This window comes from Coregonus clupeaformis, chromosome 28 (genome assembly GCF_020615455.1).
Source record: "Coregonus clupeaformis isolate EN_2021a chromosome 28, ASM2061545v1, whole genome shotgun sequence".
Taxonomy (NCBI): domain Eukaryota; kingdom Metazoa; phylum Chordata; class Actinopteri; order Salmoniformes; family Salmonidae; genus Coregonus; species Coregonus clupeaformis.
The window spans coordinates 31,697,931-31,819,826 of NC_059219.1; the positions used below are offsets into that span (position 1 = coordinate 31,697,931).

Below are 121,896 nucleotides of genomic sequence, written 5' to 3' on the forward strand. Positions count from 1 at the left end.
TCAAAAGAAATCAGCCAAGACCTCAGAAAGAAAATGTACTCTTTGAAACATGAAGTTGCCCTGGTGCAAAATGAGGAAATGGATCATTCTATTAGGTAAACTGACTGTGTCCTTGAGAAACTCAGTTCTAGTCTTATCTCATTGGGTTAAAGGGTAATTGGTCTCACAGAGCAGGAGAGTCAACAGAGAGAGGCGATTCTCATTCTCCCTGAGGAAGAGAACAGACAGGCTGCCACTGGAGGTTGGATGGATGTGTGCTTCAGCACAACACCTTGGCCCTCTGATGTAGTGATGTAACATGGTGGTTTCGACCCTCATGGGCGATAACCAACTCTCTAGCAGACAGCTAAAGATTACAGCTGAGATTGACGGAATTTATTGGCTAATGAAGGGCGTCCTACTGCTGTGAAGTGAGATGAAGAGTGGAATGATAAAATGTTTGAGTGACGACGATTGATAGAAGAACAACCTTTTCTTACTTCACTTACTCATAGCTCAACCCATAGTTTCAACCCCATTGTATGTCAGTGTAGTGCTGCACTGTGGCCTTAGGCTTCACAATACTTTAAATAAGTAGAGCTGCACCGCTTAGTTTGGGAATCTGGATTCAAAAGGAGGTCAAATTAGGTCATAACTGCATTAGCCATGTGATACGTGTGATAAATAGGGTGATAGATCGTATTCTAAGTCTGGCACTACAGAAATAGCTGTCTTTGTGGTTCTGTGTGTATATGTACGTGTGGACTTTTTTAGCCAACTGTGTTGTAGGGGAGGTTTTCTAAATACAGTAGCCAGCCACTGCAGTGATAAGCCTAGACTAAGTCAGCCTGTTTGTTTTCAGGCATGGGGTCCGTCGCAGTCAGCTATTGATAGAAGTGGAGCCGCTTTAGAAAAGAAAAGTCCAGTTGAAGCCTCAATGTGAAGCTGCATTCCTGCCTAATCCAGAGGAGATGGACACAGTTAGGCCCCCTATCACCCCAGTGTGAAGAGGAGAAAGGATATATATATATATATGAGAGAGAGAGAGAGAGAGAGAGAGAGAGAGAGAGAGATGACTGGGAGAGAGAGAAAGCGACGGAGAGTGGGATAGAGAGAGGGAGAGAAAGAGAGAGAGAGAAAGTGAGGGAGAGTGGGAGGTAGAGAAGGGCAGTATGAAAGGCAGGAGTGAAAGATGTTTTCCTGTACAGTATAGTAGCATAAATGTATACATTTTTCCAACATTATTATTCTGTACAACACATGACAGTACAGCAATTTGAGGTGCAGTCAGTGTATAGAATATCATACAATGCATGCATTGTATTTTGAGAGTTGGCCAAAAGCATTAAAGCATAGTCAAGTGCTCGCATGCAAACACCTTTAAAATCAAGGGTCAACTACTTTGCCAGTTCTCTATATGATGAGCCCGAGCAGTTAGTTATGTGAACCGTTACTAACGCATAATCGCTTGTATGCAAATCCATTTAAATCAAGATTCAAGAATCAACTCCTTTGCCAATTCTCTGTGATGAGCCGTAAGTCAGGCTTTGTGAATCAACTCCTGGCCATACATTTTCTATGATGATGAGCACCAGTAAGGTCTGTGATCCGTGATGCACGCTCTAATCACCAGACTGACTGTCTTTCTCTTTAAACTGATGGCCGTGATACAGGATCCCTTCTTTAATAGCACTCACTCATTCTTTCCATGTCCACTCTCTGCTTAAATGATAATTCAGCCTCCCTGCTTCTGTTGTTTACCCAGCAAAGCCTGCCTTTGATTCCCCAGTCAAAATGGGTCAAAAGGCAAGATGAAGGGAGGGAGGGTTAGGAGGGGTTGCACAGTTTTGGTAGAAAAGAAACTGGGGGGAATACTGAGTACACTTTTTGGTTCCAAGTAGAACCCTTTTTGGTTCCAGCTAGAACTCTTTTGGGTTTCATGTAGAACGCTCTGTGGAAAGGGATCTACCTGAAGAAGGGTTCTTCAAAGGGGTTTCCTATGGGGACAGCCGAAGAACCCTTTTAGGTTCTAGATAGCACCTTTTTTTTTTATAAGAGTGTAACGTAGGGTAAGGAAGGCGGGGGTGATGGAGAGAAGGGAAGAGAGGAGGAGTAACTAGCTAAAAGCTAAAAGAGTTTGATGCTGAAATCTAATCTTCACCAAACAACAGACCTGCTTGCCACAGTGCTTTTAACCCGGGCCAGGAGTTCTCTTCTGAAACTCATCAAACCTGGGTTGTTGTCAAGGCCGTTCAAACACCCGTGTGAGCCAGTCAAACATAGATAGAGCCACCCAGGCAGGCAGCAGTCAGATCTGTGAGCCCTGCTTTTAGACCTGCTCCAAGGGTCATTCTTTATCCGCCCGCAAACACACATCCGAGAGTTATAAACAGAGTGGAGAAGAGAGATGGGCTCTTTAAAGCTTTTAATACGGTGTCTTCTAAAGGCCCACGGCAAACACGGCTGATTTTAAACACACACTGTCAGGTTAACAAATGTCCTCAATTAGTCGGAATGGGAAATACAAGGGGTTATATTTTTCAGTTGTATACCTCTGGTAGACCTCTGTTTGCAGAGGAAAAGAGAGCTGCACATGCTACACATTTGAAATTACCAGCACGATGATGTGGGGCGGTAGCTTTTTCCAATAGAAAGGGCTATGAATTGATTTTACAGATGCTGTCATGAAAGAATTGCTGCTGTATCGTTCACTAAAATAACACTAACTTAAGAGAACTTTGTGTTGATTTTGCAGTCTATTGCAACATTATAAAAATGTTGCAGTATATCGTTAAAACTCAATGGCTTGTCTTGTACCTCACCTTATCCTTATGCAGTAATTCTAGACCTCGGATATTGCCGGCCCGGTGGTAAAACGGCTTACACAAGTGAAATAAATAATTATCTTGCTGAATTTGGAACTAGTTCAACCCAGGGCTTTAGGAAAAGCTCTCCCTCAGCATTTTTCCAGCGCTTAGACCTTGCAAAACCTCCCTGGCTCCGTCCCCATCCCGAACCTCGAAAGCTGGTGTACAACCTTTCAACTCAGTATCACCGGCCGCTGCTTCGACAACATGCACGCTCTGCTGAAACCTGGGACCAGGAAGCCTTTGAAGAGACGCTTTGAAACAAAAGCGAGGGACTTGTACTTTTGAAACTCATCTACCATGAACTCAATTAGCATCTCATCTTGGCTGGTTGACCAGGTCCCAGTTCACTTCCCCTCCCCTCTGATGTTTCCTGAGGAGATTCTGAAGTGAGAAGCGTGTGCAGATCAGTGGTTTGGGTCTTCTCTCCCCTTTCCTCTCTGGCATACTGTGGACCCAGATCTGGCCAGCAGAGCTTGAGAGGACCTTCTCAGGTTCCCCAGCTCCAGACAGGGGCTACTGCTACTGGCAAAACAGCTGTACTCCTCCACTTTTTTTCTCTCCCCCTCACTCCCTCGTTCCCTCCCTCCCATTCTCCCTCTCTCTCGCTCTATCTGTCTCTCTCTCTCTTTCTTCTGTTTTATTTTGCTCTCATTTCCTCTAATTGCTCTGGCTCTCCTCTTCTCCTAAGACTGTATTTGGCCTTTGTCTCTCCCTGCAGCCAAATAGCTCCTGTGTTTATCTGCCGCTGCTGCTGAGTCTAAGTCGACAGACTGTACAGCGGCAGAAATGACCCCACGACCCACATCTTTCTCCCCCTCTCTCTAACTTCCCTTCTCTATCTCTCTTCCTCTCTGTATCCGCCTCTCTCCTCCATCTATATATCTCTCTGTGTGGTTATTGCTTTTGTTCAAAGGTGCTGCTCTGTTTCTCCACCATCTGATGTTTCTCCAGGCGCCGGAACGTCTAACTTTAACACAAATGATTGTAGGAACAAGTCGCTGACACACACACTCAACACAGACACACTGCAGACATATTTACACACCCTCACAGCGCTCCTGGGTTATTTTGGCAGTGCTCTGTAGTGCTCACTGAGCTGGACCCTGTCTACTACACTGATGTTGTCCAGATCCTCTCTCACTCTTCCTCTCTCTCTCTTCTCCTCTCCCACTTTGATCTCTCTCATCGTAAGAGTTGGCTTTTTGTTTTATTAATCTCAGGCTCATATATCATCACTTTGTTTTGATCTCGCGATCTGCCTCGCTCTATATTTTATGTGTGTGTTCTAACCTGGACACTCTAAAAAGTAGGGGTTCAACAAGGGTTCTTCTAAGATCCTCAAAGTTCTTCGAAGAACCTTAGGGTTCTTGGCACTGAGGTGGGGTTCATCGAGGAACCTCATTAGTTGGTGGGGGTTCTTGCAGGAACCTAACTGCCCAACTGAAACATTTGGATTTGAATTTGAAAGGACAGCAGGGGCAGGCACTTAACTGAAAAATTTTAAGATCTCCACAATTTAAGGTAAGGTTTGTCCCTTGTATGATCGAAATTGATATTGTTTTATGATGATACCATCTATCTTTTCATATGAAAATCTTTCTAAAACAGAAAATGTATACAATTCAATGGATATCAATCAACAAAGAGGTAAGAATAAAAAAAAAATTCAAAAGGTTCTTTGAGGATCCATTGAAAGGGGTTCTTTGAAGAACCCTTTTAAAGAGTTCTTCAAAGAACATAGGGGTTCCCCCACAGTTTCAATTTGAAGAACCCCTAGGATGTGCTTCAACTTAGAGAGAGAGAGAGAGAGAGAGAGAGAGAGAGAGAGAGAGAGAGAGAGAGAGAGAGAGAGAGAGAGAGAGAGAGAGAGAGAGAGAGAGAGAGAGAGAGAGAGAGAGAGAGAGAGAGAGAGAGAGAGAGAGAGAGAGAGAGAGAGAGAGAGAGAGAGAGCAGAAGAGAGAGAGAGAGAGAGAGAGAGAGAGAGAGAGAGAGAGAGAGAGAGAGAGATTGATTCACATTCAAATATGTTTGCATCCTCTCTCCATCACTACAGCAGCCTAACAGGCCTGTGCTACTGCAACGTGCCACAGTGTTCTCTCAACTTCTCTGACCTGACCTGGTCACACAAACCCCCATGCATGTTTGTTTTTTAACTCTACCCAACAGGGTCACAACATCTCATGTGTGTCCTTTGTTTCCTCATTAGGGGTCATGACCTCTCATGTGTGTCCTTTGTTCCCTCATCAGGGGTCATGACCTCTCGTTGTGTGTATTTCAGGCTCCCGTGTCATCCAATGAGCTTCCGGGGGTGTATGAGTGACAGGTCGTTGGCCCAGATTCCGGCATCCTGGCACCCTGATTCACCTCTCGGTGACTGGGTGATGAAGTGGGATATAGCCTAATGACGGGCAATTAGGTTAGATTTACCCCTGGCACGCAACCCTGCTGCTGAGCTGTGCCTTCACCATGCCTTAATCATACCTGCTAAACAAGACTGCAGAGCAGGCAATAGCTGGGTAGAGTTGAGGAAGAAGTACTGTAGAACCCTGTCTGGGCTTCTCTGTGTTGAGTAATAGCGTAATTATTATCTGTCATGTGATGCCGGGGGATCTCTCTGTCTCCTCTGGTGGATTAGAGTTAGTAAACAAGGTGTGTCTGAGGTGAAAAAGTCACACCCTAGCAAGAATCTTGACCTCATAGAACTATAATTAGTAATTCAATTTCTATGGCCGACCTTTAGTTGACATAGGGCATTTTGGATGTTCAAACATAGCTATGCCTCTAAGAACTACAGATATGTTCTCTCGTCTGTTCTCACAGAAAGGCTTCAAACGTTCTGTAAGACATGAGTGCCTGCAGGCGTGTGTGTCTGCCTGTTGTATAATGGCTTGGCAAGCTTAAGGTGTAGGCTAGATGGCCTGACCAGATAAGATAGAGCTTCATTTCACCATAGTCTTCTCCTATTCCCTCTCTCTCTCCTTCTCATCGTGGCCAGTACACCAAGCAATCAACTGAACTTTAAATCCTCTCTTTGTGAGTATATGAACCAGGGCAGCCAAAGGCAGTGGTGTAAAGTACTTGAGTAACAATACTTTAAAGTACTACTTAAGTCGTTTTTTGGGGTATCTGTACTTTACTTTACTATTTATATTTTGACAACTTTTACTTTTACTTCACTACATTCCTGAACAAAATGATGTACTTTTTACTCCATACATTTTCCCTGACACCCAAAAGTACTTGTTACATTTTGAATGCTTAGCAGGACAGGAAAATTGTCTAATTCACACACTTACCAAGAGAACATCCCTGGTCATCCCTACTGCCTCTGATCTGGAGGACTCACTAAACACATGCTTTGTTTGTAAATGATGTCTGAGTGTTGGAGTGTGCCCCTGGCTATCTGTAAATAAATAAAAAACTAGAAAATGTAGTCGTCTGCTTTGCTTAATATAAGGAATTTAAAATTATTTATACTTGTACTTTTTGATACTTAAGTATATTTAAAACCAAATACTTTTAGACTTTTACTCAAGTAGTATTTTACTGGGTGACTTTCACTTTTACTTGAGTCATTTTCTATGAAGGTATCTTTACTTTTACTCAAGTATGACAATTGGGTACTTTTTCCACCACTGGCCAAAGGTACAATTTGTCTGTCCTCCGTTGGAGGGATAGGAACCTGCCAAAAATACCTCTGTGCCTCTCTGCAACAATGGCCTCCTTCAGACTGGGACTGATCTTGAGGAAAAAGTCTAGATAAAACATGGTGGCTCAGTTACAGGGGTATGTACTGTATGAGAGGTTACAGGGGTATGTACTGTATGAGAGGTTACAAGGGTTTGTACTGTATGAGAGGTTACAGGGGTATGTACTGTATGAGAGGTTACAGGGGTATGTACTGTATGAGAGGTTACAAGGGTATGTACTGTATGAGAGGTTACAGGGGTATGTACTGTATGTACTGTATGAGAGGTTACAGGGGTATGTACTGTATGAGAGGTTACAGGGGTATGTACTGTATGAGAGGTTACAGGGGTATGTACTGTATGAGAGGTTACAGGGGTATGTACTGTATGAGAGGTTACAAGGGTATGTACTGTATGAGAGGTTACAGGGGTATGTACTGTATGTACTGTATGAGAGGTTACAGGGGTATGTACTGTATGAGAGGTTACAGGGGTATGTACTGTATGAGAGGTTACAGGGGTATGTACTGTATGAGAGGTTACAGGGGTATGTACTGTATGAGAGGTGCAGGCCAGGTGGATTGGAGAAAGAAACCCCATGTACCTGCTCTATAGTGCCCCAGAGTTCCTAGTTCCTACTGCAGGGGGTGGGGTTACACAAATCCTGTACCTCATTTCCAACTCCCCTCCTTCCTCCTGTTTCATTCCAAACCCACTCATCCCCTCCAGCCCACCCAAGGGGTGTAGGTAGGGGTACCCTCTAAATCCCTCTTCTTGGCCATGTGTCCCACCCGAACCCCTCATCTCACCCTGTCCCACTTCTTTTCCATCCAACTTAATGCAGGTAGTCCACTCCAACCTCCCTTATCCATTACAAACCCCTTAGTAGTCCTGCACTCCTGGCCATGCTACACCGTGCTGAGCTGGTAGTGAGGCCTGGCACTCAGACAGACAGACAGACAGACCTTAATGGAAGAAAGAACAATGGCTGGCGTCCATCCGCCCCTCCCTGGCTGCTGCCTCACGTTGATCAGTCATAATCACAGGATGAAGTGATCCCCAGAGAGGGTTACACAGAGTGTGTGTGTTTGTGTGTGTGTGGACTCACTATACACGTGTGTATGCATGTGTATGGTTGTGTGCTAGCATACTCGTATGTGTGTGTTGGCTTGTTAACATGCGTGGGTGTTTGAGAGCATTACTGTATCCCCTCTGTTGCATTTGACTGCTGCTGCTCTGGTAGCTTGAGGTCAACGTGTCTCGTGAATGCGAACAACCGCACAAATGAGTGCGCTGGCCTGGAATTTATGGTCTCCCCTGTCCATGGGCTTGTCTAACAGTAGTCGTTAATAACAGCAGAGGAGATTGGAGTCTGGGTGTTTGTTTGTGCACTCTAGTGTGTTGGAGTGGAAGCAGACAACCCAGGGTTTGGATATTATACGAGTGGACGCGGAGCGTGCTGAACATGCCATTCAAACAAGAAGACGCCAAGCTTCATTACATTACAGTTTTTCTCCATTGGTTTGGCTCATTTCTTGAAACAGAAATTACATTCTCAAAACTCTAAGATCATTTGGCAAAACAGTCTTACAGTTCAGCACAACACTATAGCTCACTTGCAAAAGCTCATATCTCTCCTAAAACTGTTCACTCATGCTTCAAAACTAAATTCCTTTCCCATATAAGGAGTCAGTGCCACGAAAATGGCAAAGATCCTTCTCAATTGCTTTGGCTCATTTCTTGAAACAGACCGGACGTTCTCAACACTCTTGGTGCTTTAGCCAAAATAACGTGGATGGTTCGGCACAACACCATGGTTCACCTGCAAAAGCTCATACCTCTCCCAAAACAGTTCACGCATGTGTCAAAACTAAATTTCCTTCTCATTTAAACAGTCAGTGCCCCCAAAATGCTTCGTCCCTTTGGCATTGTGTAAGCACTGCAAGTCAAAATGTTTAGATGTTTTGTCACTATGGCAGAGGACCATTGAAATATCCCTCATGTCCACCTTTCAGTCTTAGCCCAGTCCTTCATTGACAATGGTTACTGTACTGTTTTTTGTCTAGCTAACAGAATACAATTGTGTATAAAACTGAAAAAATAAATAGGATTTTAGGGTAAGAGTAGCCTCCAAGGTTTGACATCACACATTGCACTCATACTGCCAAGGAAATTGTAACCATTATCATTCACACACATAAAGTAACTTCCATACATCAGAGTAAAAGAAAATGTATACAGCATAATATACTGTAATATAAACACACAAACAAAAAACAATGAAAATTATATGCAGCCTACAGTGCTGTAAATAAAGCTGGAGTTTCACAACTAACAGTTCTTCACTGGTCGCTGTCCTCACCCTCCTGGCCATCCACACGCTGCTGTCTGTCTGGCCACAGATTCTCGTCCACATCACAGCGTATATTCTCCCTTGCGATGCAACGAGGGAAGAAACGGCGTGCATGTCGCAACCATCCCCTACACTGATCTCCTGTAATATCCTCACACGCAGCGTCCATTGCATGGAGCAGGGACCTCTGATCTTGAGCCCGATGCTCATACACTCTCCACCTCCAAGCGGAGAAATACTCCTCAATAGGATTGAGGAAAGGAGAGTAAGGTGGTAGGAACACCATGACCATCCTTGGATGAGTAGTGAACCAGGCCCTGATGAGCGGGCCACGGTGGAAATTCACATTGTCCCATACAATGACATATTGTGGTAGGTGAGGCCCTACGAGACCGCTCTCATTTTCAGGGATCAAATCAACATGAAGGCGGTCCAAGAAGATGAGGAGCTTCTGTGTATTGTATGGGCCAAGACTGGGGATGTGAGTGGCCACACCATTCTCCGATATGGCAGCACACATAGTTATATTGCCCCCCTCGCTGGCCTGGGACATCCACCATGGCCCGGTGGCCAATAATATTACGGCCACGTCTTCGGCCCTTGGCCAGGTTGAAGCCAGCTTCATCCACAAACACGAGGATGTGATGGGTCTCGTTTCCTTCCAATGCCATTATTCTCTACAATAGCGTAAAAAAGAAAACATCAAATCAGTCATACAGAAGAGTCATACACTACAGTTACAGACAATTACATAGGAATGTTCTATGTTCTCCACAAGTTCAATATACTACTGGCCACTACTCCAGTGGTTCCAAACCTGGGGTACATGTACCCCTATGCAGAGGTACTACAGGGGGTATTTGACAGAAAGGGGAGGGGGGAAATCATCAATGACTAGACTTACTGAAATGTTACAGTAAAACCCACAGTATTAGATAGATTTACATGGGAGGCACTAATTGCAGCTCTTTGACCCCTTTTCTTATTGTATGTTATATTCTTCAAAATAAGGATTATAATGATAATTGCATCATACAGTAAGCTGCAGTTTTTAGGCGAAATGTTGAAGTCAGATAAATCAAATACTTCCATACCTGGATTACCTGGATACACAAATCAGGTAAAGTGGGTACTGAAGCCAAAAAGTTTGGGAACCACTGCTTAATTGTAAAAATGTTATAATGATGGACAACCAGTAACTGACTTACATGTACATACTGGTACCGCAGCTCTTTCACTCTATCAGAGTTCCTCTCAAATGGTACCCTGTAAATTTGCTTCATTGTCATCTGATGCTTCTTCAATATCCGGTCTATTGTGGAGATGCTTATAGAGTTGACATTTTGGAATATGGCATTGTCTTGTAGGATTGCAGCGCGGATCTGTCTCAATGTGATGGCATTATTTGCCATCACCATGTTACAGATCTCTTGTTCTTGTTGTTCATTGAGAAGTTTTCCTCTGCCACCTGTGCAAGGTTGTCGTCCAATCCTAGATATAGAAGTCAAAGGACAACACTCCATTCGTAATGTATACCTTATGTATTCCTTACAGAATGAGTTACCTATGTAATTGTATTGTTGTTTTTACTTACAGTAACTTTACCACAATTCTAATGCATCACTGCACAGTGACTGGAATACTACTGTAAACTGTATCATCAATACTGTAGAAAATAAACTATTCCATAGTTTATTTTCTCCAATGTTTTTCTTGTCATTTTTAGTATCATAACATCCCATTGAGGTAAGATATTACTGTAGGCCTATCACACACACACACTAAATGAATAGGTAAATATGTAAATAAATATATTTCTTGCTCTATGCACAGTGTCCTGTCCTATACAACATATAATTCCATCATTGACTGACTACATACCTGTTTTCCCTGCGAAAGGTTTGGATGATGGAGGAGACTGTTGAGCGAGGCACATTAGGCTGCACTCGGCGACCTGCCTCCGCCATTGTGAGGCCATGGTTGATGACATGGTCTATAATTGTGGCCCGAATTTCATCCGGGACAGCATGGTGTCTTCGTGCTCCTCGGCCTCTTCCCCTATTCCACCACCACGCACCCTTACTCCTCCTCCTCCTCTTCTTCTTCTTCCTCTTCCTCGAGCAGGCAGTTGCCCTTGTTCATTTACTTGGCCAGGTGCCTCCATGTTCAGAAATTGTACTGGTCCTGCATGGTCAAGCTCTTTACATACATGTTTGGCAGCATTCACAGTCATGGACAGCACCTGTCAGGTAACTAAACATACTGTTTGATTGGTCATCTGAGATGTGTGAAACTCCTCCTTCGTTAGTCAAGTTCTAGTTTCACCTGACTGTCAATTGCTGTAATAAATTTATCAAATGTTCCAAAGGGATTCATATATGGTATTCATGGTATTATGTTCTTGACTAATTTTGACAATTGAACAGACTATTGTGCATGTGATGACTTATACAATGAAATGACGCTGACACGTTTTGGAGCGAACAACCATTAGACTGAGAATCAACAATCAGTTTAGATCAACAAGATCTATTCACTTGGAAATTGTGCTAAATGTAGGCTACCTGTACTTAATCATTTGCAAAGATGTACTGAGACATTGAGACATGTACTTAGACATTTGCAATTTGATGAAATGAATGAGAAATTCAATTCTGTTGTGAACAATTGCCAAGTGGTTTGGAGGTTTGTCCATGTAGTTTTGAGAATGTAATTTCTGTTTCAAGAAATGAGCCAAACCAATGGAGAAAAACTGTAATACTTTGTACCTGTTGGATAGCCAATTTGTATTTATCCGTCTTTTCTTTCGGCGTAACCCTCTCTCTCATTACTTACCTTCATATTTTTCTGCCTTTCTTTCTCTCTCACACACTCATACACACACACACACACAAACACACACTCACAAAAACATCCCACACACATTTTCACACCTTTTCCATCATTTTTCCTGTTTATCAGCTCCTCTTGTTAAACCCTGCCCTTACAGATGAAGGATCTTATATTGAACACTCTTTTGTTGCTGAGACATTTCCTGCAGATGAGTTTCGTGATGTACATAAATCCACTGAAAACCCACACTAACACAAGGTTATATTAAAGGGATACTTCAGGATTTTGGCAATGAAGCCCTTTATCTACTTCCCCAGAGTCAGATGAACTCATGGATACCATTTTTATCTCTCTGCGTGCAGTTTGAAGGAAGTTGCTAGCTGGGTCATTCCTACGGTCCGGTGCCTTCTGGACCTCATAACATAAAAAAACAATGTATTCTATCAGGAAGTCCATGGTAATTGCTAGCATTCCAGTAGATACCATAGACTTCCAGTCATTGCGCTAATGTTAGCTAGCATTGGCCCACGAAACTACCTCTTGCTTCCTTCACACTGGATGCAGAGACATAAAAATGGTATCCGTGAGTTCATCTAACTCTGGGGAAGTAGATAAAGGGCTTCAAAATCCCGAAGTATCCCTTCAACAGTATTGCACTTTTCATGTAGCCTACTTTTGGCCAGCTCATAGCCTAACCACCGATCAAGTAACATTATGGACTAAACATTAAAATTCTGTTGCTGCAGGATTCTTTTTCTGTGACAATATAGGTCAAATTAAGATCCTATATCTGTAGGTGTGGGAGGCTGGGAGTTTCCCTGAATGATTGACTCTGTCTTGTCTTTGTGTGTGTGGGTGTGCGTATGTTTGTGTCCATGCTGCTGATCAGTGCTTTTTTTACCGACCTGGCTGTTATTCTTTCTCTCCAGTGCTCCCTGTACAAACACAGTTTTTCTAATAAGGCAGACACTGCCCAGTTTAATTGGGCCTCATTTCCTAAAGCGCGCTCACATGCATGTACACACACACACACACACACACACTCCCTCTAATAGCAGGTCTAGTAGGAGAGGGGAGGGGTGGGGTGGCAGAGGGGTTATCTGGCCCAGTTTCAAATGCATACAGCAGACATGTTAAAAAGGCTCTGGTGGTTCCACATGGTAAAGGAGTTATGGCAGACATTAAAAGGTTTTCTGGGGGCTCGGTTTCCCTCCCTCCAAACGCTGCATTAGTACAGCTAATGGGCCCAGGGCTCTGGCAGTTCAAACACACTGGCCAGCTCACTCCCTGCCGTCCTGGTTGGTGATGACTTTCCTTTCCCTTTCTTCCTCCCCCTGTTCTTTATGCCCTCTTTCTCTCCCCTCCTCCCTTTCTTTATCTTCCATCCTTTTCTCTCACCCTCTATTACATTTCTCTCCCTTTGGTTTGGTTGTACACTCTTAGAATAAAAGGTGTAATCTAGAACCTTAAAGGGTTCTTTGGCTGTCCGCATGGGATAAACCTTTGAAGAACCCTTTTAGTTCCAGGTATTGAGTTCTACCTGGAACCAAAAAAGTTTTTCCTATAGGGACAGCCGAAGAACCATTTTGGAACCCTTCTTTCTAAGAGTGTACTTACTGTATCTTCTCCCTCCATCTCTTCTCTTGCCCTCCCCTTAACCGCTTTGCCCTCCCCTTTCCCAGAAGCGTTTATCCCAGGCCGTTCTGACCCCAGCCTGTCTGTCCCTTTGAGCCCCACAGATGTTCTGGCCCCCTGGGTCTCACGTCCCCCCTGCAACAAGGTGTATCCACTCCATGAAATCAGTTAAACGTGCAGGGCGTTTTCCTCACGCGATGCCAACCTGTAATGAAAATGTGTTTTACTCAAGTGGAACGCTCATTTTGCACTTGATTTGTTTGACGTTGTACTTACCCAATCTATTTCTCATAAGAATATCTAATAAGAGAAGTCATTGTTTTGGATCCAAAAGTCCTTATGAAAGTGAATGTTTGTCTTTATGGACATTGTAGAAGTATAACATAATAGTAGCAGTCAGTGCTTGTGTTCAGCACAGATGGTGAACAGACAGTCACACAACTCTTATCATTGGTGAGTCATGGATGGTCCCAACTTCTCCAGAACCACTCCTTCAGCAGCAACCTGAACCAGCAGGAACTAAGGAAGGGCTCTCAGGTCTCTCATTAGTTCCTCTGAGAGGGTTTACTGTCATCCTGCTCTGGTGTTCACTTACAGGTGTCAGGTCCCCTTTCAAAGCCACTGTAGTCTGAAGTAGGTGACTCACCTCTTAGAGGGCAGCAACAGTACAGCTGTTTGAGTGAATGAGGACTAGTCCCAATATAATAAGAAATGTCTCATGTAAAAAAAAAAAGAAGACATTTTGATAATGGATAATGTGTTTCATCTTTTGTCCAGATCTTGTGCTTCAATTGTATGTGTGCGTTTTCCCCTGTTTTCAATAGTCTCCCCATATACCATACACGTTAACAAGCAATAAAGTAGAGATGACCTTGCCGGTATTGGAAAGGACTGGAGAGGCTGACGTTTTATATGAAAAGGCTCTTTGTCTGCTAGTGCATACAGTTCTAACAGCTTTGTCTGTATGTGTGTCTGGAGTGCCTGAGTGTAAGAGCATGACGTAACAGGTGAAATGACATGTCTAGCCAGCAAAGCAGATGTGAGACAGAGGTTGGAGGGGGCAGGGAGAGGGTGGTTGGGTGGAGGTGGACTGCTGTCTGAAAGTAGGAAACGAGTTGACAACCTTGACTGGGAAAGTACAATGTCAATGTATGGGTGTTGGGAGGCCTGGGAAAGAGTTGGTCCAAGCGTCAGATCAAAGGCTCCAGGAGAACAGTAGTGGGTATGTGTGTGTTGGTGTCACTGTTTCCATCAAGACGGTAAGGTCCATAAACTAGCAGCAGGTGTAGCCACAGACAAAGGAGTCTTCCAAAGGAGGCCTGGATTGGAAAGACACATGAGTTGGCCAGATGTTTTCCATTTAAATCCTAAGGATAGGGTGATGGAAAGAAAGAGAGAGAGAGAGAGAGAGAGAGAGAGAGAGAGAGAGAGAGAGAGAGAGAGAGAGAGAGAGAGAGAGAGAGAGAGAGAGAGAGAGAGAGAGAGAGAGAGAGAGAGAGAGAGAGAGAGAGAGAGAGAGAGAGAGAGAGAGACAGACATAGGGGTAGACTAATCCCCTACAACATCTCTTTTGTATAACCCTTTTCCAGACACTCAGACAAAGCAATCAGCAAGAAAAGATCTTGGAGATTGTGTGTGTCAGAGGAGGCTGGTGGGAGGAGCTATAGGAGGACTGGCTCATTGTAATGGCTGGAATGGAATAATTTGAACGGAGTCAAACATGTGGTTTCCATATGTTTGATACTGTTCCATTTATTCTATTCCACCCATTACAATGAGCCCATCCTCCTATAGCTCCTCCCATCACACGTTCTCTCCAAGGTCTTCTCTTACTGAAACCATTGGAGAGTTGCTTCATCTGAGTGTCTGGAAAAGGGTTATATGACCCCAATAACAAAAGTGATGTTGGAGGGAAAAAGCAACGTGTGTCATTCCAAGATCTGGCATAATCTGATATCAGCACTTTTAAAAAAACATTATGGACTAACTACAGAGAAAGGGACCTCTTACTGTGCATCTTATCTGTGGTCGTTTCATTATGTAAGAAAGGTCATATGTAAAACAGTCCAATAACAATCATAAGAGAGGTTATTCCATCGTTTATCTCAAATTCATAGAGTCATAAAGTGATATGTTACATGAAGATAGTTGGAAAACTCAATAAATATTGTTGAGAACCAAAAAGCACTTTCAATCAGCACTATATTTTCAGACATATTACCTTCTGAGGGAGTTTTAAGCAGGAAGTGTTGAAAAATCCATGTTATTGATACTCATGTTTGCAGCTCTTGGACAAGCTGTTGAAACTAACTGCCACTGACCTCCTTTTTAAGAATTTAACCTTTGATCTTTCGTTCATTGGGTTCAAAGCCTGAAGACCCACACCTGCCCTTCTGACTAAGAGCCCTGGCCCCTACACCTCATTATGGCACACATATACCGGTACACACTCCAGAATATGTCTCTCAACAGTTTGTGTGTGAGTGTTTGTGTGTGTGTCTGTGTGAATTGGTGAATGTGTGCGTGGCCGTGTGTGTGTGTGCATGTGTCCGGCATCAAACTCACGCTGCTACCATTGTGATCTGCCTGAAGTATTTTAACTGTCTTGTAAAATATTCATAGTGGGTTTTCCTCCCGAAAACTGAGACTGAGCAATAAAATCACAATAACATTTAGGACCACCAGCTGGCCGTGCTGAAACTTTAAAATGATCACACAAACACACACACACACACACACGCACACACACATTTATAGCTGAGTCTCTTATTTCACTTGCCCGGTGTTGGAGCTTTCAGACACCCGCAGTAGACATTAGGCAAGTTGCCTTTAACGGAAAACTGTGGACGGTTAAGTTATTATTATTTAATGTTTTTGGTGGCTGGGATTCCAATATCTCTCATTGCCAAGACTATTGCCTTACCAGACTGAGAAAACCTATACTGCATGGTTGCAATTTTTCGAGTCAACCACCATGTAAGGAATCCAGACATTACCCAATATCCTGTATGGTTCCTGGGGACTACATGTTGAAGATTAATAGACATGCCGATACTCTGTTTGAGTCCAACAGGTCTACACTCTTAGACAAAAGGTTTCCAAAAGGGTTGTTTGGCTGTTGGCTGTCTCCATAGGTTCTAGATAGCACAATTTTTTTGAGTGTAGGTCGTAGGGGGTTTAAAACCACCAGGGGGAGGTGTGGAGGATTTCATATCGATCCTACACGTGTGATGTAGCGGACAGACTTTTGTCAATATTTGTGCGAGGAAGGTATAGTTTCGCTCTGATACGTGTGTGGGGGGGGGCTGTGGTATGAATGTGATGTCGGCTTCCCAAGGTCCAAAGTTGCCTGTAGTGTGTAGGAATGAAGAAGCACAATAGACTAGGGCTTGGAATTGCCAGAGACCTCACGATACGATATTATCCCAATACTTAGGTGCTGATATGATATTTATTGAGATTCTCACAATGTATTGCAATTCGGATACTGCGATTTTATTGCGATTTGATGTTCCAAACATATTGCTCACTATATGTCTTCTGCAGAGAGACAACAGAGAGCCATGAGAAATCAAGTTTTGATCAGTCATGGAAATTAAAGTGCTAAAAACATGTTGGCTCACTATTTAAAAAGAAGATGGAGAACAAGTTATAGGATGAAAAATACCAGAGTTTTGGCGCAGGTACAGCTGACTAGTCGATACTTGGAGTCAAGGTATCAATATAATATCGTAAAGGACTTGTATAATAGGATGTATGATTACATTTTAAGCATGTAAAACGTCACTGTTTATCAATACAGGATATGGGTGTGTCTTAAAGGCAACAGGTAGTTGCCTGTCCCAGACCTGCTGTTTTCAACTCTTAATGATCGGCTATGAAAAGCCAACTGAGAGACCTGAGCCCTAGGACCATACGTCGGGACTACCGGCCGTGGTGACTCCTTGCTGTCCCCAGTCCGCCTGGCCTTGCTGCTATTCCAGTTTCAACTGTTCTGCCTGTGTTGTGGAACCTCTACCTGTCCCAGACCTGCTGTTTTCAACTCTTAATGATCGGCTATGAAAAGCCAACTGAGATTTATTCCTGATTATTATTTGACCATGCTTGTCACTTAAGAACATTTTTGAACATCTTGGCATGGTTCTGTTATAATCTCCACCCGGCACAGCCAGAAGAGGACTGGCCACCCCTCATAGCCTGGTTCCTCTCTAGGTTTCTTCCTAGGTTTTGGCCTTTCTAGGGAGTTTTTCCTAGCCACCGTGCTTCTACACCTGCATTACTAGCTGTTTGGGGTTTTAGGCTGGGTTTCTGTACAGCACTTCGAGATATTAGCTGATGTAAGAAGGGCTATATAAAATAAAATTGATTGATTGATTGAGGTAGTATGATTTCACTATTACCTTCCTGTCCTTCCTGTGTGTGTGTGTGTCGATAGTGTGCGTGTGTATCGGAATGTGAGGCATGCGGCAGATGTCCCATAGGGCCATCCTGTGCCCAACTGATGACTAGAGCAGCTGGGTGACCCTCTCACTCAGTCCGCCCACACTCAGTCCGCCTCACACGGCAGGCACCCCCTACTGACCCCTCACCCCTGGCTCCTAGGACACAGCTCTTCTGGGGGTCATGAGGGGGGTCACTGTGGCAGAAATGGGGTTAGGGTCTGGGGGAGCTAGTCAGTTCCAGGAATCAGCCCCACCTATTCTCACCAGCACCACTTTTCCAGTTGTAAGAGGGGCAATAGGTTATGAGGTAGACTTTCCAAATGGAAAATCGTAAAATGGGGCATCTTCAACCGAGTTGTTCAACTGTCTCTAGTATGGGTAACAAGTGTGAGTCAGAGAGAAAGAGAGGGGGTGGGGGGACACACAGATGGAGTAGAGATGAGGTAAAGGTTGTCCTGTCTTGGGGGTCATGGTTGAGCAGTGCCAGGGTAGAGGATCCGAGCTGGTCTCTGTGGTCTCCAGGTCAAAGGTCAGGGCTCTGAGGACACAACACATGACCCACGCCATAAAACTCATAGTTAGGAGGATGTATGGGGCAGTTAGCCCGTGGGAGACATCGTGTTAAATCAGACAGACACACGTTAACAAGGACACACACGCACGCAAACACACGCACACACACACACAAAGCCATTTTCTATCACAACCAGCTAGGGAAGGTGAGCTGAGAGGAGAGATATGTGCCTGAAGAACGTCAGGAATTCCAATCCCTGAATATCTGAGCACTAACCAATACAATCAACTCAAAATAAACAGGCCCTGAATGAAGTGGCGGCAGCACCAGTCACGGCACTAAGCCCAAAATAGAAGAACTATGTGATACAACTAAACTGAGACAGAAACTCAGTCACAGGTGTAAATATTTCCCCTCAGCACCTTTCAGGCGCCACACTGATACTTAGTGGCTAATCTTATCTCCATATAAACAAGCCTTAAAAAGCAACAGCCATTAATTAACGCCACTGAAAAATGCTATGTTGAATCAAACCTTGAATCTTTCTTTACTGCCGTCGGCATGCAATGGACCAAACCACTCACACACTCGCATGAAAACAAACCAGACGCATAATCACTTACTCAACTCTTTCTTATGTTTTTCCTATCAAACACCCACACACTCAATAAAGCACTAAGGCATGATTGTTCTGAGTGTTCTAATCCACCTATTTGCCCGAAATAACAAACTCGTTGTAAATCAGAGTGGGAAAGTTCAGATTCAAACTTGGTTATTACCCTCCTACCTCTGTCGCTATGCACTAGCTTGGCTCACTGATACATACTGCTGTGGAAATTATAGGACCGTTTAATTGTATTGTCATTGATCATTAAGGTCTTTAGTTAGGTCAGTGAAGAAGGACAGGGTTATATAGTACCTGTCCTGATGCACAGATATTGAGCGAGAGATTTTCCCCGAAAACTATTTTGATCATCTGCATTTATCAACAGGTAAACAAGACCATACAAGAACATAAGGGTCTACACGATGTCTGACTGTGCAGTGTCTTCTATAGCCAAAAAGACACATCTCCCTCCTTCTCCTCCTCCCGTTCCCCCACTAACATAGTTATTTCACCTGTACAGAGAACAACCAGTCTAGTTGGCAACGCTTACCTAGTCTAAATAAGGTCAAACATGCATTAAAAGTGTTTAATTAAGTAAAAAGCAAAGTAGTAAATCTAGGTTTGGCTGGCGGCCTGTCACACCTTGTCATTATTGTGGGCGATAACATTTCTAATTGATGGTTGTGAGACAGAGAACAAACCTATTAGCAACAGGGAAACAACCTGGAGTACATTCTGTTCTGGATCACATTGTTTTTCTGGCCACCTCCACCAACCATCGCAGGAGACGGTAGCTTCAGGACATTATTCTATAACCATACAACCAGCCCCATTGTTTCCCTTCTAAATGCTACAGAGATGGTTACATGAAACAATGTGAGCTATCATTTGTATCCTTCACCCAAATATGTGTTCGACTCCTCACGAAGAACATTGCGCACCACATGAAAAGGAACAAAGGAAAACAGACCAGTTTAAATAATTGACTTCTGATGTACATTGCATTCGGAAAGTATTCAGACCCCTTTCACTTTTTCCACATTTTGTTACGCTACAGCCTTATTCTAAAATTGATTTAAAAAAAAAATGGTACTCATCAATCTACACACAATACCCCACAATGACAAAGCGAAAACAAGGTTTTTAGAAATTGGGAAAATGTATTACAAATAAAAAACAGAAAACGTTTACATAAGTGTTCAGACCCTTTGCTATGAGACTCGAAATTGAGCTCAAGTGCATCTTGTTTCCATTGATCATCCTTTAATGTTTCTACAACTTGATTGGAGTCCACCTGTGGTAAATTCAATTGATTGGACATGATATAGAAAGGCACACACCTGTCTATATAAGGTCCCACAGTTGACAGTGCATGTCAGAACAAAAACCAAGCCATGAGGTCGAAGGAATTGTCCGTAGAGCTCCGAGACAGGATTGTGTCGAGGCACAGATCTGGGGAAGGGTACCAAAACATTTCTACAGCATTGAAGGTCCCCAAGAACACAGTGGCCTCCATCATTCTTAAATGGAAGAAGTTTGGAACCACCAAGACTCTTCCTAGAGCTGGCCGCCCTACCAAACTGAGCAATCAAGGTAGAAGGGCCTTGGTCAGGGAGGTGACCAAGAACCCGATGGTCACTCTGACAGAGCTCCAGAGTTCCTCTGTGGAGATGGGAGAACCTTCCAGAAAGACAACCACCTCTGCAGCACTCTACCAATCAGGCCTTTATGGTAGAGTGGCCAGATGGAAGCCACTCCTCAGTAAAAGGCACATGACAGCCCGCTTGGGGTTTGCCAAAAGGCACCTAAAGGACTCTCAGACATGAGAAACAAGACTCTCTGGTCTGATGAAACTAAGATTGAACTCTTTGGCCTGAATGCCAAGCGTCACATCTGGAGGAAACCTGGCACCATCCCTACTGTGAAGCATGGTGGTGGCAGCATCATGCTGTGGGGATGTTTTTAAGCGGCAGGGACTGGGAGACTAGTCAGGATCGAGGGAAAGATGAATGGAGCAAAGTACAGAGAGATCCTTGATGAAAACCTGCTCCAGGGCGCTCAGGACGACTGGGGAGAAGGTTCACCTTCCAACAGGACAATTACCCTAAGCACACAGCCAAGACAATGCAGGAGTGGCTTCGGGACAAGTCTCTGAATGTCCTTAAGTGGCCCTGCCAGAGTCCAAACTTGAAACCGATCGAACATCTGTGGAGAGACCTGAAAATAGCTGTGCAGCGACGCTCCCCATCCAACCTTACAGAGCTTGAGAGGATCTGCAGAGAAGAATGGGAGAAACTCCCCAAATACAGGTGTGCCAAGCTTGTAGCGTCATACCCAAGAAGACTCAAGGCTGTAATCGCTGACAAAGATGCTTCAACAAAGTACTGAATAAAGGGTCTGAATACTTATGTCAATGTGATATTTCCGTTTTTTATTGTTAATACATTTGCAAAAAGTTTTAAAAACCTGTTTTTGCTTTGTCATTATGGGGTATTGTGTGTAGATTCATGAGGGAAAAAAACAATTTAATCAATTTTAGAGTAAGGATATAACGTAACAAAATGTGGAAAAAGTCAAGGGGTCTGAATACTTTCCGAATGCACTGTATGTGTGGAAATTGTGCTTTTGTGAGAAGGGCGTAGTTGTGTGTGTCTGTGTCTATGTATGTGTGTTTGCGTATATGTCGGGTGTGCACGTGAATTTTGCCCCTAAGGTGTCAAATACCCATAGCCAATAGTTTTGACAAAAGGCACCATGTGACCGCACATGCAGATGAAGCTGAATGCCTCTGAGAAGGGAAATAACCGGTTCCACATTTGCTGCTTTGTCTTCTTAAAAAGCCCACAGCTTTTTCTTAAATGTCTGTTGTACTATGGTTGCCAAAGGCCCCGAGCTCACAAACCAATCTAATCAACATTTAGCTTTTCTTCTTTATCTTTCAATAGAGTGCAGGCTTGAAGCACGAGACACTGAGACTTGTTTACAAAGGAAAATGGGATATTGGAGAGACGGGGAGAGAGTGTGTGTGTGTAAGAATATGGGAAGAGTGACTGTTCAAACACTGACTGTGTATGAGTGTTTGTGAGAAAAAGAAAATGTGTGTATGCGTGTGTGCTTTTTGGCCTGCATTTCTAGCCGTAGTGCCAGTCTGGGTCATCCTGTGCTCCCTGGGCTAGCCCAGGGCAGTCTGTCTGGGTCATCCCGTGCTGCCTGGGCTAGCCCAAGACAGTCTGTCTGTCTGGGCCCTCCTGTGCTGCCTGGTCTAGCCCAGGGCAGTCTGTCTGGGCCCTCCTGTGCTCCCTGGGCTAGCCCAGGACAGTCTGTCTGTCTGGGGTCTGGGCCAGGTGACTACTGCTGACCAGGCGTATGTGTCATTGGAGAGAGAAAGAGAAACAGAGTTAGAAAAAGAAAGAGAGAGACTTTGTCTGGGAAGAAGAAACTGTTGACTTCACCCTCACTGACTGAACTGGAGTAGTACTGTGTAAGATTAGGTATCAGGGTGGGGTAGAACTGGACTGGGGACTCCCTTTAGAAAATATAACCAGTTAGTTGGGTCATCTGGCCACTCCCTGTGTGTGTGTGTGTGTGTGTGTGTGTGTGTGTGTGTGTGTGTGTGTGGTGTGTGGTGTGTGGTGTGTGGTGTGTGGTGTGTGGTGTGTGTGTGTGTGTGTGTGTGTGTGTGTGTGTGTGTGTGTGTGTGTGTGTGTGTGTGTGTGTGTGTGTGGCCGTCGGCATGGCTGACTAGACAGATGTGCATATTTTCTCAGACTGGAGGAGACCAGACTGTTTTACTGTAGGTCTGGATGATGACGCCCAGCCAGAGGCCTTTTGGATAAATCCTCTGGAAAATACTGACTTATTCACTTTTAATTTATGACGTGTTAGGTGGACTAGCTAGATGGTGCTTGTACTTTAGGCTAAAAAGGTATTAAAGCTAAAACGTTATGAAAAGTTGATCATTCTAACCATGTTTTGAGTACCCATCTGTTTTACCTATACTGCAGTGAACCGCTGAAGAGGTCCCACGTGATTTCTGAGCTGTGGTTTCAGACAAGGCCATAAGCAGGTGTGCCTATGTGTCTCATGATCTTTTCAGTCAAACACACGTCCATTCAGTCATACAGATTAGGATAACTTCAAAGAGGAGCTGCTTCGCAACCGGTGTTCTCCTCCCATTCATGGTGCTTTATTTACCAGTGCAGCGGAATAATTCAATCCCACCAGTCACTGTGAAAGCAGATTTAGGAGAAACAAACACCCAAAATGGTGCCTCCCTGTCTCTTACTGTAACAAGCAGACAAAGATGAGACAGTCTGGGCTGTGGGTGTTGTAGTGCCTGACCAGTTCTGAGTCATGGTGTGGTAGTGATTGTCCTTAATATGAACTTTCAACCCATTGCTATAATAATATGGGAGTAGAGAAGCTATAATTACACCAAGCTTTTAATAACTGGTCCAGGGCCCGTTTTGTTGTTAGTCCCATTATGGTTAAGGTGAAGACTGAGTGAAGGACAGGCTGGTACTAAATCAGTTGCTCATAGTTGAAAGTAACTATCAGAGTCCCAGCTTGGCACAAACACTGTCTCACATCTGCTCCTCGTTGAGTGGGGGAAGGATTCCTAACTGGATTTGAAGAGCTCTCCCAGTAAAGGCTAGCAGCTAGCGGACCACCACAGCATCATGTTTATCTCTTTTCTAAAACACACAGTCTCTCAGATTCCCGCCTGATCTATCTACACCTATCCTTCATCTCTGCTGCTCATGATCTCTCTCCCCCCCACCGAGAAAGTTTATAAACTTAACTTCAGAGAGGTGAAGAGTTGTCTCTTGTTGCTAACAAAGATGTGGGGATAATACACATTGGCATATCTACTGAGAGGTTGGAGTTCAAAGGTTGAAAACTGACTAGACTAACTCCATTCCACTGATAAACCTTGGCATATCTCCTAAATAGTACAGCCAGATGCCATCTAGGAAAGCACATCAACGTGACCGGTTGTTTTTGTGTTAGGAGAGCAACAGAGGAACTACAGGGGAATACAGTAGTCCCATCCATCTCAATCTTACTAACCTATTAGCCTTTTGTTCTGTAATCTAAGGGGGTGGGTGAATGAGAGTATTCTCACCTCACTCAAGAATGAGCACTTTTTAAACCTTTTATTTAGTTGTCTCAAATGCTAGCCTATAGATCCATTTCTTCAAATGGACAGTTCAAAGTTCAAGGTTCCCTATATCTCCATATCAGCACTCAGACAACTCAGGGAAACGGATGTAATCAGAGCCTCTTGTCTACTAGTGTTGGAGCATATGTTTTCATTGTCTCAGTGACTTAACATGGCCTGATGCTCTGGCAGTGCAGCTGCTTTGTAACTTGAAGAGTGAGTGGAGATCGATTGTTGTAAAACAAATTCCTAACCTATGGCACATCCTAGTGGACACTGGACACAATTCTGGATGGAGATCCGTCTTGTTGCTTATTTCAATTTCTGTTCATCATGATATTAGCCTACTCTAACAGTTGACAGATTAATTAATCAAGCTAATCATAATAAAAGACAAAGGCAGTGAGCATGTCAACAATACCGTTCATTAACACACAATGCCAGTCTTACAGTATACAGAGCCACACTGTCATCTATACATACATTTCTGTGGAGGATATTTTAATTACAATAGTATTTGACTGACAGATTTAAACAGTTACACAAACATGGATCATAATAAATAGGTATTTGTACATAAAGGGGGGGTATAAGTGGGGGGGTTACATCTACCCTTTTTCTTTCTACCTGTCCCTGTTCTGTATGTCGTGTTTTGTAATATTTGTTTTGTGTCCAGAACTCTGGGTCTTGTTGTTCATGTCTGTTCTCTTATGTTTAGATAAGAACTGTACACATGTCTTTCATACCTATACACCATTCTTGTGTGTGTTCAATAAAAAATATTTGAACAGAAACAGGTGTATCATTCCATCTCTAAAGGCTGATCCAAAATCCCAAAATTGCACTTTTATTTGTTGAATTTTTTTATAACTGGACATTCTTCTCATGCCTGTTCTCATCTCCTCCGTCTGTTTCATCTTAATGTTAAGACTGAGAAAAATGCTTTTAAACCATCATCTACAGTGGGGAAAAAAAGTATTTAGTCAGCCACCAATTGTGCAAGTTCTCCCACTTAAAAAGATGAGAGAGGCCTGTAATTTTCATCATAGGTACACGTCAACTATGACAGACAAAATGAGGAAAGAAAATCCAGAAAATCACATTGTAGGATTTTTAATGAATTTATTTGCAAATTATGGTGGAAAATAAGTATTTGGTCAATAACAAAAGTTTCTCAATACTTTGTTATATACCCTTTGTTGGCAATGACACAGGTCAAACGTTTTCTGTAAGTCTTCACAAGGTTTTCACACACTGTTGCTGGTATTTTGGCCCATTCCTCCATGCAGATCTCCTCTAGAGCAGTGATGTTTTGGGGCTGTCGCTGGGCAACACGGACTTTCAACTCCCTCCAAAGATTTTCTATGGGGTTGAGATCTGGAGACTGGCTAGGCCACTCCAGGACCTTGAAATGCTTCTGCGAAGCCATTCCTTCGTTGCCCGGGCGGTGTGTTTGGGATCATTGTCATGCTGAAAGACCCAGCCACGTTTCATCTTCAATGCCCTTGCTGATGGAAGGAGGTTTTCACTCAAAATCACACGATACATGGCCCCATTCATTCTTTCCTTTACACGGATCAGTCGTCCTGGTCCCTTTGCAGAAAAACAGCCCCAAAGCATGATGTTTCCACCCCCATGCTTCACAGTAGGTATGGTGTTCTTTGGATGCAACTCAGCATTCTTTGTCCTCCAAACACGACAAGTTCTATTTTGGTTTCATCTGACCATATGACATTCTCCCAATCCTCTTCTGGATCATCCAAATGCACTCTAGTAAACTTCAGACGGGCCTGGACATGTACTGGCTTAAGCAGGGGGACACGTCTGGCACTGCAGGATTTGTGTCCCTGGCGGCGTAGTGTGTTACTGATGGTAGGCTTTGTTACTTTGGTCCCAGCTCTCTGCAGGTCATTCACTAGGTCCCCCCGTGTGGTTCTGGGATTTTTGCTCACCGTTCTTGTGATCATTTTGACCCCACGGGGTGAGATTTTGCGTGGAGCCCCAGATCGAGGGAGATTATCAATGGTCTTGTATGTCTTCCATTTCCTAATAATTGCTCCCACAGTTGATTTCTTCAAACCAAGCTGCTTACCTATTGCAGATTCAGTCTTCCCAGCCTGGTGCAGGTCTACAATTTTGTTTCTGGTGTCCTTTGACAGCTCTTTGGTCTTGGCCATAGTGGAGTTTGGAGTGTGACTGTTTGAGGTTGTGGACAGGTGTCTTTTATACTGATAACAAGTTCAAACAGGTGCCATTAATACAGGTAACGAGTGGAGGACAGAGGAGCCTCTTAAAGAAAAAGTTACAGGTCTGTGAGAGCCAGAAATCTTGCTTGTTTGTAGGTGACCAAATACTTATTTTCCACCATAATTTGCAAATAAATTCATAAAAAAATCCTACAATGTGATTTTCTCAATGTTTTTTCCTCAATTTGTCTGTCATAGTTGACGTGTACCTATGATGAAAATTACAGGCCTCTCTCATCTTTTTAAGTGGGAGAACTTGCACAATTGGTGGCTGACTAAATACTTTTTTTCCCCACTGTACATGGTCAGCCTATTTTAAGACTTAGCAGTAGCAGATCCCTTCTGAACTGGGGTCAGTTATTTTAACAAGCTTTTTAAAGAGGACATTTATCCTCGTTCCTTCATGTGAACAGCGAGGGCTCCAGCTATTTCTGCTCCTGAGTTTATTTATGGATGTGTTCTGAACGGTTAAGACGGTAATGGATTAGCCCGCGTTGTTTCCTCAGAAAACAGTTCCAAATAGATCCCTGTCATGGTAAAAAGCTCTCGTATGCCGAAAGCGATGATCTAACAACCTTAACACTTGACACAGATATATTGTTTACTCAATAGTCCAACAGACATGCTGTCTCATCACAGATTTGGAAGAGAGGCTGAATGAGGGGGGGGAAGCTGCAAGAGCTTATTGATGATACTGGCTTAAGATATTTGCTTTCGAGTGCATTCATTGCTTATAAAAACTTGACAGTTCACAAAATGCGTTAAACAGATGTATTGTCTGAGAGGATAGTTACTTGCGCTGTACTTTGGACTGGGGCAAGATTACCTAAATTATTATCAGTGTTGTTTCAAAGTAATTTGTCAACGTATTGTAACGTGGAACCTATGTGGAAAATACATTAGTTTTGAAAAAAGTCATCAATGTAAACTGTTGTTTTGAGGGTGAAATTTCAACCACAGGATTGTCACCATGATAACCAAATTTCAACATAGACAAAATATGTTGAATTTGTAACTTTAAACTAATGTCAGATTTCAAATGTTACATCCACTATAAAAAAACAAAAACAATAGGCTGGGTAGCACCTCCTACTGGAGCATTGATCATCTACAGCTACCCTTTGGTCTCCCATCCAAGGTTTTAACCAAGCCCTGCCCTGATTAGCTATGATGTTTGTCACTGACTATTACCAATGTGCGATCGTGAGAATGATTATAGATATAGATTCACTGTTGCTATCGAAGTCATTCCAAAGGCTAGGTTTAACAGAGCAAATGAAATGTGACCATACTTTATTAATCAACAATGATGCTATTTAGGCCTATATGGCATTTGCAAATTCATCAACAGCAATTGTTTGAATTCAACCCAACTCACAATAGACAATACAATAGGTCTAGGGTTTCAAGCTCTGATTGATTTCAAATGTATTGATATTTAGTGATATTGAATTGTGTTTGGTTGTCAACACAACCAAATATCAACATTTGAAGAAGATGTATATTTTTCTTGGATAGTTCCATCTGTGCCACTGACTTAGTCTGGCTTTAATTCCAGTTTGTCTACAAATAGAAAATGTATAACTTGGATTCACGTCTCCATCTCGACCAAAAATCTAAGTTGAAGAATAGCACAAAATCAAATCAAACTTTATTTAAAGTGCATTTAAAGTCTGATTTAGTCTTATTCTATAACTTCAATTTTTGGTTGAGATCGAGACGTGAATCCAACATAGCAATTATTAATTTGTAGACAAACTGGAAGTAAATTCAGACTAAGTCAATGGCTCAGATGGAACTATCAAAGCTGAATATAAATCTCCTTTAAATGTTGATATTTGGTTGTGATGTCAACAAAACACAATTCAATATTACTTTTGTAATACAGTATTTACATTTACATTTTAGCCATTTAGCAGACGCTCTTATCCAGAGCGACTTACAGTTAGTGAATACATATATTATTTTTTTTACTGGCCCCCCGTGGGAATCGAACCCACAACCCTGGCGTTGTAAACGCCATGCTCTATCAACTGAGCTACATCCCTGCCGGCCATTCCCTCCCCTACCCTGGACGACGCTGGGCCAATTGTGCGCCGCCCATGAGTCTCCCGGTCGCGGCCGGCTGCAACAGAGCCTGGATTCGAACCAGGATCTAGTGGCACAGTTAGCACTGCGATGCAGTGCCTTAGACCACTGCGCCACTAAGGCTATCTTAAAAATGAATGTAACATCCAAACTAAAAAAAAAAGTAACACATACATGACCATTTTGAGGTTACTGTAATCATATAAAGCGTGCATGTGCAAGATAGCAATGCATAGGTCATCGCAGGTCTGTGGAGATCTTCACAATTGCTGTAATAATCTGCACAGAATGTCAAACAGCATTGATCTCTTGCACCCATGGTACTTTTAATGTAATCTCAACTGCAATCCAGGTCATTTGGTTCTGCTATTAGATTAAGCACAGTGATATATCAATATCTGACATTGTATTCTCATTTGAGCTTTGCTGTGCTTTTAAATGGTTGAAAGCGCAGTGATAAACATTTGGGTGACAACTAAACCAAAAATTAACATTGTTTTTCCATTGGAATTTAGATGGTTGAAAGCAGTGATAAAACATTAGAAATTCAACTAACTTTTGGCTGTCTTTTTGAGTGGGTTAATATAGGTTGTAATCTCAACCAAATATTACCCAATTATCCACACTGAAATGAGGTAGTGTGCCCAGTGGGGTGAGATTAAATAGGTCATAATCTTTTATAAACACACTTTGTGATTTAATGCACATTGCCTTACATAGACTTCATGTTGATAATAACAGACATATTCCTCTGTTCCCATTATTAAGATGGATTATGTCAAACAACAACAGTACCAATACAGTGACCTAAGAGACATCGTGTAACTCTGAGGAATCCATACATCACCCTCATCCCACACCCCAAAAACAGACAATGTATTCAGGTCTGGGACGTCTCAGCTATAGCGGATGCAACAGATCAGAGACGCTAACAGTAAAAAAGCAGGATATTTTTCCATGGTGCTTCTCTGTTGCCTGGATTCCACAACGTCCGACTCAAACACATCCAGTTGTCAGGTGTGGTTTCTGTTCCGATGTCAGGGAGGAATCTGGGATACACAGTGTCATCTGGAGAGTGTCAACAGGAACGCTGCTCATCCTCCTGCTGCAACATCGTTTCTCATTCCTGAGGATGTATCGGAGATCTGGGATGTGTTGCTAATGGTTGTGTTGCTGCCGCATTGTCATGGCGACTAAGATGCTGGTGTAGTGTCCACAGCTGGTGTTGCAGAGTGGACAGGATAAGCTGCCAAAATCACTTCCTCTCCTCCATTTCTTTTCTCCTCTCCCCCTCTTCCTCGTTTTCCCTGAGGGTCTCCATTTGTCTTTTATGTAGGTGTACAAGATATGGAAGTTCTAAGAATAAAATGTATCTGAAAAGTCCCCATTAAAACCTCCTATGCTTCTGTTATTTGAATATGTATCGAATGTGTTGATATGGCACACATTCTGAAGACATCAAAGAGAAAAGAGCTCTGCTTAAAAATACTGTTGGTTTGTACATTTGGAAACCTGTGCTTTGCTGTATGCATATTCTTTTTATGCATCTAATCTAGTGGTATCTAAGGTTCAGACTATAGCATTTTGATAATTGTGATGTTTGATTGAAAGGTTTCAGTCTCTGAGCTTCCTTCCTTCTCCTTAGTAAGATAATGGTGTCAGGGTCAGTGGTAACAGAGGAAGCTAATGATTTGCTTTGGTATGTCCAGTTGAACTACGACCTCCAGAGCTCTGATACCCAACATCGTCCTCAGGGCCACTCTGCTCAGCTGCTGCAGACTCAATGGAGTACCTACAGGCAGACAACCACAAGGGTTTATGGGAGATGTAGGCTCTATCCACAACATATAGAACACAGAAATAGAGTATTAAAGTGTCAATACACAGTCAGAGATATGTGTCCTCTTTAGTATCTTTAAAGACTGGAGCTTCTGAGCAGTGATTTTATGTTGTAGTTTGCTTGCATAACTCAACAATAGAACTCAATAAAACATGTGTTGAGCAAATGTTTAAAGCTGTATGTCACAATGTCCTTGCACTTAATAAAATAACATTTTATTTTTTCCTCCCAAGAGGTGTCTGTGTCTGATGCCTAGGATACTGTTGCTGTGTGGCTTCTCACACAGACCTGGTGGCTCTGTGGCAGAGGAATCTGTCTGGGTTTGGGTCTCATCGTCAGTTACCGACCCGTAGCTTAGCTGAATGTTCTAGACCAGTAATAATTGATGAGCCCCAGGGAACACGAGTAGGAGAGACATTAACTTGAGGGACAGGACAGATGGACTTAGCCTATGTTAAAAATACTGGAGAAATATCTTTCTGACGTAAGACTGAGTATCGTCAGGGGTTAAAGTAAGCTGGTACGGTACGGTATTGAGTCCCAAAAAAAGAAATAGTGGGGATACGCCATACCGGTAAAACATGAGCCTATCACAATAATTAAAACAAAATGACACGAAAACTGTAGGCTTTTACAACATTTTTATCATGACCACATCAGCCGCATGAAAAATGAGCGAATGGACTTGAAAATGGGTGGCTCCAAAATGCGGTGTGGTTCGACGAGATCACTGACACTTTTTCCAAGGTAGAGATGACTGGCCAAGACTTGCGCGCGGACCTCAATTCAGGCTACAAGTAGACGCATCAATTCAGGCTACAAGTGTATGCACAATGACAATCGTAGAATGTCATTACACTTTTTGGTGTTTTAACAGATGTTTCTTTCCATTCATAAAATGGGGGGGTGCACAGATCACTGTTTGGGTGCTGGAATTAATTTGTGAGCGGACAAACGTGCGTGAGTGTAGCCTACATGAGCCTTTTATGGTTTGACATCAGATGAAAACATCCAGTTGTGTTTATGCCACATTAAAAGGTAATACATTTTAGTTAAGTTAAATGACAACTCTTTACTACTAGAACCACAGAGATCCTATTAAATTAATAGGGATTATACTGTATATGTCAATCTATAATTAGGCCCATTAAAATAAAATGTGCACGTGCATACACACATAGGAGGTCCCATACCAGGAAGTAATTGAATCCACCTTCACCCAAGTATTGTGTACCAATTAAGAAGTGTTCAAACAGCTGTTTTTGATGGGTTCAACATGATCAACATCATGTTTTTATTTTATTTTCATTATTTACTTTTCCACTATCTGTTACTTTTTTATCCTAAAAAATGAGCAATGGGCACCACCTACTGGTGACACTGTGACATTGCTTAGAAATCCACAAAAACATATGGGTACAGTACGTGTCTATTGCTTATAACTGGTAACTATAGTGTAAAAACCTCTCTCACACTGTTACTTACTTTCATAAAACTCTAAGCAGAGTGCAGCGGGAGAGCCGGGTTCGATGTAGTCAATGGGCTTCTTATCGTTTTTGTCTTTGGCGTAGACGTTCGCCCCAAACTCCACCAGCAGGTCGATCATGTCTACACTCTTCACTTTAGCAGCATGGTGCAGGGCCGTCTTGTGCAGCCGAGCATAATTCACTTTGGCACCTGAGGAAGCAAATGACACACAAGAGGTTATTACTAAAGGTGCACTCCAGAGTTGGGACCTCAAACCCAGGGTTTTATTCTCTATTCAGGTTTATCGTCATTGTGATCTTCTTCTTCACAATCAGATAATTTGTTGTTAGATAGTGCTATTCTCTAGACTATTCTCTAATGCTGACCTGCGTTGAGTAGCGCCTTGACACAGTCTGTGTGTTCGTTGGCACATGCCACATGTAGTGGGGTCCCATAATACAGGTCATATGCCTCCAGACTGGCACCTTTAGCGATCATGATCTTCACAACGTCAGCATTACCTGAGACACAAGAACAGACTGTCACCCGTTCTCAAACAATCTTGATGTACGCTTATCCTACACCTGTCACACACTTACCCCCCATGCAGGCTTCGTGTAGGGGTGAGGTGGTCCGGGAAGAGAGGGTGGGGTTCACCTTGGCCCCATGCTCCAGCAGCATCCTCACACAGTCAAAGCTCCCGACCGAGCAGGCCTCACACAGAGGCGTGCTACCGTCCGTGTTACGGGCATCCACCTACAGGACAACACAGCCATTATACATATCCTAACTACCTGTAAAGAACAAATTACTTTCTCTTGTCTCGATCTTTAACCTGTGTTGAGTTTGGGTCACACCTTTCTCCTGCGATATGACTAGAGTGTGTGTTGACAATCGTGTATTCTTCTTAGTCATATGGCTAACCTGCCTCATGTATTGCTGATATTTCTCTTATCTCTCTCTCCCTTAACTTAGTGACAGTCTCACCTGTGCTCCAGCATCAAGTAGCAGCCTGACACACTGGGTCTGCCCCCTTTCACATGCCTCATGGAGGGGGGTGATGGAGTCCACAGCCACTATGTTGACAGAGGCTCCGCTCTGGATGAGCTGCTGCAGCTGGGCAACATGTCCGTCGGAAGCCGCCTTGTGCACCTCGGTCCTCTCCGACCAGCAGCCTGGGGCAAGACACACAGTCAACAGCCAGAGAGCAAATAGCAAGATAATACCTATTGCAACATAATCAGCCGGCGCTAGGTGAGTGCATGCTAGATAGTCTCTGGCATTGACATCACATTTTGCCATCGTAAACCTTTACATGACAATCTATATAGACTAAAACACAACATGGCACATATGTAGCTGGTTTACGTTGCTGTTATATCATGAACACATGCTTGCTAGCTAACGTTAATTACCTAGCTATGGCATGCAGTAACCAAATGAATGCTAGCTAGCGTACAATTTCAAGGAGCCGAAATGCTTTCATACGCACCTATGTCTCCAAAGAAGTATGGTCTGGCAGTTTCAACCTCCATAATTTGGTCAAATCACGTTTTATGTTGAAAAACTGTAAATTACGTCCCACGAGAAGTAAACACACTTGAGCTGTGTTTACATGCGGCACTGACACATCACGTGACTGGTTTTGACACGACCTTTGATGCGTGCGTTTGAGGGCATGCTGGGAGTTGTAGTGCAAATGTTTTGTCAAAACATTAATATTACTGCAAAAGTAGAGGACTGAAGTTGTTTGGCTTTATTTTCCCTAACCATACTAAAACAAGGGTTCATCTGTATAGCATATTATAACATAATTGTAGCAGGCCTTCTTGAAATGTATTGTACAATTTATTGTTACTGCTTATAACACAGTAATACATCGCATCATATTGTAGGTGTGTCCCACAGTAAGCAAAACATATGCAGAAGAAGATGAGATGTCCCAGCTTAGTATTCACGCTTTGTCCTTTTCCTGATATTCCTTTGGGAATCCATCCATGATTCAGTTCATAATAAGGCAGCATCAGCACCTCTCATGTCTCACAGAGAATGTAGCTGATGGTACGTTGAGATATGTTCAGTTGACCTACAACCTCCAGAGCTCTGGTACCCAGCAACATCCTCAGAGCCACTCTGCTATGTTGCTGCAGACTCAGAGGAGTACCTGGAGATAATCACACGCACAATGACTCTAACGAAAGTCACATACGGGATGGAATCCCAAAAGGAAAATACTATTGCCTCAAGACTTACTTTGATAATACTGTAAGCATTGTTCAGTGGGAGAGCCAGGCTTGGTGTAGTCTATGGGCTTTTTGTTGTCGTTGTCTGTGACATAGACATTGCCTCCAAAGTCCACCAGTAACTCAATCATGTCCACCATCTCTACTCTGGCAGCATGGTGGAGAGCCGTCTCATGGAACTTAGCTGCATTCACCTTGGCACCTGGACAGAAAACACATTCTGTTTACAGTCGATATTACATTTTCTCTGGAAAATGTGGCTTAGTGGCAGATTTGTGAATGAAATTCCAGTGTCCGCTCAGTATAACAAATACTTGTATGTAAAACGTATTCATAAACACTGTATAGTCATATGAATACAGCAGTCGCCTGAGAGATTTGTTTCCCTCTTCGTCCCCATCCTCACCTGCTTTGAGCAGCACCCTGGCACAGTCCACATGCTCCTTGGCACAGGCAGCATGTAGCGGGGTACCGAACTGGAGGTCAAAGGCCTCTAGCAAGGCTCCATGCGCTATCATTAGCCTCGCTATATCTGCATTACCTAAAGCATATAGACAGATACGAAACGGTTTCATTAGATATGAAGTACTCACACACATCTATACACATACTGTGAATCCTCCTCACACCCACCCCTTCTCTTGCACTCCTACCTCACTCGCCCCTTTTTGCCTCATCTTAGCTCTTCCTCCAGTCCTCTCAAGTCCTCTTACCTCTCCTTCTAAAAACCTACTCCACCAGTCTTCCCTCTCTTGCCCTGTTTTTTCCCTCCTCCAGTCCACCTGACCCTGTCTTAACACTATTTCCCCAGTCATATAACCCCTCATCATGCCCCAGTCTTACCCTTTATGCAGGCCTCCTGCAGGGGAGAGGCAGTGAGTGCTGTGAGGGAGGGGTTGACTTTGGCTGCATGTTCCAGCAGCATCTTTGCACACTCCAGGCTCCCCGCAGCACAGGCGTTACAGAGAGGAGTGCTGCCATGGATGGTCCTCACGTCCACCTGGGGGAGAGGGGGTATAGAGGAAGGAATGGAGAGATAGATGGAGGGGACCACTACTGCTACACATGCTGTAGGTGTATTGGTATCTGCTACCCAATATGAAATGTGTCATTATCGTTCTACAGCTCTATATATTTAGCCCTAGCTGTCTCACCTGAGCCCCTGCATCTAGTAGAAGTCGGGCACAGTTTGGATGTCCCTGGATGTAAGCGTCATGAAGCGGAGTGATGTTGTCTACTGTCACCATGTTTACAGCTGCTCCATCCTCAACCAGCTGTTTCACTTGAAGGGCCCTGCCTAAGGACGCGGCCTCATGCAACGCGGTTCGGTCTGCCCAAAACCCTAGTAGGAAGGGGAGAGGCTCTGGCTCAAACGCGACCTGTTGCATATTTAGGCATTGGTTGCGCAATTATGCGTTCATCCAATGAACATTGTTGGGCAATGAATAAAGGCAAACATATTTACATTTACCACTTTACCGTCCATAATTGGAATGTATGTAGGTCAGATTGAAAAGATGATAACCACAGTTTCCCCAAATCGAAGACTCACCAATATCTCCAAAGTTCGAACGCCGTGAAGCTGTCATTTCCATTATTGCAGGATTTTCCATTGATAAATATTAGCGTGACAGATAACAAAATCAACATGAGTGCACTGGGTTTATTTATAGGAACAGCGTCCATGTGACGATATATGTTATGATAGGGACAGGGAAGCAGCAGAGGCTTCTGGGAGTTGTAGTTCTAAGCTTGTGAATTACTTAGGACTTTGAAGTATGTATTTACCTACCATGTTGTAAGAGCTTTTTGATTTTGTGGACATGCCATGTTAACAGTGCATTTTACCATTACACATTAAAACGGTTACAAATATGCAGCCATATGAATATGATACCAACCAGCCAATACAGCAGTCCATCAAATCCAGAGTAATCTTTGCACTTCATTAAAGGATGGTCTTTGTCACACAAATCAGACTGTTCTCATCTATGTTTTTGGTCCTGCATCAATGAATAACTCAAAGGTCCTCTTCAGTGCAAAGTTCATAGATGCTTCAGCAGACAGTTTAGGTTGATGATATCATAAAATAGTATTAAAGAGGAAGTTTCAAAGGCAAAGCTCCTGATACTCAAATGACCACATAAAAGCCCATCAGACAGCAATATTCTCATCAACTCACTACTGAATAAGGACAACAATTACTTTTGTTTTTTCACAAGTTAATTTTTACTTTGCAGTACAGAAATCATTTGAGCACCATCTTTTTGTAATTTTTTTTTTTGTATATTGATGACATTTAAACAGGGCCCTTGTCATATCAATACTGCCATAGTAGACATTTGGTCCTTTTAAAGCAATTAGTCAACTTTAACACAAATCCCCAACCTGCTTCAGTCTGCTCGGGTCTGTTCATTTTTAATAGTAAAGGAAAGAATAGTCTATGACATTATGGTTACTCAAGCTGCTTCAAACAGGTCCAGGTAGTTTGCCTTCTTGCTTGACTATACTTGCTCGTTCAGTGGCTTGGCCTAGGTACAGTAAGATGCCTTGCCCAGGGCTGGCTACTAGAGGCTGGAAATGAGCCACTAGGACAAGGGGGCTGATAAATGAAAACAACAAGGCCACCCAATCACAATCGATGGGGTATTTATATTAGCTGGTCACGGAAACAATTAAAAGCTTCCTCTTTCTCCCTCACATGGTTATTGGTGGCCAAATGAAGCTTTGCTGGCCAAACCCTTTTGTTGTTACGGCCTGTTAGGAATAGTGCTTCATTATAACCGGAACAAGCCAAGTCACTCACTTACCTCCCTCACAACAATGAAAACACCTGACAAGAAAAATACAACTGATCTGATCACAAATCATGATTCACGTCCCCAAAACACTTATGCTTTTACATGGTTGTGTTATTTTCAGTAGTTGAACAAAATAGATTTGACCCTCCCACACTTAAAATACTACACTGTGGTACTGTTTTCTTTTGATTGATCAATTGATTTGGCATCTTTGGACTAAACACCCTCTCCCAGGAGAGTTAATTATCAGTTAGTTACATTATGAAGAATGAAGGGTGTATGTATACCAATGTTCAGTGCAACAACTGTCTGAATGTGATTATAAAAAGCATAACTCCCACCTGGCCCCCTTTTCCAGCAATGCTATATTATAACTTTATATATATCGTGAACTTCCGTAATGGGCAAAACATAAACTTGGATCATCAGCCAGCCCATTTATCTATATTTTTGTACGGTTCTCCTTATTTTTTAACGATTTCAGCTGTTGGCGGAAAATATCTGATATTCACGAGTGTTGCAGACTCGCTTGTTTCTCTACTGGTCAGCTGCGTCGCCGAAGATGTCGTTTTTCTTGCGCTCCATCTCGGCAAAGTCAAATTCTGTTCCCGTCATCCGCTTGTAGATGTCCTTGATGTCGTCGCAGGTGGTCTCGAAGTGGGTGGTAGCGTCGTAGGTACGGGACATGAAGATCTACGCCAACAAAAAGAAAACGATAGTTAAACACAGGCAAACAAGAAAAGCAATAATTGTATTTTTGTTAACACAAGGTCACTGGATTTGACTGGGGTAAGCAGCAAAAACCAGAAGTAATGGACCCACCTGGCTTTCAGCACCCATGTCAGTTGGTGCATACTGGTCACTGATGCTCACAAACCTGCGGAGAGAAATGACAAAGTCACATCAACATGACCGTAGTTAAGACTAGTGGGAGACATCCAACATCAACAGTATAGCGATGAGGCTCGTACTTCTGCTCGACAGGCTCCAGCAGGTCCATGGCTGGTTTGACCTCCATCTCAGGGTTGTCCGTCTCCACCGTGGTGCTGACGATGGCCACATACTTCCCCTGTGCTGCCACATTATGAGTATAGGAGATCATGCACACGTAGATATCTGCAAAAAAAAAAGAGATCAGCAAATTAAATCTTTCACTCTTTGTCCGATATGGGTGTGATTTGGGGCAGTGATACGGTTAGGTCCATGGCACCCTTCAAAGATTCATTTGATTCACTATCATCTCACCCTCAGCGGGGTCAGAATAACTAGAAAAAGAGTTTTCAGGGATACAGTAGCTTCAACCTAGCTTCCTTTTCCCCTTAAAACCGGATATGGGGACCCAGCTCAGGTGTTTCTTTTATGCCTGCTACGTGATGTTACTATCATCTTAGTCTTAAGTAGAGTACTTCAATACTTTTGGGTAGTTGAGTGTGAAGATGGTCCCTCATGTTCGATTTATAAATCTCATGCATTCATTTCCATAGGGGCCTTGCGTGGTGACGTCACTTCCTGCAGCGGGGCTCACCATGCTTCCTGTTGACCTGGTTCTGGGGGATGATGATCTGGCAGGAGTTGACGTCGCTGGTGTTCTTGATGGGGTGGTTCATGATGCAGATAACCCGGATCACCTGACCCACCTTGGTGGTGCGATCCATTAGATAGCTGGGATCGCAGATCAGCTGCTTGCAGCGGGCGATCTGAGGGGGGGGAGAGGTTAAGTATTAGCCTTAAGATTATGCTTTGTTTACACATGCCTTCCTCTAGTCCTCAGAGTATGGCCTCTATATAAGCTGGGGAGAAATAACAAGATTCTTACCTCTCCCTCAGACTTGACTCCCACTACTTTTCCATCCTCCATGACGATCTCCTCAATGGGCTTGTTCAGCATGTAGGTTCCTCCATAGATAGCACTTAGTCTACGGGAGGGAGAGAACGAGAGGAAGAGATTCTGTAAAGCATGTTCAATTCTCTGAATGTCCATTTTAACTACAAGCACACGGTTCAGAATTCTATTGTATAATTTCAAGGACTAGCACCCTTTTATATGAATTGAAAAGACCCATCTAAACTCTAACAGTCCAACAACAAAACAAGAAGTAATCATTGGGCATACTGGTGAACATTGTATTTGTTTGGATTCAAATGAGGCAAACTTTTTTTTGCATAGTCAAAGTCAACAAGCCAAAACAAGGATGAAACAAAAAGGCAGCAAGATGGAAAATGATAAAGAGGTTAGAGATCAGAGTTGAGGTGAGCTTTACCTGGCGAACCCTTGGGGCAGCTCCCCCAGGCCGTAGAGGGGGTAGAGGTACGGACTCTTGCCGTATCTGGCCAGAGACTCACTGTACAGCTTGATCCTGTTTAGCGAGTCCATGCAAGGCAGGTCCAGGTACCTGAGAGAGACAAGTATGAATCCAGTGCTTACTTTGAATATACAACCATGTTTCTTGAAAGACTGGAAAATACAATGACTATCTTTGACACCCTGTGCTTGTGAGGCTGCCATGTCATCTAAGAGTATCATAACAGTGGAATTCCAGGTCACCTTTTTCACAGTCTCAGAATATTGCTATTTCCTAATCCAGGCATTGTGAAATCGGATAATCAATGTAGTGCAACTGCAAACAAAAACGACCTGGAACTCATCATAGTTGACCCCAAAATGGCCAAACACCTTCCATCTCTAGCTCAGCCAATAAGATGATGCAGGTGACTCACTCATCTGTCCGGTAGAGGGCGAGGGAGTGTCCTGTGAAGTCGATGACGTCCTGGCCCAGGTCAAACTTCTTGAACACGTCCCTCATCGTCGTCTTGTTGGGGTCCACGCCCTCCATGGTCTTGGGGTCGTTTTCATCGAAGTTAGCCACAAAAACCAGGAACTTCCTGAAGCGCCGTTTCTCAAACAGCCCCATCAGACCTGTAGGGGAGAGAGTTGTGCTATTCAGGGGTAGCTAATTATCTACATGATTGAGAGCTGAAAAGCAAGACAATACAGAAACAGTAAGAAGACATTTGGGTTACACTTGTGAAGACAGTAAGACATTTTGACATGTCATCAATTCACTGTTTTAGACTGCTGTAAGCTGAATGGATATTAGCCTTTATTAAAAGTTAACTCTGCATTCAGTAAGCCTGAGCTTATCGGACATAAAAACCCAACCTCTCCTCTATTTCCCATAGTCCCCCTGTACCACTCACTGGATGCCAGGGCCTCGGTCTCGGTGGAGGGCACTTTGTAGATGCTGCCCTTCTTGTAGACGAAGCTGCCTTCGATCACCTTGAAGTCCAGGTAGCGCGTCACCTGTGTAATCAGCAGCATGCGGACCAACTGACCTGCACAGGTGAGACAGATCCACAAATCAGTGTTACCTTTCCCAGACAGGTTAGGATAATACAATTCAATTCAAATCCCTTTTACATATGCAGCTTCATTAGGCTTCAAATCGAAAGCTCTCTCTGTTGCCTCATCCTCTGTCAACCACATCCAATCATTGCTAGGCAACAGGATCAGTCGCACTATCAAATATGACCACAAACACTGAACATTCCAGAATCACATTTTTGGTATTCATCCCTTCTTTGCCCCTGAGACCAAGGATGAAGTGTTATAACTAAGGCCCAGAGTTTTTCCTTGTCTGGTGACATGGTCTGGAAAACTCCTGGCCCTAGTTAATATAATACATAAGAAGTGCTGATTAGTGTTTACCATTGGCCATGAGGAACTTAGGGATGAGGTCCACATTCCAGTCCCGGCCTTTTCCCATGGACTCCGGTGGGGCGCCTGGGAGACTGAAGCGCTTATACAGCTAAAAGGAGAGAATCATTTGCCATTTTGTTGAAGCAGCAATTTATCCACGAGGAATACAACAGAGTGCATATATAAGCAGCAACTGACTATATTGATCATGTGTTGTCAGCCCTTTTTTAAGGATATTAAGATTAGTATGACTAGGTTCTTTGTTCTCTTTCTCATGCCTCGTCATTCAGATTCATACGGTTACAAACATTTCTGGGAAATGGGTGTGTAGGCATCCTGCCTGTTAGGTTGTGTAAGAGAATTTTGCAGTCTTTGTTTACGTCTTGTAGGCCCTGTCGAGGTTAGTCTTAGAGGTCAGCGCCTCAGAGGTCAAGCTGTAGAGGTCAGAGGTTGACTTACATCCTCCAGGGGAGTGATGGAGGCACTCTCTGCCCCGTAGTAGGAGTTCCGGTCCATGTGCAGGACCTTCTTCCCCTTCACCGACATGATTCCTGACAGGATGCATTCCTATTGGACGACAGACAGGAAGGAGAGGGGTTTGAGCGTCACAAATCACTTAAACCTGGATAGTGGCCAATATTGCACAGGTCAAACATTTGGAATGATAATGAAATTCTAGATATTGATTTTCATGTTTGAGATTGTATTGTTGTATGAATATTGCTGGTTTCAGTATTTTTTTCCCCAGATAGGATTGTGTTTCATAATGGCAGACGCACAGACAGTCACGGTTTCGTTACGGCAGAAAATGCACTAAAAGCCTCACATTTCACACTAGACAAGGAAACATTTGAGGCTTTGTCGCAGAATGTAGTCAAAGTAATGAATGTGGTCCCTGTCTGGTTTGGCCCTGTCTTTTCATGCTCTGATCTGACAACTGACTGTGGCCGGCAACAGTGGACTAGTCCAGCTGGCAGCGTCTCTATAATGATAGCTTATGCTAGTGGTCTACCCATGCTTCCCTTCTGCTAGCTGTGTGTACTTCAAATGGATTAACACTGATTATATAGTGTAAGCAATCATTTAGCCTAATAAGAAGGAATTTCATAAAAAGAGGATTGATTTGGCACAACAGACAAACATAAAATCTACTAATTCATCTTCTGGGAGAGTAGATTTATATGGATTAACACTGATTATATAGTGTAAGCAATCATTTAGCCTAATAAGAAGGAATTTCATAAAAAGAGGATTGATTTGGCACAACAGACAAACATAAAATCTACTAATTCATCTTCTGGGAGAGTAGATTTATGTAGCCTAACTGCCAGGACCTGCTAAGGCTGTGACTGAAGATGGCCTCAGTTCTGGTGTGTGTGTTGGCTACTTTTGATAAGAGGGTAGTGGAGGAGGAGGGGGGGGGGACCAGAGTCAGAGTTAATTCAGTAAGATCTCCAGCCTGGTTCTTATTAACAGTAGGGATTGATTCCAGAATCTAGAACAGAGAACTCTATTTAACATTCTCTGTTTGTCTGTCATTCTAGGGTAGAGGCAGTCTGTACTGACAGTGTCACCACAAACTAAAGGGTTTTAGCAATCGCCGCTAAAGAGGGGAGCTATGCAGAAAGGGGAGTAGGTTTGAGCGTCCATTTCAACTCACGCTCCATTTAAAAGGTGGAATTTAGGCTAGATCAGACAACCAAGCCGCTGATTAGCAGGTTTCTGTTTCTCCCTCCGCAGCGCTAGGCTGCGATTAGAGTTCCTCTGTCAAGGCAATAGTTCTCCTAAGACGGGCTGCCTGGTACTGTACTGCCGGCCGGCCAGAGGAAAAAGTGACTGACTGGAATTCCCACCGCCTTTCAAAAGCCTTAATAAGATTACGGCAGCTGGTTTGTAGAAGCAGCAAAACACTCTGCGGCATGTGATTGCGTGGACTTGATTCAGAAAAAAGTTCTGCTGAAATGCCTCCCGATTCAGAACACTGAGCTGACAGAGGGTTACCTCAATCAGTAGCTTCTGCCTACATATTGAATCCGGAACATTTTATCATCTTACTGTAACAAATCACCATTGATAAACCTTCGGATGACTCAGATGTATTATATTGGGGGGAGAAGAGGTGACAGGTTGTGTCTGAGGGAGAGAGAGGGGGTGGCCTATTTTATAGGCTACATTGTGTTGACAATTACTAATAATACGACAAACACAGGACACCACAGCACAGTGTCACGATTCCACAATTCTGGTGTACATTGCAGCCAGGCCTTACAGAATGCATTATGTCACAGGAAGTGACACTGGTGTTGCTATTGTTTTAGTTTCCATCTCCCTAGAGTCAGCCACATTCAGATCAGGGCAATTTAGGACAGGGCTCCGGTGGACAAAAACAGCACCCCACCCTACTGTTCCTGTCGTCATGGTGATACAGGGTCCCCTGACCCACTAGCCTGCCCCATGCTAACCTAGCCAACCACTGTCTGTCTGGGGCTGGGCAAGTTTAAGGTATGGACAGTACCATTTCCTTATCTTCAAGACACTATAAAGCACATTTTTACTTACCCTGTAGACTATTAGGTTTCAGTTAAGTACAGTCCTCCACCCGTAATGTGAACACTGCATTTTCAGACCATGAGCCTAAACGTTACACAAACTGGGACTTTTACTGAGCTAAAAAAGCACTGACCGGTCAGGTCTCTCAGGAAGAAAAAAAATCAATGTCCACTTTCAGAGAGACCTTGATGTCACTCAACAAGAGAATAAAGAGATGCAGGACTGCCTGCGCTGCACATCCGCAGTGGAAGCATGTGCTCATCTCACTGACTGGTAAGCTAGCACAAGCACATAAGGAATGTCTGTTTCATAAAAGAGAAGACATTTTAGAAAAGGTGCAGGTAATGCCTTTGACGTTCCATCCATGACCAAATTACCATTTTAGTACCAATTATTACCAAGTATTTACAGATTTATTCATTTTGTGAGAAAAGGGCACCATAAAAGGAAGTGTTAATGAAAGTCCAAACGTGCCTTGAGGATTTCGGATTAGAGAAAAATACCTCTGCAAATATTTAAACTTTACCATGTGGGAAGGCAAGCTGTTCATAATTCTCTATCATTTAGGAAGACAGAGGAAGGCTGGAGACTTATGCTCAATATGGTTGGGTGGCGTAAATTGTCCTGGATTCAGATCACGGTGTTGTAAATCCATGAAATATACATGGAGGGCGGCAGATAGCCAGGTGGTTAGAGCGTTGGGCCAGTAAGGAAAAAGGTTGCTGGTTCGAATACCCAAGCAGTCAATGTGAAAAACCTGTCGATGTGTCCTTGATCAAGGCACTTAACCCCAATTTGCTCCAGGGGCGCTGTTCTACTATGGTTGACCCTGTAAAACAACAAATTTCTCTATCCGGTGAGTGACAAAGCACCATATACAGCACCATTTTTTCTAGGTGCTGTAACTTCCTGAAGAATATATGGCAGTAAATGGATGCCTACAAATTGAGGAAACTTCTTCAAAGGGAATCTTTCTGGATCCACAGGCTCAACACACGGTCTCCTCTTGGCCCTAACGAGGAGTTCGACTTAAAAATGTTTTTATATTTACAAAATGTCCAAATTAATGTGTGCTTTTTAAAAAATCCTAATTTAATATTGTATATGTATATTACTGTAAATATTGATCACATTCCTTGTCTATGGTCATATTTTGATACATTAAAATGTTGATATTGTGAACCTCATATTTTTACCTCCTGTTTCAGGAAGTGATGTCACTGAGTACTGCCCCTATAGGACCTTCCACCCCCACCTGGGATATGGATGCCTGATGAAGACCTAAGGGTTGAAACGCTGTTATAATAAAATCACCTGGGAGCAGGAGCAGCAAAGTGCGGCGTTTTCCTTTTTTTTTTTTTTGTAAATGGATGACTCACAGACAAAATTTGGAGTGGCATGTGACTCAGGCAGCCCTGCTGTCTGTGTCGATCCCTTATAAATATAGGCTCTGATATTCTGCTGGGGGAAGCCTAGTCATCACAACCTCAGGCTGAAAGAGGGGTGGGAATAGACCAATCCTCAATGCAGGAAGGAAGAGTCAAACACAAGCAATAAAACACACTGAAGTGAGCGGGGAAATTTCACGGTTAAATCTTTAACACAGCAGCACTATAAAAGCAGGTGGATTTTTATGATGAGTGATTGACTGAGGCCCACTCTGAAGACGGTAAAGTGTTGGGCGGCTCTCTGAAGTTCAAAAGGCCACAGTCATATGAAAGGCAGAGGCAGTGTGTGTCACGCAGACTGTGTGTGCCAGTGCCATCCTGGCTGACATTTCCCCACAACTCCTTCATGTGTGGCTCCAAAAGGTTGTGACCCAATATCTGGATTGCAAGAAGAGTCCATCTGTAACGTCATTCCGTACTCTGGCTACACACACACAGTACTAGAACCATCACCTCATCTTCTTCCCTAGCTCTAATTGAATGACACTCAAAGTTGTTACCTAAATCTAACGCCTCCATGTTTCGTCTACTACTGCAGCCCTCTACTGTCCTTTTATCAAGAAAAAGGTTCGCTTGGCCAGGACTCTCAAATGACATCACATGACAACCAACAGTATCAAGTGGTGGTTAAAAGAGGGGCTACAATATTGATGACCATGCCCTCCCGGGCCTCATCATTTTAGTAAGGGGACAGGTGGACAAGGACACCACCATGCCCCCCAGCCCAGTCCCAGATGCTGGGGAGACTAGAGGTGGATGTTTGCTAGGCCCCAGCTGCAGAGGGAGGGGGATGCATACAATAAAAGCATATCCCGGAACAGCCAGTTCTCCATTCCCCACCAGGTCTTTCTCAACCACAAAGAGGAACCACATGTACCACAATCAGTGTGGAGCGTGTGTGGCGGGCAGGGAGATGCTTGAATAAATGCCAAACAGAACTGGATACTTGCTGGGGTTGACCTGCATCAGCAGACGTTGGACTTAAGCCTATTGTTCGTATCATACCACTGTATCTTAATATATGGCGCCAGTTTGGTCTACGTGATGCCTCAGAGCTCTCGGACAACGTTCTCTCTGGCTTTCGCAGAACTTAAACTTGCCCTGTACTCTCGGTTCCTCTGTGACCGAACCACACCCACCTGCAGGCTAAAAACAACACAGGAGTCACCAACCCTAAAGCCAACACTCTCAGACAGGCTGCCTACCCCTACCGCTGACAAGCCAAAATGCCTTCCTGACTGCCACATCCTGTTGGAGTGGTCTACATAAAACGTGACTGCACAGGATTCTGAACGATTTCACACAAATCCTGGATGGAATATGGAAATCCTAAATTATGTAATCATGGAATGTGCCAGTCAGTGTGACTGACAGCAAAGGAACTAGATAGACCTATATCAGTGAAAGTGAATTGCTGTCAAACCTTGTCAATGGAATGTTTCCCATGCAACAGTTTGATTTTGTCTTTGTGTGCGTGTGTGCTATTGCTGAACTGTTCTTTTTATCAAAACACTCCCCCACGTGAGTCAAACATGCGAGACAGACAGGAAACTGTCAATAGATAATCTGAGTGAGGCCTCAGAGTACAGTAAATTCTATCACCAGTTTTTCCTGTCATGCCTCAACCGAGTGTTTTACGGCTGAGTAAAGCAGTGGCAACAACATACTATCAGTCATTTTGGTTCTCTCAATGTTTCCATGCATGTTCTTGTGAGCTAGCTACAAAATGTTTGAAAAGTAATATCTGTGACAGAATATCCTTTGATAAAAATATCATTAGCTGGCTGGCTAGTGGATACAAAGTAATCAGCTAGTACTGCTGAATCAACTTGAGAAACTAGCTAGCTAAATCAGGGTTTCCCAAACTCGGTCCCTGGGCCTCCTTGTTTACATCCCTGTTAATGAGCATTTCTCCTTTGCCAAGATAATCCATCCAACTGAAAGGTGTGGCATACCAAGAAGCTATTTAAACAGCATGATCATTACACAGGTGCACCTTGTGCTGGGGACAAGAAAAGGCCACTATAATGTGCAGCTTTGTCACATAACACAATACCACAGATGTCTCAAGTTGAGGGAGCATACAATTGGCATGCTGACTGCAGGAATGTCCACCAGAGCTGTTGCCAAATAATGTTAATTTCTCTACCATAAGCCATTTTAGAGAATTTAGCAGTTCGTCCAACCGGCCACCATGCCAGCCCAGGACCTCCATATCCGGCTTCTTCACCTGCGGGATCATCTGAGACCTGCCACCCAGACAACTGATGAAACTGTGGGTTTGCACAACTGAATAATTTCTGCACAAACTGTCAGAAACCGTCTCAGGGAAGCTCATCTGCGTGCTCGTTGTTTTGACCTGACTGCAGTTCGGGGTCGTAACCGACTTCAGCGGGCAAATGCTCACCTTCGATGGCCACTGGCACACTGGAGAAGTGTGCTCTTCATGGATGAATCCTGGTTTCAACTGTACTGGGCAGATGGCAGACAGCGTGTATAGCGTTGTGTGGGCGAGCGGTTTGCTGATGTCAACGTTGTGAACAGAGTGCCCCATGGTGGCGGTGCGGTTATGGTAGGCAGGCATAAGCTATGGACAATGAACACCATTTAATCTATGACAATATGAATGCACAGCGATACTGTGATGAGATCCTGAGGCCCATTTTCGTGTCATTCATCCACCGCCATCACCTTATGTTTCAGCATAATAATGCACAGCCCCATTTCGTAAGGATCTGTACACAATTCCTGGAAGCTGAAAATGTCCCAGTTCTTCCATGGCCTGCATACTCACCAGACATGTCACCCATTGAGCATGTTTGGGATGCTCTGGATCGACGTGTAGGACAACGTGTTCCAGTTCCCGCCAATATCCAAAAACTTCACACAGCCATTGAAGAGGAGTGGGACATCATTCCACAGGCCACAATCAACAGCCTGATCAACTCTATGTTAAGGAGATGTGTCGCGCTGCATGAGGCAAATGGTGGTCACACCAGACCAACAGATGCATATCTGTACTCCGGGTAATGTGAAATCCATAGATTAGGGCCTAATGAATTTATTTCAATTGACTGATTTCCTATATGAACTGTAACTCAGTAAAATCTTTGACATTTTTGCATGTTGTGTTTATATTTCTGTTCAGTGTACTAACCCATCATAGGTACACCAGTTTGATTAGCTAATTAGTTAGCTAACTAAACTGCTGGCGGAGAGAATCTCCTCCCCAAACAAACAAAAACCACCGTCTGTTAAACAGAAAAATCCAAGCATTCATGAATAACGCTTCATCGCATGGTGATGGTACATAAATTAGTATCCAACTCGAAAATTACACTAGCTTTGTATCACACTCAACATGAGAACATATGCACACTTTTTCAAACTGAAGGACAATACACTGTCAAACTGGGACACGTTAGCCTAAACAAAGCTGTCATTAGCTAGCTATCCAGCTATCATGCTAACCAATTAGTTACCAATGCTAGCTAAATTTTCCAACTTGATTGATAAACAGCATGCATGAATATGAGACTGAGGCACCCACCTTAAAATGACGTTAAAACTATTAGTAACTACCTAGCCAACTACCGAACGTTAAGTGTGAATGAAAACATTGACAGACGTGACCACTGACAGTAGTTAGCTAGCTAGCTTATTAGGCCCAGCCGATAGTTGAACTACGCTAGCTAGCGCCGTAGCGGGTTAGCAAAACTCGCATAAAGTGGCAATTGAAGGAACATATTGCCTCAGCATCGCTTAGATTATTAAAGGAAGGAAATTGCATGGTAAAATTATTCTCACCGTCAGTCCGGTACCCAGCACGATGACGTCGTATTCTTCATTCATTTTCCCAAGTATTTTCTCCTCTTTTCCTGAATATTGGCCCGAAGAAAATGGAGATCTGCAAAACTGGAAATGAAAGGGGCTGCGGTTCAACGTCAAGCGATTCCGCTTCACTGTAGGGGAGGAGCCTATAGTCTTCTGTCAATAACGGGGAACATTTCTCCAATTGCTGGGTATTGATAATGAATCAATACTTATCAATACAAATGTACTTATCAAAGGACATTTCCCTAAGGATCTTTTTCATAAGTGTCGTGCTTTTATTCATCTTGTAATTTGTAAAAGTCTACTGTAGCTACCGTACTCCACCACCTGCCTATGCTGAGTATTTATTTTGTCAGAGGTGTCCTCTTAATGACATTGTCCTTAGACAGCCACATTATACTGAGTGTGTAAATTCTCTCCCATGTGTGTGTGTGAATGTGTGTGTGCGCGTTTGCTAGGCATAGATCACCTTGGTTCACTAAGCAACTCTTTCCCCGATGGACAGGATCTAGTCCACATTGCATCCTCAGTTTGCTTTGGTGAGTCATAAAGTCAGGTGACAAACCCACAAACATAACAACATATACACTCTGCTAATCTTTTCTTTAATCCTTCGTATTTCAAGTTGCCACCTGGTATTAGGTCTAAAAACATATGCAGTATTCACACCCCTTTACTTTTTCCACATTTTGTTGTGTTACAGCCTGAATTTAAAGTGGATTAAATGTAGATTTTTTGGGTCACTGGCCTACACACAACCAAACATTTTCATAATTAATTAAAAATGAAAAGTTGAAATGTCTTGAGTCAATAAGTATTCAACCCCTTTGTTATGGCAAGCCTAAATCATTTCAGGAGTAAAAATGTGCTTAACAAGTCACATAATAAATTGCATTGACTCACTCTGTGTGCAATATTATTGTTTAACATGATTTTTGAATGACTACTTCATTTCTGAAACCCCACACAGAAAATGATCTGTAAAGTCCCCCAGTCGAGCAGTGAATTTCAAACACAGATTCAACCACAAAGACCTGGGAGGTTTTCCAACGCCTTGCAAAGAAGGACACCTATTGGTAGGAGGGTAAAAAAAAAACTAAAAAAACATTGAATATCCCTTTGAACAAGGTGAAGTTATTAATTACACTTTTCATGGTGTATCAATATACCCAGTCACTACAAAGAGCCAGCAGCATACCACCCTGCATCCGACTGCTGGCTTGCCTCAAGCTAAGCAGGCTTAGTCCTGGTCAGTCCCTGGATGGGAGACCAGATGCTGCTAGAAGTGGTGTTGGAGGGCCAGCAGGAGGGGTGTTAACCCTGGTGTCCTGACTAAATTCCCAATCTGACCATCGTGGCCACCTAATCATCCCCAGCTTCTGATTGGCTCATTCCTCTCCCCTGTAACTATTCCCCAGGTCATTGCTGTAAATTAGAATGTCTTTCTTAACTCAGTTGCTGGAGAGGAAGGAAATTGCTCAGGGATTTCACCATGAGGCTAATGGTGACTTTAAAACAGTTACAGAGTTTAATGGCTGTGATAAGAGAAAACTGAGGATGGCTCAACAACATTGTAGTTACTCTACAATACTAACTTAATGGACAGAGTGAAAAGAAGGAAGCCTGTACAGAAAAATATTCCAAAACATGCATCCTGTTTGCAATAAGGCACTAAAGTAAAACTGAAAAAATGTGGCAAAGCATTTCACTTTTTGTCCTGAATACCAAGTGTTATGTTTGGGGCAAATCCAACACAACACATCACTTACTACCACTCTTCATATTTTCAAGCATGGTGGTGGCTGCATCATGTTATGGTTGTCATTCGCAAGGACTAGGGAGTTTTTTAGGATAAAAATTAATGGAATAGAGCTAAGCACAGGCAAAATCCTAGAGGAAAACCTGATTCAGCCTGCTTTCCAACAGACATTGGGAGACAAATTCGCCTTTCAGCTGGACAATAACCTAAAACACAAGGCCAAATCTACACTGGAGTTGATTCCCAAGACAACATTTAATGTTCCTGAGTGGCCTAGTTACAGTTTTGACTTGAATCGGCTTGAAAATCTATGTCAAGTCTTGAAAATGGCTGTCTAGCAATGATCAACAATCAACTTGACAGAGCTTGAAGAATTTTAAAAAGAATAATGTGCAAATATTGTACAACCCAGGTGTGCAAAGCTCTTAGAAACGTACCCAGAAAGACTCACAGCTGTAATCACTGACAAAGGTGATTTTAACATGTATTGACTCAGTAGGTTGAATACTTATCTAATCAAGATATATCAGTGTTTTATTTGTAATGTATTTTTTTTACGAATGTTAGAATTTTTCTTCCACCTTACAGAGCATTTTGTGTAGACAGCTGACAAAAAAAATTACAATGAAATCAATTTTAATCCCATGTTTTAACACAACAAAATGTGGAAAAGGTTAAGGAGTGTGAATACTTTCTGAAGGCACTGTATGGTTTTCTCCCCATCAACAAAATCCACACAGAAATAAATTATATGAAGTTATAATTTTTATTATTCTATTTAAATACAATCTGCCATCCAGAATACCATTAATGTCTATCATGTATTGATTCTCCATTCAGACAGTAGTTTATGTCAAATCACATTCAAACACTTTGAGCACGTCTGGTTTTTTGGCAAGCTGTTGAGCAGTGGTGCCCGAGGCATCCACCTTGTCTACTAGCCCCAGCTGTAGGAGTGTCCTGACCGCTTCTGCATGCTGCCCTGTACACGCCATATGAAGAGCTGGGGGAGGCACAGAGAGACACGGGCAGTAGATTCATTAATCAATGTCAGATCCTTGCTGGTGCAGAGATCTGCACAGTGCACACACAGGGTTGAGGTCTTCACCGGTCCACAGACCCAAAATTCCGAGATCCAACCCGAGTGGGTCCGGGTCCTAAATTTTTTTGTGTGTGAGGTGATGAGAACTGCATGCGTTTGTAGCTTATGTCCAGCTGAAACTGGTTACGGCTGCTCACCTCACGTGCGCGAAAGGAGTGAAAGGAGCCTTGGCCTAGGCTACTGTTGACTGCTAAGATGGAGGCCTTTTTCGATAAAGTAAAACGAAAGTTAGAGGAGGAAGAGTATAGTGAAAAGAAGGCGACAAGGGGAATCTTAATATTGTAGTGGACAAATGGACTGAGTGCAACTCGCTATTCAGGTTTAATGTAATTCTTTTTTACTTGTATGTATTTATTTTCGTATTCATTGTCATTTGTTTTATCATTATTATTATTGCATATCTTTATTATTATTGTAGGCCTGTTTAATAATCTATACCAGCTCTTTAAATATGCAAAAAGTGTTTTGTTTCATTATGTTGAGACATTTTTGTTGGCTAAATTAAGTTTGAACTGTCTTTTTTAATTTTGTACTCCACATTTAGTTTAATATAGGTTAAAAGTAGGCCTGTTGTAAAATAAATAGCTTTAGCCTATTGCTGTCATTTGTTGTATTTAGATAGTTGCTCCAATATAGGCCTAGTCTGTTCAAAACATTTGTGAAGGTTTAAACCAGTTCTTTAAATATGCAACAAGTGTTTTCTTTGGCCAAATTAAGTTCCATCTGACAAGTATAAAGAAATGCATGTTGGGAACATGGCACCTGCATATCTTTCTCTCTAGGCCTAGGCCTAAGCTTTTCTTCCTTTATATATATTTTTAATAATATCATACAGTGGACGCCTAGACCTGTATGCATGCAATGTCCTGATACATTTAGCGCTCAAATCTCTGCCAGCTGAACGGTGAGGTGGACAATTATTGTTTGAGGACAGTAAAAACCAATAAAACAATAGGCTATGAAGTTTTGAATATGCTACACATTGAAACACAACGAATAGTTTCTTTTGAAAATGTGTTAGAGTCAGTTTTTAAGGACACGTAGGGCCTAACTGTGGATCATTTGGCCAATATCACTTGTTTATTGATGGCGCTGGCAGCGCCCAGTCTGAGGTTTCTGTCACGCCCTGGCTCTGGGGACTCTTAAATGTTGAGTCAGGGTGTGTAGTTTCTATGTTGTGTTTTTCTATGTTTAGGTTCTAGATCGTTTAGATCTATGTTGGCCAGGGTGGTTCCCAATCAGAGGCAGCTGTAGCTCGTTGTCTCTGATTGGGGACCATACTTAGGCAGCCTTTTGGCACCAGTCAGTGGTGGGATCTTATTCCGTGTGAGGTATGTTATTTTGTCTACCTTGGACTTCACGTTTCGTTTGTTGTTTTGTCGTGTGTTCAGTACGTAAATAAATATGAATACATATCACGCTGCGCCTTGGTCCTTCTCGTTAATGAACGATCGTGACAGTTTCTTTCTCTGTCTTTCTACTATCTGATCTGAACAGGTCTCTTGGATCCGAAGCAGCACGGGTCTGTTTGGGTCTGTTTTTCCACGGGCCTTTTCAGAACTGGTCTGACTGTCCTCGGGTCCATTCGGAAGGGGTCTCCATTTATTTGATTTGTATTTATGCATATCGGGTCGGGTGGGAGGGCACAGATCCACCCTAACACAGGGTGCCCGAGGACAGGATTCAATTACCTGCATTCAAGATCAACTGTACCTGTGACTATAGAGTGGTTTGTGGTTTGAGAATTGGGTCTTGTGCCAGGACTACTTTCATACGCTAGACAGAAGTTATGTAATTAGAACGCTTCCTGTATAATGTCAACTAACATTTCCTGTTTTTCTTGTTGCACAAATTCAGATTTGGCTTCCAAGCAGTTGTTTTAATTAAAGTGTATTGCTACAAGCAAAGTGCAATTATCATAATGTATATTTGTGTGATATTTCAGTGACAAAAAAAGTATAACAATATCTATGGGCTAAAAAAACATATATAAAAAAAAATGTTAGCTGATATGGGCTAGTTGATCTGGACATTTCTGACAAGTTATAAATAGCTCTCTAAGTTATGCAATGACTAACATGACCAGAGGAACTGATGATGCACTACCCAATTTCGAAATTGCACCTTATGCATTCTACTATTACAACTTTCAAGAGTAAGTCTAAAGCCGGACTGAGTTCCCTCCATGCTGACCCCTTGCCCCACAGTTTGGGAACCACTGCTCTACAGTACCTGTTCTTCCCTTTTTGTCCCTGGCGTGAAGGTCTGCTCCTAATGTGAGGAGTGTTTTGATTGTGCTTGTGTGGCCCTCCTGAAAATATAAAATATCAGGCATGATATAATATGTGCCACAATTTGCCTTTATGTACAGTATAAGCCTGATAATAGACGTTTACAGAATAGAGCTAACCTTGGCAGCGTAGTGCAGGGCAGTGAGCTGCATGTCAGTGGCTGTCTGGTTCACGTCCACTCCGAGGTCCCTCACTAGGAACTCTAGCGCCTCCTCCTGGGCTGTGACAGCAACGTGGTGCACCGGCTGGGCCCCCAGGACGTCTGCTGCAGTCGGAGAGGCCTGTGTGACACACAAACACACACACACACACACAGCATAGTCACAAAATTGGTAATGGGGTTAGTGGATTAAAATGTTATAAAACAACATTGTGAAATGCTATCTTTTGGTAGTTTTAAAGTTGATTTGCCACGTGCACAGGATATAACAGTTGTAAAACAGTGCAGTGTAATTCTTACCTTGAGAGCTCTTTCCCAACAATGCAGTGATAATAATAATATAGATAGAAAATAGAATAAAAATAACTACAATGAGAGTTAAAGAAACACGAGAATGCAAGTATATACTGGTCAGTGCCAGTACCTTATTCAATGTGCAGGGGTACTGGAGTGGTTTAGGTGGATTAATTTGCCCAACGGGACTAGGGTGGAATTTGAGTGAGATACAGACCAGCTGTTTTTTCTTTTGCAAATCTCAGTTATCTCAGCTATGTTTTGATAGATGGAAATTGTATTTTCCGCCAGAGTTTCCAGTATACCTGGTGCTTCTCCAGCAGTAGTTTGGCCACAGATATGTGTCCGTTCCTCACTGTGTCCATAAAGGGAGTGACCCCACAGCTGTCCCTGCCATCCGGAACATAACCACACCTGCAAACAGAGAAGTGAGGTTCAGTTAGCGCTACACCCACACACAATTACACATGATCACATTAACACACAGAGACTCAACTCTGACACTCTAACATGCCTTCTCACAAATATGCAAACACTCTGAGTTAGACATACCTTCTCTCACACACACACAAACATAGACAAACACACACACACACACACACACATAGACAAACACACCTCTGTACCAAGATGCTGACCACTTCTTCACAGCCGTGCATCGCTGTAGGAACAGAGAATAGACAGAGAAGGGGTAATGAACCAGAAAAAAACGGTGATATGTTATGCGTATTGTTCAAAATACCTGTGAATATGTCCAGACCTGTGACATGTCTGATTTGTTAGCACAGTGATTACCTGCAGTGTGCAGAGGAGTCCTCAGCGTCTTGCTCTCTGTCCTCCAGACTTCAGGGTTGGCCAGTAGGAGGTGCTGTATGACCGCTGGGTCTCCCTCCCTGCAGGCGATGTGGAAAGAGTTCCAGCCGTCCTTGTTCTTCAGCGTGGGGTCAGCCCCATGCGACAGCAGTTCCTGGATCACACCCAGGTTCCTCCGGGTGCAGGCCATCATCAGAGGGGTCCTGGAAGGAGAGGTGGGTCACGATGGTGGACCAGAGTTGCATATACCTCAATTCAGGTGCATGTGTTGCATTGTGTGAGGTAATTTATTTGGTGAACAATTGTTTTTATTGGGTCACAAAGGCAATACAATCGATAAAAACAATAAAATAGTAATGAGTGCTTTGTTATGTTCATAGTAGTGTGTTGATAATGGTGAACTATGCAGGCAGGGTGATATTACATGGACCTATTAAAATATTTCCTTCGAGCCGGATTTGAACCAGCGACCTAAGGATTTCAGCATTTAGCCTCTACAGTCCTCCGCTCTACCAACTGAGCTATCGAAGGGAGATACATACAGCAAGAAAAAGCAGGATCGTATTCGTTAGTGCACATGGTAGCAAAACGTTTTGCAACAGAAAACAAAAACCAAGCCTCTCTTATTGGACAAATTCTGGTAGTCCTTCCCCGTTTCGGCCGGTTGCTAACATTTGCTCTCTAATGAATATGACTCTGGTCATTCAATTAATCAGTACCCATATGATAAATTGAAACCAGAACTTTCATTAAATCTTAGAACAATGCATTTGTTATTTGGTATATGACACACACACACAAGGTCACCACTGCTGTTACTATTTATTATTATCATTTATTTAAGCTGCTATACCAAGATATTGTTAGATATTACTGCATTGTCAGAGCTATTCGCTACACCCGCAATAATCTGCTAAACACGTGTATGTGACAAATAAAATTTGATTTGAAGTCACTTCTCACTTTACTACTTATATGACAGTCATCATACTTTGACATAGATAATTTGATAAATCATTGTTGAGGACGAAAAAATATTTCCTTCGAGCCGGATTTGAACCAGCGACCTAAGGATTTCAGCATTTAGCCTCTACAGTCCTCCGCTCTACCAACTGAGCTATCGAAGGGGGATAAATGACCTGGGAAAAAAATATGTTTTTCAATACACCTTTCAATAAAAAATACTTGAAAATCTACAACTTCTTTTTTATTTCGTTTAAAAGTATAAGGAATAACGTTGTCTTAATGTTTGGACATGGCATGCGTGTCAATGTATGTCTCACCAATCAGCCTTTTTTAAGCAGTCTACTTTGGCTCCTTCGGTGATCAGATAGCGCAAACACTCCCCCTGTCCCATGGACGCAGCTTCATGCAGAGCTCTTTTGTAGTCGGTATTGTACAGCTCTATGTCCATCCCAATATCTTTTACTAAAAATTGCACAATGTCCAAGTGGCCATGACGGACGGCATAATGCAACAACGTATCACCCGATTTCCCGAAATGTTTCTTGTTGACAAAATGTGCAACAATGTTGCCACCAAGTTCCTTTTTAAGCGTGCACAATTCGCCATCCTGGGTAAGCTTGATTAAATATTTCAATGCGTTCTCATCATCCATTGAACATATAAACTTACTAAAGTTACCTATTTGACACCGTTTAAACTGCTAAAATTGCTTGATACTGTATCTGATCAGAAGCTAGGGATTGCATGGTGACAAGTAGGTTAAATTGTTGGTCAACCAAAAGCCTACACATTTAATTTGAGTTCTACTCTACTTTTTGCCTTAAAAACGCAAAAGATAGGACATGTGAACTTAATACCTGACAATAATGCGTAAAAGCAATGCACAACACTGTTCTACCATAGGCTATGGGTTAAAATAGCTTGCATCATATTCAGCACGAAATTCGGTGATATACTCTGATCGTCCAGTAGGCTGTAGCAGAATTGTGCACTGGGGCTTGTAGTCTTTGATAGTGATTACGCTCAAAATAACTTATATTGAACGATAATTCATAGGTTGGGGTGTATTACATTTTATTGACTTAAACTTAGTAAATAATAACTTCTGCTTGCAATGGTAGTTGCCTCAAATTATGTAGGCCTATATAGTACACGTATTCAGTTGTAGGCCTATATATCTACTTTTATTTTTACAATAGGCTTAAACATGTAAAGATATGCTATAAAAAAAAACATGCATCCTATGAGAAATAATTTAGGAAGCACACTTGTTATCGTGGAGTGTAATGAGGTGTAATACAATCTCTGTAATTATCTACAAGCCAAAGGCATGTGGGCCCCGCGGAGCCTTCCATGGGTGAACAAGATTAGGCACATCTGGAAAGAACTTCCTGAAGAAGAAAAAAAAAGTTGTAAAGTTGAGTGGGTGAAGGAGGTTCTGTCTGTAGCATTTCTTCAAGACCATGCGCAGAGACCGGTGGATACTGAAGCGGTGAGAATAATTGTGGCACTTTCTCCCGGTAAATGAATGTATTTTATGACACGTTGTTAAATGAAGAGTTTTGCTTAGATAATGTGCGTTGTTGTGCATAGCCTGCATTGTTCTAAAGCTAGAAGAGGAGACACACCCCTTTTTTATGAACGTAATATTCATACATATTTAAAAAAATCATTATCATAATCTATGTGTGATGCATTGAGAAGATTGCTATAGGTTAATCTGATCATTTTTTTCTTTCATTTGTGCAATTGTTACATAAACCAATGTAATGCTACTGTATTTCCTTGGTTGGATATCCCCTATGTAGTTGCACATAATGAATAAAAAAACGTTGGGGATAAAAAAAAAACATATGCTTTCCATGTAAAAGGTGTGCATCATGGCAGCAACTACGCTACTTATTAGACTACTTGATGTTCCATTGTCATAGTTGAGGTAGCCTGTGTGGTTATGAAGCCAGATTGTGGTTGTATGGTTGTCTTTATGTGGTGGTAGAGGAGGCTGAGTGTAAAATAACAGTTGGCACTGACTTCTTTGACACCTTGAATGATGGTTCACTTTTGTGAAGAATCCTTGCATTTCATTTACCAGAACAGACAGTAAAATATTTGTTTAATGAGGATTCCCTAGTTTATCTATATGTTTTAAATCTCCCATAGGCTACTAAAAACAAGGTCATCTTGTAAACCCCTGATTAAGCCATATCTATGGCTATCCATCTCTGTACATTTAATTATTATTGAGATTAGTTTGGATTAATTTTGAGAATGTTGTCCCAAAGAGCATTCAAATGTGTGTAGAGAACATTGAAAAGAGTCTGGAACCCCTAAAAACAAATGAACACAATCCAAAACTCTGTCACATTTTTTATGTTATTGTTGTAGAAGAGAATAACATTGTGATGTATGAGAGGAAATTGAACATGAGCGCAAAACACTTCACCTAATGAGTATTTTACAAGAACTAAGAAACATTACCAAGTCGTTTATACTGGCTCAGTCTTGGATAGTAACGCTTTCTACAGAGGAGAACTTGCCCAGAAAATCGCAGACACCCTGGTAGATTAATCAGGTCTGTCTGCAGCATATGTGAAAAGTCTGAACCAATACAGATACCATTATTGCCATCTTACAACAATGGAGTGGCAGTATTTTCTCTGAAAATGGACAGAATAGAACAGGATGATGATCTCACAGCAGAACTAGTTTTTGTTGGTTTATCCAGCTCCAAACAGAACACAGCTTGTCATGTCACTTTTATAGATTGTTTATAGAGTAGTTTACATCTCAACTCTCTACTGTTTACTTACACATTGCATCCTAACGAGACAGAGAGGGTGAGAGAGACGGAGAAACTGTGTCGAGAGAGTTAGAATTTAAGCAAAAGAAATCGAGGGATAGAAATATAGCCTCTTGGGAGAGACAGACAAAAGCTTACTGAAAAATGCCCCTAGGAAGGAAGCACCAAGAGGGTTTTCAAAACCAGATCCACATGCGTGCAGTCACCAGACCCTTAGTCTGCTATGTATGTCACAGAGAGAAACAGTACAGGATGTACTGCATACTACATTAGATATAACTGTATTAGCCAACACCTTGGGCTACGGTATACATTTACCATACGGATGAAGTAATATAGAGAGTGACCAGTTATAAAAGTCATGACATGCAATTATCATGTCTGTTCAGTTCTGCAGTTGCGGTGTGTGGATTATCATACTGTGTAGGCTATGTGGTCCTCATGGCATAAACATGATAAGGTTGCAGGATCTTTACTTCCATCAGCAAATGTTTCAGTGGAAACAGACTAGGGTGCAGGTAGCCTAGTGATTAGAGCATTGAGACAGTAAATGAAAGGTTGCTAGTTTGAATCCCTGAGCCGACAAGGTGAAAGATCGGTCGTTGAGCAAGGCACTTAACCCTAATTGCGCCAGGGGCGCTGGACAATGGTGACCCTGGCCGTGACCCTACTCTCCGAGGGTGTCTCAGGGGGAGTTGGGATATGCAAAAAAAACACATCTCCAATTCACTCATGCGTATAATACACACTGTTACATGTGTGAAATAGGACAAATATAAGGACCCACCAAATGATTTTATATTATAAACCAGTTTTGTTTGTTATTTTTACTGCTGCTCTTTAATTATTTGTTACTTTTATTTCGTATTATTTTACATTTCTCTTTTTTTGTATTTTTGTTAATTTATTGTATTTTTGTTTTTTTCTTTGGTTTTTGTGTGTATTTTTTTTGTATTCTTTCTTAAAACTGCATTGTTGGTTAAGGGCTTGTAAGTAAGCATTTCACTGTAAGGTCTACACCTGTTGTATTCGGCGCATGTGACAAATAACATTTGATTTGAGTTGCTCAACATTTGTTTTTATTTACTGTACCCCCAATCACATTTCACTCTGCCCGAAGTACTCCATCTTGTGCCCCCTCATCTGCAACCAATCATTAGGTCTATGTTCTTATGACTCTTCCTAAGTACCTCCTGTGGATAGGCGAGGTACCCTGAGGGGTACTGGTAAACAACTCAGGCTCAGGTGAAGCCCAATATTAAACTATTAATGTTGATTTGGAGGTGTGTTTGCCAGATTGTTTATTGTGTCAGATGGGTTTTCCTGTATTTAATAGCTGTTGTGAGGACTGTGTCTCTCAGAGGACTACCAGATCCTGTTTGGGAGCACATCTGGGGCATGCTCTGGGAAGGGTTTATGTCTGTGAAGACACCCTTCTGGATCCTCAACTGAGCGCTAATGCCAAGGAATATGGCACTCCCCCGCTTACTCTTTGTCTTAGTGTCTGTCTGTCTGCCTCTGAATCTCACTGCTCTCTGCTTCTCTCTGTCTTTTCAGATGTGGCTGGAAGAAACATGATCAATGGCTCTTTTGAGGAAAAGTGAGTGACCACAGGACGTTGTAATTGCCCTTGCCCATACACGTTTTTACATCATTACTTTTTCATATACACTACCAGTCAAAAGTTTGGACACACCTACGCATTCAAGGGTTTTTCTTTATTTTTACTATTTTCTACATTGTAGAATAATAGTGAAGACATCAAAACTATGAAATAACATATATGGAATCATGTAGTAACCCAAAAAGTGTTAAACAAACCAAAATATATTTTATATTTGAGATTCTTCAAATAGCCACCCTTTGCCTTGATGACAGCTTTGCACACTCTTGGCATTCTCTCAACAAGCTTAATGAGGTAGTCACCTGGAATGCATTTCAATTAACAGGTGTGCCTTCTTAAAAGTTAATTTGTGGAATTTCTTTCCTTCTTAATGTGTTTGAGCCAATCAGTTGTGTTGTGACAAGGTAGGGGGGTATACAGAAGATAGCCCATCTCAACATCAACTGTTCAGAGGGGACTGTGTGAATCAGGTCTTCATGGTCGAATTGCTTTAAAGAAACCACTACTAAAAGGACACCAATAAGAAGAAGAGACCTGCTTGTGCCAAGAAACACGAGCAATGGACATTAGACCGGTGGAAATGTGTCCTTTGGTCTGGAGTCCAAATTGGAGATTTTTGGTTCCAACCGCCGTGTCTTTGTGAGATGTGGTGTGGGTGAACGGTTGATCTCCGCATGTGTAGTTCCCACCGTAAAGCATGGAGGAGGAGGTGTTATGGTGTGGGGGTGCTTTGCTGGTGACACTGTCTGTGATTTATTTAGAATTCAAGGCACACTTAACCAGCATGGCTACCACAGCATTCTGCAGCGATACGCCATCCCATCTGGTTTGGGCTTAGTGGGACTATCATTTGTTTTTCAACAGGACAATGACCCAACACACCTCAGGCTGTATAAGGGCTATTTGACCAAGAAGGAGAGTGATAGAGTGCTGCATCAGATGACCTGGCCTCCACAATCCCCACAACCTCAACCTAATTGAGATGGTTTGGGATGAGTCGGACGGCAGAGTGAAGGAAAAACAGCCAACAAGTGCTAAGCATAAGTGGGAACTCCTTCAAGACTGTTGGAAAAGCATTCCAGGTGAAGCTGGTTGAGAGAATGCCAAGAGTGTGCAAAGCTGTCATCAAGGCAAAGGGTGGCTATTTGAAGAATGTCAAATATAAAATATATTTTGATTTGTTTAACACTGTTTTGGTTACTACATGATTCCATATGTGTTATTTCATAGTTTTGATGTCTTCACTATTATTCTACAATGCAGAAAATAGTAAAAATAAAGAAAAACCCTGGAATGCGTAGGTGTGTCCAAACTTTTGACTGGTAATGTATATTCAATGAGTAGTAAAAACATTGTTGAATGTAAATAATGGGTTTTGCTCCACTCTTATAGACATGGTGCCTGTAGCAGAGATCAGTGTAGCCATTTTAAAGCACAACCCCCCAGATTCCTCTGGAGTATACTTTGCCTCAGCTGAGTTGGAACGCTTCCAACACCTCCATAAATTATGTTTGAGACTCTGTGTGTGTGTGTGTGTTGCCAATCCCAAATGTTCCTGAACACTGATGAGGTAACCAGGAAAGGGAGCCCATAAAAGAGTCCCATTTCATCATCTCAGTCCTCTGTTCTTCACATTCAATACATGATGCAACCATTCAAGGATTTTTAATCAGTGTCCACAACAGTTGTGCTTTGTTCTACACCCTTCTTTTATACAGTCTATGCTTTACTTAGAAAGTTAACAGATGTCTTTACTCAAACAACGCAAACTGTTGATTTTGGCACAGAGGGCAGCTGATAGCCGGGTTCTTTCAATTTTCCAGAAGTGAAGCAAGATTTTAATGAATATTTTGTTGTTATTGTTGAGGCAGACAGTTTAGGTCATCCAGGGGTGAATATGTCAGAACAAGATTGATGCCACTCAGGTTGACTACAGCTGACACATGGTTGAGGTGTGTGGATAGGGAGAGAAGGGTAGGTGTAACTATTTTATTAGTTAGAATTAGTCGTGGCACCTGGAGGATGAGTCGTAAAAGATTAGAGGTTTTGATAGGGTACAGATGAGAGCCCTGTTTGAGTATCTCAAGGTACAGTAATATGTGATCTGGCATGATTGGATAAGAGGTGACAGCGTTATAGTGAAAACTGTGCTTAAGTTGAACTGATCCAGTTTGGAAGGACTTCTGCTTCAGTTCCCTTGCATCTGACATTATTGCAATGACTCAAGTCTACTTCATTGAATGGTCCCTTTCTCTCTCTCTCTCTGCTGTGTCACAGTAAACCATATCCTGCTCATGTTGCTGGTTCTCATAGTGTGTCTACTCCTGCATAGTAAGCTGTTCAGAGGCCTGTCTCAGCCCAAACTCAAACTCACAGGTAATTCCCCCCAGCTTCTTTAAACAGGTAAGAACAGGTCCCACTCTAAAGACACACTGACCTGAGAGCCAGGAGCAGACCACGGCAAGAGAAAGAAACAGGACTAGAACCTGCCAAGAACAGCAATTGACTGTTTATTTAAAGAGAAGCATTTCCTTTGCCACTTATGGGATAGCTTTTAGGGGGCAAATTACTTTGCAATTGAAATGTTAAAGCTTATGGAGTTCCTTGAATAGTTGTAATAGCTTTTAAAAATAGATGTGACTACTTGGCCAAGCCCAGACTGGTTGTACTTCCCTCACAGAAACCAGGAAGTACCCAGAGCGTGCGCCCAAAGTTCCTGTGGAGAAGGCTGCGGAGGGAGAGGATGACATCCCAGTGGTCATCTGTGCTGCGGAGGAACGCATGGGCGGTGCCATGGCAACCATCAACAGCATCAATAGCAACACAGAGGCCATCGTGTTCTTCTATATTGTCACTCTTCGTGATGCCATCAAGCTGACAAGGTGTTTCACACTAATCCCTCCCCCTTCCATCACTGCTTGATTTGTAGCAATTTCAGTTCCTAGTTCCAACCCAGGATGTTTTCATTAATTGATTATCTGATAATTGTTTCAATTAAGGCCACAAAGGACAACTAAGAAATTACTTTTAAATGGAGTGAGTTGAACTGTCATTATTATTCCTTTGTCTTCATGTGTGTCTTCATAGACAGTACATAGAGAAGACCAAGCTGAAGGGCATCAAGTATAAGATTCTGGAGTTCAACCCCATGGTTCTGAAAGGGAAGGTGAAACCAGACTCCTCCCGACCAGATCTGCTGCACCCAGTGAGTACACACATACACCCACATAGGAACTAATTCTAACCTAACCACAGTCACGGTCCCTAAAGTCCCTGTTTTGGTTGTTTTGCAGCTCAACTTTGTACGCTTTTACTTGCCGCTCCTTGATATCAGCCACAAGAGGGTGATCTACTTAGACGACGATGTCATTGTGCAAGGTACAGAAATGTGACCTTATCTTTGTGCAATTCAGTCCAGTTTTATCTTGAGCTGTAGCTGCAATAAATGGGTGTCTGTATTTTCAGTATTTACATTCACTAATGACAGGTGACATCAAGGACCTGTACCATACCAAGCTGGAGAAAGGCCATGCTGCTGCCTTCGCCACAGACTGTGACCTGCCCTCCACCCACGAAATGGTGCGCAGTGTGGGCATGCAGGTCAGTGTAATTTTTTTGCCACAAGAGGGCGTTGTTTGCCAAAATAAGTTTTAGCAGACGCTCTTAAGGCGGAGGTACCTCTACTATAATCAATCCCAGTAAAGGCCAATATATTGAACTTGAGTTTATCCTATGCCTAGCCAAGAAGATACTCACTAATTATCTTCTGAAATAACAACCTGACGAGCTGTCTCATAGATCTCAATGCTGAGAAAATGTGATCAGTTTGTCTTCGATTCTGAATCCAAATCAAATTCCTTCCCTAATGATCTTATCTCCCAGACAACATACATGGGCTTCCTGGACTACAGGAAACAGGAAGTGAGGGACCTGGGGATCAACCCCAGCGACTGCTCATTCAACCCTGGGGTGTTTGTGGCCGACATTGGGGAGTGGAAGAAACAGAAGATCACCAAACAGCTGGAGAAATGGATGGAGGAGAACTTCAGGTGAGTAGAGAAGTATGTGTGGACCTGTGATCATATGTTTCCACATAACCACTAAACTGATCTGAAACCAGGTGAACCCAGAATAAATTAACCCTGCTGTCTATAATAATAATAATAATAAACAGATATTCCTATGAAAGATTATTATTACTTCTATTCAGTTCTACATTATTTCATTTGAATATCATGATTAGAGAAATTAAATACTCATTTTCTACTTGAATGCCCCCCTCCTCCTCCTCCTCTCTTCCCCCTTTTCCTCTCTAGGGAAAACATATACAGCAGTGCCATGGCAGGGGGCGTGGCGACTCCTCCGATGCTGATCGTGTTCCATGACAAATACACAATCATCGATCCTCTGTGGCACGTCCGACACTTGGGTAAGATCGCCTCACCTTGATGACATCATCACACACCTCGTACACAGCACAGAAGAGCCATGAATAGAGATAGAGGTGTATGGCTGTGGTACACAGGCCTGGGTGTCAATTTAGGATAGTCCTTCTAGAGGCTGATTTACTGTGTATTCTGTTTTCTTTTCCTATAGGCTGGAGCCCAGACACCCGCTACTCTGAGACCTTCCTCCAGGGGGCGCACCTGCTGCACTGGAACGGCCGCTTCAAGCCCTGGGACTACCCCTGTGTCCATCTGGACCTGTGGGAGAAGTGGTTCATCCCAGACCCCACCGGGAAATTCTTGTTGGTACGGCCCGAGGGTTAAATCTGAGAGATGTTGAACAGATGGTTGTGTAGGGTGATGTCTGGCATTTCAGACTGTGAATGGAGGCTGTGAACAGTAATTATTGTGGAGGCCTCTTTCTGATACTAAGTCCTATTGCTGTTTTAACATCTTTTGAGATGGTATTTCTTTGAGGGTTCCTATCAGAAACGGCTTCAAGAACTCCAAGCCAGACAAATACAGAAAATTGCTGTATCAAAAATGTATGTGGTCGTTATGAGATGAGTGAGCATAATTGTATTGATTGTTTTGACTTGAAACTCAACAATGTGATCTCTTTTAAAGCTTTTTTCTGAATAAAAAGCAGGAGATTTGACTGTGGAACGTCTGAAATGGCTGACTATTGGCTAATAAAGAACAGAAATGATGACAGGTAAAAAGACTACCTTTCCGTAAACATTTAATGGTTCTCGTGACAGGAAGTCAGCACTCCATAACCATATCCCGCTCAGTTAAATATTAACAAATTTACAGTCATGTAGGAATGTAGAAAACAAACAAAAACATAATCAACACAAGCTCCTAAAAAATCCAAACACCCACCTGCTCCTTTTCAGCAGAGAAGATGCACCTAGTTCCAGTCAAAGCTCTGCTCCCCAGTTCGCACCCTCACCCTTCCCTCCCACCCCCAAACTCAGTCCGTCTCACAGCTCATCCCTTCCTGTGGCTCCCTGGAAAGAGCAAAGTGAAAAACACATCCGTATATTTGAAGCAAAAAGTCCATCATTATACATTGCATGTCTTACTAACATTACTAATCCTCTTTTTCTGTGCTAGACTCCCCTCCCATCTTACCGAATCTTCATCTGCCTCCTCATCCGCTTTAACCCTCTTCCTCTTTCCTCTGCTTGTTCCTCTGCTTGTTCCTCTGCTTGTTCCTCTGCTTGTTCCTCTGGCTCCTCCTCTGGCTGTGACAGGTAAGGAAGTTAAAGATAAGCAAAGATATACCTTAGCATCACTTAGTGCCCATTCCGCTCATCCCTAAATCTGCTCTGCTATGTTTATTAGTATACAGAATCCAACCCTGATGTACTGCATTATAACACATTTTGCATATTCAGAGTGTTTATTATATTGGTAAAGTACCAGGAAGTACTTGTAAACCTAATTCAGATCCTGTTTGCATGTGGGTAATATTAGTTATATTGAGCGTACCTCTTCATTGAGGTCCACGTTCATGCTGAGTCGGAGCATGCGTTCTATCCTGTCTCCATAGGCCTTGGTGTCAGCCAGCTGGTAGCCTGACCGTAGTGTGGCCGTCTCAAACAGCACTACAGCCAGGTCTGAGGCCGTCTGGTCCTCTGCATTATCCTGAGGTAGGGAGGAGAATTCGATACTGTTACATACTGTTAGGAACCTATGATTCATTGGCGTAAATTTGCATGCCCGGTAAAGTAATTTGTGTTCAATTCAAAATGGTACTCACATTTATTCTCTTCAACATTTCTTTAATCAGAGGGTGTTTGGGGTTGATCTCAAGTGTTTTCTTCTGGCTTGCATAATAACTGGAAAACAGAAATAAAAAGGTGTCAATACAGAGTAAAAAGCAGAAACTATGTCGACGTCCTCTAGGACTTGAGCCACTACGAGTTCTTGTGAGTAATGTCTTATCCCACAGAACATATACTGTACATTAGGTCAAAATGGTTTCACATTGCTTACTTTGTGGATATGTCTTTTCCTGTCTGGTAGGCCTGTGCCTTCATGATCCTCTCCATGTTACCGGACCAGCCGTACTGGCTGGCTACCAGGGCACAGGGGGAGTTGGTCAGCCTCTGGGACAGCACAGCCTTCTCGATCTACAGACAGATCAAACAGAGAAGATTCAGCTTTTGAAGCTTTTTCAACACCTGGGCAAACATTTTAAAACAGAGATGCTATCTGACTAGTGTATATCCACTAAAAATGCACATTCCCATCGAGCCAATTGAGAAGAACCCTAACCTTGTCCTTCAGGGCGCTGTCCTTCATCCATGTGGTGAGAGGTTCGTACTCCTTCTCTAGGGCCTCCCTCTTCTCCTTGGTCTTGTCGCTCTCGTCAAACTTGACGCCCTCCTTGGCCACGTTCTGGAAGCGCTTGCCGTCGAACTCCGGTAGGGCCTGGATACAGTACTCATCCACAGGCTCTGTCAGGTAGATCACCTCATAACCTTTTTTCAACAGCTTCTCCACGAAGGGAGAGGACTCGGCCTGCCGGAAAAGATGGAGGGGAAATTAAGCTCAGGGCACGATACAGCAAAGAGTAGGACATTTGATATAGGAAGGAGGCTACGATAATGTTTTACAGATCCTGACTCTTCAGAAGGTTTGTATCAAACTCCGCCATTATGCTCTACAATGAATGAATGAATGAATGACATTTTATTTGTGTCAAATCGCCAATTGGCAACCCATCCCTTAAGGGATTAATTGACACAAACAAACAAACATTACAATAATTCACTGTGGTAATTAAATGATAATTCTTCTTCCGGTGTTCTCTGCATTGCGCATCGCATAAAGAGTGAAAACATGTAAGGTAAAAATCTATACATAATAGTAAATAAGGTTATCCAAACAATAATTATATCCCTAGAGCAGTAAAATAATATACATACATACATACACTGTATATATACACATTTACAAATATACATATTCTACTCAAAGGTCACCATTTTCTATCACAAAACAGTGCTCTCATCCGGACCCTCACCTCTTTCCTGCTGGTCCCAGCCATGAAGTAGATCTTGTCCTGCTTCTCCTTCATCCTCTCTACGTACTGCTCCAGGCTGGCCAGCACCGTGTCGCTGTTGGAGGTCTGGAAACGTAGCAGCTTGGCCAGACGGGTCCGGTTGGAGTGGTCCTCGATCACACCCAGCTTGATGTTGGTGCCAAACTCCTTCCAGAACTTCTCGTTGTACTGCTCCTCAGCGATCTTCTTGATCATGTCCAGGGTCTTGCGCACCAGCTTCTTGCGAATGACCTGGCCGAAGAGGCATGTTAAGTATACTATTAGCAGAGTGGTTGAGTGAAGAGTGGGGAGGTCCTGGTGGGTTTCTTTGTTTGAGAGAGTGAATTGAAAGTAAGCCTCACCTTGAGAAGTTTGTGTTGCTGGAGAGTTTCTCTTGAGACGTTCAGAGGAAGGTCATCAGAGTCAACCTGATGAGAACGACAATACATTTTAAGACGCAATATGCAAAAATCGCGGCGCAATTTCCTGGTTACTAAAATTCTAATAGTTCGTATTGTGTAGAGAATTACTATACCATCCAAACGGTTGAGAAATATATTTTCCGTAACCAAAACTATTGTATTTTCAGCTGTTTTAAGCTGGTGTACAAAACCGAAAGTAAAAGACGCAAAAACGAAACTTAAGAACGGGAAGCATAGAAAAGCACACATAGACCAGATCTACCACTTCTTAGACTTGCTTTCAATGAGAACGACAGATCTATGACTCACATTTCTATGTGAATTTGGTTGGGTCGCCCAAAAAGTTACATATTGCAGCTTTAACATTCAATCAGTGGGTGCACTTAACTAGCCTGAGTACCAGTCTGATTAGCTAACATTTTACTGCCTGTACTCCTTGTCATATGCCAATGTTTAGCATGACAGGAGTGGCAAGGAGTGGAATGTTGGCTAAACAGACTGGTACCAGACTTAACCCTGTGGGTTAGTTTATGCATCTACTAAGGAATAATACTTACCACTCCTTTCACAAAGTTCAAGTATTTAGGCATCATGTCATGGAAGTCATCAGTGATGTAAACTCTACGCACAAAGAGCTGAGAGAGATGGAAGATTGTTACTGACAGAGACTAATACGACACATCAATACTGCACTGAGAACCGCTTGTGTGCCAATCAATAGTTGCTTTGTAACCAATCATTGCTGTGGTACCTTAATGAAGTCGTTCTTCTTAGAACCATACTCGTCGAATAGTCCCCGGGGAGCTGCGGCAGGTACAAAGAGGATGGACTTGAAGGTGACCTCCCCCTCTGCTGTGAAGTGGATGTGGGAGATGGGCTCGTCTGTGTCCTGCAAGAACACAACAGAGAGTCAGCGGTTATTTACGAAGACAACCTCTATCTGTTATTAAACCAGAACGCCTGGCAACTGAAGCTTTGCCTGACAAGACAACTTCAGGTCATGTACAGTCAGAGATGAGTCATATCTGACTTAAGATCACCCATTGAGACGTCTGCTAAATCTAAATGGGAAAATAGACTTCTGTGTAACCACTAAATGGATTAGAGTGTCTGCTAGGAGAGTGAGTCTGAATAAACTGTAGACAGACACCCACCCTGGAGAAGGTCTTGTAGAAGGCCTTGTACTCGTCCTCCTCCACCTCCTTGGCAGGCCTCTGCCAGATGGGCTTGATGTCGTTCATCAGCTCCCAGTCCCACACTGTCTTCTCCACCTGAGGGGGAAAAGGAGAAAGGACAGTCACTAAAACGGAAAGATCCACTTCCATTGAGCGTCGCTTCTATGGAATCTGTTGCTGCTACAGACAGTAGTTTGTTTCAAGGACTATGTTTTACCTTCTTCGTCTTTGGCTTGTCCTTGTCCTCCTCCTCTTCCTCCACCTCCACCTCATCCTCAGTGGTGTCTTCATCCTTCTTCTCTGCTTCTGCATCATCCTCATCAATAGGCTCCTCTACAGTCTCAGTCTTGCTACTCCATACATAGATGGGGAAGTTGATGAACTGGGAGTATTTCCTCACGAGGTTCTTGATGGTCTCCAGCTCTAAGTAGTCTGTTGCCTCCTCCTTCATCACCAAACTAGGGGAGAAAAAGAATGCATTGCAGCGAAGAGCCAGTCAGAGCTTAACGTTAGTTATTACAGTTGTGAACCTTTCAACCTTTCAATAGCTAGATTCCTCTGTCTGCACCAGCTGAGCGCGACTACGGACGTCTTGGCCTTTAAAACAGCACAGTGCTGAAACGAAATGTAATTACAGTGAAATCCAATTTGGAGCGTTTATTAGTTCAGCTTTGGTTTGACATTTGTGTCTCTGCCTAATTTAGACAAAGTCTTTTGACTGAATATTCCACAGCCAGTAAAGACAAAAACGTTAGTACAAATGAGGCAATAACTACATCGTAACACATGTATTATTTATGAGGGTTGCTAAACAACAACTATCCGTCTTCTACTTCATACACTACGTATTAACAGATCTGTCCATATCCAGCCAAAACTTGCCATAGTAAGTACAAATCATCCACCTACACTAATCCTAATGCTAGCCTGACTGAATGGTTGCTACTTAGTGACAGTTGCCTTGGTGACTTACGTGATGGTGGTGCCCCTGCCGAGGGTGTCCCCGCGGGGGTCCTCGATGACGGAGAACTCGTTGGAGTCGGACTCCCAGATGTGCTGCGTGCCGTTGTTGTGCTTTGTGGTCACGATCACCTTGTCCGCCACCAGGAACGCAGAGTAGAAGCCCACGCCGAACTGACCAATCAGCTCAGAGGTTGACTGGCCCTCCGTCTGCAGCTCTGTCATCTTGTTGAGGAACTCGCTGGTGCCTGACTTGGCGATGGTGCCCAGGTTCCTGACCAGGTCTTCTTTGGTCATGCCGATGCCCGTGTCAGTGATGTGGAGCATGTTCTTCTCCTTGTCAGACTTTAGGTGAGGAGAAACAAACAGTGAAATGTTATGTTGGGTTTTGGATCACTTTGCATTGTACATGACTTTGCATTGTACATGACATAGACTTAGTTTTAAACATTCTACTGTTTTATTACTATTAATCTATGCACATTTAGAATAAAAGAAAAAGCAAACCTAGAGTGTGTGTACAGTATGTATTATCATTTGCATGTACTCATAAAGGGAAAGCGCACAATGTCCTGCCGCAGGTGTTGAAAGTCTTAATGTCATTTTTGCAATGCAAAAACTGAGATGTAAATTTAGAGGTGTTAGAGACCCTAACGACTCTCTCGGTCTCAGGTTTCACTCCAGAGAGTTCAGTGAAGGGTTGCTAATTAGCCTACAGTCGGAGGACTGAAAGGGTGGGTCACACAGAAGGCTAACGCTGAGGTAACTTAACATACCTTGATTTTCACTGTCAGCTCCTCGTTACCAGTGAGTGCCTCATCATTGGTCAGAGACAGCAACCGGATCTTATCCAGGGCATCGGAAGCGTTGGAGATCAGTTCCCTCAGGAAGATCTGAAAACAGAAAAAAAGAAACATCACCAAATGCAAAATTGTATAGATTTTAGTATAGATTTGTATTTGTATTAAAACAACTACAATACAAAGACAATACGAATGGCCGGCCCCATCAGTGGGTGCTCTAGTCAGTGGGTGCGCTCGCCCCCACCTACCCCGAGAAGCCGGCAGGGCGAAGCCCCGCCCCTAAATGACATTCTTAACTGTTTCAACCCTTATTCAATTACCTTAAGTTACCTCACTGAACCTCTATCAGGTTTATGTAATGATAGATAGCCAGATGGACTCTTGTTGTGAACTAATTTCTAATTAAACCAATTAAACAAATTAGCGTAAAAAAAAACATTTATTGTATTGCCCTATTATTTCTGTAAGTGTCAACGTTCAAAGCTCCATTATCTACACAGATCACCAGAGCAGACACTAACCTCTTTGTTCTTGTACAGGGAGTTGATGATGAGCTTCATCATCCTGTTCACCTCAGCCTTGAAAACATGCTTTTCTGATTTCTCCCGGATTTCCTTTATCTGTGCTGCGTTCAGGCCATCAAGCTGGATAGCCTCCTCTTCCCTGGAAAAACAGAAGTGTAATCAGAGATCAGCACAAACAAGGTACATAGACTCAAGATTTCCCCAAAGGGAATATTTAGAGGCCTTATCTGTGTGACTGGCAATAGGGAAAACCCTTATAATGTTGTTGCTCTCTAATGCTTTGAAAAATGATCAGGTGTACTTCTACAAGATTAATAGGAACGGGTGTCAAGCCAAAGATAAAATAGTATATAAACAAATCTCAATTCAGCCTTTGTGCAAATAAGAGGATGGTACTTGGGTTTTATCTTTGACTGAAAATAGCAAGCCGAAAGGAGAGGAGGTAAAAGTGCTTTCCATGGTTCATGTAAGGTCAGTATAAAGGCTTGTGTTTTGGAAAAGAGGGAGGAAGTAGTGAAGTCGATAATGGGGCGCTCTTGTCAACAGTTGGTCTCAGGACTTACTGCATGACAGAACACTCTTCTTCGCTGAAATAGTTAAACACACTTACCTCTGGACTACCTCGTCATCTGTCCGGGAGCCATCTCTACTTTTGCCCAAGTCCTCCTCCACTGTCCCATCAATGTCAACCTCATCCTCCGCTCTGACAGAACCTGTAGATAAAATTAAATTAAACATTATAGATCTGAGGGTTTAAACAATAAAAATACAAGTATTTTGTATTCAATTATATTGACCCATGTCATGTGACAGAGCAACCACTGGGCCATAAATGCACTACTGAGGGTCTAAGTTCATCTGGTAGCCAGTCTTCCACTCTATCTGTAAGCATAACAGCCACAATACTACATCTCCTTGACTCCATCCATAGAGGGCATGGCACCTTTCCATCTCAGAACGGACCAATACTGTACTAATAAACCGATAAGCTCCGGAAAAAGTTCCTTCACTGCTGATAAAGATTTGATACCTTTGCTGTTTCCATCTCTATACCCCCATAGCAAACTGATTGTACTGTCCAAAGCAAACAGGCTATTGTATGGGTAGTTAGATGTTGATAACTGGTACAAATACAGTATAACTGTGTGGGATTAGGGTGATTAGAATCCTGCTTCTGTTTGGTCGGTGTGGTTGTGGTTGTGGAAGCAGAGGTGTTAGGTATGACATTGCAGTGTCAATATGGAACAAATGTTCAGTAAACATTCTGAATAACGTGCTCATAAAGCAAACAACCATAACGTCGAGATATGATGAATGAAAAAAGAGAAGCATTAGGCATTTCAATGTTACAGTCTGGCTCCACAGGATTCAGATGAAGAGAAAGTACGAGAAGCTTGCAAGTCAGTCCTATGTCTTCTACAATGTTACCCATTTGACACACTCATCGGTCAACAAAACAATGCACTGCAATCAAAAGATGGCATTTTAGCACATTTACTGCTGCTTATACTGCAATCATAAGAAAACATAATGAAATGGCAAGTTGCAGCAAAGAAGTTGAAATTCTATTCTATTATGCAATTTATAACTCATACTTACTGAAAGCTAGAAGAGCCCAAAGGAGGCCTACAATCCACATTCGCTTCATTTTAATAGAAAAAAGATATCACTATACTGTACTGTATTCCTACACCCCGGCAAATGCTTGAAACTGTATGCGTCCAGGGTTGGAGAGTACTGTATCTGATCCCCCCTTTGGAGGCGGTGTATTGATGAAGTGGACCTATAGCTGCCCCCCACGCACAACAATAACCAATGGCAGAAGCTTTCGTCGCTTCAGTCTTCCAATCGTAGTATTACGTGTCAGATTGTACAAGTTCAAAGCGTGGCTAGTTTCCATTGGCCGAATTACACGTTAAACAAGGATTTAGTTATCATATAAAGCGATAAGATCATGTCTGATACATTGCAACACGTCATTTAAAATAGATACATTCGTCAGCACTGTTGAAACATTGTTTTTGATATTGTTACAGTGTAACAATTTATGATAGGCTCATCTGGAAGCCCATACGTTCACCTTGACTGCCACTGTTGCTAGGGCTTGTCAGGCACAACTTCTCAGCGAAGTACCAGGCATGCATTGGCATCGAGGCTGTAGCTGTACTAAAACGATCAAGCCCCTCAGACTACATACAAATATGCTTTTAGTTTGCCAACTCTACAGATAGCCATTGAGGTTTTATTTGTAACGTAAGCCATTTTAATCGGGATCACGCAGACAGCCTTGTGATCTGGCAATCCTCTCTGGGACAAACTCTTGGCCACTACTAGTACAGGTATCAAAACTTTTATGGAATTTTGTTTGTCAACTATTGTCCATTCACACGTTGTGGCATACTTTGGGTGTGTGTGCATCTCTGCTTTGATTTATGAAATTAGTCTATTTGGAATAGCTACTAATCTATTTCAAATGCCAGCATTCACTTGTTTGTGCGATTGTCACAGGTTGTAGACCTCAACACAACATATTTGGTGTGGAATAGACCCTCCCCTTTCTTTTTCATGTGATCAGAGTTTTTCGCCTTCCTCACATTGAAACCATGCCGGCGTCTCAGTTGCAGACACTACCCACCAACCTCTCCCCTGCTAACAACATTCAGCTGCTCGTCTACATTAAATTCAACTAATTCTCCCTCATCTTCAGTCTCACAATGATTGACAGTTCCAACTGCAACTGCACCTCTGGAATCCCTGATTCCCCTGACTGGCACCATGATCACTGGAGTGGTCCTAGCTCTCTGCTATCTTCTGGGCATAACATAGCAGTGAACGCAGTGATCAGTTGTTGGCATCTGTACAGATACAACGTGAGTATGAAACTGTTATTGAGCCTGGCGTGTCAGATATGCTGAGCCTGCTAATATGCGTGCCCCTATTGGTCTATGGCAGGGGCGGTGTGTTCAATAGGGCGATATGGGCGACGCACTGCCAAACGGGAAAAGGAAGGGATTTTTTTTCTAATCAATTATATCACGGCAACAGTAGTTATCAGTGTTGTAATCTAGACGTCTGATCTGCCACAGTGCCACACTGCCACTAAATGTCCAATCAGGCTAAAGTCGTGCTTCAAATGGCCCCACCCCCTTTTGGGGCGATTTCAGTCAGGTTGAAAATCGCCCAGAAGTCTGTCATAGACTCCCATGTAAAATCTATTTTTTTCAAATTTCAGAGCTTTCAATACAATCTCTATGGGTGTCTGAGGGCTTGCACTTACGCGCTTTCGTCATACGTAACGTAACCATGAACGTAACTAAGAAAAGAGCGGGTAGCAGCGTCTCTGTTGCGACCTGCAGTGTGTGTGACGTTTGGTGTGGCGTTTTTTTATCTTATGTTTTTAATTTGTACACCTAGTGGCGTTATTTTATGTTTTTAATTTGTACACTTAGTTTACAAACATTCTGCCAACCATGGATTTCCAGTGGTGGGGTCACGGTGTTGGACTGATCTTGTTGATCGTGTACATACCCGCTACGAACTGACTAAATAATGAAAACGCTGCTGGCAGCGGAATCCAATACAGCAGGGAGTTTTTACTACAATGCAACTCAAATATGAACGCGATGGATATCCCAATGGCCCATCTAATACCTGATTGTCTGCGAGTGGATTACAAACCCAAATGCAAACGTGGAAAACGCGGGGAATCAGACAACGACTTAAAAAAATTAAAGAACAAACTTCCCTTACCCACCACCTTGCTGATTAATGCCCAGTCACTGAGGGGGGAAAGCGGATGAGTTGTCAGCGAATCTGCGCTTCCAACACGAATATCGGGAGGCCTGTTTGCTGGCATTTACTGAGACTTGGCTGGATGACAGAGTCCCGGACAGAGAAGTGGAGCCGGCCGGCTTCACCCTGGTCAGAGCGGACCGCGATCTGACAGTCACAGGGAAACTTCACGGCGGGGGCGTCTGCCTGCTTGTCAGCGACCAGTGGTGTAAATCGATCCTGGTAAGAGAGCGACTCTGTACCCCCGACATTGAACTGCTTTCTGTGTCACTGCGACCTTACTATCTGCCCCGTGAGTTCCCCCAATTGTTTGTTACCGTTGTGTACATTCAACCAAAAGCTAATATAACAAAGGCATCAGAGATTATTTATAATCTGTCACAGAAACTGGAATCCATCTCCCCCGACGCACCCAAATTTATTTTAGGGGATTTTAACAACTGTACCTTGCACAAAGTCTTGCGCACATACCATCAGTATGTGAAATGTCACACTAGGAAAAATAGGACTCTTGATTTGTGCTATGGGACAATACCAAAGGCGTTCTCCGCCACCACCAGACCTCCTCTGGGGACATCAGACCACAATGTGGTCTACCTCAGGCCAATTTACTGTCGCCTCCTGGAGAGGGAGAAACCCACAGTTAAAACTGTCCAGATCTGGAATGACAACAGTATCACTTGGGGTGTTTTGACTGTACAATGTGGGAGGTATTTGAGGACAGCAGCTCTGATCTGGATGAACTCACAGAGGTTATTTCAGACTATGTAAACTTCTGTGTTGAGTCAGTTGTGCCTACTAAGACCTGTAAAATCTTCCCTAACAACAAGCCTTGGGTATCAAAACATCTAAAATCACTACTTGATAGGAAGAAGGCAGTTTATGCTGGGGGTGATAGACAGGCTTTAAGAGATGTACAACGTGAGATAAAAAGACAGATACTGGTGGACAAGTTTTTGCGGAGTGTTTGAGTTAGCTTTGCGAGGCAAAGATGAAACTGAGGGCTCCACCAACCCTGGTAAGCCAACACTTTTGAGATCAGTCAATAAATGCTTCTGGTATTGACTTATATGCTGCCCCTGTCTTCATGTTGTTGCTGGACATATCTTTTTTAAAATGTGTGTAGGTCACCTAAATCATCAGAAAAATTGCCCCCCCTGAGAATTTTTTCAGGAGCCGCCACTGGTCTATGGAATACTTCAGCTGGGACTTGGGCAACAGTCTCTGCAAGCTCTTTGTCTTCGTTGCCTACTGCTGTACATTCTCCAGCCTGCTGATCATCCTGTTGATGAGTGTCCAGCGCTACTACCAAGTTCTGCACCCTAGTGCTGGGCCAGGTGGCGTGGGGCAGTGGTTGTTTCCCACACTGTGGGGTGTTGTGGTTGTAATATCTTCACCGTTCCTGACAGTCAACATGGTGGAGGGGGAGGACGGGCATCTCCATTGTGTTAACAACTATTATAATAAACAAAAGTATAGCCCCGGGGTGGGAGGTTTGGTGATGGCGATATTTGGATTAGTATTACCTGTATCCCTCCTACTAACATCCTACATCCGCCTCCATAAGTGAGTGAAACATTCAGCTTTCTTCCGGAAGTCCAGGATGACCAGACTTGTGACCCGCATCATTGTGACTTTCGTCATCGGTTCGATGCCATTCCAAGTTGTTATCATCCTAAACATGTCAGGACATTTGGCCAAGTGGGAAAACTTGAAACACTTCTGTATCATGTTGTATTTTGTGGTATTTCTGACCTATGCCAACAGTTGCCTGAATCCGTTTCTATGCCTTCGCTTCCCATAACTTCTGCCAGAAGACTGGCCAGTCAGAAGACACCGCGAGGCAGCTTGAAATGGTTCCTGTCAACAGTCCACTGAACATGTAACATATCTGAGACACACTCAGTGTTCATTTATGTTACAGGTTAGGCCTACATCAAGCTAGATGTTTTCACTTATTGAGCTTTATTAGGTGTGAGTTAATCTTAATTTAAAAAAATTACAGTAGAACAGGAAGCTTTTATGAATTTATAGGATTTTTTGGATAGTTTTGTATTCTGCCGTTGTGAAGTACTTCTCTGTATCTTTATGTAACCCTCTAATCACTCAAGCCTAATTTGGTACCAGAAAATCTACATATAAAAAATCTAGATAACAATATCTCCTTTGATTGAGTTCTCTATTTGTTTTCACTTCTGTTACCAATACTTTTCTCACAAAACATTTAAGTGTCTCCTGTGATGAAAGTGAGACCTGCCTGAATGGGTTCCACCTCCATGTTCTACTTCCTGTCTGGTGATGCACTTCCCCTCATGCGCCGTCTACCACAGCTCAGTCTATAGGCCTAGGTTACAGTAAATGTGGGGAAGTCAAAATGTTCCCCTCTAGTTTTGTAGATCTCCAGTCACTGAGCAGTTTTATGTGGGAAATATGCAGTGTTCCCTGCATGTCATGAATTTGCAGTGCATACTTACACCAAGAATACCATGTACTTGTCAAATACTGTAGCTAGATATCTAGTTGATGATTATTCCTGATATGCCTGTGTTTCATTATTTTGTTCAGACAGGCACAGCAGGTCACAGCTACAACGGCCTGAGATGGACCCACAGGGGGGAGGAGGCCGGGGAGGGTCGAACTCCACCACCCCTCCTGTCACTGCTCCTCTCCAGCCCGTGCTGTGTTCCGTACCTGGAGACCTCGCTGAAGAGTGGCACTATCTGAGCAGGCCAGAGGCACCTGCTTCAGACCATTGGACACCCAGTGGGGTGACAGGGAGAGCCATCGTCCCTCTGACCTCCCTGTCAATAGTAACCTCCTCTCCTCCCAGCAGTTGAAGATCAGTCTAGACCTCATCACCCGCTCCTCCTCCTTCCTCTGCCTCCTGGGCCACCGATACGGCCCCTCCAGGCCGGAGCAGGACCCCCCACCTCTCCCAGCTGCTGGTCCAGAACGAGAAGCTCTCTCTGGGGTGGAGAGGAACCTGCATGTTGCAGCGGAGGGAGGCTACCCCTGGGTCCTCACAGGGAGGAACCAGAAGTGCTCCCTGACAGAGCTGCAGATCACCCAGGCAGCCCTTATGGGTGACACCAGACACTGCTTCTTCTACTTCAGAGACTACTCTTTCCAGGGGGAAGAGGAGGATGAAGACAGGTACACAGATGAAGGTCAGAGGTCGTTGCTGTGTATGTTCTCCAAACAGACAGAAGAGGAGAGACACAGCCAGGGAGCTGAAGAACAGGATAGTGGACAGCCTGCAACCTGTAAGGTTCTTCAGAACGCTGCAGGATCTGGGGGACCTGGTGAAGAGGGACTGGAGGGTTCTCATGGAACAGCTCTAAGGGACCCTGGACCAGCAGCCAACCTGTTCAGCTCAGTTAAGTCTGTTAGTTGACCTAGTTCTGTTTACATCTACTTTGTTTAATTCAATTTAGTTCAACCTGCTTTGAAAAGACGGTGAAGATGACTAACGTAGCTCAGTCCGGTTCATATTTATTGTGTTTTTCAGTGGTCTGCCTTATCTTCCAAGTCCTAAAGCAGTGATTTCTCCCCTGCTCTTTAGGCCTCCTGGACTCCCTAGATAGATGTTATCATGAAGGTGCTGTCCAGGCTCTGTGTCGCTCGTTTGCCCCCTCCACCCAGACCACTGCTGTCATGGAGGAACTTAACACATGTACTGCCTCTCTCACTCATTCTGACACATCTCAGAGTCTAGCAACCTCAAGGAATTCAACCATTAAGTTAACAGGGTAAGAACTTTGGTGACCACGCTAAGCTGGAAACTGAATCAGTGCTGAATTACTGTGAGATTTGCCATACTTAAAAGTAGATACAGATGGAGTTATGCATTGATAGTGTTCAGATATTTTTTTAAATCAATGAACAACATATTTTGACTGTCCTTCCTATTTCCCTTTGCCCTCAGTGATCATGACAAACGTGATTCAGAGGGGTCTATTTTCCTGCTCTGTGGTGAGAGGGGTTGTGGGAAGTCCTCACTGGCCGCCTGGTGGCTTCAGGAGTTCCGGAAGAGGAACCCTAGAATCCCAGCCATCCCTCACTTCTGTGGAATCAGCAGCTCCAGTGTGGATATCAGATCTGTACTGAGACACATCACCACTGAGCTACGCCTGGCCCATTACGGTAAACACTCTGGAGTGTTATTGGCTATGTCTGTGAGGGATAGAAACTACCACAATAACATCAACCTATTCACTTCTTTGTCATCTAACCCATCACTTCCAAATGTAACCCGTTATAGCTACTTACATTCCCAATTTGACATTTATTCAGAAATGTGTTTACACTCAATTACCTTTCCTGTGACTTTAACCTTTACTGCTAGATAAGATGTACTTCATTACTGACTTTAAAAAATATGTATTTACTTTGTGAGAAACCAATCACTGACCTTGTTCTCAAGAAAGAAACAAGGTCAACATTGTCATAACACTCATCTGGTCTAGAACGGTGAGACAGACCGATGGTTCCCTCTCATCTCACTCTTCTAAGTAACTAGTGTGGTATTGTTTATTTTTTAAATACTTGTTATTTATTCAGGGGAATCTAATTGAAACCAGGGTCTCATTCTCAATGGTGCCCTGAGAACAAACAATTCACAAATCAACATGATAATACAAGAAAACAGCAAAAAATTAACTACAAGATATACAGTGCCTTGCAAAACTATTCATCCCCCTTGGTGTTTTTCCTATTTTGTTGCATTACAACCTGTAATATAAATTGATTTTTATTTGGATTTCATGTAATGGACATACACAACATAGTCCAAATTGGTGAAGTGAAATGAAAAAAATAACTTGTTTCAAAAAATTCTAAAAAATAAATACCGTAAAAGTGGTGCGTGCATATGTATTCACCCCCTTTGCTATGAAGCCCCTAAATAAGATCTGGTGAAACCAATTACCTTCAGAAGTCTCATAATTAGTTAAATAAAGTCCACCTGTGTCCAATCTAAGTGTCACATGATCTGTCACATGATCTCAGTATATACAGTGAGGGAAAAAAGTATTTGATCCCCTGCTGATTTTGTACATTTGCCCACTGACAAAGACATGATCAGTCTATAATTTTTATGGTACGTTTATTTGAACAGTGAGAGACAGAATAACAACCAAAAAATCCAGAAAAACGCATGTCAAAAATGTTATAAATTGATTTGCATTTTAATGAGGGAAATAAGTATTTGACCCCTCTGCAAAACATGACTTAGTACTTGGTGGCAAAACCCTTGTTGGCAATCACAGAGGTCAGACGTTTCTTGTAGTTGGCCACCAGGTTTGCACACATCTCAGGAGGGGTTTTGTCCCACTCCTCTTTGCAGATCTTCTCCAAGTCATTAAGGTTTCGAGGCTGACGTTTGGCAACTCGGACCTTCAGCTCCCTCCACACATTTTCTATGGGATTAAGGTCTGGAGACTGGCTAGGCCACTCCAGGACCTTAATGTGCTTCTTCTTGAGCCACTCCTTTGTTGCCTTGGCCATGTGTTTTGGGTCATTGTCATGCTGGAATACCACATCCACGACCCATTTTCAATGCCCTGGCTGAGGGAAGGAGGTTCTCACCCAAGATTTGACGGTACATGGCCCCGTCCATCGTCCCTTTGATGCGGTGAAGTTGTCCTGTCCCCTTAGCAGAAAAACACCCCCAAAGCATAATGTTTCCACCTCCATGTTTGAAGGTGGGGATGGTGTTCTTGGGGTCATAGGCAGCATTCCTCCTCCTCCAAACACGGCGAGTTGAGTTGATGCCAAAGAGCTCGATTTTGGTCTCATCTGACCACAACACTTTCACCCAGTTCTCCTCTGAATCATTCAGATTTTCATTGGCAAACTTCAGACGGTCCTGTATATGTGCTTTCTTGAGCAGGGGGACCTTGCGGGCGCAGTGTGTTACCAATTGTTTTCTTGGTGACTATGGTCCCAGTTTCCTTGAGATCATTGACAAGATCCTCCCGTGTAGTTCTGGGCTGATTCCTCACCGTTCTCATGATCATTGCAACTCGACGAGGTGAGATCTTGAATGGAGCCCCAGGCAGAGGGAGATTGACAGTTCTTTTGTGTTTCTTCCATTAGCGAATAATCACACCAACTGTTGTCACCTTCTCACCAAGCTGCTTGGCGATGGTCTTGTAGCCCATTCCAGCCTTATGTAGGTCTACAATCTTGTCCTTGACATCCTTGGAGAGCTCTTTGGTTTTGGCCATGGTGGATAGTTTGGAATCTGATTGATTGATTGCTTCTGTGGACAGGTGTCTTTTATACAGGTAACAAGCTGAGATTAGGAGCACTCCCTTTAAGAGTGTGCTCCTAATCTCAGCTCGTTACCTGTATAAAAGACACCTGGGAGCCAGAAATCTTTCGGATTGAGAGGGGGTCAAACACTTATTTCCCTCATTAAAATGCAAATCAATTTATAATATTTTTGACATGCGTTTTTCTGGATTTTGTTGTTGTTATTCTGTCTCTCACTGTTCAAATAAACCTACCATTAAAATTATAGACTGATCATGTCTTTGTCAGTGGGCAAACATACAAAATCAGCAGGGGATCAAATACTTTTTTCCCTCACTGTATACACCTGTTCTGAAAGGCCCCAGAGTCTGCAACACCACTAAGCAAGGGGCACCACCAAGCAAGCGGCACCATGAAGTGAAGACCAAGGAGCTCTCCAAACAGGTCAGGGACAAAGTTGTGTAGAAGTACAGATCAGGGTTGGGTTATAAAAAAAAATCAGAAACTTTGAACATCCCACGGAGCACCATTAAATCCATTATTAAAAAATTGAAAGAATATGGCACCACAACAAACCTGCCAAGAGAGGGCCGCCCACCAAAACTCACGGACCAGGCAAGGAGGGCATTAATCAGAGAGGCAACAAAGAGACCAAAGATAACCCTGAAGGAGCTGCAAAGCTCCACAGCGGAGATTGGAGTGTCTGTCCATAGGACCACTTTAAGCCGTACACTCCACAGAGCTGGGCTTTACGGAAAAGTGGCCAGAAGAAAGCCATTGCTTAAAGAAAAAAATAAGCATTTGGTGTTCGCCGAAAGCGATGTGGGAGACTCCCCAAACATATGGAAGAAGGTTCTCTGGTCAGATGAGCTTTTTGGCCATCAAGGAAAACGCTATGTCTGGCGCAAACCCAACACCTCTCATCACCCCGAGAACACCATCCCCACAGTGAAGCATGATGGTGGCAGCATCATGCTGTGGGGATGTTTTTCATCGGCAGTGACTGGGAAATTGGTCAGAATTAAAGGAATGATGGATGGCGCTAAATACAGGGACATTCTTGAGGGAAACCTGTTTCAGTCTTCCAGAGATTTGAGACTGGGACGGAGGTTCACCTTCCAGCAGGACAATGACCCTAAGCATACTGCTAAAGCAACACTCGAGTGGTTTAAGGGGAAACATTTAAATGTCTTGGAATGGCCTAGTCAAAGCCCAGACCTCAATCCAATTGAGAATCTGTGGTATGACTTAAAGATTGCTGTACACCAGCGGAACCCATCCAACTTGAAGGAGCTGGAGCAGTTTTGCCTTGAAGAATGGCAAAACATCCCAGTGGCTAGATGTGCCAAGCTTATAGAGACATACCCCAAGAGACTTGCAGCTGTAATTGCTGCAAAAGGTGGTTCTACAAAGTATTGACTTTGTGGGGGTGAATAGTTATGCACGCTCAAGTTTTCTGTTTTTTTGTCTTATTTCTTGTTTGTTTCACAAGAAAAAACATTTTGCATCTTCAAAGTGGTAGGGATGTAAATCAAATGATACAAACCACCAAAAAATCCATTTTAATTCCAGGTTGTAAGGCAACAAAATAGGAAAAATGCCAAGGGGGTGAATACTTTCGCAAGCCACTGTACCAACCATGTCATACATGTAGATGCATTGTTGTTCAGTGACACACATGGCCATGGCATAAACAGACAGCCATAGACAAAGAGGCTAATAGTGCTTTTAGTATTTATTTTTAGTGCAGCCCAGAAGGAAAACTTTAAATGAAAATTCCACAAAAAAACTATATTTTGGTATTTGTTTCATTAGTCCACACATCATACTGTGACACTTTCTATATTTTGAAAGTTCTATATCTTGAAAACTTGATTGCTAACATGCAAAACATTTTGGGACTGTATCAACAGTGGGCTAATGAAACAATTACGTCTGAGTGGTATTTTCCTTTGTCGTTGTTAAGGCTCCACATTTACTGTTATTGTGTCTCTGTACTAGGTCCCCAGGCTGAGTGGAGTGAAGGGTTGTTATTGTATCTCTATACTAGGCCCTCAGGCTGAGTGGAGGGAAGGGTTGTTATTGTGTCTCTGTACTAGGCCCCCAGGCTGAGTGGAGTGAAGGGTTGCAGCATCATGTAAAGCCCAGGTCATTCCATGTTGTGGTTCAGGCCTTCTCTGCTGCAGCTGCTCTAGGACCCTGTGTTCTGGTTCTGGATGGACTGGACAGACTGACCGGGTCTCTTGGGCTCTCAATGCAGGAGGTAATGCCTTACTTTGCCCAGACCACTACCAGTGGTGGTTCTTGTACAGTGTATTTTACATTGATAGCTTTCAAAGAAATCCAGATGAAAAACAAAGCATATTATTTTATATAGTGAACATGAATTAATAAAGTGTATTCATTCATTGTCAGGTGAAGGACCTACGCTGGCTCCCTGACCTTCTGCCCCCCAGTGTAAGCTCCTTATCACAGCGACCTCCACAGACCTCACCTACCAGAGGCTGACCCTCCGCCGCAGCGTCCTACTCCAACACCTTACCCTGCCCTGCCTGGAGCCACACAGGACCCTGCTGCAATTCATCTTGGGGACCACTACCAGGCTGGGAATGGGTCTCCTGCCGCTGTTCCTGGCGGTGGTGGCTAGCGAGCTGCAGACGTGCTGTGTCCTGAGGGGAAAGGAGGAGGAGGAGGAGTTGTACTCCCGAGTGGCGCAGTGGTCTAAGGCACTGCATGGCAGTGCTAGCTGTGCCACTAGAGATCCTGGTTCGAATCCAGGCTCTGTCGTAGCCGGCCGCGACCGGGAGACCCATGGGGCGGCGCACAATTGGCCCAGCGTCGTCCAGGGTAGGGGAGGGAATGGCTGGCAGGGATGTAGCTCAGTTGGTAGAGCATGGTGTTTGCAACGCCAGGGTTGTGGGTTCGATTCCCACGGGGGGCCAGTATGAATTTTGTTTATGTATGCACTCACTAACTGTAAGTCGCTCTGGATAAGAGTGTCTGCTAAATGACTAAAATGTAAAATGTAAATGTTGATAGAGGAGTATGTAGAGGTGGATTCTATGGCAGTGCTGTGGGCCAGGGTGATTCAGAGCTGGATCAATGACTATGGTGGGGTCAATGAGTGTACGGCCAGTCCAGCCAAAGGGACAGGAGGACCTACCTCTCACGTGTCCAAGATAGGTGGGATCATCTTTACCCTCTCTAATTATTCAGTTGTGATAGAAAAATTGCCATACAGCAAGAATCGCCACTGTAATGTTTTCTCAATAAAGGTCAAGAATTAACATTATTAGTTAGTTGATGAATTGTTGCATCTAACCTTACTCCCTCCTTCTCTCCAGATCTCAGAGGCTGGGTATGGGACACTCTATGCCTGGTTCACCTCTCCCATGCTGGGCTGACTGAGGAGCTGGTCCTGGTTCTGCTGGAGGTTCTTGGTTACCCTGGGTCTATACGGGTTCTACCTCTGGAGTGGGCCCGGTTCCGCACTGCTGCTGGGCCCTGGGTACAGGAGAGACCCAATGGAACACTGAGCCTCACCCACCAATCACTGGGCCAAACCATGGACCTCCTCCTGCTGAGTGAGTGGCAGACGGGAGCAGAAGTTACAAGCATAGAAATAGAAAGCATAGAATGGACATTCTACAATGGCCTTCATTTGTTGGTCCTTCCAACATGGTGGTGCTTTTTACTTGGTTGATCATCTTTGTCTAACAATGAAAGTGGAGTATCTGCATGTAAGTGGAACTCTTTGGCACTAAGGAGTCCAACTGTGACCAATCATTTCATTTACACTTCTCCTAAGTCTTCTGCTTTTTGCTCTGTAGGGGTCCGGCCCGGTAAAGGTCCAGGGGGCTTGAGGAAGACCAGACGGGGCTCCCATCTCAGCCTGGCCCAGTTCTTCCAGAGGCAGGGCAGGGAGATCTGTAGCTGGCCTCAGATCCTGGAGGAGCTCCCCTGGCACCTGGAGCAGAGTGAGGCCTGGAGGGAGCTACACACCTTCTTCATAGATCCACAGTAAGAGCATGGATATACACCTCACCCATAAGGACACTAGGGGTACACAGTTACTGTTGGGTAAAATAGTTTAGCTGCAGATTAACTGTCATCATATATTTAACCTAACACTTAAACTGTGTGAGCCTTTTTATTGGATTACAGATTCACATGTTTATCATTTATTTACATAAAGGTATCCACTTACTCTCTATCCCTAGGACTGTAGAGCACCTGTCTACAAGTTGGAGCCAGTCTTCTCAGCTGAGAATAGATGTTGTCAGTTACTGGACTCTCCTGATCCTCAGAGGTTATAACACCTCGTACCGGAGCCTGCTGGGTAAGGGATGCCACCCTCCTACTCTTAACCAATCAGGGCGATGGGCATTCCCTCCTGCTACATATACAGGTAAAATCGTCATCGCTACACATTTCAACACAAATTCAGTGGTGATCAGTTATAACGTCATAAAATTGTAGATATACCATCCGTAAATAATGTAGCTACTGTCTCCATTCAATCCAGAGCAGAGAGAGGTACACAGCAACAGGGCCTTCATGACTGAGTCCCAAAGTGACGGCAACGGTAATCACTGATAACAAATTGATTATTGATGATGTCTGAGTGATCTGTTACCAGTCATCATCACTGATCCTATGTGACCAGTGATGATGACTGTTTTTGTTGTTTGTTCCCCACCTGTAGGAGATGGTTGTCAGTGGGATCCAGGTGTGAAAGGGAGAGTGGAGTTGTTGATCTCTGAGTTGCTGCTCTGTCTGAACAGGAAGGGGGAAGCAGAACAGCTCCTACTGCAGGCTGAGAACACACTCACACAGGTGAGGTAGACCCACCACTCACTCTTAAAGGGAAACCACTCAAAATTGATATTTTTTTCATTAGTCCACTGTTGATACCGGCTACATCATCATGATAATGCAAAATATATTGAAAAAGTAACTGCTGACATGCAAAACATTTGGGAATGTATCAACAGTGGACTAATTAAAAAAATACCAAAATATTGTTTTTGAGTGGATTTTCCCTTTTAAATACTAGCTGCTATTTTTATTTTATTTTTTATTTAACCTTTATTTAACCAGGTAAGCCAGTTGAGAACAAGTTCTCATTTACAACTGCGACCTGGCCAAGATAAAGCAAAGCAGTGCGATAAAAACAACAACACAGAGTTACATATGGGGTAAACAAAACATCAAGTAAAAAATACAAACAGAAAATATATATGCGAATGTAGTAAGTTATGGAGGTAAGGCAATAAATAGGCCATACTGCAAAATAGTTACAATTTCGTATTAACACTGGAATGATAGATGTGCAAAAGATGATGTGCAAATAGAGATACTGGGGTGCAAATTGGCAAAATAAATAACAATATGGGGATGAGGTAGTTGGGTGGGCTAATTTCAGAATGGCTGTGTACAGGTGCAATGATCGGTATGCTGCTCTGACAACTGACGCTTAAAGTTAGTGAGGGAGATAAGAGTCTACAGCTTCAGAGATTTTTGCAGTTGTTCTAGTCATTGGCAGCAGAGAACTGGAAGGAATGGCGGCCAAAGGAGGTATTGGCTTTGGGGATGACCAGTGAGATATACCTGCTGGAGCGCAGACTACGGGTGGGTGTTGCTATGGTGACCAGTGAGCTAAGATAAGACGGGGATTTGCCTAGCAGTGATTTATAGATGACCTGGAGCCAGTGGGTTTGGCGACGAATATGTAGTGAGGGCCAGCCAACAAGAGCGTACAGGTCACAATGGTGGGTAGTATATGGGGCTTTGGTGACAAAACGGATGGCACTGTGATAGACTACATCCAATTTGCTGAGTAGAGTGTTGGAGGCTATTTTGTAAATTACATTGCCGAAGTCAAGGATCGGTAGGATAGTCAGTTTTACGAGGGCATGTTTGGCAGCATGAGTGAAGGAGGCTTTGTTGCGAAATAGGAAGCCGATTCTAGATCTAACTTTTGATTGGAGATGCTTAATGTGAGTCTGGAAGGAGAGTTTACAGTCTAACTAGACACCTAGGTATTTGTAGTTGTCCACATACTCTAGGTCAGACCCGCCGAGAGTCTATGCTTTACATGAACACTGTAATTGCTCTAGTAATACCATTTTATGTTCTTAATGTATAGACTTTCACTCCATTATGAAAGGCTTTCATTCAGCCTGCTGAAACGATCGCACTGCTTCCCAATTTCCTGTCATTTCAGGCTGGTGAGCAGGACCGAGACAGGGAGAGAGTGATGTTACTGCGTACAGTGTGGCAGACTTTGGCTGAGCTCTATGTGGAGACGGACCAGCACAGAGAGGCAGAGACACACTGTAGATCAGCTCTGGAGAGCGCCCAGACTCTGACCACTACCTGCCTTGAGAGAGATGAGGGAATCACTGTTAGAAAGGGTATTTGTCCATAGAGTTGGGGCACTATGGGTCTCAGGTTTTTAAATAAGCAACCCAATGATATATATTTTAATTCAAAAAGTAATATTTTCATTCACAAAGTAAGTAAATGCTTTTAGTGTGCTGAAATTATATGTATTTCATGTATCGCCCCTATCAGGTAAGTTGCTTTGTGTACTCTGCCAGCTGCTGTTTGCAGACGGCCGAACCATCGAGGCCTCTCAGATCCTCAGTGACATCATCAACATTGGACTCCACAAACTCCACCTGTGTGCTGAGGCCACTGTATCACTGCTCTGTGGTATACACAGGTGTGTATTAAATAGCATAAAAAGGTACAGTCTCATGTGACATATCTATACTTCATATGTTCAGCTACAGGTGTGTGTTTGTATGTCTTTTGCTGTTTTTAGACCTAAATCCCATGTGAATTACTTTTGATACTTTATGACTCAATTTAGGCAAGCTTAGATTGTATTTGTATATGTGACAGACTAATACGCCTGCAAGACCCACATGGTGCTGAGAAGCACCTCCAGGTTGCCTTGAAGATCAGGAGGCACTGGTCTCTCCTATCATTGCTACGCAGACGACACACAACTAATCTTCTCCTTTCCCCCTTCTGATAACCAGGTGGCGAATCGCATCTCTGCATGTCTGGCAGACATATCAGTGTGGATGACGGATCACCACCTCAAGCTGAACCTCGGCAAGACGAAGCTGCTCTTCCTCCCGGGGAAGGACTGCCCGCTCCATGATCTCGCCATCACGGTTGACAACTCCGTTGTGTGCTCCTCCCAGAGTGCAAAGAACCTTGGCATGACCCTGGACAACACCCTGTCGTTCTCCGCTAACATCAAAGCGGTGACCCGATCCTGTAGGTTCATGCTGTACAACATTCGCAGAGTACGACCCTACCTTACACAGGAAGCGGCACAGGTCCTAATCCAGGCACTTGTCATCTCCCATCTGGATTACTGCAACTCGCTGTTGGCTGGGCTCCCTGCCTGTGCCATTAAACCCCTACAACTCATCCAGAACACTGCAGCCCGTCTGGTGTTCAACCTTCCCAAGTTCTCTCACATCACCCCGCTCCTCCGCACACTCCACTGGCTTCCAGTTGAAGCCTGCATCTGCTACAAGACCATGGTGCTTGCCTACGGAGTTGTGAGGGGAATGGCACCTCCGTACCGTCAGGCTCTGATCAGTCCCTACACCCAAACGAGGGCATTGCGTTCATCCACCTCTGGCCTGCTGGCCCCCCTACCTCTGCAGAAGCACAGTTCCCGCTCAGCCCAGTCAAAACTGTTCGTTGCTCTGGCACCCCAATGGTGGAACAAGCTCCCTCACGACGCCAGGACAGCGGAGTCAATCACCACCTTCCGGAGACACTTGAAACCCCACCTCTTTAAGGAATACCTGGGATAGGATAAAATTAATCCTTCTACTCTCCCCCTACCCCACCCCCCAAAAAATAAAAAAATATATATTTTAAAAAAGTGGTTGTCCCACTGGCTATCATAAGGTGAATGCACCAATTTGTAAGTAGCTCTGGTTAAGAGCGTCTGCTAAATGACGAAAATGTAAATGTATAGTAGAGAGCACCCTCTAGTGGTGGAGGTGGAGGAGTGCCTTGCAGATGTCTGGGCCGACACCTGCGCTCACACAGCAGGGTAGGACTACTTCTCCTCTTCTAGTGTTCTTCTGGTTCTTATTCTCCTCTTCTAGTGTTCTTCTGGTTCTTTTCCTCCTCTTCTAGTGTTCTTCTTCTCCTCTTCTAGTGTTCTTCTCCTCTTCTAGTGTTCTTCTGGTTCCTCTTCTCCTCTTCTAGTGTTCTTCTGGTTCTTCTAATGTTCTTCTGGTTCTTCTTCTCCTTTTCTAGTGTTCTGGTTCTTCTTCTCCTTTTCTAGTGTTCTGGTTCTTCTTCTCCTTTTCTAGTGTTCTTCTGGTTCTTCTTCTCCTCTTCTAGTGTTCTTCTGGTTCCTCTTCTCCTCTTCTAGTGTTCTTCTGGTTCCTCTTCTCCTCTTCTAGTGTTCTTCTGGTTCCTCTTCTCCTCTTCTAGTGTTCTTCTGGTTCCTCTTCTCCTCTTCTAGTGTTCTTCTGGTTCTTCTCCTCTTCTAGTGTTCTTCTGGTTCTTCTCCTCTTCTAGTGTTCTTCTGGTTCTTCTTCTACTCTTCGTCATTAATTGTGTCCTCCATCGTCTCCTCAATAGTTTCTTCTCTGTCATTGTTCTCTCTCTTCTCTCCCTCTTCCTCCTCCCATCCCTTTCTCAGTAGTTTACTCAGTCAGTCACAGTATATAAATGTTAGTGTGGTGAAGATGTGACGTGTTCAGGCTGAGGCAGAGGCTGGCAGTGGAGCTGTATCGACATACGGTGCGCGTCAAAGACCAGGACATGAAGCTTTGTTCCCCCAAATCGCCACGTCTTCAGGCGAAGGGATGCAGCCTCGCAGTCACCTTGGTCAAACTTGGTAATTATTTCAATTTTCAAACAGAAGCACCACAACTCTCAATCTTTTACACTTTTTTCTAGATTCTTAGCAACACTACACAGAGTGCAATATGTTTAGCTTGTATGTGTGTGTGTCATGGCAGGCAGGCAGATATTTCATGGCTCCAGTAAGACAGAGAGTAGAGAGGCTGTTGAACTGCTGCAGAGAGCTCTGGACCTGTACATCTGCTTCCTGGGGTCTGATCACACACTGACCAGAGACTTACAACAGGAAAAGCCTTCTTTAGCTCCTACACAATTTAAAATGCTAACATTTTCTTCTTGCATTTTCATAGGGTTTAAGAGAGAGTAAAGCAATTACAGGTCATTGGACCTAACGGAGTTGACCTTTGTCCTCTTAGGATTTTAAAACACAGAATCCAGGAGACCTTTGACCCCTCAGGTACCCAGGTCCAGACCCCTCTCCCACCTCTCCACTAGGAGGCTAAGCAGTGGGACCAGACCCAACACAGCCGCACCCCTTCACTACCAGGCAGGTACGTTCTGGAGGAACGGACAGTAACAGCTTTAAACAGAGAGATTGGATCCCCTTTGCACACACAGAGATGCACACCGCTGGTCAGACAGACAGACAGACAGACAGGCCAGGGACAGGCACAGGGAGGAGAACAGAGCTGGAGAGACAGTGTCTTATTCCGCCAGGAGGCGCTAGAGAGAAGAGAAAGATCTAGAGAAGACTGCTCTCATGGTGACCACTGAACTGTTTTGAGTGTTTATGCTATTCTTTTACCACTTTTGATACCAATCAGCTGTTTTCTTTTCAATATTGAAATCTGTCACAATAAATGTTTTGCATATAAATTGAAATAAAATGTTTGCTTGTTTAACTGGAGTGAAATGGCCCCTATTTGACTTCACTTCATGTTGTCAAATGAATCAATCATTTTTTGTTTTCTGTAGGGTTGCATCTAAATATTGATCAAATGTATGTTTTGTAAGTTGGTTAAGCTCCTCATCCTGGTGTGAAATAACATTGACCTTTTCTCTCAGAAGGCAATACTTCTAGTACCCAAAAGTGGGTGATGTAATCAAGAGTAAATGTATATCTGTCAATTCTCCACACACAACGATGTGAGAGAAAGCATTCATTGAGCAACATGTTACAGATGCTGTGAAGTAGGACCAAGCAGGTTTGGACTTTACCATGTGGTGTAATGTAGAGTTAGGGTCATGAGTTCTGAGGTCTGTTTGTAGCTCAGCTGGTAGAGCACGGTGCTTGTAACGCCAAGGTAGTGGGTTCGATCCCCGGGACCACCCATACACAAAAAAATGTATGCACGCATGACTGTAAGTCGCTTTGGATAAAAGCGTCTGCTAAATGGCATATTATTATTATATTATATTATGTTAGAGGAGGGGGATCGATGAGCCAATTGGAAGCTGGGATGATTAGGTGGCCATGATGGTATGAGGGCCAGATTGGGAATTTAGCCAGGACACCGGGGTTAACACCCAGAGTCAGGACACCCGTTTAACGTCCCATCCGAATGACAGCACCCTTCACAGTGCAATGTCCCCAATCACTGCCCTGGGATATTTTTTTTTGTTTGTGTTTTTGAGGAAAGAGCACCTCCTACTGGTCCTCCAACACCACTTCCAGCTAAATCTGGTCTCCCATCCAGGACCAACCCTGCTCAGCTTCAGCGGCAAGCCAGTAGTGGGATGCAGGGTGAGATGCTGCTGTGTTGTGAGTGCACGCACGGAGCAAATGTAATAGTCGAATTTTGCCCCAAAACGTTATATTTTGGCAAGGATAAGTGATTTGGAAACTTCAGAATCTGCTCTTTCTGATACTATATAGACCTCAAAACGTTTTACCTGCTTGTGACTGTAGGAGAATTTGCAAAAGTCACTTTTTGGCACTCCGTTAAGCTCTTCATCAGATTCTTCATATACAATATATTCTCACCCATCAGACTATTGTCAATTACATTTTGTCTTTAGGCTAACTATTACTATATATGTGAAATTAGTTTCGATATAGTTTAGGTGTAGTTTCGATGGGCCATCAGCTGCACAGGCCTAACGGGTGGGGGGGGGGGAATGACATGTCCTCTTAAAACTGCTTATAACACATTCTGTTTGTGATATTAAGATTCTAACAAAGATAGTGTGTTAGACTTGTTTAGGAACGTCAAGGAAGGGGGAGACATTACTTTAAAAATGGCAGAGTACTTAAAGTAAATTAGTTTTGAGTCAATATGACACTCTCTGCTCTACTAGTGTTAAATGGTTACATTCGTGGCCACCTAGCCTAGCATACTATCTCCTGGTCGCTGAACCAGTGAGATTATTGTTGTTATATCAGGACATTATGTTTGAGTCTCATAGTCTATTAACTATAGGCTTATGGTTTATTATGTGTAGGTCTATGTGAGTCACATGTTGAATCCACGAGTCATGGATTTACGTAGGCCTACAAGACTATTTGGTCTGTAATATGAAATCACATGTTAAATGGTTTGTTGTGTGCAATCGATTACAGTAGGGTACATGGTAGGCTTTTATGATAACTTGATGATTTGGGTGCGCACATTTTGGCCAACCTAAATTATTGCTGGCCCAGCCGTCAACGGATTTCTGCCTACGCCACTGATTCCTGAATGATTCCATGAATAACAATTTAGAAAGAACAGAACCTTATTTGTTGAATGAACAGAGCCCTAGCTGTTGAAAGAACAGAACCCTAGCTGTTGAAAGAACAGCTGATAATGCCCTCTTCTACCTTCATTTACAAACGTGCATACAATGCAAAGACATGGAAAATCAAATAGGTATACTATTCTATAAATGCAATCTATACATTTGATGCCCTGTGGTTATAATAATAATAATGAAAATAATTTGCATTTCAATGGGCAAGTCAGTCTATCAATGCATGCTCCATGGGCAGAGCTCCAAAGCAGGAAAGGTCAACTACAGGTAACTGCCAAAATAAAGGAAACACTTTATTTTGAGGGATACAAAGTATATTGAAAGCAGGTGCTTTCACACAGGTGTGGTTCCTGAGTTAATTAAGCAATTAACATCCCATCATGCTTAGGGTCATGTATAAAAATGTTGGGCAGGGCATTATTTTGGCTATAATAATAAAATAAATAATATGCCATTTAGCAGACGCTTTTATCCAAAGCGACTTACAGTCATGTGTGCATACATCTTTACGTATGGGTGGTCCCGGGGATCGAACCCACTACCCTGGCGTTACAAGCGCCATGCTCTACCAATTGAGCTACAGAGGACACTATCGTAACCTAATATTAACACTATAGTAACCTAATATTAACACTATCGTAACCTAATATTAACACTAGAGTAAAGTAATATTAACACTATTGTAACCTAATATTAACCTAATATTAACACTATTGTAACCTAATATTAACCTAATATTAACACTATCGTAACCTAATATTAACACTATAGTAACCTAATATTAACACTATCGTAACCTAATATTAACACTATCGTAACCTAATATCAACACTATGCCCACATAGAATGACAATGCCCCCATCCACAGGGCCCAAGTGGTCACTATAGGATTAGTGATTCTTCCAATAGAATGCTATAGCATTCTCACAATCCTATAGGATTTTGTGTCACCTCTATCAGAATCCTATTGGACTACTTTTTCCGGTGAAGAAGCCAGATGTGGAGGTCCTGGGCTGGCGTGGTTACACGTGGTCTGCGATTGTGAGGCCGGTTGGATGTACTGCCAAATTCTCTAAAACGACGTTGGAGGCGGCTTATGGTAGAGAAATTAACGTTCAATTATCTGGCAACAGCTCTGGTGGACATTCCTGCAGTCAGCATGCCAATTGCGCGCTACCTCAACTTGAGACATCTGTGGCATTGTGTTGTGTGACAAAACTGCACATTTTACAGTGGCCTTTTATTGTCCCCAGCACAAGGTGCATCTGTGTAATGATCATGCTGTTTAATCAGCTTCTTGATATGCCACATTTGTCAAGTGGATGGATTATCTTGGCAAAGGATAAATGCTCACTAACAAGGATGTAAACACATTTGTGCACAACATTTCAGAGAAATAAGCTTTTTGTGCATATGGAACATTTCTGGGATCTTATATTTCAGCTCATGAAAATTGGGACCAACACTTTATATGTTGTGTTTATAATTTTGTTCAGTATAGTTCACTTGTGTCCACTGTTCACCTTTAAAGGTAATTGTTTAAGAGGTTTGGAGGATTTGTGTTCCATATGTTAAGCAGTCAACTATAGTGTATAGCTAAGTTTGTAGGATAAATCCTTTAGAATGTAATGTAAATATCTATACAATTCCCATCGCCAAAATGTATAGAAATCCTATAGGATTCCAATACAAGGATCCAATTAGAATCCCATAGAAAAATATGGGAACCAGTCCTATTGGTCTCCTATAGGATTATGCGTATCCTATTGGATTTTATATACATAAATCTAATAGGAAAATCATAGCAGTGTGCTGGATTCTGGTGTAGCGGTCTAAACTCCCGGCTCCAGACCAGATATGCCCCCTCAATGATGGGGGTTTGAGCCCCAGCTCAGCCAATTCTCTGTGCCCTTAATTAACTACTTTCTATACCCCTCTCTATATCGATCTGTCCTGTTAAAAAAAAAAAACTATACAATAACTCTGATCCCTATTTTTTTCAAACACTTTACCCTAGTCAAAAAGTCCTATAGGATTCCAATCAAAAAATCCTGAATATTTTGGAACCAGTCCTATTGGACTCCTATAGGATACAATCCTAAATCTGATAGATCTTCTTTTGGATTCTAATAGGATTTTTTTTATTGGAATCCTGCGTCTAAACGCAGCCATGGTGGCCCAACGCCCTATTAAGACGATTTATGTTGACGTTTCCTTTATTTTGGCAGTTACCTGTACCTGGTGCAGAAGGGAGTCGCCCATTCAGTCCTTGTTTACCCCTTACAATCTACGGAAGAGCGGTGTGACCTTATCGCTGAGCAACCTCTTCAAACCAGCCGCTAACGACGAGCATAATCATTTATTTATTATTGCATACTTGCACATCAGGTAGGCTGCTTTGTTTTGAATTAAGATGTGTTTTGACATTTAAAATGTTTACAACTTTAGAATCGCTTATTATGTTTTCCAATTCTCTTGATTGCCTTCCGCATTGAGAGTCAGAGACAATGAAATGTCGTTGTGGATTTTTGTTTTTGTTAAAACAAAGTGAAGATGTTCTAATAGGATGTTGAATAAATGTGACAATTTAAATTATATACAGTTGTTCTCTACAAAGTAAAACAACATTTATTAATTCCTTACATTCTCATGAGAAAATATTTCTTAATTGAATTCCTTATCTTCTCAAATGTTAATTTATGAGATGTTGTGTAGTCATGAGTCCCTCCCTCTAGTATTACTTAATCTCATGATTAATGACTCACTTGCACAATAATTATGAGGTTTCTTGGCCAGTTTATAAACGGCTAGATAAGCCTTGGGCGTGGTCTAGGGCCAGTTTCTTGGACAAAGCTTAGTCCTGGACTAAGAAGCATCTTCAATGGAGATTCTCCATTGAAAGTGCTTTTCAGTCCAGGACTAGGCATAATCTGTGTCCAGAGAAACCGACCAATCAAGTAATGGATGAAAAGTGTAAAGGGAAAGTAGGCTAACCCACAGGCTATAACTAGTATCTGTTAATTAAACCAGGGCAAAACAATTTTTTTTATCTGCTGACATGAGAACATCATGCATGCAGTAGGTGTGATGGAAGGAGTCAGGCGCAGGAGAGTAATATGCATCCAAAGAGTTTATTCCGTCGATAAACAGTTGCGCAAGCATGCGACAACAACACTCAGGCACAGGGGAAAATACTACCCTGGCGCAGTGGTCTAAGGCACTGCATCGCAGTGCTAACTGTGCCACTAGAGATCCTGGTTCGAATCCAGGCTCTGTCGCAGCCGGCCGCGACCGGGAGACACATGGGTGGCGCACAATTGGCCCAGCGTCGTCCAGGGTAGGGGAGGGAATGGCCGGCAGGGATGTAGCTCAGTTGATAGAGCATGGCGTTTGCAACGGCAGGGTTGTGGGTTTGATCCCCACGGAGGTGGGATGTATAAAAAAAATATATATGTATTCACGAACTGTAAGTCGCTCTGGATAAGAGCGTCTGCTAAATGACGTAAATGTAACAACAAGGTAAGGGTAGCTCAACCGAGCTACACACAGCTCACAACAAACAATCACCCACACAGACAAGGAAGCAGAGGGAACACTTATACAATTACTAATTGGGGGTAAGGACCAGGTGTGTGTGATAAATTAGACAAGACAAGTGGAGTGATGATAAATGGATCGGCAGCAGCTAGTAAGCCGGTGACGACGAACGCGGAAACCTGCCCAAACAAGGAGGGGAGGCAGCCTCGGCGGAAATCCCGTAACATGGAGGGATCGAGGATATCCCTCACCGGGACCCAGCACCGTTCCTCCGGACCGTACCCCTCCCACTCCACAAGGTACTGAAGGACCCCCACCCGACGCCTCGATTCCAGGATGGAACGGACCGAGTATGCCGGGGCCCCCTCGATGTCCAGAGGAGGTGGAGGGACCTCCCGCACCTCAGACTCCTGGAGCGGACCAGCTACCACCGGCCTGAGGAGAGACACATGAAAACGAGGGGTTAATACGGTAATCAGGGGGAAGTAATAACCTACAGTGGTGTGAAAAAGTGTTTGCCCCCTTCCTGATTTCTTATTTGTTTGTATGTTTGTCACACTTTAAATGTTTCAGATCAAACAAATTTAAATATTAGTCAAAGATAACACAAGTAAATACAAAATGCAGTTTTGAAATGAAGGTTGTTATTATTAAGGGAAAAGAAAATCCAAACCCACATGGCCCTGTGTGAAAAAGTGATTGCCCCCTACAACCTAATAACTGGTTGGGCCACCCTTAGCAGCAACAACTGCAATCAAGCGTTTGCGATAACTTGCAATGAGTCTTTTACAGCGCTGTGGAGGAATTTTGGCCCACTCATCTTTGTAGAATTGTTGTAATTCAGCCACATTGGAGGGTTTTCGAGCATGAACTGCCTTTTTAAGGTCATGCCACAGCATCTCAATAGGATTCAGGTCAGGACTTTGACTAGGCCACTCAAAAGTCTTCATTTTGTTTTTCTTCAGCCATTCAGAGGTGGACTTGCTGGTGTGTTTTGGATCATTGTCCTGCTGCAGAACCCAAGTTCGCTTCAACTTGAGGTCACGAACAGATGGCCGGACATTCTCCTTCAGGATTTTTTGGTAGACAGCAGAATTCATGGTTCCATTTATCACAGCAAATCTTCCAGGTCCTGAAGCAGCAAAACAGGCCCAGACCATCACACTACCACCACCATATTTTACTGTTGGTATGATGTTCTTTTTCTGAAATGCTGTGTTACTTTTACGCCAGATGTAATGGGGGACACACCTTCCAAAAAGTTCAACTTTTGTCTCGTCAGTCCACAGAGTATTTTCCAAAAGGCCTTGGGGATCATCAAGATGTTTTCTGGCAAAAATGAGACAAGCCTTAATGTTATTTTTGCTCAGCAGTGGTTTTCGAATTGGAACTCTGCCATGCAGGCCATTTTTGCCCAGTCTCTTTCTTATGGTGGAGTCATGAACACTGAACTTAACTGAGGCAAGTGAGGCCTGCAACTCTTTGGATGTTGTTGTGGGGTCTTTTGTGACCTCTGGGATGAGTCATCGCTGCACTCTTGGAGTAATTTTGGTCGGCTGGCCACTCCTGGGAAGGTTCACCACTGTTCCATGTTTTCGCCATTTGTGGATAATGGCTCTCACTGTGGTTCGCTGGAGTCCCAAAGCTTTAGAATTGGCTTTATAACCTTTTCCTGACTGATCGATCTCAATTACTTTCTTTCTCATTTTTTCCTGAATTTTTTTGGATCTCGGCATGATGTCTAGCTTTTGAGGATCTTTTGGTCTACTTGATTGAGAACAGGTATGGCAGTAATCAGGCCTGGGTGTGGCTAGAGGAATTGAACTCAGGTGTGATAAACCACAGTTGAGTTGTGTTATAACAGGGGGGGCAAACACTTTTTCACACAGGGCCATGTAGGTTTGGATTTTGTTTTCCCTTAATAATAACAACCTTCATTTCAAAACTGCATTTTGTGTTTACTTGTGTTATCTTTGACTAATATTTAAATTTGTTTGATCTGAAACATTTAAGTGTGACAAACATGCAAACAAATAACAAATCAGGAACGGGGCAAACACTTTTTCACACCACTGTATATGTGACCTCGTTGACTCTCCTCAGGACTTTAAACGGCCCCACAAACCGCGGGCTCAGCTTCCGGCAGGACAGGCGGAGGGGCAGATTCCGGGTCGAGAGCCAGACCCGATCCCCCGGTACAAAGACGGGGGCCTCACTGCGGTGGCGGTCAGCGTTGGCCTTCTGACGACGCACGGCGCGTTGGAGGTGAACGTGAGCAGCATCCCACGTCTCCTCCGCGCACCGAAACCAGTCATCCACCGCAGTAGCCTCGGTCTGTGTGACGTTCTGGCTCCGGGACTCTTAGTAGTGAGCCAGGGTTGTCATTTTCATTTGGGTGTATTTCTATGTGGGATCTAGTTGTTTCATTTCTATGTTTGGTTTTGATGTTGATTAGTCAGATGACTCCCAATCGGAGGTAACGAGTGTCAGCTGTTCGGCTCGTTATCTCTGATTGGGAGCCATATTTATACTGTGTGGTTTCACCTTGGTTTTGTGGGTTTTTGTTTCCTTGTTGCTGTTTAGTCATTATCAGTATTGGACTTCACTTTCGTCATATTTGGTTTGTTGTTTTGATCGTGGTTTCTTTATAATAAAGTCTACGATGTTCGCTCAACACGCTGCGCTTTGGTCTCCTCCTTTCGTCAGACGACCGTGACAGAAAAACCCACCATAAAAGGACCAAGCAGCGCGTCCAGGAGCAAAGGGTCTGGACATGGGAGGAACTGTTGGACGGTAAAGGGTCCTGGACTTGGGAGGAGATCCTGGATGGTATGGATCGCCGACCATGGAGCGAGACGGTGGAGAGGCGACGGCGAGAGGAGCAACGGCATCGGCAGGGCCATCGTCGGAAGGACGGGAGGCAACCCCAAAAAAATTTTTTGGGGGGGGCACATGCTTGGGCGGCTGGGCAGCAGGAGGCTGCCACAGGGAGAAAAGGAGAGAAGGCTAACGGAGTACGGGAGCCATTGGCGAGTAGAGGGAGGGAAGTGTTTGTGGCACAGCGTGAAAGACTGATGTGTGTTGCCAGTCCGGTCCGGCCCGTTCCTGATCCTCGGTTGAGGCCAGTGGTGTGTGTTCCCGTGCACGGACCGGCCTGTTCCTACTCCAAGCACCAGGTCCACGGTGTGCTACACCAGCCCGGCCCGGCCTGTTCCGGCCACTCGCACCAGGGATGCGGTGCGCGTCGCCAGCCCAGCCCGGCCTGTTCCTGCTCCACGCACCAGGGATAGGGTGCGCTTCGCCAGCCCGGCCCGGCCTGTTCCGGCCACTCGCACCAGGGATACGGTGCGCGTCGCCAGCTCAGCCCGGCCTGTTCCTACTCCACGCACCAGGGATACGGTGCGCTCGCCAGCCCGGCCCGGCCTGTTCCGGCCACTCGCACCAGGGATACGGTGCGCGTCGCCAGCCCAACCCGGCCTGTTCCTACTCCACGCACCAGGGATACGGTGCGCCCGCCAGCCCGGCCCGGCCTGTTCCGGCCACTCGCACCAGGGATACGGTGCGCGTCGCCAGCCCAGCCCGGCCTGTTCCTGCTCCACGCACCAGGGATACGGTGCGCTTCGCCAGCCCGGCCCGGCCTGTTCCGGCCACCCGCACCAGGGAGACGGTGCGCGTCGCCAGCCCAGCCCGGCCTGTTCCTGCTCTCCGCACTAGGCCTTATGTGCGTCCCCAGGGTCCAGCATGCCCTGTTGCTGCTCTCCGCACTAGGCCTTATGTGCGTCCCCAGGGCCAAGCATGCCCTGTTGCTGCTTCCCGCACTAGCCCTGAGATGCGTGTCCTCAGCCCGGTACCTCCAGTTCCGGCACCACGCATCAGGCCTACGGTGCGTCCCCAGGGCCAAGCATGCCCTGTTGCTTCTCCCCGCACTAGCCCTGAGATGCGTGTCCTCAGCCCGGTACCTCCAGTTCCGGCACCACGCACCAGGCCTATGGTGCGCCTCAGACGGCCAGAGTCTGCCGTCTGCCCAACGGGGCCTGAACTGTCCGTCTGCCCAACGCCGTCTGAACTGCCCGTCTGCCCAACGGCGCCTGAACTGTCCGTCTGCCCAACGCCGTCTGAACTGCCCGTCTGCCCAACGGGCGCCTGAACTGCCCGTCTGCCCAACGCCGTCTGAACTGTCCGTCTGCCCAACGCCGTCTGAACTGCCCGTCTGTACTGAGCCTGCAAAGCCGCCCGTCTGCCATGAGCCTTCAGAGCCGTCCGCCAGACGGGAGCCGCTAGAGCTCTCCGCCAGACAGGATCAGCCAGAGCCTTCCGCCAGACAGGATCAGCCAGAGCCTTCCGCCAGACAGGATCAGCCAGAGCCTTCCGCCAGACAGGATCAGCCAGAGCCTTCCGCCAGACAGGAGCAGCCAGAGCCTTCCGTCAGACCGGATCAGCCAGAGCCTTCCGCCAGACAGGAGCAGCCAGAGCCTTCCGCCAGACGGGATCAGCCAGAGCCTTCCGCCAGCCATGAGCAGCCAGATCCGTCAGCCAGCCATGAGCAGCCAGATCCGTCAGCCAGCCATGAGCAGCCAGATCCGTCAGCCAGCCATGAGCCGTCCAGCCAGGATCCGCCAGAGCCGTCCAGCCAGGATCCGCCAGAGCCGTCCAGCCAGGATCCGCCAGAGCCGTCCAGCCAGGATCCGCCAGAGCCGTCCAGCCAGGATCCACCAGAGCCGTCCAGCCAGGATCCGCCAGAGCCGTCCAGCCAGGATCCGCCAGAGCCGTCCCGCCAGGATCCGCCAGAGCCAGCCAGCCAGGATCCGCCATTTAGTCAGGTGCTGCCCCTTAGTCAGGTGCTGTCCCTTAGTCCGGTGCTGCCCCTTATCCTGGTGCTGCCCCTTAGTCCGGTGCTGCCCCTTATCCTGGTGCTGCCTCTTAGTCCGGTGCTGCCCCTTAATCCAGGTGGGTTTAAGTGGAGGGTGGTCATTGGGAGGAGGTTAAGAAAGCGGGTAGTAACTATAGTGGGGTGGTGGTCAAGCCCGGAGCCGGAACCGCCTCCGGGGAGCAACACCCACCCAGCCCTCCCCTATTGTAGGGTTGTGAGGCGCGGTCGCAGTCCGCGCCTTTAGGGGGGGGTACTGTGACGTTCTGGCTCCGGGACTCTTAGTAGTGAGCCAGGGTTGTCATTTTCATTTGGGTGTATTTCTATGTGGGATCTAGTTGTTTCATTTCTATGTTTGGTTTTGATGTTGATTAGTCAGATGACTCCCAATCGGAGGTAACGAGTGTCAGCTGTTCGGCTCGTTATCTCTGATTGGGAGCCATATTTATACTGTGTGGTTTCACCTTGGTTTTGTGGGTTTTTGTTTCCTTGTTGCTGTTTAGTCATTATCAGTATTGGACTTCACTTTCGTCATATTTGGTTTGTTGTTTTGATCGTGGTTTCTTTATAATAAAGTCTACGATGTTCGCTCAACACGCTGCGCTTTGGTCTCCTCCTTTCGACGATCGTGACAGTCTGGCTCTTGTGCCACGGTGCCAGAACCTGTTGGTAACCTAGAACACACTGGAAAGGCGTTAGGTTAGTGGAGGAGTGGCAGAGAGAGTTCTGGGCATATTCTGCCCATGGCAAGAACACCGACTACTCCCCCGGCCGGTCCTGGTAGTAGGACCGCAGGAACCTACCCATGTCCTGATTTACCCGTTCCACCTGCCCATTACTCTCGGGGTGGAACTCAGAGGTCAGGCTGACCGAGACCCCCAGGCGCAGTCCTCGTCCCCTGCCTCAGGTGGACCAGTCGCTCACCCGTCTCTCGAACCTCGGGCGGGTGGTCGAAAACCGCCCGAAAGAGGCGAGCGAACTCCTTGTAGTCCTCCAACGCGGCTCCTCCCTCGTTCCACACCGCGTTGGCCCACTCCAGGGCTTTCCCACAGAGGCAGGAAAGAGGACGGACACCTTCTCCTGCTCCGATGGTGCCGGCCTGATGCTGGTGAAGTAAAGCTCCAATTGGAGGAGGAATCCCTTGCACAGCGCCGCTGTCCCCTCAAACGCCCGTGGTCGAGATATCTGGATCCCTCCTGGTGCTGGGGTGTAGGTGGCTGGATCCGGTTGGCCAGCTGGTCTCGACAGATCGGGTCTGGTCCTCTCCAGGCGTTGGACGACCTGAAGAACCCAATCCATCGCTTCCCCCAAGCTGGCCAGCATCGTGGAGTGCTCCTAGACCCGTGCCACGACTCCAGGCATACGCTCTTCTCCCGCTGACTCCATAGCGGGTGGGTGATTCTGTGATGCGTGTGATAGAAGGAGTCAGGCGCAGGAGAGTAATACGCATCCAAAGAGTTTATTCCGTCGATAAACAGTTGCGCAAGCATGCGACAACAACACTCAGGCACAGGGGAAAATACTACCCTGGCAACAACAAGGTAAGGGTAGCTCAACCGAGCTACACACAGCTCACAACAAACAATCACCCACACAGACAAGGAAGCAGAGGGAACACTTATACAATGACTAATTGGGGAGAAGGACCAGGTGTGTGTGATAAATTAGACAAGACAAGTGGAGTGATGATAAATGGATCGGCAGCAGCTAGTAAGCCGGTGACGACGAACGCAGAAACCTGCCTCGAACAAGGTGGGGAGGCAGCCTTGGCGGAAGTCATGACAGTAGGTGGTTTTATTGTAGGGTCCAAACAATATTGCCTGATGACTCATACTGAATTTTATTTGACTGCTCTATTTGTCATGGTGTAGAATACATTTTAGTGGGCGTGGCATTTGGCCGGAGTGATGCTGATTGGTAGCCAGGCAAGAATAAAAAAAATCAGCAGCTGAAACAATGGGTCAGTGTTTTGCATGGTTGGGTGCTCCGGTTGGGTGGAGATTTCACTTAAGGGCCAATGGAATGGTCTAAAATGTTTAAACTCCGCCCAGCCAGGGCACCGGGCCATGCAAAACGAACTCGCTCACTCCTCTTTGTTTTGGGAGGGGACTAGCCTAGTGTATCATGTGTGAGGGAGGATAATGGAGAAAGCCCTTGGGCAAGATGAGGCTAATGCTACTGATTGGCTAGAGATATGAGAGCACTCCCTCATCTCTTTCTCTGCTCAGACAAGTTATTTGTGAGCGAGTGGTGAAATCAAGACCTGTATCAACATTAGAGAACATATCTGGTTTAACTGCTGTGTCTCTCCACAGAGACCTTATTTGACACATGATCCCTAACTCTTATCTATAATCTTTCTATCAGTTCGAAGTGGCAAGGAATGGAATGTTAGCACAAAACAGGTCTGGATTCCAGGCTATCCTAGGGACAGGTATCAAAGTTGAATGGCAAGTTTTTTCCGCCCCATATCTTTATAGCATGGCGTACCACCCTGAGTTTAAGAGGGCCGGGAAGAAGCCTGGCCTCCAGGTGTGGAGAGTTGAGAGTCTGGACCTGGTGGCCGTGCCAGAGAGTCTGCATGGCGGGTTCTACTCAGGGGACGCATACCTTGTTCTCAATACCATCAAGCAACGTTCTGGGCATCTACAGTATGACCTTCACTTCTGGCAAGGTAAAACTTGATCTGATCGGAATTACTTTATTTCTTGAAATGTTGTACAGTGTTTGTACATTTCAGTCCAGTGATGTGTGTTCATGCACTTTGAAAATTGAAATCCATTCCATTATTTGTGAATATAATGTTTGAAATGTGACCAATCATTATTTCTCTGGTCCTACAGGAGATGACTGTACACAAGATGAAAGTGGAGCAGCAGCCATTTTTACCATTCAAATGGATGACTACCTGGGTGGCAAACCTATTCAGTACCGTGAGGTGCAGGGTTATGAGTCAAGAACATTTTCAGGCTACTTCAAAACTGGACTGAAGTACATGGTAATGTTCAAAGACGTGTAAAAAGAAACAAAGGAAGTCGCACAGTCTACATATGCTCCCAACAATTTAATGTGTAAACCAACATTTTGGCCCACAGTCTCTTCTTCAGTGTTCACAGTACCTTCTACCCAAGAAGGAACTGTGTGCTGGGTAGAAGGTACTGTGGGCCAAAACGTTGGTTTACCTGTTAAATTGTTGGGAGCATACTGTATGTATAGATTATGCAATAATTTATTTATTTTGACACAGTTTACTATTCCGTTAGTCACGCAGCACCACCAACATGTTGGGGTGTGCGTCAGCTCATGCTTTTTACTGGAATGTTGAAAGACATTCAATACGTTTGTTATATGTATTTACTTATCTCAAGAACTCCTCCACTTATCTTATTGATTATCTTCCCAATCTTTAACTTAGAAAGGGGGTGTGGCTTCAGGGTTCAAGCATGTGGTGTCCAATGAGGTGAAGGTGCAGCGTGTGCTCCAGGTCAGGGGTCGGCGTGTGGTTCGAGCCACAGAGGTAGCAGTCAGTTGGGACAGCTTCAACCAGGGAGACATCTTTATCCTCGACCTGGGCAAAGTAAGTTCACTGAAATCTATAACAGAGTTTCTACAGCAATCTATCTACAGTATGTACAATTCAAGGAAACATATACTGATTTAATTTAGTGAAATCATTTGCAGATTTTAGTGGAATTGTCTTTGTACACTGTAGGCTAAGACTGCATAGTCATTGCCCATGTTGTTAGCAAGCTGTTATTGTAAGTAATCTACTTTGAAACCAATATTGTTTTTGTCATGAATAATTTAAAAGCTCATTTGTATATGTTTAGCCATGCTTTAACATAGTCAACAGGCAGAGGAGTTAGTTACAGTACTACACTTGGTCCACTGTACTGATAATCTTCACTCGTCGTATTACAGGAGATTTATCAATGGTGTGGTTCCAAGGCCAATCACTTTGAGAAGCTGAAGGCCACTCAGGTGTCAAAGGATATCCGTGACAACGAGCGATGTGGGCGGGCTGAGTTGTATATATGTGACGAGGGGGCAGAACGTGAGAAGATGCTGGAGGTGAGTCTTTCACTGAGGAGTAAGGGACGGAAACAATGGTTCATTTCTATACACTTCAAGTCATGCAACTGTTTATATGCTCCCAATAAACATCTATAGTTAGTTACCTTTTAACATATTGGTGATCATTTGCTGTGAGATGCCTGACTCTCGTTGTCTCGTTCCAGATTCTTGGACCCAAACCCGATTTGCCTGAGGCAAATACAGATGACACAAATACAGACGTGTCCAATAGGAAGCTGGCGAAATTATACAAGGTCAGATCAATTTTCGAAATAAACAATTTAATCGTTAACTATTATGTAATAAGCGGTTTTTGAGCAGACCTTCAAATACCAATATTACATTGAAATGATTTCCCCAAAGGTGTCTAATGCCAGGGGGGATATGGGCATGGATATGGTAGCATCGGAGAACCCGTTTTCACAGAATGCCCTGGAGTCAAGTGACTGCTTTATCCTGGACAATGGCCCCAATGGCATGATCTTTGTCTGGAAAGGTATTGGTTTCTTTGTAGCAGCTGGTCTATGACTTCTTTTGACTGTAAAACCCCAAGCTTTAATCTTCCTTTAGATTAGACACTACTTTTCAATACTGTTGTGCCTGGAAGTAATCAGTCACTTAGTTATTCTGCCTTTGCAGTTTAATCATGAGTTTATTTGGAATAAAAACAGGTAAGGATGCTAACAAAGAGGAGAGAAGTGCGGTGATGAGTGCTGCCGAACAGTTTATCACAAAGATGGGCTACCCGAAACACACCCAGATCCAGATCCTACCTGAGAATGGGGAGACCCCTCTGTTCAAGCAGTTCTTCAAAATCTGGCGTGACACGGACCATACAGTGGGGTTGGGAACAGTCTACGTGTCCAACAAAATTGCCAAGATCAAGAAGGTGCCCTTCGATGCCTCCACTCTCCATCACTCGGACGCCATGGCGGCTCAGCATGGGATGGTGGATGAGGGGAATGGAGAGAAGCAGGTGAGGAAAATGTTTTTTTGGGGGGATACTGGGGTTTTCTGAGTAAACACCATATGGTAGTTAAATCAAATCAAATTGGCCACATGCGCCGAATACAACAGGTGCAGACATTACAGTGAAATGCTTACTTACAGCCCTTAACCAACAGTGCATTTATTTTTAATAAAAAAGTAAAATAAAACAACAAAAAAGTGTTGAAAAAAAAAGAGCAGAAGTAAAATAAAATAACAGTAGGGAGGCTATATATACAGGGGGGGTACCGGTGCAGAGTCAATGTGCGGGGGCACCGGCTAGTTGAGGTAGTTGAAGTAATATGTACATGTGGGTAGAGTTAAAGTGACTATGCATAAATAATTAACAGAGTAGCAGCAGCGTAAAAAGATGGGGTGGGGGTGGGGGGGCAGTGCAAATAGTCTGGGTAGCCATGATTAGCTGTTCAGGAGTCTTATGGCTTGGGGGTAGAAGCTGTTGAGAAGTCTTTTGGACCTAGACTTGGCACTCCGGTACCGCTTGCAGTGCGGTAGCAGAGAGAACAGTCTATGACTAGGGTGGCTGGAGTCTTTGACAATTTTGAGGGCCTTCCTCTGACACCGCCTGGTATAGAGGTCCTGGATGGCAGGAAGCTTGGCCCCAGTGATGTACTTACCCTTAAAAATTGTGTGTCAAGGTATAGGGTAGTCATGTGTCCTCAGTAAAGGGATACATACAGCCCCTAAGGGTTACGACTGCGGGCCTGCACACCCACAAAAAAGGTGTCACAATCTCAGAAACAAGCCTTTGAGAAAAGAGCTGCAAGGGGTGTTACCTTTTTCCATTCATGGCCTACTACTAGTAAGAGCTGTATTTACCTGTTAACCTCCGTAGATCTGGCGTATTGAGGGAGCTGACAAGGTGCCTGTGGAGCCCTCCACCTATGGACGATTCTATGGGGGAGACAGCTACATCATCCTCTACAACTACCAGCATGGAGGCCGTAACGGACAGGTCATCTACATGTGGTAAAGACCATGGAGATTATCCTTCTGTACGCGACCACAGGAAGCTTTACTATGTGTTATTACATAGTCTTACAGCAAAAACTGCTATCGTCCCTGTATCGGTACAGTCGGCTTCGTCATTTATGAGCACCAGGGCTTTTGCTACATACTGTATTAGACACATCTGAACCAACCATATACTGTATGACATAGCATAAGCACAACTGTATGTGAATAGCACTTGAAAAGTACTCTTTTCCACAGGCAAGGAGTGGATTCTAGCCAGGATGAAATTGGAGCCTCAGCCATCTTGGCTGCTCAGCTGGATGACGAGTTGGGAGGAGGGGCAGTACAGGTGACTGGATCGTTTTGATTTATCGCAGTCTGGCCCGGATTATACGGTCCAGATAATGTTTAATCAAGATGCTCTGGATTACAGAATTGAACAATATTAGTCCGTTTTTTTGTCTGCAGACGCTGGATCTATATGAATACTTTTCCATGGTCATGGATATCAACAGGGTCAGAGCTTTGGTCTGTAAAATGCAATGAGGGAAGGTTTAAAGCCAGGTATCTGACACTATGATTTTCTATCTGTCTGTTTCAACCGTGTTGAAGGTGCGGGTGATCCAGGGTAAGGAGCCCGCCCACCTCATAAGTCTTTTCGGGGGGCAGCCGATGGTAGTGCACCAGGGTGGTACCTCCAGAGAGGGTGGCCAGGCCCACGCTGCAGACACACAGCTGTTCCAGGTGCGGTCCAACGCTGCTGGCTGCACACGCGCCATAGAGGTGAGTAACAGGAGATGGAAGGTGAGGTGGGAAGAGCTCAATAAAGGAAGCAAACAAGCCGAAACAGGGAAGGACTAACCTGAACTTGTCCAATAAGAAAGGCTTGTTAGTTCATTACAAAATGTCTTTGCTATACCCCAGTAGATAGAGTGGAGTAGCCAGCCCTTGTGATGTATGGTCGGTTTGTTGGTGAAGCTGACTACAGTCCGTTTGCTACGGCAGAACAGTAGTTAGTACCTCCAGTGTACATTATTTTTCACTGCCTCCTCTCTTCCTCTCTCCACTCAAGGTTGATGCTGCTGCCTCAAATCTGAACTCCAACGATGCCTTTGTGCTGGTGACCCCGGCATCCTCCTTCATATGGGTGGGAAAGGGGACAAGTGACAGTGAGAAGCATGGTGCTCAAAAGCTAAGTGACCTTCTAGGGGTCTCGGCCTCAGAGCTGGACGAGGGTGAAGAAGCAGGTACGTTGGGAAATCCTGTCAGCAGTCAAATTCACTAGGAAATGGTGTTTAGCCATTAGCCACAGAATGTTACTAATGAGGATACAAGACAAAGCTTATTCATCCGCTCCATATTCTTCCAGATCCACAATTGTATGTATGTGTTTGTGTGTCAAGATGACTTTTGGGATGCTCTGGGGGGTAAAGCGGACTACCATACCTCAGCCAGACTGAAAAACAAAATGGACGTTCATCCACCACGCCTGTTTGCCTGCTCCAACAAAACTGGCCAGTTCGTTGTGAGTCTGCCCTTCTTTTATAACTATAGTATAGCATTTTCCAGCTTACTTTGCTGCATTCCTGTTTACATTATTTGAATATCCATTTGGACAAATTCAGTTTCCTCTGCTAATGAAACAGCCTTTGATCCACATGTTTTACGTAACAGTGTGGGAAACCATTTCCTTGTCCTCCTGAATGTGCACTGACCTGGCCAGTTGTCAAAATGCCACAATACTATTTCCACAGATTGAAGAGGTGCCTGGGGAGATGACACAAGAAGACCTGGCCCCAGATGATGTCATGCTCTTGGACACCTGGGAACAGGTGACTAGTAGAGGGATTGTCAAGGTGCAACCAGGGCCACGTTCAGTAGCCGAACGTTGTAGAAATGCCATGAATAGAGCCAATGCGATTCTTTATTCCACGTCAGAGGGGCATGTTTGTTCTGCATAGCATATTTCGATCTGAAAGTTCTGAAACGTTGCATCCTACTGAAAGTGTCTCAGGTTTTTTGCGAATAATGCACACCTGTTGATTCGCTAAACATTTTCCATATACCCTTCAGATCTTTGTTTGGATCGGTGATGAAGCTCATGAGGAGGAGAAGACCGAGGGTATGGCCTCAGGTAAGCAATGGTGGTTATAAAACAAGATCACATAATTACCTGATAAAAGTGCCGCAGGGAACTTAAATGTGCCGTTTCATGAAATGAACTGTTCTTTCTCTCCTCTTGCCTACTGCCTGTTCTGTGGTCAGCCGTTCGTTACATAGAGACAGACCCTACCAAGCGGGACAGCAGTACGCCCATAGTGAAGTTAAAGCAAGGGCATGAGCCTCCCACGTTCACTGGCTGGTTCTTGGGCTGGGACCATGGGTACTGGAGCAGTGATCCCCTTGAACGGGCCATGGCTGGTCTGTGTGTCTGAACCCATCCAGTGTGAGGTTTCCCCTAGGGGCAACTTCACCCAAAGCTTCTACTTGACTCATTTGTGCAACTAACTAGGTATCCCCTTTCAACTGTTAGACTGGGTACCAATTTGTGATGGATAATATACTCTCTTGACACTATTGCTGTTTTGATCTTAGGGTTTTCTTGGAGAGAGAAAATATTCATGTAATCCACACTACACAGTTGAGTTATTTCCTTTCCTTCTACGCTAATACTGTTAGCCCATGTATCTTTAGCAGTACGTTACTACATCTGTAATAAATGGGACAAGGGTTTCTTCACTTCTGTAGCATGCCGAGTTCAGATATTCCTGTCATGCTGACAGTGGACGGAAACAGAAAAACATCAACAAAGCACAACTGGAAGCAGTCAAATATATTCACAAAACGAAATAAAATATGATGCTCTACACCAGTTGTCAGCTCTGTTAATAGCAGTCAATAGCTACGAGGCTTTGATTTAGTGATCTACAGTGGGGGAAAAAAGTATTTAGTCAGCCACCAATTGTGCAAGTTCTCCCACTTAAAAAGATGAGAGGCCTGTAATTTTCATCATAGGTACACGTCAACTATGACAGACAAAATGAGAAAAAATTATCCAGAAAATCACATTGTAGGATTTGTAATGAATTTATTTGCAAATTATGGTGGAAAATAAGTATTTGGTCACCTACAAACAAGCAAGATTTCTGGCTCTCACAGACCTGTAACTTATTCTTTAAGAGGCTGCTCTGTCCTCCACTCGTTACCTGTATTAATGGCACCTGTTTGAACTTGTTATCAGTATAAAAGACACCTGTCCACAACCTCAAACAGTCACACTCCAAACTCCACTATGGCCAAGACCAAAGAGCTGTCAAAGGACACCAGAAACAAAATTGTAGACCTGCACCAGGCTGGGAAGACTGAATCTGCAATAGGTAAGCAGCTTGGTTTGAAGAAATCAACTGTGGGAGCAATTATTAGGAAATGGAAGACATACAAGACCACTGATAATCTCCCTCGATCTGGGGCACCACGCAAGATCTCATCCCGTGGGGTCAAAATGATCACAACAACGGTGAGCAAAAATCCCAGAACCACACGGGGGGACCTAGTGAATGACCTGCAGAGAGCTGGGACCAAAGTAACAAAGCCTACCATCAGTAACACACTACGCCACCAGGGACCCAAATCCTGCAGTGCCAGACGTGTCCCCCTGCTTAAGCCAGTACATGTCCAGGCCCATCTGAAGTTTGCTAGAGTGCATTTGGATGATCCAGAAGAGGATTGGGAGAATGTCATATGGTCAGATGAAACTTTTTGGTAAAAACTCAACTCGTCGTGTTTGGAGGACAAAGAATGCTGAGTTGCATCCAAAGAACACCATACCTACTGTGAAGCATGGGGGTGGAAACATCATGCTTTGGGGCTGTTTTTCTGCAAAGGGATCAGGACGACTGATCCGTGTAAAGGAAAGAATGAATGGGGCCATGTATCGTGAGATTTTGAGTGAAAACCTCCTTCCATCAGCAAGGGCATTGAAGATTAAATGTGGCTGGGTCTTTCAGCATGACAAGGATCCCAAACACACCGCCCGGGCAACGAAGGAGTGGCTTCGTAAGAAGCATTTCAAGGTCCTGGAGTGGCCTAGCCAGTCTCCAGATCTCAACCCCATAGAAAATCTTTGGAGGGAGTTGAAAGTCCGTGTTGCCCAGCGACAGCCCCAAAACATCACTGCTCTAGAGGAGATCTGCATGGAGGAATGGGCCAAAATACCAGCAACAGTGTGTGAAAACCCTGTGAAGACTTACAGAAAACGTTTGACCTGTGTCATTGCCAACAAAGGGTATATAACAAAGTATTGAGAAACTTTTGTTATTGACCAAATACTTATTTTCCACCATAATTTGCAAATAAATTCATTACAAATCCTACAATGTGATTTTCTGGAATTTTTTTCTCAATATGTCTGTCATAGTTGACGTGTACCTATGATGAAAATTACAGGCCTCTCTCGTCTTTTTAAGTGGGAGAACTTGCACAATTGGTGGCTGACTAAATACTTTTTTCCCCCACTGTATATACCCTTTGTTGGCAATGACACAGGTCAAACGTTTTCTGTAAGTCTTCACAAGGTTTTCACACACTGTTGCTGGTATTTTGGCCCATTCCTCCATGCAGATCTCCTCTAGAGCAATGATGTTTTGGGGCTGTCGCTGGGCAACACGGACTTTCAACTCCCTCCAAAGATTTTCTATGGGGTTGAGATCTGGAGACTGGCTAGGCCACTCCAGGACCTTGAAATGCTTCTTACGAAGCCACTCCTTCGTTGCCCGGGCGGTATGTTTGGGATCATTGTCATGCTGAAAGACCCAGCCACGTTTCATCTTCAATGCTCTTGCTGATGGAAGGAGGTTTTCACTCAAAATCTCACGATACATGGCCCCATTCATTCTTTCCTTTACACGGATCAGTCGTCCTGGTCCCTTTGCAGAAAAACAGCCCCAAAGCATGATGTTTCCACCCCCATGCTTCACAGTAGGTATGGTGTTCTTTGGATGCAACTCAGCATTCTTTGTCCTCCAAACACGACGAGTCCCCACTGTACATAAAAATATGCTCGCACTGGATGAAGACCAGCCAATCATGACAGAGCAACTAGAACCAATGAGACATTTATTCAAAAAAAATAAAAAGGGATTCTATAAAAATGTAACCTGTCAGAGATTTTGCAAACACACAATACAGAACAAAACAATTATACAGCTGGTTACCTGAGAATTCACCAAATCCCCTAGAATGCATGAAATCAAAGTGAATCATTATGGGGGTGACGACATTGTAATGTGTTACAGAAAACCAAAAGTTAATCGTCATTAACCACCTCCATCTATGAGCTGAATCCTTAATTGTGTGACAGAGAGGGGCACACTGCTACCCCCCGTGGGGCATTGAGCCTCCTAGAGCCAGATCCATGTGTGCTTTGTGTATTCATCAACTGTTCTGAACCTCGCTGTAGTCGTCGCCGTCCTCCTCATTATCAAAGATCTCAGAGAGTAGGAAGAGCTCTTGTGGATCGTTTCTGGGCACCACTTCTCTTGATTTTATCAGAACTTTCAGTCGCTCTTCAAAATTGGGGAGAACTCTACTGTTGAGGAAGTCAATGATCTCTGAAAAGAAAATACAGAAATTAAAATCGGTAAATGCTTCCAGCAAACAAGGTGCATGCCAAATGGCACCCTAGTCCCTATATAGTGTACTATTTTTTACCAGGGCCCATGGTCAAATGGAGTGCGCTTTATAGGGAATAGGTGTGATTTGGGACAAGATCAAAGCGCTCTTCCCCAAAGCATCATTATATTTAAACAGTACGGTCAAGGGGGACCTAGCGACATTTCCTCTCCCTTTATTTCGTCACTGATTACAGTGATTCACATGTAACTATTCTAATGAAATGCTAAAAACCTAGCGATAGAGAATATTGTGTGGTCGCCTGGGGTGGTACAGTGGTCTAAGCAGCTTCCTCGGGCTCACAGGTACTGTGTACTACTGCTGTGAGCATGGGTTTGAATCTGACCCACTGCTCTAGTGCTCTCTCCTCCCATCTACTTATCTCTTTCTATCCTGTCCAATAAACACAAGAATGACAAAAGGAGTGGGTCTGCCCTACTCCTTTAAAAATAATAAAAGAGGCTAGTGTATATAACAGTAACTTACACCTACCACAGAAGGACATTCTCTCCCACAACGGAACTTTGGCTACTTTTAGCCTGTAGTAATGTATCTGTACGTAGCGAGGAGTAACATCCCTTAAAGGATAAGATCAAATACAAATGTTAGCACATAGCACTGCATTACAACACACATACATCACACTGACATGCACTGTTGCATTCCACACTCCTAGAAGATAGAAAACGTTTGTAAGAGCTTTGTCATGCATTGATCTAATTCAATGACATCTCAGCGTTGTATTGAGACTTGACAATCTAAAAGTTAATACTAACACAATACAAAACCTTAAATCAGTGAATATGTCAAATTATATAAACCTAACATGACACATTGTCTAAAATGACGTATCATCTGAGTTTAATAACAACCTCTTACCCAATTATGTGAGCAATTTCTTCCCAGTTGATATCTGCAGCATCTTCCACCTGCATTGCATTCAACCTGAAAGGTCAAAAATTACATGAATGCTAAATGACGTAAATGTAATGTAAAATGTAAAAATTCACCATGCAACAGTTTCACATGAAGATATCAGGACCAAAAGTCTACCTTTTGTCCTGTGTATCACGACAGTGCAGAAAGGTCCAAGTCAACGTCACTAGACTGGGCTAATAAATCTTAAAGTATCAAAAAACAGATTCACCATTGCATAGATTGAATGGAAATCAACACACTTACGCTTTGATCAAATCCACTTTGCCCTGTAAGGATTTCGTGCCTCCACTGAATACTGGTTGTCCATTTGCCATTTTGTGCTTCAAAACACCCAACCTGGAAAAGAAGGATCAAAGATACAGCCTCAAAAGTTCTGAATCTGAACGCTTGTGTAAACAATTCAATGAGAACGGTTTGTTTTGTAACAGCTACCCCTGAAACCCCCTACCCACCATTTTGCTCGACACTGGGACCAGTGGCGCGTTTCAACCGTCTGGCACACATCTGTCCAGGGGATGTTGTTGTACAGCTTGTCTTTCCTAATGGTGGCCGGTCCACTGCCAGGCAATGCCTGTCCCACCAGGTGCTTCCGCACAGCTTCCATTAGTCTTTTCAGTTCTTCCTCGGTCCACGCACCTCTGTTTGCAGCTGAGAAATACACACCAGACAAAGCGAGAGCATTGCCCCAGGTCATACAATGCTAACAACCATTTTCCCAAAAAGATATGTGGAGCAGGATGTCCGGCAAGGATGTCAGAGTCAATATATTAAAGCTGTAATCAGTGAAACTGCCACATTTGTTTGGGATATTATAAAGAAGTTACTTCAAACACGCCACGTTTTTTTTCGCCCTTCGGCCATCATTGCATGCGTGATAGATCTGCGGAAGAATTTTTTTTACCATGATGCTGGACATCCTCTCTTCTGTTTCATCAACAAGACAAAAACAATACCTAAGGCGCTGGGGCGAACAGCGGCAATGTGTCACCTTATGCAGATTCCAGCTTTAAATTCCCAAAGTGCCCAATGACTTACACATCTGAGAAAAACGTTTCTCAAGGGCCGTTTCGCTTCGGCCAGTCAACTGCGAGATCTTCGCCCACTTGTTGCCGTGCAACGTCTGCAGTTTTTTCAAAGAGTGAAGTTCTTTTTTGGTGAACCTTCGGTAAGGAAATCAAGGAAATAAGCTTTCAAAGTGGCGCAATATGTCTGCAAATGTTAGCAAACCGTAAAGTGGTTATATCAGAACAATAGCACAGTTGTGAACACTGTAATTAAAGAAAATGTAAATAAAATATTACTATACTTTCGAACACTGTATATAGAGGCAACATAATGTAAGCCGCCATAGACGTTTATGACCGTTAGGGTCATTTCCTTATAGTAACTAGCCCCGTCTCACCTGCCCTTGTAGTTGCTGCAATCAAACATTTTCCTCCCACGTATATAGACTTGATGCCAAGGCCTGGGTATTCCTTCAGCTGGAACAACAGGTTAGGGAGATGTAAGATCAGTTTTCTGGGAAATTCCTTAGCATACTTTTTGGACCATTGTAGACAATGCTGAAGAACAGGGATGTAATGTGGATAAAGTTCTCTAATCGAATTAACCTGGCTACAAGACGACGTACCTATTCTTTCATGGAATCTGTGCTGACTCTTCAACTTCTTGATATTTGCTTCTTCCTTTTTGAAGCGCTGTGGATGGAAGAGCTTAGAGGCACTCTGAATTCCAGTGAGAGCCAGGAAGTCATAGACGTTACTCACGAGTCGTTTGTTCTCCTGTGCATTGTACCTTCCACTTCGCAGGGAAAGGCCTGGGAACAACAGAAGATTCCACAGGGGCTTAACCGATTGGTTTGAAATGATAAAACATGATAATACATTCAGCCACATCTCTAAACACAACTAACATCTTACATATCATTGCTTACATGTTACATAATGCCGTGATAAACACTCAAAAATATTGAACCATGAGTGGCTGAAGAATAAAAATACCTTGTCTTCGGAATTCCTTGAATCGATCAAGATCATACTTTATCATCTTATGGATCACGTCAGCAGACTTTGTCTCTATATTGGGAATGAACTCTTTGAGATCATTCAGAGCCTGCCAGTCGTCCTCACTGTAGAATAGAGAGGGGAGAAAATCATTAACGTGATGTCTAAACATCTGTTTTGAAACCTCTGAGTTGATAGAGCAAGAGAGACTTGCCTTCCTCTCTGCACAGGAAGGATGAAATTCTGGTACACAGCATTCACAAAAGGTCTGGTTTTCACCAGCAAATGCTACTAGGCAATTCCACAGAAACAGAGTGATGCAGAGACAGATTTTTCACTTTAAAATGCATGTTGAACAAAAACCAATGATTGCAAAGTTACACAAACCATACAACTATGCACAATAACTACTTTTAACAAGTTCCACAGAAAATTTTACAAAGACATTTACTGGAAGAACAGTTCAGATGCACATTTTGGTAACAGAATGACGTATGGGGTGTTGGTGCAGTCATTCTGTTACCAAACTTTGCATTGGCACTGTTCTACAAGTAGCCTAAATGTATGTTTGTAAAATGTTCAGTGGAAATGGTTAAAAGTCATCCTTGTGCATAGAGTTGTATGGTTTGTTAAACTTTTCAATCATTGGTTTTTGTTGGGCATACCTTAAAATGGAAAATCAGAGTCTCAGCATCACTCTTACTGTGGAATTGCCCTACTGTCAATGGTTGTGTTCACTAGGGAAATCACTCATTACAAATACGCTAGATTCACACTTCAATACGAGTGAACCAGGTTTCTTTCTACTCACCTTAGAGTTTCTTCCTTTAGGCTGGGTCTGTTGTGTTGGGTCCCTGTATCAACCATGGTTGAATGGGCGCCCTCCTCTGTCTCACCGTTTGTTCCAGCATCATGAGTCCTGTTGTCATTTGGAACGATTAAATCCAAAACATCTACTGCAGACTGAGAGTGGACACTGTCCATTCCCTTGTCTGACTCTCTGTTGTGTTTTCTTTTTCTCCCGCTGCCCTGCACAGCTGCAAACCCTCCATCCGTTTTCGGCCTCTTTGACTTCAATTTTCTTTCAGTTTGTTCTTTTATACCTGGAAGGTCTGCTTTATCTGGACAATCGTTCAGTTGACTCTCTCTGTGTTTTTTCTTCTTCCGTTTCCTCTTCTCTTTTACATTCTCCTCTACCTCAGTTACCACATCTTTACCTCTCTTGACCGTTTCAGTGTGCAGTTCTATGATTTCTGCATCATCTGCTGTTCTTGAAACTGTCTGACGGCTTTCCGCTCCCTCTTCAAGATCTGTTTGTCTGTTCTTGTGCTTCTTCTTACTCTTTCTGGCCTCATCTGGCGCTGTTACTGCTGAAACATCTACTGCAGGCTTTGAGAAGACACGGTCTATCCCCCCTTCTGTCTCAACTTTATTATGTTTTCTCTTTTTCTTCCTGCTACTCATATTCTCCTCATCAGCAGTCACTCCATCCTCTCCCACCTGTTGTGTTTGAAGATTCTTTGACTTTTTCTTCGTTTTCCCTCCAGTTTGTTCCTCAGGATCTGGTACCTCCATTTCATTTTGAACAACATTTAGTTGATTCTCTTCCTTTCCCTTTTTACGTTTCTTCCTCTCTTTCTCCACCACTTCCAGCTCGGTCACTGTTTGCTCTTTATGTTTAGGTTCTTTACCCCTTTCCACTACTGTAAATTGGTGAACCTCCTTTTGATTATGATCAATTGCCGGTTCTTCTGGTCGCCGTTCAGATAGTGCTTTAGTCTTTTTCTTCTTCTTTTTCTTCTTCTTCTTTTTGTCTTTTTTACATCCCTCGACTGTATCAGGTGCCACTGATGAGATTTCAGGAGTTTCTTCAAACAAAAGAAGGGATGTTCGAGACAACTCAATCAATAAGAAATTCTCACTTGCCCCCTGTTTAGTGGATGTCGAAGTCCCCAGCATGGTGGCTGCAGCATAACCTATTATCTCTATCTGTAACAGAAAGACAATATTAACGTTTATCCATTGTTTCCTAAATGTGAAAGCATGGATAGGCATTAACTTTAGCAGCTAGGTAACGTTAACTAGCTACCATAATTATATTAGCAAAATACGTGCATATGATGCACACGTGTGATCATTGTTCGGATAACTAGCTAGCTAGTGGCTACATAACATGTGATAGTTCATCCAAATAGTCTAGCCCAGGTAGCTAGCTACGTAAATCAAATATGATAAAACTCTTTAAAAAACTCAAATGCATATGGTTGAACAAGTGGTGAAAGTGAAACCGTAACTTATTTGGTGACAAAAGTGACGTCGACGGAAATCCGGAAATTTAAATCTCTTTGGTGTTAACAATGTATGTGTGTGTGTGACTATGACCAAAGCTAGCTACTGCCACTCTGTGGTGGTAGATGTACTATAGCAATAGAATGAATAGGACGAGCTTGGAACCTCTAACACTGCCAATTTGACTGGTAAACTACACTCGCAATGGCTGCCTGCCTGGTATTCTTCTGCATTCCCGTGTCATTTCCAACAATTAGGATTTATAGGTCTAGATTAGTATTCCCGCTATATATAATATGCCATTTAGCAGACGCTTTTATCCAAAGCGACTAACAGTCATGACAACACTATAGTTGGGCAGATAATATTTGGACGTTTTCAGAGATCTGTTAATTGTGCTTCTGTTGATAAAACTTTTGAGATTAGGGGTTTTCTATGTGGTGATTTTATGTGGTGATTTTAGGACGCTAAATACAGTCAGCAATGGCCAGCGATGAATGCTGTGTGTTATAGACAGATATAGATTTGGGGATGCAATTTCTATAGGCCTAACTCAGGTCTAACTCATTATAATAGCCTATATTTTTGTTCTAAAGTAAATGTAGCTATATATCCTTTACAGTATTAGTCTACACAGCATGAGATTGGTTTGGATTGGTTTGCTGAAAGTCATCCATACCACGGCGCCCAGTGCTCGGTCTGATGTCCGGTCTGAATACAAGAGAACATGTAGCCTACCATCTGGAGAGTTAATTAATTATTCATAATTGAAGAGAGAAGTTATCCTGATATTTCTTATACCTATCCACCATGACTTACACAATCAATACATCGGCAGCCTTTCAACATTAGGATATAATATGTTCTGTAGCCTAGATAGTAGGGGTGTAACGATCCATCTACTACATCGATGTATGGATTTATATTTCTATGATCCAACTACATCGATCTGTGCTCGGCGAGTTGGCCTTTTGGACAACATATATCGATCTAACATCGTTTTAAAATGTAATAAATCGATTGTATCGATACTAGGAAATAACCCATTGGATTTAAGCACGTCAGACTTTATATGCAGGGGTGCACATAACTGGTACGCAGGTACGCAAGCGCGACAAAAATCAGGAATGCGTAATGCCACTTGTGTTACTACGCGCCTTTGCGTACTTGACCGATCTTCTCATTTAACCTTACACATGACATGTTGCTTGTCAACTACTGTCAGGGATGTCCAAAAAGCAACAGACATTAAGCAGCTTCTTTGGCGTTCCGCCACCTACAAAGAAACGCCAACTGGAGCCAGAGCCGAAGAAAATACTTTTTTCGGAAAAGTGGCTCCAAGATGTGCATTGGCTTGAAGCTAACGATGAGCGCACTGAAATGTGGTGCAAGATTTGCCACTCAAATCCACATCTAGCAGACAAAACAGGTGCATTTTATAAAGGCTCAAAGAATTTCAACCATCCTTTATTTGACAAACATGAAAAGAGCAAGGAGCACACGAATGTAGCGCAAGCCATTGCTAAACAAGCTAGCCGAGAATAAATGTCCAGTCGCCCACTTGCCAGATGGCGAGACAAGCTGAATGAAGAACAGCGGCAAGCTCTGTTTAATATTTTTCTCCTCGCCTTCCATAAAGCTAAACACGCACGTCCCATGTCTTCCTATTCTGAGGATGTTCCTTTACTGAAGCGGCTAGAAGTAAATGTCGGAGGTGCATATCATTCACGTGAAGAGTGCACACGGATCATGCAGAGCATCGCTCACACCATCAGCGGGGAGTTACGAGCCAAGTTGCAGTCTGCTGAATTTTGGGGGCTGCTTTTTGATGGATCTGAGGACATCACAAAAACTGAGCAGGAAATCGTTTACAGTGTGTCTGTGTCCAGCAACGGAGAGTTTACTTCGGACTTTATTGGACTGATTGAATTGGGTGCTGACCGAACCGCACAGGCCATAACAGACGGACTTGTGAGACTTTTCCAGGACACAGGCTTGGATGACTGGACAACAAAGTTGGTCGCTGTGTGCACAGACTGCTGCTATCAACGTGGGTATCTACAACGGCGTTGTGCCAAAACTCCGGCAACTTGTGCACATTCTGTGCACCGCACACACACTGGAGAATTGCGCGAAATCAGCTGATCGCAACGTTCCTTACTGTGAGACATGTAATCGCTCTGTGGTCAAGCTGCTGCAGTTTTATTTACAAAAAGGTGGAGCAAAAAAAACTGCTGCACTGAATAAGCTATGTGAAGAAAATGGGATCTCCTTTGTGAAACTGGGTAAGTTTCATAATATCAGATGGTCTGCATGGAGGCATGAAACACTGTTAAAAATATCAAGACTATTGCCAGCCATTAAAATGCAACTGGTTACGAGTGATAACAGTGACTTGCAGCATATCTGCACAGAGCGTTTTCAGTGCTTTCTGTCAAACATGCTTGACATTTGCAACATTTTGAATACCACATCCATTAGGTTTCAGAAGGAAAAGCTGACCATTGGAGAATGTAAGGATGAACTCATGGTGGCCATTGGACAGTTCACACTTCTGCTTGATGGTGAAAGCCATAGGGCACACACTGTTTCCAATGCTGATGCTGACAGAGACAATACTCAGGGGGTTAATTGAAGAGTTTGAAATCAGATATGACTCCCTCAAGTCATGTGATCATTTCTTAGTATTTGATCCTTCAACATGGCCTCAGGAAATGCAAGACCTCCACAGTTTTGGAAACACAACAGTTTGCAGCATTCTCAAGAAATATGAGGCCACCTTGCAACTTGACAAAGATACCACTGTGACAGAATGGATGCGCTTAAAGCAGGCAGGAAAACGCCTGGGAGCCTCTTCTGTGTATGACTTGGTCCAAATAGTAAGTACAAGTAACCCAGATGCTTATTCCAACATCAACAAGGTGGTTAAGCTGTCTATTACACTGCATTTAAGCAGTGCAGCTTGTGAGAGGGGATTCTCACATCTCAACATTATAAAAACCAAGTACAGATCTTGTCTGTCACATGCTCGTCTCTCAGCACTGATGCACATTCACCTGTCAAAGCAGACCACAGAGACATTTGACCCAAAGCCTGCTGTTGACCTGTGGATGGAGACAGCTAATCGGAGGCTCAACCAAGGACAGGGAGGTGCATCTGCAGCATCTTCATCATCTACCATGCAGGAAGCTGAAGCAGAGGACAGTGGTGGTGGCACTGAGGAGGACAGTGGTGGCAGCACTGAGGAGGACAGTGATGGCAGCACTGAGGAGGACAGTGGTGGTGGCACTGAGGAGGACAGTGGTGGCAGCACTGAGGAGGACAGTGATGGCAGCACTGAGGAGGACAGTGGTGGCGGCACTGAGGAGGACAGTGAAGAAGACTGCACTTATTAAGACCACGCTACATATATGGTGAGTACCAAACACCATCTGCTGGT

The 121,896-nt window shown here is 43.8% G+C and overlaps 9 protein-coding genes, 1 long non-coding RNA gene and 2 other non-coding genes across 16 annotated transcripts; 4 read left to right on the forward strand and 8 right to left on the reverse strand.

Moving 5' to 3' along the window:
* Positions 1–28,995: 28,995 nt before the first annotated feature.
* On the reverse strand, positions 28,996–33,371 carry asb13a.2 (ankyrin repeat and SOCS box containing 13a, tandem duplicate 2). Its single transcript, XM_041853509.2, has 6 exons — positions 33,216–33,371; positions 32,711–32,898; positions 32,323–32,479; positions 32,110–32,244; positions 31,742–31,933; positions 28,996–30,208 (listed from the first exon to the last, which is right to left on the reverse strand). Exons 1-6 carry the CDS (start codon positions 33,256–33,258, stop codon positions 30,081–30,083), a joined length of 843 nt encoding a protein of 280 aa, XP_041709443.1. The 5' UTR covers positions 33,259–33,371; the 3' UTR covers positions 28,996–30,080.
* An 89-nt stretch (positions 33,372–33,460) lies between these two features.
* On the reverse strand, positions 33,461–36,067 carry LOC121543552 (ankyrin repeat and SOCS box protein 13-like). The gene is made up of 6 exons (XM_041853508.2): positions 35,519–36,067; positions 35,121–35,308; positions 34,810–34,966; positions 34,373–34,507; positions 33,977–34,168; positions 33,461–33,887 (listed from the first exon to the last, which is right to left on the reverse strand). Exons 1-6 carry the CDS (start codon positions 35,577–35,579, stop codon positions 33,757–33,759), a joined length of 864 nt encoding a protein of 287 aa, XP_041709442.2. The 5' UTR covers positions 35,580–36,067; the 3' UTR covers positions 33,461–33,756.
* Positions 36,068–36,171: 104 nt separating this feature from the next.
* LOC121543551 (rab GDP dissociation inhibitor beta-like) lies at positions 36,172–48,414 on the reverse strand. The gene is made up of 11 exons (XM_041853507.2): positions 48,270–48,414; positions 40,924–41,031; positions 40,474–40,573; positions 39,966–40,100; positions 39,486–39,684; positions 39,029–39,160; positions 38,584–38,683; positions 38,293–38,464; positions 37,739–37,883; positions 37,590–37,644; positions 36,172–37,460 (listed from the first exon to the last, which is right to left on the reverse strand). Exons 1-11 carry the CDS (start codon positions 48,312–48,314, stop codon positions 37,305–37,307), a joined length of 1,347 nt encoding a protein of 448 aa, XP_041709441.1. The 5' UTR covers positions 48,315–48,414; the 3' UTR covers positions 36,172–37,304.
* Positions 48,415–50,811: 2,397 nt separating this feature from the next.
* On the reverse strand, positions 50,812–56,421 carry LOC121542496 (ankyrin repeat domain-containing protein 16). The gene is made up of 7 exons (XM_041851888.2): positions 55,999–56,421; positions 54,698–54,918; positions 54,521–54,563; positions 54,208–54,316; positions 53,568–53,729; positions 53,390–53,468; positions 50,812–51,058 (listed from the first exon to the last, which is right to left on the reverse strand). The coding sequence occupies exons 1-7, from the start codon at positions 56,331–56,333 to the stop codon at positions 50,904–50,906; spliced, it is 1,104 nt and encodes a 367-aa protein (XP_041707822.1). The 5' UTR covers positions 56,334–56,421; the 3' UTR covers positions 50,812–50,903.
* On the reverse strand, positions 55,159–55,246 carry trnay-gua. The gene is given in 2 exon segments: positions 55,159–55,194; positions 55,210–55,246. It is a non-coding gene; the product is annotated as a tRNA-Tyr (tRNA).
* On the reverse strand, positions 55,755–55,842 carry trnay-gua. The gene is given in 2 exon segments: positions 55,755–55,790; positions 55,806–55,842. It is a non-coding gene; the product is annotated as a tRNA-Tyr (tRNA).
* Positions 56,422–57,086: 665 nt separating the features above from the next.
* On the forward strand, positions 57,087–65,237 carry LOC121543550 (glycosyltransferase 8 domain-containing protein 2). 2 transcript variants are annotated; one of them, XM_041853506.2, is made up of 10 exons: positions 57,087–57,173; positions 60,039–60,081; positions 62,383–62,481; positions 62,786–62,987; positions 63,193–63,310; positions 63,399–63,483; positions 63,593–63,705; positions 63,988–64,154; positions 64,422–64,534; positions 64,702–65,237. In XM_041853506.2, the coding sequence occupies exons 2-10, from the start codon at positions 60,063–60,065 to the stop codon at positions 64,872–64,874; spliced, it is 1,089 nt and encodes a 362-aa protein (XP_041709440.2). In that variant the 5' UTR covers positions 57,087–57,173; positions 60,039–60,062; the 3' UTR covers positions 64,875–65,237. The 2 variants fall into 2 exon arrangements, with proteins under 2 accessions (XP_041709440.2, XP_041709439.2); XM_041853505.2 differs by having other exon boundaries at positions 57,095–57,201.
* A 38-nt stretch (positions 65,238–65,275) lies between these two features.
* On the reverse strand, positions 65,276–73,228 carry LOC121543549 (endoplasmin-like). The gene is made up of 17 exons (XM_041853504.2): positions 73,089–73,228; positions 72,100–72,202; positions 71,487–71,628; positions 70,939–71,055; positions 70,176–70,507; positions 69,420–69,660; positions 69,182–69,298; positions 68,779–68,916; positions 68,585–68,662; positions 67,968–68,033; positions 67,588–67,857; positions 66,837–67,082; positions 66,555–66,691; positions 66,319–66,397; positions 66,048–66,203; positions 65,688–65,800; positions 65,276–65,563 (listed from the first exon to the last, which is right to left on the reverse strand). Exons 1-17 carry the CDS (start codon positions 73,135–73,137, stop codon positions 65,527–65,529), a joined length of 2,421 nt encoding a protein of 806 aa, XP_041709438.2. The 5' UTR covers positions 73,138–73,228; the 3' UTR covers positions 65,276–65,526.
* A 5,338-nt stretch (positions 73,229–78,566) lies between these two features.
* On the forward strand, positions 78,567–84,273 carry LOC123482160 (tetratricopeptide repeat protein 41-like). Its single transcript, XM_045208885.1, has 5 exons — positions 78,567–78,657; positions 78,844–79,030; positions 79,207–79,424; positions 83,636–83,799; positions 83,952–84,273. The coding sequence occupies exons 2-5, from the start codon at positions 78,936–78,938 to the stop codon at positions 84,042–84,044; spliced, it is 570 nt and encodes a 189-aa protein (XP_045064820.1). The 5' UTR covers positions 78,567–78,657; positions 78,844–78,935; the 3' UTR covers positions 84,045–84,273.
* A 5,781-nt stretch (positions 84,274–90,054) lies between these two features.
* On the forward strand, positions 90,055–91,288 carry LOC123482114. Its single transcript, XR_006657546.1, has 2 exons — positions 90,055–90,423; positions 90,548–91,288. It is a non-coding gene; the product is annotated as an uncharacterized LOC123482114 (long non-coding RNA).
* Positions 91,289–95,382: 4,094 nt separating this feature from the next.
* LOC121543548 (gelsolin) lies at positions 95,383–110,425 on the forward strand. 2 transcript variants are annotated; one of them, XM_041853503.2, is made up of 16 exons: positions 95,383–95,507; positions 103,979–104,197; positions 104,367–104,521; positions 104,939–105,100; positions 105,445–105,594; positions 105,762–105,851; positions 105,961–106,093; positions 106,269–106,573; positions 107,438–107,571; positions 107,815–107,905; positions 108,169–108,339; positions 108,629–108,803; positions 108,960–109,081; positions 109,311–109,388; positions 109,630–109,690; positions 109,822–110,425. In XM_041853503.2, the coding sequence occupies exons 2-16, from the start codon at positions 104,005–104,007 to the stop codon at positions 109,989–109,991; spliced, it is 2,190 nt and encodes a 729-aa protein (XP_041709437.1). In that variant the 5' UTR covers positions 95,383–95,507; positions 103,979–104,004; the 3' UTR covers positions 109,992–110,425. The 2 variants fall into 2 exon arrangements, with proteins under 2 accessions (XP_041709437.1, XP_041709435.1); XM_041853501.2 differs by having other exon boundaries at positions 104,004–104,197.
* Positions 110,426–112,938: 2,513 nt separating this feature from the next.
* LOC121543547 (transcription termination factor 1-like) lies at positions 112,939–118,488 on the reverse strand. Of its 3 annotated transcripts, XM_041853499.2 has the most exons (11): positions 118,258–118,488; positions 116,980–118,157; positions 116,166–116,293; positions 115,796–115,981; positions 115,568–115,646; positions 115,201–115,325; positions 114,618–114,813; positions 114,409–114,501; positions 114,106–114,171; positions 113,719–113,804; positions 112,939–113,165 (listed from the first exon to the last, which is right to left on the reverse strand). In XM_041853499.2, exons 1-11 carry the CDS (start codon positions 118,258–118,260, stop codon positions 112,990–112,992), a joined length of 2,316 nt encoding a protein of 771 aa, XP_041709433.1. In that variant the 5' UTR covers positions 118,261–118,488; the 3' UTR covers positions 112,939–112,989. The 3 variants fall into 3 exon arrangements, with proteins under 3 accessions (XP_041709433.1, XP_041709432.1, XP_041709434.1); XM_041853498.2 differs by having other exon boundaries at positions 116,980–118,488; XM_041853500.2 differs by having other exon boundaries at positions 113,078–113,165; positions 113,713–113,804; positions 116,980–118,488.
* Between the last annotated feature and the right edge of the window lie 3,408 nt (positions 118,489–121,896).

Excerpts from the sequence above, each read along its gene's own strand:
- asb13a.2 (XM_041853509.2), bottom strand. The coding sequence starts at position 33,258 with ATGGAGGTTGAAACTGCCAGACCATACTTCTTTGGAGACATAG. Across the intron at positions 32,480-32,710 it reads TACTTGATGCTGGAGCACAG|GTGGATGCCCGTAACACGGA; the intron begins GTGAGACTGTCA and ends GTTGTCCTGTAG. Across the intron at positions 30,209-31,741 it reads CTGCTTAGAGTTTTATGAAA|GTACTCCATTGAGTCTGCAG; the intron begins GTAAGTAACAGT and ends GTCTGCCTGTAG.
- LOC123482160 (XM_045208885.1), top strand. The coding sequence starts at position 78,936 with ATGGAGGAACTTAACACATGTACTGCCTCTCTCACTCATTCTGACACA. Across the intron at positions 79,031-79,206 it reads TCAACCATTAAGTTAACAGG|TGATCATGACAAACGTGATT; the intron begins GTAAGAACTTTG and ends CTTTGCCCTCAG. Across the intron at positions 83,800-83,951 it reads TTGGGCTCTCAATGCAGGAG|GTGAAGGACCTACGCTGGCT; the intron begins GTAATGCCTTAC and ends ATTCATTGTCAG.
- LOC121543551 (XM_041853507.2), bottom strand. The coding sequence starts at position 48,314 with ATGAATGAAGAATACGACGTCATCGTGCTGGGTACCGGACTGACG. Across the intron at positions 37,884-38,292 it reads CCAGGTCAACAGGAAGCATG|ATATCTACGTGTGCATGATC; the intron begins GTGAGCCCCGCT and ends TTTTTTTTGCAG. Across the intron at positions 37,461-37,589 it reads ACATGGGTGCTGAAAGCCAG|ATCTTCATGTCCCGTACCTA; the intron begins GTGGGTCCATTA and ends TTGTTGGCGTAG.
- LOC121543550 (XM_041853506.2), top strand. Across the intron at positions 63,311-63,398 it reads GACCAGATCTGCTGCACCCA|CTCAACTTTGTACGCTTTTA; the intron begins GTGAGTACACAC and ends GTTGTTTTGCAG. Across the intron at positions 64,155-64,421 it reads TGGATGGAGGAGAACTTCAG|GGAAAACATATACAGCAGTG; the intron begins GTGAGTAGAGAA and ends TTTCCTCTCTAG.
- LOC121543552 (XM_041853508.2), bottom strand. The coding sequence starts at position 35,579 with ATGGAAAATCCTGCAATAATGGAAATGACAGCTTCACGGCGTTCGAAC. Across the intron at positions 34,967-35,120 it reads TACTAGATGCAGGGGCTCAG|GTGGACGTGAGGACCATCCA; the intron begins GTGAGACAGCTA and ends CCTCTCCCCCAG. Across the intron at positions 33,888-33,976 it reads ATGCTTACAGTATTATCAAA|GTACTCCTCTGAGTCTGCAG; the intron begins GTAAGTCTTGAG and ends GATTATCTCCAG.
- LOC121543548 (XM_041853503.2), top strand. The coding sequence starts at position 104,005 with ATGGCGTACCACCCTGAGTTTAAGAGGGCCGGGAAGAAGCCTGGCCTC. Across the intron at positions 105,595-105,761 it reads AACGTGAGAAGATGCTGGAG|ATTCTTGGACCCAAACCCGA; the intron begins GTGAGTCTTTCA and ends GTCTCGTTCCAG. Across the intron at positions 106,094-106,268 it reads CATGATCTTTGTCTGGAAAG|GTAAGGATGCTAACAAAGAG; the intron begins GTATTGGTTTCT and ends GAATAAAAACAG.
- LOC121543547 (XM_041853498.2), bottom strand. The coding sequence starts at position 118,223 with ATGCCTATCCATGCTTTCACATTTAGGAAACAATGGATAAACGTTAAT. Across the intron at positions 115,326-115,567 it reads TGCAGCAACTACAAGGGCAG|GTTCACCAAAAAAGAACTTC; the intron begins GTGAGACGGGGC and ends TCCTTACCGAAG. Across the intron at positions 113,805-114,105 it reads GAAATTGCTCACATAATTGG|GGATGTTACTCCTCGCTACG; the intron begins GTAAGAGGTTGT and ends TTATCCTTTAAG.
- LOC121543549 (XM_041853504.2), bottom strand. The coding sequence starts at position 73,137 with ATGAAGCGAATGTGGATTGTAGGCCTCCTTTGGGCTCTTCTAGCTTTC. Across the intron at positions 72,203-73,088 it reads TTGGGCTCTTCTAGCTTTCA|GTTCTGTCAGAGCGGAGGAT; the intron begins GTAAGTATGAGT and ends TTTTATCTACAG. Across the intron at positions 66,692-66,836 it reads ACAGCGCCCTGAAGGACAAG|ATCGAGAAGGCTGTGCTGTC; the intron begins GTTAGGGTTCTT and ends ATCTGTCTGTAG.
- LOC121542496 (XM_041851888.2), bottom strand. The coding sequence starts at position 56,333 with ATGGATGATGAGAACGCATTGAAATATTTAATCAAGCTTACCCAGGAT. Across the intron at positions 54,564-54,697 it reads GACTCCTCTGCACACTGCAG|CGATGCACGGCTGTGAAGAA; the intron begins GTAATCACTGTG and ends CTGTTCCTACAG. Across the intron at positions 54,317-54,520 it reads GTCAGCATCTTGGTACAGAG|GTGTGGTTATGTTCCGGATG; the intron begins GTGTGTTTGTCT and ends CTCTGTTTGCAG.